The sequence below is a fragment of the Xiphophorus hellerii genome, chromosome 6 (assembly GCF_003331165.1).
Source record: "Xiphophorus hellerii strain 12219 chromosome 6, Xiphophorus_hellerii-4.1, whole genome shotgun sequence".
NCBI classification, from domain to species: Eukaryota; Metazoa; Chordata; class Actinopteri; order Cyprinodontiformes; family Poeciliidae; genus Xiphophorus; species Xiphophorus hellerii.
Window position 1 is genome coordinate 14,641,247 of NC_045677.1, and position 111,023 is coordinate 14,752,269.

Here is a 111,023-nt window from a genome sequence, read left to right on the forward strand (position 1 = left end):
CAGGGAGGTGACCAAAGGTCAAACATCCTCTGGAAAACAGAACTTGAATGCAAGCAAATCTATATGAACTTCAACAAAGAGGATATTTGTAACCAGGCAGAAACATCCATATTTATAAATGTTTTTCTCTGCTTTAACCTTTATTTGTCTGTCCATCTGCCTGCTTGTTTGACCCACCATCAGTTCTCCCTTGGATCAGTCTATTAATCGGGGTCTTCACCTCCATCAACTCAGGACGAGCTTCATACCACATAAAGCATTCCTAATTAATATAGCTGAGCACTTTAACTCAAGCCATATGCTTTTTGTTTCTTATGGTTACAGCTCAGTCCTGTGATTCAGGATGTGGAGCACTTCTGCGCCATGTGCGGGGGTTTCCCTTCTGTTCTGTCTGGACATGTTGGTGCACATACAGTGAGAACGAAAGAGTGAGAGGAGAGGAGATCTAACAGGGAGGAATTTCTCATTGTTCTGCATCACACTAGTTAAAGGGGAAATCATCACAGAAAAGCTCCCTTTGGACTCTGTCAGTATTTTTAATCTTAGTATTTTGGTATTGTTAAAACTATAAAATTTGTTGAGTCTTTGGGGTTGTTTGATGTTTTTACGATGTATTATCCAAATTTATATACTGTAGTTCTATTTTTTAAAGGGAAGTTCAGTGTCAGATCAGGATCAGTTCCCTTCACTTGTCCTCTCTTTTTGTTGAAAAGTAACACCATCAGAAAGCTACTCTAACTGAACATGTTTACAGCCATCAATGGAACATCATGCAATATTAGTGGATCTTAACCATATTTGCCAAGTAACCTTTGCTTTTCTATTCTGAAGTTTATGCGGTGACTCATCAGTCCACTCTTAAGACTAGATGGCAGCCTCTGTCAATAAGGCTTTGGGATAGCTACATACAGAAGTAGGTCAGATGAGAAAAATGAGAGAAATCTCTTATGCAGTTGTACATGTATCTGTTAACATTACGACATCACATTTATCCCATGGATTTTCAGTTTCAGTTGTTTTTAATAGGTAAAAGTTGCTAAAAATGGGTCACCTATCCGACTAGCTGTTAGCCTTCTATCATTCTGTGGATTTATTTACAGTACTTTTTATACAAACTAAATAACTTCCCAGAACTTTTCTTCAAAATATTTGAACTATCCCTTACATTTCTTGTTACAGACTGAATTTTACCTTGAACAACTAAATGTTGAAGCAACATGAAAAACACAAGAGCGAAGGGCAAGGTTCAAAGTCAAACTTTTTGGCAATTTTGAAAAAGTCCAAGTTCTAGGTAAGGATTAAGAACTTTAGAATGAGGGTAAATAAGTCTCCTCTCTTCCTGAAAATATCTTTCTAGCATTACCAAGGTATATTAATAAGATGTATCATAGTATAGAGAAAAAATAAATAAATTCACACATTATTCTATATGTTAAGTGAAACTGTAAACAAACATGAAATTCTTATGCTTGTTAGCTGTTGGGGCAAATATATTACACTTAGGAAAATACAGCTATATCTAAATTAGTACCTCACAAACATGTTGGATACAACCTCTGCATCTGCAGCTGATGATGGAAAACCCCAAAAATAAACTTTCCTAAACTGGAGAGATCAACCGAACACTTCCTGTGACCCAGATGCCCAACATCTAGAGCGCTGACTTCAACACAGTCCTACTTTCATTTTGTTCTTTTCTGAGGAATGAAAGTAAAACAGATCTAACCAAGTATTTGCTTTTTGCAACAATGTTGTGTTATTTTACGTATTTTCACTTGTACTGTGCCATGCCACTTCCTGTTGATTTCAAAGTATATTTCGCCCAATACACATATAGTGTGAAGCAAAAAATAGGGTTATGGTTAACTTAGTTTCAATTTGACGTTGCTGAGCGAGCTACTCTCAAGCATTGAAATGCAACGCTCAATCTCATATACATGTTAGTATAGTATTGCCTGTTCTGTAAAAGTCTGTAAATACTTCCAAAGAACTGGCTTTTTATTTTAAGTACAATAGAAACCAACATTTTTATCTCAAATTCTAAAAATACTTAAGAACTGATAGGTTTTCAACTACACAAAAAGGCTTCTCAGAAAAAAGAAAAGAAAAACGGCAATCCTGATGAGCTTTAGAGGCATAGATGTAGCTGAAGCCTCCAAAACAAGTATTGTCAGCTGTTCTTTTTCTTTCTTTTCAGTTTTTCTAGACATATATGAATATGTCAGACAGTAGCACGTTTTTTGTCAGCTCACTTGGTCACTGTATTAGTGGTGGCAGCATCACGCTGCAGAAATGCTCTTGCCTTCAAAGATGATAGGAGTAGGGATGAGCTAAATGTAATGTACATTATGGTGAAACAGGCTTGGTGAATGTTCTGTTAATACCAAAAAACAATAATAATAATAATAATAATAATAATAATAATAATAATAATAAAAGTTCCCCTTTAACATTTTTGTTTTAAAACTTAAGCAGGTGGTTTCTTGTCTATGCACGGTACATGGGCAAACTTAAACTTCAAAGTGTAAAAAGTAGGAAGGGGAATCACATAAGCACACAACAGTAAGAGTCAATCAAGTAAGGAGCACAGAAAGTCACTTTTTGTATGTCTTGCACAGCCATATTCTGCTCAGATAACAATTAGTTATCATCTAGGATCTCGCAGCTTTGCACATTTGTTTCCACCAGCACAAACTTGCAGAAACAGACAGCACATGTCCCACATCACACAGTATAAGAAAACAGACAAACCAATTTCGGATCCCTCTCACATTTACACTATAAATGACAAATTAGTTCAAGGATAAAACACATAAAGCGTCACAGGCGCGTTCAAAGTTGCACTGTTATTATGAAACAAAGGAAACAAGCTCAGATTGACTTTAAATATATACTCTTCCGCTTTTGTTTGCACAGGTTCATCACAATTTTGTGGCTTGTCTTAAGTAAACAGAATAACTTCTGCAAGCTCCTGTAATATATATAAGACTGAGACAACACTGAGATTTTGCACAGCAATACTATATGCATCTATTAGGATCACCACACTTGCCACAAAACACAGCTTAGGCCTAACAGCTGGGATAGTGCATTCATGCATTCCTCAGGCTCTCCCTCTTCCCCTATCTTGTCCTCGTGGGCAGACATACTAAGAGGACAGGTGTGAGCCTATTGCCTCCACACACACACAGTCGGGATTCAGATTTCAATAATGTCATTCAGTGGAGCTGAATAGGAGTCAGTGGGGGCTTGCTCTGGCCTGCGCCTCCAGTTGACAGACGAGCAGCCGTGTTATTGTGCTAAGCCGAGGGGCCCCTGATCCGTCAGTCAGTGGAGGGATCGAGGCAGAGGAGGAGAGGCTTGGTGGGTTTATGGGGGCTTTAGTATCAGCAATCAGTGAAGCGTGCAGTCACTCAATGAAGACAAGAGGAAAAGGAGAAGTGGGAGGAGGAAGAGGGGGTGTGGTGGTCCCGGCTTCTGAGGCGTTGGCAGCCAGCGAGACTTAAGGTCATGTGTCAAGTAACTGTCTTTTGCTTTCGTCATGGCAGATGGGAGTCCTGATTGGCATCTTTACCTAGTTTCAGTTGAAACTAGATATATACACACACTATATATTACTAACTCTTTATATATAGGACATCTTTTATATTCACTAAGGTTTACAAAATGTATTTACATTTCTTTTATTTTAAATAGACCCAATGGCTGATTTGCTGAGACAACAAGAAAAAAGGAAACCAAACAAAAAAATTAAAAGCAGCCGCACCTGATTGTATGGAGAAAGTGAAATATTTGGTGTTGTTTACGTGTGGGCGTGTGTAGGTGCATGTGTGCAAATGTGTAAGGTGTTTGTCCAAATACAAATAGATAAATATACAAACCAACTGTCTGAAGACTTTTGAGATTTAAGGTACATTAAAAAAGTAATTTTTTTCCTTAACAACAATATAAACAGCCAGCTTGTCCTGATTATTGAAGCAATTGTAGAAATAACAAACCTTAGAGCATGCTCTTTGTGCTGTCATCATGAAGATTACAGCAGAACTGTTTGTGTTTTAATATATTAATTACTGCAAGATGTTATATTTAGGGTTTTGAGTCTCAAACATGAATGAGTAAAACACATTCAGTAGATGTCAGCAGATAAAACTAGAGAGGACGGCGGGACACAGAGAGGGTGACTGATCACGCCTCAGCTGTGATATAACCTTTGCTTCCCTAAATCAGCCTACATCTGATTTCTCTGTCCCATTTTTGTTCACCCTGTTTTCAAAATCTCTGCTCTTCTACTCCAAAAGACATGTTTCTATTTCTGTTTTGATTCAAGTACAAAGGTACCAAGGCACGAGGGATTTAAAACGCAAGAATGAGTGAAAATTTGGAGATGAGTATATTTTAAAAGCCAGGAGGCAAGGGAAACATGAAGCAGGTGATGAAAGCATGAAGCAGATTTGAACCAAAGAGAGAAAATACACCGAAAAATGTGGGAGAGGTAATAAGGGAAGTCTGGAGGAAAGAAAATGATGCAGTCTGGCCTCTGAGTGTTACTCACAGAAGACATACCTCTGGGAACTGGCTGTTCTGTGTGTGGTTTTCTGACAGCTGCAGCATTATGTGTAACTCGTCTCTGGTATTTCTTATTCCTCCTTGGCCAAAATGCCTCTGTGCTGAATAATGCACATTATCATATGGATTTCCCAAGTTTTTAAAGCTCTGAACAAGGACACAAAATCCATTTTCAGCATCATCAGCCAACTTTGATGCGCAACAAATCGAAAACACATTTTAAATTCTTACACAATCAAGACAAGAGTCTGGAATATCTTTGCAGAGGTAAATGTTGACTTTGACTGCATCCACTAAACTTGAAATTTGCTCATCCAGAAGTTCAAGCACATTATTATATTGATTCATTTGAGGCTGGGGAGACATAAAGATGTAGCGTCTACGGTAAAGGAATGCAAACTGGCAGCAGTAAATCACTCTAACCTAATTTTGCCCTGCGAAGATCGACTCAGACAACGGATCCATGACGTACTTCATCTGGAGCTTGTATTGATTACATGTCTCCCCCCCTTCCAGGGTATTGATCAGCTTTTAGAACTTGTGGCTTAGATAAATAATCTCGGGATATAACACAAGGTGTTTTATGTGGATGAACATTTGAATTGTTGGATTGGGTTTCAAAGGCATATTTAACAGGTTTATATAAAAACAGGTCAAGTGACTGAAGGCATTCAGCAGGATACTTTCAACTAAAAACTAAACAAACAAACTAGAAAAAGAAAATCAAACCCCAGGTGTTATTGTAGGGTATTTGAAATGCTTTGGCCTTGTGACATTTATTGACATATTCATTTTCAGCTAATAAACAAGGTCATGTTTTGGACCACCACTTTTAAAAATTATAGGATTTAAAAAAAAAACTTTATCATGAACTATGTGAATTTTTGTTGTTATAAAGAATTTCTTTTCAGAGTTGTGCAGCATGCAGCTGAAATACATTATATTGTGCAAAATAATGCATAAAGCTGAAAAATGAAAGTTTTATCACACCTTTGAATATGCGAAGTTTGTCTGCACATCATTATAAGTGTGCAGACACTTATAATGATGTGCAATAAGAAGATCAGTAAATATACATGTACCATAAAGTGGATTGAAAATGCAAACATGATTCAACTAAAGCCACAACCAATCATCTGGCACAGACATACTAGCCTAGCATTAAAGGCTTATATGTGGAAGTTGATGACAAAATCATTGATGACTCATGTTTTATTTGCAGAATCTCTGAAGATAAAAATGCCATATCATTCAAATTCTGTTTTTCACAGATATTCAGTACAGGAAAGTTGTAAAGTCTAGAGGTTTTCAAAACTCCTAAACAGGGATGGTTTAGCCTGCTTTAATGGTAGACAGTGAGGAAAAAGGGTAATTTGTGTATTTTTTATACATTGTATCTAAGTATCTGGTTACAATTGTACATCTAATAGTTTATTCTATAACTGTTAAAGCACTAAGTAATAATCAACTGCGTCCAATACAGGTAGAACCAAAAATGCCAATATTAAAATCCAAAGAAAGAATTCGGTTTGGTTATTACATTTATTGGATTGACCAAACCATTCAGCCTTTCACTGTAATGTTTTCGAATAACTCTGAGATTAATGATTACTGTTTCAGACTTCCATTATTGGATAGGTAAGGTTGTTGAGAAAGGAGCTATATTGGTTGGATGCCAGTCTCTCATAAATCACCCGCTCAGCATGGGGTCTGGTGAATGATTTACCCAGGAAGTGAAAATACAAACACAGATAACACAGATCTTGACACACACACCCACACAGCCAACTTCATGAGTAATTTAACAGGAAGGGGTACAGTGACGACAGCAGGGGAGGAGATTATTATTAAATTACATTAAAAGGTTTCAAAACTGTATAAAAATACAAATACAATGAAAACAAAACAGGCTAAATTACAAACTAAATATGGTCCCAACAAGCTAAGACCAAATGTGTTTCTCATGCCAGAAATTTGGCACATTGAAGTCACCACTATGAGTAAAGTTTAAATTTGTGGTGTTTCTTATTGCTTTGATTAAAAAGGGGAGGATTACGTAGGTGTGCAAAGATATAGTCCATTTGTCTTTTAAAGATAAAAGGATTACATGCCTTTTATCTTTAAAGACATGAAATGGTTTATTGAACTAATAATACAGGTTGCATGAAGCTATTTTGAAACACGTCATTTAAAATCTCTTCTCTTACTTCCTTTGCTCCAGTAGCCTCGACGTGGATTACAGACTAGTCTTTTTGGCTGTGCATTTTGGTTTGTGCAAGACTCCGTGTGAATCTGAGGATGAAAAAGGAGGAACCCAGAGAGGTTTCTGGAAAACACATCAGAGAGGAAGAAAAAACAGAGGGGAAAAAAATAAGGCAGAGTCAGAGAGAAGCAGGTGGTCTCGGGAGAAAACATTACAGGGTAGAAATTCCATCTTCCCCCAGCAGACACACACACACACGCACAGAAAAGCATATACACAAACATTATGGGACCTTGTAAGAGTTCGATTCCTCCCGCCCTCGTGGCTTTTATTTTTGGGCAAGACACTTCACCCATCTTGCCTGCTGCTGGTGGTCAGAGGGGCCGATGGCGCAAAATGGCAGCCTCGCCTCTGTCAGACTGCCCCAAGGCAGCTGTAGCTACAATCCAGTAACTTACCACCATCAGTTTGTGAATGTGTCCTTTGCTATCTCAATTTGATATAAAGGGCATTATAAATAAAAAATAAATAAATGAATTTATTCATCTATATGCTGACATATATGATATATATAAATCTATATCAGCATATAGATTTATACATCTATATGCTGATGATAACTTCCACACGGTGTGTGTGTGTGTTACTTAACTACAGTCAAATACAGACACAAGCATGGATCTATAGTAATATGGACACGTATATGGAGCGTGTGTGGGAGAAAGAAAAAGCATTGTATTTTAATATGGATTAATATGGGCTGACTCACCAACTCTCAGGGTGATTATGGGTTGTTGCATTACCATGGCAACCCTTCTTCTGATGTGCTAAGCCTCATTTCTGCTTCTGAGTGTGAGGTTCTGTTTTAGTGGGTTGGAGGCAACGGTACTGTCACACTTTTGCTTAATTACATGGAGTCACAGACTAGATATTTTAAATGTGATGCAGGAGCCAGCAGACCAAAAGAACGCTTTTCCAGTGACTGGATATTTACACATTTTGCAATCAGTTCCTATCGTATGTTTATTTTATAGATGCTTTGAAAAAGATTCTGCATCTATACATAATTATACATACGTATAGCATGTGTATAGTAGTTTTCTGTATTTTTAGTTGTCTGGCAACTTTCTACTGTAAATGTTTTACCTTTAAAAAAAAATAGACAGCTTTAACCTCTTGGGTTGACCGTTTCACCAGTGACAGCGGTAAAAAGCAGAAGGATGAGTCTGAATTTTCATGAATTCTCCAACCTGCCTGTCACATTATGCTCACTCACTGAATCACATCTGTCACAAGACCCGACATCACACCAATGTAATTAACTAACCACAGGTCTCCAGCCAAATAACAAAAGAAGTTTCAGATCTTACTTTTACTTCTCAAAGTAAAATTTGTTAACCCTTTTTTGAACACCAAAGTCATTATGACAGATGTCTGATTGAACTACTGTGCTTCAGCATTTGAGGGGATGGTTGGTGCTGATGCCCATCTCCAGCTGCCAGTAGGTACAAAGAGAGGTAAACATTGGACAGGTCACCAGTCAGGGTTATGCAGAGGCACACAGGAGGTGTTGGAGGTAGTTGGAGTACCCAGAGAGAACCCATGCATGTCAGTTCCATGCAGAATTGGAAGGAAACCACAGGGGGAGAGTTAAACCCAGGACCCCCTTGCTGCAAGACAGCAGTGAGGAGATAATCAAACATTGTGAAAAGGGAATCAATTTTCAGAAACATGTCTAACATTATAGCCGTGCAATGAGATGTAAGTGCTTTAACTTTGAAGGCCTTTTCACCATATCCCTAATCCTTATTTCTATCCAAAGATTGGGTTAGGGTAAGATAATCCCATATTTAAACCCCGCTGGACCACTCCAGAACTGAATGTTACTCCCAGTCAGAAGAAACATGTTGTTAAAATTAAAATATGACATACAATCTAAATATGCCTGGGGTTTGAATAGATTTTGGGCATGAAAAACATATCAGTCATGAGCAAAAAATGGTAATCTGAAAATACAGTGATGCCTCTACTGAGTGAGAGACTGCTTATTCCAACAATCACAAATGTTGAAGCAAAAATTGCAACTCAAGAGGAGAGTTAAAATTCCTCTCCAATCTCTAGCAATGAATGGATTTGCAAACTTAGTCAATAATTCCAGTCCTTGCCAATAATCTTGATATATTAAAACAATCTATATGTTTCAGTATATGTGTATGTAATTGCAACAGTGTCATCTAGTGATCCAACTTTGGGCACTCAGAGAAAGTGGGGATGCAGGTTCATCAAAGATCAGAAAAAAACAAGGTAGTACTGCAAAAAGGCATAGCAATAAAAGAATATTCCTCAGACTGAAAAATAAAAAGTTGTTAGCTCAACAGAGCTCATGTGGACTAACCTTGACAGAACAGTTCAAATAACAGCACCAAAAACAAAGATAAGCAAAAGCATTTCTGTACGCAGGAAAGGTCAGCCTGATGTGGAACTGCCTGAAATTGCTCTCTCTCTGTCTCTGTCTCTGTCTGTCTCTCTTTCTCTCGCTTATATCACAGCCCCTTTTAAGTCTGTAATAACTTTGACAAATCTTGAAATTCAACCTGTCAATTATTATGCATAGCAGCCACAATGCTACAGTATTACCTTTCAGTTTCAACAGATTGTGTTTAAATCTGACCAGTTTCAAAAACACGTTAGACAGAAATAAATAACCTTCAAAGGAATGCCTGCTCTCTCTCTCAACGTTAACATGCTGACTCCTTACAGGAAGGGCTTGGCACAGACACAATATCTGAATTCTGTCTAAATATACTGTCAGTTTCAGGGTAGCGGGGTTAATTAGTAACTTCTTTGAAGAGGAATTTGCAAGGCACTCTCATAGCTGTAAATACCATTCCCCGTGGATGAACAATAAAAAAAGATAATTAAGAGGTTTTACTGGCGAATGACAAATGCAAGTAGGTGGAAATCATTCTGTTTATCTTTGTTGTTTCTATGAAAGCAGAGTGAGCTGTGGACAACTATGTGACAAGTTATATAATCCACTGAATAGTTTATTCGGTGTCTGGCTAAGATTTGAAGACAAAAATCCACCACCTCTCCAGCTACAAAGAGAAAACAAAGCATGATTTTTGGACTGTTCTGTTTAATTTTATTAGCAGCAAATCCGTGGCCCTTCTGAAGAGAAGACATACTAAAGCTGCTAGGTGTAAATTTGATTCCAGTTTCATATTGTTCTGCTCTTGAACAAGGCACTTAAACCTAAATCGACTACCACACTTTCGTGTAAAGTGCTTTGAGTGGTTTGTATGCTCACAAAAGTGCTTTAGAAATGTATTCAATTTATTAAGTAATTATAAGTGATATGCTTCTCTGAACACATTATCTAAGAAGACTAATGTGTCCAGAGTCAGTCCCCAGGAGCTTGTTGTAGTTATTTCCCTTCTTCAGCTCCTCTGAATTAAATGATGGCTCATGAGTATTCCTCTGCAGAACTTAATGACTTGCTGAAAAGATAGATGGACTATTTCAGTCAGCAGTGTTGGAGAAGAGACATCTAAAAAAAAAAGCAAGACACTGGTTCTACTAACTGGAGATGGACATCCCTAATCTAACAGAGAAATTTCCCAGGAAGTTCCCATGAATCCACGGCTCTCTCTGAGCATGTGCGAGTTTTCTCGAGAAATGCTCAAACCTGAGATTTCTGGGAGCATCCTCAGGTTTTGTTAAGTCAACTTTGACTTAACAATACTGATTTCAGATTCTAAATTATTTTTAATAACAATTATTTTCTTCTGTTTTTCACCCGAACTCTGAAATGTCTAAACTGTAGAAATGATGTCTGAGGTGGCAGTTGATTGCTTTTAATATTAAAAAAAAAAAAGTCAGACATGTACAACTGCACTCTGTCATTGCAGCCTGAATGAACAGGGTCATTTTAGAAGTCATGTAGAATCTGATAAGAAATAAATAATAATAATCTCACTAATAACACAGTACATTAAATGCATCATGGAAAATAACCCTCAGTCTGGAATCGGTTTTCCCACTGCTGCTTTGCTCTGTTTGTTATGACAAGAAAATGAGATTACACACTTTCCTTAAAAATGTCCAGTCATACGTAATGATACAAAGCTAGTTCTGTGATAACCACAGAACCTTTTCACTTCCCTCCTCATGTTCCCTGGAATACAATTAGTGAAACAACTGCTGTGTAAAAGTGACTTGACATTAAAGAAAAAATGTGAATCCTCAGTTTAATAAAAACATAGTGACATAATTGAATATACCCTATTATATTTAGCAACAAAGACATAAGCTGGAATTACCTGACCTCATTTTTGTAGGGTGTATTTGTAACATTTAATAGGCTGTAAGACATTTAAAAAACAGACCTTCACAATTTTATACAGGAAACAACAGCAGGCAATTATTACAATAAATACCATACTAATCAGTTAAACAACTGTTTCCCTCGTCATATTTTTTCTAATCTGTCTTTAAGATAAGTGAGGTGTATCGATTGCTCTCAGGCATTTTTCTTCTTGCTCTGTCAGTGTTGCAGCACTTATCCTGCTGCTTTGCAAAGGTAATTTCACACCGGTAAACTCTGAAAAGTTTACAGGAAGACAGTAGCCCCCACATTATCAAGTAAAAATTACTTGAGATCTTTCGAGATAAGTCTCACTTTGGTTTTCCCTTCACGCCAACTCCTCTCTAAATACACTCCTATGTGAGGCTTTGTTTTCTAGGATCCCCTGACTAAAACAGACAGCTTATGAATGCTTACTGTGGGCTTTGCTGATGAAGGTGGCATCTGTGGGACAGCCCCACACTTTACAGAAGCACGATCAAAGGACTCTATGAAAAGCAGAGGAGGATGTTGCGGGGACATCCAGAGTTGGGGTGGGGGGTTGTTTTGCTGACTAAAACAACTATTGTCACACATCCTCCACAGTCATTTTATTAATGTGACATCTGTTTACCATGTTGGTAAATGGCAATGTGACTTATTTAGTCTGAAAAACAGAATTTCCCTAAGTCACTGAATACAGTCAGAGAAGTGATAGCTTAAAACCAGAGAGTGAAATAACCCCAAGTGTTCCAGATAACATAGAATAAATTTTGTGGGTAAATTATGTAACAAAACATTGTTCATGGGTCAGGTGTTTGCATTTGAAGTCATTACACAGTAGGTACTACCTTTAATTTTATTTTTTAACTACCAGAGGTAAAAGCACTACAACTGTAAAACCAGGTTTTTAATAATAAAAACACGTATCCTTCTTCTATGTTTCTATAACATTTGGTTACTGGTCATTTGTTTTCTTCACTGTAAAAGAGAACAAGGTGACTGAGTAACTAAGTATTTATTTTTTGTCAAACTAATTTTGGACATGTAGGTGCACGTGAAGTCAGAATAATCTTCAAAGATATCTTCTGTTTTCAGCTCAATAGAATTATTAAGGGGAAATGTATTTTGTGCTGCGCAGGTGGTTCCCCAGAAACCATTATAAGAATAACTAATGATATTTCTAAGGTTTCAGGTAAATCCCTCCCTGAAATTTCCTCATTATCAGTGCTACAATATTTTTTTTTAATGTTTTTACATGCTTCCTCAAATGTAAACCCTCTAACGTCCCTCAAACAAAACCGGCGGAGATGTTTTTGTCCTTTCATCCAAAGCTACTTAAAATGAAAATAATCACATAGACTTGCAGTCCTGATTTAACTTAGTAATGTGTAGCATTTCTAGCATAAAGTTTTGTCATTTCACAAATGTAAGCCTGCATGTAATAATTCAACACTTTTATGTCCATAAACTAATTTCCTGTTAGAAGTTGCAATCTTCTCACCAGGGACATGAATGTATTATTAATTTTGGACATTTAAAGATTTTTCTGGAGGTGAAATGACTTACAAATATATAGCTTCGATTATTATTTTCAAAACAAGAATTAGACGCTCTAGTTACATGTAGGTTGCTAGAGGATAGCTTTAATATATATGTATTAGAATCTTTCAATGTTAATGTTCTGAATGTTAATCAGGATGTTAAAAACAGAAACAGCCCAGAAACCATACATTCCCCCCATACTAAAAAAAGAACAACTTCTTTTCCAAATCACCACATTCACCTTACACCTTTATAACCTTTTTCCTTTTGACCTTTTCCTTTGTTTCTTTCAAATCTTTAAATCTTTGGCTTCCCTTTTGACTAGGAAAAAGGTTATATTGTTTAGGCACAATGACAAGGAGTATGATTAAAAAAGCTAAGGTAAAGCTTTCAAGCCTATGAATATCTGCCAGTATTACTGGTGCATTGCACTTCTTAACTTCATAGAACTTGATTGTAATGTAAAACGTAGTTCTTTAAATGGGGGCATTAAACCACATATCAGTTGGAGTGTATGTACATGTTTTAAACTGTATGAATAATTCTGACCCTGTGTTGATTAAAAGAAATGTGACATTCATGGTGATGATAATGAATTAAAACAGTTGATCAAAACTATAAAAGCAGGTCATTTAAGGGATTTATATGCAATCTTTGAAAGACATATTGGAGCATATACTGTATTTCATTACATAAAATACTCTAGTTCAGAAACTTACATTTAAACGCAGTCTTTAAACCAAATTATCCAGATTTTTTTTCACATGTTATTCTTCTACTATTTTAATATTAACAAATTCTTTCCTCCACACACTGCAGTTGATTTCTACTTTATGCTTCCTAAAATATCCTGATTCCCACACTCAGACTTGGGATGAATCCAAAATGGCCAGCTGACAGAGAAAAGTCATTCATCATGCTTTCAGCTCTAAGGGGTTCACAGGGTCCAAGTCACTTGCTTCAGGAAGCAAAGTCATAGAGCTGTTTTGGCTATGGCAAAACATCTTGAAATATAGAACAATAATCCCATTACCTCACCACTCTGATTTGGCTTCCAGTCAGTCAGACCATCAGGTTGTGGGTTTTTCCAATGTTCCTCTCAAATCAGGTTCTCTTTATGTGCATTTCAGTGCCTGGGGTGGTCAAGGTCTAGATACAGTAGTAGTGTATTGTCTTGATTGCCAATAAAGATCATCACTGAAAAAAGGATTGTACTATGATCTTATACCCAGACTGTTTTATATCACTTCTTCTTGTTTAAACAACCTCATTTGTCTTTAATCAGACAAAAGGTCATTGCTCTGTTTTCCCAACAAATTGTCATGTTTCTTTTAAATCTTTATGCTTTGTGCTTCAATGTTTTTTAGAGAATTTACACATAAATCATAACTGGACTCAAAGCCTTCTGTGTTGTTTTAGCACAAGCTTTTCATCTGAGCTGAAGTGTGTGTCATGGTGAAACATGGCTGTGTGTGAGTGCAAGTGTGTCAGATGATCCACATTATGGGATTTCCCCTCCAATCAGTCTGCTCCGGTCTGGAACCACTCTTTAAGGCTAGCGACTGTTCTGCTTTTTGGGGAGGAAAAAAGACGTGATAAAAGACAACAGAAGAAGAGAAACGGGGACAGATGTTGTCAAGGGTGTGAGTGAAATTTAAAGACCAATAAAAAAAAAGATCATGTTATCTTTTAGCGGTATTGTTTACTTTTAATCTCTTCATCTTGGACAGTTCATTTAGAAATGACAGATAAGATTTATGTCTTTCTTCCAGGTGTGTTTTAATGGCTTGAATATAAATCAGTGTTCAAAAAAGCCTGATGGGGGGTTTGGAAGCCCCAGCACAAAAATGAACAGAGCACAAAGTGTCCCTTTGATATGTGTGAGAGGAACCAGGGAGCCTGGTCCTACAACAACAACTCCTTCTACTGCAGATTGACTGCAGCTCGAACATACTTGTAGTAGGAGGCTTTTCTGTGTCTTGATTGTCAACCAAAGAAAGAAGTCTCCAGAGAATTCATGGTGAAAAGAAAAAAAAAAAGGCTTGCTTTGTAGCTGACAATAACAGCTTATAGGGGAAAACATTCAGTAGAAAAACAACTATATAAATCTAAATGATTTAAATGATTTTACATTTGGATTTTCAAAAGAAAATCTTCATATGATTTAGTATGGAGAGAAAATATTATAGACAGCCACACACTTCAATGTATTTCATGGAGATCTTATGTGATAGATCCACACAAGTTGGAATATAACTGTAAAGTAGAAGTATTTTGTCTATCCCTTGAGTCAATGCTTTGTAGAACCAACCTTCTTTGAAATTATACCTGCAAAGAAAGGCGTTGACCTTGTAGGCCAAAACGTTGGTGAGTCTCCTACATAATTATTGAAAGAACTAAAAATGGACTCCTTGCAAATTTCTTTCAACAATGACTTCCCTGATACATGCTGTCTTTCTCCAGTCTATAAGTTTAGATACATGATGATGTTTTGTCATAATTTTTCTATATGCATCTCCACATACTTATCCCTGACCTGTCCGGTGTGTTTCTTCCTGATGGTTTTGTTCACTAATATTCCCTAACAAAAGCGTGAGGTTTTCACAGGACCCCTTTATTTGTACTGACAAATAAATAACACAAAGGCAAACCTCTGAAGACAATTGTTTGAATTAAAATTTATTCAGATGGTATCAGAGTAAAGGTGACTGAAAGGGAAGCTATTTTTTATGCTACTTTTCATGTTTTCCTTTCACTTCCCAATTATGTGCTACTTTCTGTTGGTGTGCCACATACAACTCCAATAAAATACATTGATTTTGTTTTTTGTTGAAACAAAAAAAAGTTGAAAAATCTCAAGAAGTATGATCACTTTTACAAGGCACTGTGTATACTCCCCACATGATAAGCCAACACCATTATCATGTGTACAGTTTCTCACCAGGGAATCACAAGGGATTTTTTTTTATTCTGTACAAAGCATGACTGTGATGGAGAAGTATGATGCAACAATACTACCTCTTTGGAAGTTATTTTAAGTTCCATATCAACCAACAAACTCAAGTCATGAGACATTTACATGTCAGCAGACTCTATGGAAGTCAATATAAGTTGGTCACATGATGAAGTGGGAGAAACTGGAGGAAGCCATGGTTGAGTGACACCTCATAGTGAATCAGCTTTCTTCTTTCGGGTTATGTCCAGTGAGCCTTATTTTGAATTTATCGTTCTTATGCTATATGGTAACTGGATTACTTGTATTTTTCCACACCCTGTTGGAGATGCATGAAAGACTAAACCAGCTTCTAAACTATTTCTTCTTAACATATTGTTTGGTATTTATGTGTCATTCTCAATGATTTTCTTCAGCAAGGAGAGGATCGTCAGACCCATTATATCTCCTAATGCATTTCATGAGTACAGTTAGCCACACTATGCTCAGAACACTTTCTTTCATCGTTTGAATGCTTCTGTTGCATGATACGAATAGTGAGTACTTATTTATTATTTGTATGTCTAGTTGCTGCTGTTATTATATGTATCTGTGCTGAAACTCAACCCGAATGCAGGGGTGTAATATATCATCTCTTTGCTGCACGTGCCCTGAAAGAGCCATTTAGAAAGCTTAATCTGGAGTCTCGCTGCATCCTCTGCATTACAGTTTTCTGGCCATCTGTTTCACAGTGCTGTGACTTTCTGTCTAGTCAGCACAGTGTCTCCCCACCAAAGACATTAGTGGATTAACAGTCTCTCACACAAGCTGTCCGCACATTATTCAAGGCTGAGGATGTGATGTTTTCAGTCAATTTGGACCTTATGTGTACTCTCGTGTATTGCATACAAACAGTCTCATGGTGCAAATCTCTGCTAACAATTCCCAAGGGTCTTCAATGAGATTTAAATGAGTTCGTTTTAGAGGCTCTGTGAAATGGTGTCTTATCCTGCAGAATGGAAACCATTAGAAGATTAAAACAGTGGCGTAGCAGAAGAATGGGCATTAGTAGCAATAATCCTCAAGTAGACTGTTGAGTGTATAAATGACAGCAGGTTTCCAGTCTACAGCGTCCTCACATCCTATCAACAATTCATGATGGAGCCACCCTTCATATTGTGAGGTCATCAACCTGAGAGTTGCAAGAAAAATCAATACTCATCACAAAAGGTGACGACCTGCAGCCTTCCATTGGACAGTCCTGATGAACCTACACGTAAGACTAATTGTGGCATTGTCAAAGTGCAAAAAAATCTGTGAGTTACAGTTGTTTTAACAATAGGAAACTGGCACTGAGTGTATTTGATCTTAACCAGTGGAAAAAAGTCATAGCACTGCGGAGGTGTCTTTTATTTTTGTCTCTCTTAAATGTTTGTTGTTGCGTGGGCACTGTACATTTAGCTTCCTTTTCACCTGACAAACAGGAAGGTGAGTGTGTGTCAGTGCACACCACAGGATGTAAGTTACTCATATTCATCTTTCCACTGAGTACAAATGTTTACCCTGTAAGACCACCTCTGTGACTATAAATAGTTTATTTCTGTCTCACCACAAAAATCATACATCAGACATACGTGCACATGCTACACGGTTTCTCAGATAACAGAAGGTTGTTCTGAGATTTGACCTGTATAAGGTCAAAGGACTAGGCTACAGTGTGGATAGTTCTTTAGCTGTGTAGCTCAGAGAATAGACTTTAAATTTTGTTCATTTAAAAATCACTGAAAGGCTTATCACAACAATACATTAAAGATCTGCTGTTGTTGTATCAACCTTGCAGACCACTCAAGTCTTCTGGTTCTGGTCTGTTCTGCATCCCCAGAACCAGAACCAAACATGGAGAAGCAGCTTTCAGTTTCTGTGCTTCACAAATCTGGAGCAAACTTGCAGAAAACTGCTGAAATATGCTAAACAAAAAAAAAAACCTGATTGATTGATAGATTGTTTGATAATGAGGTGTCTTGAATTACCTCCTGTAGCGGTCTGTATTTTGCATGAAGAAGATGCTCAGGTCTGTCCATTACATTCTTCAATTTAGAAAGGATCCTTCATTTCACAATCATCTGTAGAGGTTCCACGGTCTCCAGAACAAAACCAGTATTCTTAACCACCATGTTTTTCCTTTTTTTTCCCAAACAGGATGATCTGTTGGGGGAGCAGATGCCATCATCTGCTTCTACAACAGATGATCTCGAGGTCAACACTGAAGAACCTAAGCTCAAGAAATACAGCCTTTTCTGTCCCTCCTTGTGTACAGCTTTACTGTAGCGTCTCCAGTCTTGTCTGTTGTCTTGGTGAATGCCGAGACATTAATATTCATATTCAATAATGTGAAACTCATGTTCTAATTTATCTAATTTATGGAATGTGATTGTATACTCCTCCACCACCTCAGTTATCACATGATGTAAATAGTGTTTAACCAATTCCCATTTCTCCAGAAATCTACAATCACCTCCTTTGTTTTTGGTCACATTCAGGATAAGATAATTGCTTCCACACCAAGCATGCATCCAAACAGTTGAAATGTTTCACATACTGAAATTGCAAGGATTTTGGACTTGACATATTGTGATGCTCTGCTGAAATTAAATTTCTGTCAGTGTTATAAAAAAAGACTTAGATACTTTCCCTGTTAGCACAGGTTTCGAGGTTATGAAGTTCTAGATGGTAAGTATAACATCGTCCTCATTTTTTAAACCTTATTCTGTGACACTATTATTTGTGTGAAAAAGTGGTGATTAGCACAGAACAAAACTGGAGTCACTTCATAAACAGAAGACTTTGAAGAAACATTTTCAGCCTTCAAATAACAGGCGTTGTTTAGTCTTTGAATAATAATCTGATACTACTCATGCTTGAGAACTGAATCCATAAAAATCCATCCACAATTTTCCATTATGTGGTTCTTCTTTAAGCATTCTTTTACATTTTATTTCAATTTGTCGTGAATTTAATTAGAATAAACATATTGAGCGAAATGGATACTGGTTGTTTCTCTTTTTGACCATTTCTTTATTCACTTATGTCTTTTTTTCACATATGTCTTTTTTTGAACCCACTTTCACTACCCTCAGTTTAAAATTAATTTTCCTATATTTTCTTCATAATCATCTGTAAATATGTGGTTTCATGACTCAATAAATTATATCGACTTATATATGGAGTTATTTTTAATTTGATAAGGAGACATTTCTCTCTTTCAAGCTACATTTGATAACATTTATTAAAGAGTCAACTGGTCCAAATAAGACTTAGAGTCAAAATAAATGGAAATAAGTTTCAATACAACCATGCTGGAGAATAATATACAATTCAATTATACTGGAGAGGGGATTTGGACATTTTTATGAATATTTATCTCTATAAATCAAGAAAGTACTCAACTACAGAGAAAGCAGACTGGAAAGCAGACAAAATTTAAGTAACTCTGGTCTAGATAAAATGCCAATGGGGAACATTGACTGTGAAAGGTAAACAAATAACAAATGTTTGCATCTGTAAATGAAATATTTAAGTAGGTTTTTTTTCTCCTGACAGACTTCCCATTTTACATAATACAAATTATTGCTATCATTTGTATATAAATAAAGTAAATTGAATTACATCTAGGCTGGCACAAAGTGATTCCAGAAAAGGTTCATTGCTGGCATAAAGGACGCCCTGAAAAAGGTTTAAGGTGATATCTGAGATCATAACTGCTGTCTGAAAAGAATATGCCTCCTGAGGAAAGTGTATTTTACAGTGCTACGGTCAATAGTCAGATGGGGAAGCTATAAATGTGAAACATCTATTTGGGAAATATATGTGCTGCTCTGAACAATGCTTTAGACCCACTTAAATTAGACCCACTACATGTGGGTCTAATTTAAAAGTTGTGGGAAGGGAAAGGTCATGATGAAACTCTTGTTCCTGAGAGGAAACCAGTGATAGATAAGTAACCCTCCTAAAGAATAACTTTTCCTGCATGCACTCATGTGGGCTGTGGGTTGCGGCCTTGGCTGCAGCTTATGAGGAAAGCGCATTACAATAGCCTCTGTTTTTCTCTCTCTCTCTCTCTCTCTCTCTCTCTCTCTCTCTCTCTCCTTCTCTCTCTATATATCTCTCTCCCTCTTTTCTCTCTCTCTCTTGCACACATACTATGGAGGGGGCCAGAGAGAGAGGAAGCCCTTGAGAAAACAGAAGATACTAATTATGTAAATTGTCCCAGAGCAATTGGATGTCTGGCTGAATTCCTCCTCCCCTTGCTCTTTCCTTTCCTCTGCCTGCCTGTCTCCAGATGTTTGACTTCCTGCAGCTTTGACTTTGGTTTGAGTGTTCATTCATTTTCTGTTATCACAGTAGGAGACATTGGGGCTGATCATTAGTGAGAATAAATAATGAGCCCAACCTCAAAAGACAGACACAAAGGTATGACAGAAAATAGTAGAAGGACATAAAAGTAATCCAAAAACAAGTAACTTATGCATTTGACAAAGTTCTATTTTCTTTTAGAAATTGCTATAAGTGCAGTTTTAGATCTTGTGCTATATACACCAATCATGCTCCAGGGCAAGTAGATTCAACTAGTCATCACAATGATGCTGTTGGAAAGTAGGAGGCTCCTCCTAAAGTACGCCACCACACCACTAAATAGCTTTGGGAACACACCAAAGAGGCCGCTGCCACCAAATTCCCCAGATTCAGTTCCAACCAAGCGGCAACAGGAAGCACCAAAACAATTCCAGTAATTCTGTAACCCACAGAACCCAGAGGAACCACTGCCAGTGTCCCACGTGCCTGTCCCTGTAAATGCCTGGAGAGAATGAAGCTGTTTGTGAGTAGCTTTCAGAACACAATAACATTTCTGTTGTTTTACCATGTTTCTAGTATAAATCTATTTATCGGTATATCCAGCTGCAATCAGGTGGGATGTAGGGACTGCTCCTTAGCAAATAGCTTGCAAACCAAATTAAAAAAGAAAGTCAAAAACAAGTATAAAGCTACTGTATACTGATTGATCTAAAGGTATTAATCATTCTTTTCATATCATCATTAGTGTCAATGACTTCATGACAAAGCCTTGTGTCAAGCAATATTGTCAATCGAAATAGAACACACCAAAAACATGTGTTGCCTTTACACAGATTTTACATTGTATAGCATCTCAGTCTTAATCCATCAGGTTTCTTAAAATGTCACCCCACCCTGAGCAGCTAGAATAGCTTAAACTCTTCTGGGAAGGCTGCCTGTCTTTTCTCCCCTGGTAACTGAGCAAGAGGCGGGGTTCACCATGAACAGTCCTGAAGTTTGACTAGACTTTTTGCATTTCTGTAAACCTCAATCTGGGAAAACGTTGTTACAATGAGCAAGATGTGACTCAGGCCCGTGCAGAGACCACTGAAAGGGCAGGTGCTCAAAAAAAAAAAAAGGGCACATCTAACCGCATTCTAGGAAAGACTATTAACAAAACCACACAGCTTTCAGAGCTTAATAAAAATGATAAATTACAAAATTGTGAGACATACAATATAAGCTAAGGAAAAACTCTATATGGAGCATAACACTATGCATATGTTAGATATTTTATTAGTAATTTCTTTCTGCAGGTCTATTTTGTTATAGGAAAGTATTGCAATATTCAAACCCGCAATTTAGCAAAATATGTAAATCAGAGCTGATGGTTTAGCTCCGATTTACATATTTTGTCTTTACAGAATTACACTATTAAAAATATAAATATTGTCTTTTGCAGCTTGTGATTGAAGGTTACCTGTTTCCAAAACTGCCTCCAGGGATTTTTTCTGAAAAGTGTTCCACTTTACCATAGCACACATATGGGACTCTGATCCACTGTGCTCTTTAATTTTCTGTAATGCTTTGTTCCATCTGTTTAATCCTATTGTCTTCCATGATTTGCGGAACATGTGCTTTTCTTCATTCAAAAAAACACGACAGCTAAAACAAAACATGGAATTTAAACTGGGAGAATACTCCAGCCATGGGTTACTCTTATACCATTTATTCTGAAAAGACCTTCCTTCTTCATTTTTAGGAAATGACAGCTCTGGTTGGCATGGTCCTTGGTTTACACAATTTTGGATAAATGCTTCATCATATTTTATGTTGAATTGCAAGACATGTGCTGGGTCATTTGGGTGTGGAAGGTCCATTAAAAATATGAATGGCTTCTCTCTGACTTGTTGCTCTGCATTTTCATCCATAGTGTTTATTTCTGACTGTTGTCCCTCTCCTTGCCTGTCTTCCTGTGTTGACTGCATTTCTGTGTCTTTGATTTCTGACTGTTGTCCCTCTCCTTGCCTGTCTTCCTGTGTTGTTGACTGCATTTTTGTCTCCTCCTCTGATCTATCACTTTCCTTCTGTCCATCTGGGAGCAAGAAACAAACTAATCATTATTCTACACCTAAATTTAGTACATCTTAGCATAAGAAAAACACAACAGATGCCCTGTAATATTAAATATATTGTTCACTACCAAAAGTTACATGTTGATAATGTTAAGAACATTTTTTTTTTTTGTTCGTACCTGCAGTACTCGTTCTGACCCAGTCGGTCAACAATCCACTACCTTTTGCTGCATCTATCAATTCTTTTCTTTTTTGTTTCTGCCGTCTTTCTTTACGTGGCATCTTTGAACTGAAAAAAGCAAAACATAATGAATTATGATAAGAACACTGTATTAACCACACTACCAATTATTTACCTTTGTGTTTAAACCAATATGTTTTTCAGTCCTTAGCACAACATAATATTAATTTCAGAGAAAAGGAGGCCTCTGCTGTGGAGCTCAATATGTTTCACAATTATTCTATTAAAAATATAATAATAACCTCAATTAAATAAAATACAATTGTGATCAATACATTTTGAATTGAAACAATTTTTAAACAAAAGTTTTGCTTAAAAAAATTTTTTTTTAATTAAAATCAGAGATTTATGTCTCAAAGTGAGAAAAATTATTTGTGAACAAACTTATTTGCTCATGTCATAAATCTTTTCTTGCTATTGTAAGTTTTTGTTTGCGATTCAAAGTTTTGCTTGCTTCTCACATGACGTCGTGGGCAGGGCCGAAAATTGCAACAAAAGAATTCTGATGTGTGCAAATAAAAGTTTGTTTTGCAAAGAACTTTTTAAGTTAACAAGACAAAATTTAGTTATTTAATTAAAAAAATTAAAATAAAACTTTTTGTTTAAAAAAAATAAATCATTATAATTCAAGCAGTTTTGTAAATTCTATTCCCCTTCAAGATACATTAACCTAATGCCAGAATAAATGCAATTAATATACATTATGCAGCAAAGGAAATTAGATAATCGGACATATATTCATTATAGAGAGATGATCGGTTTTGGATCGTTGATGTGGCCCCATCAGCAATAATGAAGAATGACCGCTATCATTAGCGATACAGGGAAGAAGCTTTTTAGTTATCTTGCTTTGCTACCAAACTCGTTAGCTAACAGCTAGCTAATAGGACAACAACAACAGCCTAATGTCTGTATGATAAAATACTGAATCGATAGATAAGAACAGTTTTTCCTTACTTTTCCTTCCTTCCTCCTCCACGTTGAGCTCCGCAGTAAGCTACTGCGCAGTCTCACTGACTGAGCGGGAGGCAGCTGCTGTCTTTCTCCCCTGGAACGCATAGTTAAATCATGTTGTTAGTTAGGCATTTCTAAAAATATTTGGGAAAACGGTGTTAAACACTGAGCGATGTGACTTTATTGAAGATAGTAAATCATGTGTTAAGTTAGGTCTAAAAATAAATAATAAAACTAAGCAATGTTTAGGAGACTTGCTTTTACAATATAATAAAAACGGCTTTATTAAGATAGTTATGCTGGAACCTGCAGAAACAGGGTTTTAGGATAAAATATCTGTTGTCGTTTACAGAAATGGATGCTACAGCATCTTGAACAAAATTGGGAAACTTGAACTTGGTCTTGACAAATATCTAAGTGGATGATTTTAAAGGGATTTAGTTTCTGTTCACACATTGAGCTGCTCTGACCCAACAGGATATCTTTTACCTGTTGCCCAATTTATACAATAAAATCTTGTGTCACCCTACCATCTGGAAAAAAAAAAAGCTCAACTCCATGCTAAAGAAGATTATCTCTGATAAATGACTCAACAAAACGACTCCATTTCGTAAGCACAGACTGACTCAGAGAAATGTGCCCAGAAAGTTTCAGCCTGACGTTCAGCTTTGTGTTCCTAATGGGAACCAGAGGGAGACTTGTAAAAGGAAACACTTATTTCCTGTAGGACTGGAGAGTGACGTACATGAGAGTGAGCTTATTGCAGCTTTAGCGAGCTGGAATGTAACATCAGCAACTGGATCCCCCCATGAAGGATAAACCACACAACCAACACAAACACACTCATAAACATCAGAGCCGGACCAAGACGTGGTTGAGGGTCAGTGGAACAGAAACAGAGGAAGGGAACCAACTTCTTTAGGAGTGCCACCCACTTCGCCTTGACTCATGTTCTTCAAGGGTTTTATGGACGGCAGCAGTGGGGGGAAACATGTGGTCCTCACAGGGAACATAATCACTTCAAGTGTTCTGAAATAGGTGTCCTTGTATTTCAAAAGACTAAGGAGGGTGCTAACGTGACCATCAGATGCACTTGAGAATACTTTTCAGTGTCAAGCTTTTATATTTACATCCTTGGCAAAGCTATTAAAGCAACATTATAAAATCACACACACAGGGCTTGTATAGAAAATTGTACCCAGCCGGAGAAAGGTTTAGAGTACTGGACTGTAGATCCTGTCTGTAGAAGGGAACGGTTGCTAATTCGATTATATGAAAATATCACTGCCTGTGATTAAGCTCAGCTGTTGACTTAAAGAAGGATGTCATTAGATTTTGGATTAATGCGAAATCATCAGATTGGGAAGAAGGATGGAGGTCTGATAGCTTAGACTATAGCTTAGATAACACAAATGAATGTAGATGGATCAGATACAATTGGAAATTGGATTGGACTTGTTTTAAAATTGTCATGGACTTTCTAAACTAAATCAGGCAGACTTAATAGATGGACTCGTAGTATGAGTTATGTTTGCAGTGTTTGATGTTCTCTCGCAAACAGAGCCATCCACATTTCTGAGTAAATCTCTTTTTGGTGCTTTAAGGATACTAATTTTATTAGTGTTTCTTTTCATGTTAGTTTGGAAAAATAAAAAAAAATGAGGAAGACATCAAGAGGAGGCTTTTTTTCAAGAACAGCAGGCTGAGACATTCATCACATTGCTGAAGGAAGTTTGGTGTACTGCCAACAAGGTGCAGAACACAATGTTAAATAGTTTGAGATGTTCTAACACTGACGTTGCTATGGAGAATCTAAGGAGTTCACTGTTGACTCTTATTTAGCTCCTACATAAACTCTAGTAAAAAAGTAATTTTTTTAACTAATAGTGTTTTATTGTATCTTAAGCATATATACACAGATAAAAGGCCACACCTAAATTAAATTCCTCACGCTAAATTTGGTAACCCTCAGTGTACTGTATTGTATTTTCTGTTGGCAGGCTCATAGAACTTTATTACTTATGGCAAAATGACCTTTTGGGTCCAGTAGTGGATGGGGATGTACTAATGTTTGTATTTGCGGTCTTTAAAGCTTTATGGCAAACAAATTACCAAAAATTCAAAATTTGAATATTTGCATTCCTATTTCAGAGCTTTATGTGAGCTTAGTCAATTTTTAATCTTCTAAACGCTTGAGATCTTCCTCTTCCTTCTGCTGATAATGTGGCATGTTTCACAAGTTTCCACAACAACGTGAGTCTCTTACCCATGTCAATAACTGACAAGCACTTCCTTTCCTTATCTAGAGAAGTCATTCAGAACATATGAGAAGGATGTTTAAAACAGATAATACCAAATGCTTTTGAGTTGCCCTTATTTTTTTGTTGTCTTTTCACTTGATGATGAAAACTAGCCACATATGTAACCAAAATTCAAACAGGCCTTGCAGTTTCAAATGAGCTATCACTCTTTCATACCTGCTGAGACCTATTCATACCATTTGTGGTTACTGGTAATTTAGTCCTGGCTTTCCTGGAAAGCTGCTTGTTGTTTTGTTGCTTTGCAGGAGCTGATGTATCTTCAACTAAAAATTGGCGTTTTAGTCGACCCATCCAATCGCTCCTATTTTTTCATTATACGTTCTTCTTGCAGTCTAGATTCTGTTGTTTACAACAATTTTTTACACATTGTAAGACATTCATCCATATTCTGATTGATCAATTGGCACAAATCTCACTATGTATAGTGAGATACATACATAGTCACTATACTCACTATACATAGTGAGATTTACTATATGTAGAGATTTACAATCTCACTAGCTTGTATATTCTGCTCTAAATTGTATAGGTAAACAAACACATTTACAATGTTTCTTCAGTAACAATTTGTAATGCTTCCTATTGGTTTTCTTGTTATTTTGTTTTTTTTCTTAATTTATGAATCAGTTTGTGACAATATGTCGACACTTTCTTGCCAGTGCATATTACTTTTAAAAAGCGACGACCTGGAAAACCTGAAAAACTGGTCTTCTCCCCGGCTTTGTTTATAACTCATGGAGTCACGTCCTTTTTTTTACTCTTAGGATGCCTTTGTTTTACTCATAAATGACAGACATTTAGTTCCTGCTGAAAAGCTGAAATTAAAGAATGTAGAGAAGTAAACAAGAAAATGCCTGGCGTGTAATCTGCTGATGTGAACTACAATGGCTCCCGACTGTTGGACGAGTTCTTTGAAGTGATCACATTTCCAAGAAGACAAACAGAACAGTCCGACTGTACAATGGAGCCTTGCTTCCAGGATTCTGTACTAGAGATTTCAGCAAGTGTGAGTTTGTTAGACTGCCAAGGCTGCATTTCTGAACAGACACATTTTAAACATTCTGATGAAGTTACAGTGCTGGGCATATTCATATTCGTAGGAACCCTTGGTGAGGGTCTGTAAAAGCCTTTAAAAAAATTCGAAGGTTTGGCTTAGAAAAATCCAAAAGTTTGGTCTCAAAACCTTCAGGGGGGAGAACGTTCTTTGCTCACAGAAATGACAGCAAGGCAGAGTTATTGGCACTTTAGTTCTTATTAGATTGAACAACCACCCTTTTCCAAATAAAACAACACTCTTCTCCTGTAACATTTAACATGGCTGCAGCATTCAGGTATCTCTGACATTTCTTCTTTCCACAATCTCTCAATCGTTCCGAGTCATTAGTCTTCTCCTCCTATGTTCCCCCACAGGTGATCTGTAGGATTTAGCATTGCAGTGACCATGAAAAATGTTTGATTTTATGTCTTGCAAAACCAATTCTGGGTTGATTTGCCCAGGTGAGTTAGTTCATTTTCCTTCACACAAAGACCCATTTTCACTTTACTGGCAGGGCCGAAAAAGTTATTTGTTTTAATGATGCCAGGTTACCATAAGTATTGAAAGCAGAACAGACCCAAGCATCACTGATCCTCTACCATACTCAACAGAGGGGTCGATACGCTGCCATTTCCAGTATTAATCCTTGGTTTCATGTCAGACAGCATCTCGTCTGGAGTGTTTGTTGCTGCAACACTATATGTTCATCCAAACAAAGCATCCGATTCCTCCAAAAGTCAGAATAGAGTTTGGCAAACAATGATATTCATAATAGGACAACGTAGGATAGGAGCATCCTATTAAATATTCTGGTATTTCAAAAAAGCCTTTCCCACATTCGATCTCTAAAGTTTTTATTCATCTCCGGAGAATGAATTGTAGATAAACACTAGAGATTACTGAAAAGATGTTAAATATTCTGAAGAAGATACCCTTTCCTGCTAATATCGTTACCCCCTTCGGCAAGAACAACCTCAAAAATGCATTTCTTGTAGCCATCTACTAATCTGACATCTTTCTTCCACTCACTTTGAATTGTGAGGTTATTCCATGTTCTGCCTGGTTTTATGATAGAGTGAGGCTGCTAGCTTCTTCAGAGACATTTTAAGGTCTTAAAATTGTGCTCTGCTGTTTGGATGATTACTTAGTTGGTCTCATTTTATAAGCATATAGTGGGAGTTTCTTTGCCATTATGAGGGGTTCACACTAAGGTTTTCGGCCATACATATGAAACCTTGGTAGTTCATAAAAATGACTAGATTCAAGAAGTTTCAAATTATACAATATTAGAGAAAAAAAATCATGATGAAAGGTAAAGTACAACTCAGAAGCAAAGTAAATTAATTTCAATAAACTTTATTTTTGTCCCATTTTTCCCCCAAAACATGACATACAAAACAGGTGACCAGAATTGAACATTTCCTAGTGTCAATACAGCAACATTTACACAATAAATTAAAAAAAAAGAACATGTATAAATAAAAAAAAATAAATAAAGACATTATGTGCCAAAAAATAAAGACTCTTCTGAATTGGCAGATGGCTTTCACAACACTGGGTGTTTTTGGGGAACACATGTAGGCAATACTTGCATTCCAGGTCACAGTTTTAAGGATACAACTCTGGATCAAGAAAGCAATGTAAACCAGAAGGATTACAGTACAGTACAACAGAATACAATGTCTTCTTTTTTCCATAGTGGATATTATTGGGCTATATACTTCTAACAATTGTTCTAAAAGCTTATACCAGGTAGTGAGAGTGTAGTGCTATTGGATTTACTTTTGCTACTTGGCTCGAAATGCAAAAGTAAACTCCACCTTTAAAAACCCATCTGAAATCTTGCATGTAGCCAGCTTGACATTCATCAAAGGGTTGTTATTGCACTATACAGACATCCCTCAGAAAGGCACTTTTATCCAAACCTCCACACCCTCAGGTTCGTAAAGAACGCAGCCTCGTTTCCTGGCACTTGTGTAAGAGGACACACATTCACCTATTGCAAGTGAATTTAAAACTGAATAATTTTTTTTTTTTAAAACCGAAACCTTTAATATTTTGTTAAAATCTAATACAATTTAACACGGGAGTAAAAAAAAAAAAAAAAAAAGGTAGTCAAAGAAAATAAAGCAAATAAAAGTGCAAAACAGTGTTTGTCCCTGTAGCATCTTGCGTACCGCATCAGTGAAATTTGCATTGAAGAGAAAAAAAAAAAAGTGACATTGCAGCAAAATAAGCAATGGCTTAGTTTCGCCTTCATTTAATGAGCCTGAAAATATTGTGCGTGTGAGGTTCAGATCTTAAGTGATTTTTTGTTGGCTCATCTTCAGAAAGAAAAAAAAAGAAAAAAAAGAATGTGCGCCACATTCCATAAAGGCCAGAAGTCGACTGAGGGAAGGAGGTTCTCTCTCTCAAGTCAAACTATTCTTAAATCCGAAAGCAACTCAGCTTTAAAAAAAAAAAAATCACAGTTGCAATCTTCAGGGAGGGAGAACTTGCTGCTGAAATGCTTTTTTTAAAAAAAAAAAAAAAAAAAAAAAAACAGAGCCTCACTGCATTTCAACCACAAGATCAACCCTTTTCATTTGCAAGCAATTTGAACAGTTTTGTTTTAGTGTTTAGGAACCTTTGAGAAACCGTGCCTGCACAGTCAATCAACTGAAAGGCTGCAGGGTCATTGGTGCACAAAGATCAGCAAGAAGCAATAGTTTTGAGTGAGTAAAGGAGAGTCAAGTGGGTTTTCATGTTCGCTTCCCATCGTTTCAGACAAGGTACTAATCTCTTCTTTCAGGTATCAAAACCTTCCAAGTGGATACCTTTTGAGGCAAAAACTGGTAGGCACAAACCCTTCGGGCAGATGCTTCTTTGGGTAACTTCACCATCGCTCAATGTCATCAAGGTCATTCAAACCAATCACCCTGGCAACAGAAGTCCAGGAAAGATTGTCACTCCGTCAAATTGAGCAGGTTTTCATCAGTTAAAACAGGCTTCACCTGCCCTCTGCACTGCCTTAAAAAAGTCAACAAAAACTAGCAAAGGCCTAGTAAGGGAAACAAAAACAAAGTCAGTAACTGGTCTGGCTGCTTCTGAAGTATCTGCCACTCAGCCTGTAAGACAGAGCTCTGCTCTCAGGCGTCAGTGTGGTGTTGGAGCAGCTGGACCACATATCTGAGTCGGTGACGTAGCTCAGCAGTGCAGCCCATCTCATTGAGCATGCTGAGGAGGTACGTGTACTGAGACGCGCTCCCGGCTGATGTAGGTGAGCAGGTAGGCGTCGTCAGACGACTTGCACAGGATGATCTTTGTGTGGTCGGTGTAGAAGTTCACCTGAAAGGAAAGAGTTGAAAACAGTTTTAAGCAAAGGCGAGACTAAGCTTTTAACAACTTGCTCCGTTTTAGAATCTGTGAGCTTGCTCCAACCTGCAGGGTGCCATTGTTGAAGAGCATGACAAGAGCATGGTCGGTCTTGACCCACTGAAGCAGCAGAGGAGGGGGTCCAGGAGCTTTGCTCCTCACAAGGAAGATCCCCACCCTGAGAGGAATAGAAATGTTTGGTTAGCTCGTCTTTGACTCCATTCTGCTGGTTTACTTTAATTGTACAGTTGCAGACAAAAGCTTCATACCTCCATCAGGTTCTGCTCCATGTAGTTGGCCATGAGTTCAACAATCTGCTTCTGGCTGCGAAGCTGCTCAGGGAGCGACTGGGTTGGGAATGTGAAGTGTTTGTTGTTGGTCAAGCAGTAGTGAACCGTCCTGTTGGGAAGGGAATTTTATTAGATAAAAATCTTTTAAAAGTCAACTCTGACGTTTTTAAACATTATCTGAGCCACTTACTTGCGTTGGTCACAGAGGCTAAGATGCGTTCCCTCATTGAAGAGCACACCGATGCTTTGGTTGGAGAGCTGGTATCCAAAACCATACTTGTTGGAGTAGTCGACCCATTTTGTGACCCAAAGGAAGGACTGAGGCCTGGACAAGCAGGGCGGGTTTCTGGTAGCTGGGGAGAAGGTGATTTAGAAAAGATCGGGTTAAGAAACCTGCTGTTATTTAGAGTCCACAAGTCGGCATGTTATCAACGCCATTAATGCAATAAAAGGTGCATGGCTTAAAAAGTGTTGAGATGCTTTAGTCAGCAGATATTTCAAGGACTGAGGCTGAGGGCAAAGGAGCAGGGAAAAGAAAAAAAACAAAACAAAAAAAAAAAGGTCCGAGGGGAAACAAATTAGCCCAGACAAGCTCCTATTTACGTTAATGATTTGGCATCACTACCCGATGCTTCACATTAAGGTAAGCAGCTTTTCATTTCTTTGCTACAAATCGAATACTAATTATAACCCAGCTTTCCAAACTCACCTGCAGGCATGGTGGCCAGGCAGTTCTTCAACTCCTTCATGGCAGCTTCAGCCACAGCAGCAGGAGTCAGGACATCCTCACAGGCTGGTGGGGAAAACAAGAAAATGCCCATTACAAAATAAGCAAGAAAAGTGAGAGAAAGTCAGAAAATCAGACTTGAACAAAAACCTACGTTCAGTGCTGCTGGCCATGGTTCCCTTGAAGGAGCGGGAGATTGACTTCCTGGATTCCTCCTCAGCAGGAGTTTGTTCTAGGGGCACGGGACTGACCGGCTGATCAGTAGGAGAAGGTCCCTGAAAGGAAAACATTATTATTAATGACACATTCTGCATTAAATAAATAATAATAAATACAGGTCACAGAGAATGAAGGAATAATCCCAAGTTAGAGAAAGGCAACTGCAGACATGCTCTAGATCGAGAATGAGTCAATGCTTGCAAACTCTTCCAGCTCCTGCAGCAATGTTGCAACATCTACTGCATCATAAATGACTGGCACGCCATTGGGTTTTGCTTTAAGCTTGCAAATGCAAGATGCAAAGAGGTGAAACGGCTTTAATGCGCAATGCCATGTGACCACAGTAATTTGTTTGGAATCATCTGTCACAGTTGAGATTAAAAACAAAACAAAAAAAAAAATTAAATTCCAGTTAATCATTCCAAGTACATTGATCAAGGAAACATCCAGTTCTTAAAACAAAACAATGTGGCTCTATAAATAGAAGCTGGACCAGTCAGTTTAGGGGATGGGCCAACTGAGCATCCTGCTGCTGTGGCATTTAGTGTGCCCTGGTGGTTGATAACCACCTTTTATAATGAGCACATCGTGTGCATGTGTTCTCAAATAAAAGTGTTTAAACAGACCTCAAAATTAGCTTCCCCCTTAATGATTTAAAGAAAAACAAAAAACCCACATTAAGTCTCACAATAAGCATCTAGCACAAGTCGTCTGTGGCAAATTTCTTACTTAAACGCCTCTAACAATAACTTGTATGCAAATATCCAAAACTTTATATAGTCACCTTGTGTTTACTCTTAATTATCTTTTTGGTGAATGCATTTCAAACAATTTTGAAAAAGAAACTACCCTTCATATTAAAAGAAATCTACTGCTCCCCACTTCAACACCATGTATACTGAGGTCTTAGCATGCGATACTGTGCCAGCTTTGAGTTTCAGCTGCCAGAATGACTTGCCAGTTCTTCTTCTTTTAATTAAACTAGGTTGCCATTTGCTTGGAAGAGCAAGGGGACATTTAAATCGCATACAAAAAAAAAAAAAAAGGCAATAAGACGTACCTCATTGGCTCCCACTGTTTTGTAGCTTATCTGCCTGTTGATGGAACACTTTACAATGCCCGACACCAGCTTGGAAATGTCTTTGTCGTCTTTTTCCTCACATGGAATCTTCTCTGCTGTGAAGAGAATTGCGGTTCTAATGAGCCACGGCCCTTTGAAAGGTTTCAAGCCAAAAGCCTGAATGCGGTCCAGTAGGTTCATTAGCTTTTAAGGCTATATTTAAAACTGTGGAGTGACTGTACCGCTTACCTTTTGCCTTTTTCTTGCCAAAGAAGCTCTTTGCCATTTTAGTGAAGAATTTCTTGGCAGGGCTTGGCGGATGGAGCTCTGGTACCATTACACAGCTGCTGGGAGGGAGTTTGTCAGGGGTGAAACCCTGAAAATGAAGAGAGAAAACAAGAAAAAAGGTCAATCTTTGTCACGGAACAACAAAGACACTAACCATGAGATGATAGCATAACGTTATTATGCAAACTGTGACAGTGCTGGGAAATGACATACTTTGGAGAAGAATTCATGGTTGAGAATTTGATCCAGAGTTAGTCTGTCGCTGGGGTTTTTCTGCAAGATGCTAGAGATGAGTTTCTGTGCAGCGGGGGAGATTGTGGAGGGGAGAGTGTATCGGACTTCCTTTATACACTTGTACGTCTCTTTCAAGTCGAGCGTTTCAAAGGGAGGGTTGCCGCACATCAGCGTGTACCTATGAAGATGAAACCAGAGACACCATTGGTCAGTTTCGCACAAAAAAAAAAAATCATTTCAGTACGCGAGGTCTGCGGAGCCACTAAACCAAACTCACATGACGCAGCCGAGCGACCAAACGTCCGACTCCGTGCCGTGGCCCTGCCTGTTTAGCACCTCAGGGGCCAAGTAGTTAGGAGTTCCACAGATGGTTCTGAGAAAACAGGTGCATGTTTGAGTACCGAGTAGAATTCAAAACAGTTTCTATTATGCAACAGTGTCAAAGAGAGCGAGCTGAAGTCTTTTGTTTTTTCCTGCTACACTCATTCTGGTATGCCACAGGAAGATCTCAAAGTACTGAAACTCTGATCTAAGCCCTACATTCAACTGCCATTTGGAAACTGGTTCGGGCAGGTACTTGCAGGAGGAAAGCAGTGGGAGGAGGAAACTGCTTAGTAACTGAGGTAATGGTTTTAGGTTAAGCTACTTTGAGCAAAAAAAAAAAAAAGGCCAATTTGGTCTTGCCGGAAAAATGACTCAAATGTGCTCCAATTATTTTTAGTATTCAAAGATTTTGTTTTAAATCAAGCACTCACTTTTTCCTCTGTTCAACCGTCTCCAACTTGGCAGCGAGGCCAAAATCGCCAAGCCGCAACTCCATGTTCTCATTGATGAAGAAGTTACCTGAAAGGGACAAATGCCTTTATTAAGACAGCATTCCACGGAGGACATGTACGCGACTAAAGCAGCATCAGATTACCGGGATGCCTTAGTGCAGTTTCAGTCACATACCTAGTTTGAGGTCTCTGTGCAGGATCCCCCGGCTGTGGAGGTACTTCAGGCCGGATATGATCTGTCTGAGGTAATATCTCACCTCTGGCGCCGTCAGAGTACGTCTCTCCTTCCAAATGTGGGCCAGGGACTACAGAGAGAAAGCAACGAGGAGACAGTCAAACCCTGCGGTTCTTCAAAAAACACACATTCATTACAGTATCTGTATGAGAGGTCAAAGTTCAGACAACTGCTTTCAAGTTGGTTGTTTCTTTAACTCTCTGGGGCTTATCAATAAGTTGTTTGTCAAATACCATAACTTTAGCTATGCTTTCATACAACTCAGTGATACAGTTTGTTAGATATTCAAATCCAACTTTGATGCATAAAATACAGTATTCTTGTGAAGTTATTTTCTGATGGCTTCAGAAACTACTAATGCTACTGGTGTTCTCCTCTCCCTCTCTTCAACTATATCCCTCAAGTAACATACATAAATGAAAGCTCTTAATCTGTCAAAATTTGAGAAGCAGAATGGAAATTTGACAGAAATTGATGAAGGATTGAAAAAAAAAACAAAAAAACATTTGATTTAAGAAACTGCACCAAATCATCCCGGAGAATTCCAGGGTCTCACCTTCCGACTGCAGAGCTCCAGGAATATGTAGATGTTTTCATGGTCCTCGAAATAATGGGAGAATTTCACTACATGCTTGTGCGACAGGGACCTGTGCAGGTCGATCTCATTCGTAATCTGGTGAAATGTAAATACAGATGGGTTAGTGAACACGTTTCAGATCCTGCCGTTCAATAGATTCAAGATTACGCAATGGACTCCGGCATAATGAGATGCATGTACCTTTTCCCTCTGGTGTGGTTTGGAGACCCTGCTCTGTGGAATCACCTTCACAGCATACATTTTGTTGTTGGAAAGGTCTGTCATCTCGTAGCATCGTGCAAAGCCACCCTTTGGAAAGCACAGTCATGGGTTAAAATGGTTGAAACCCTGCAATGGTCATAAATAAATCAGCCTCCCTGGCAAAGCCTTTCAGCTGAGGATCAATAGCTTTTGGACGGAGCAATTAAAACGATTCACCATCTGTAATTTAGCAGCTTCATAAAAACAAGGCCGATCTACTCAGAGGATCATTTCTAAACGCAAGTCAAGCGGCACTTTTGGGGTCTGAATCAGACAATCGAGGGTTTATTGCTGCATCTTCTTGATGCGATCATGTCTCCACATGCCGGGGGAAGATGTGAAGGATGAAGCACACCGCACTGCTGCATTCATTAACCGTGAAAGTGACGGAGAGGTTTCCAGCTCTGCGGCAGGAGGAGGGGGGAGCAGGCAGCAAGGGGGAGTCTGGCTCACAGCCCTCCGCCGCAGCACATACATGACATGATGGAGCAACACGTTGAGGAAAAAATAGATAATAATAATACTAAGAAAAAAAACCCGCTTCTCTGTCTGTTTCAGCATGACTACATTAGGAGGAATGAGACAAAAAGAACCCACATAAGGTAAAAAAAAAAAAAACGCGAGGAATGTTCTGCTCAGTCATTCCTGAGATTTTTTTTTTTTATATATACAAGGTGTTGCAAACAGGAGCTGGGCACACCTTGCGTCTGATTCATTCATCAAAAACCCGCACAGCAGGTGGGGGATATGTAGGTTAGATTTTGCACACCCACCACGAGGTTCTCCTCTCTAAATCCTCCCCAATAACCAACATACATGGAACATACTTCAACATGACTCCGAATCTGCGTCTCAAGTCATAATTTATTCAGCTTCTAGATGGGTCTGTCGCGAACTGGTAGAACAGGATTGGAGCGCATGGACTAATCAGCTCTGCCTTACCTTGCCCAGAAGCTTCCCTTTACTGTAGGACCTTCCCGTCTTGGGGTCCGTCACCACCTGAGCCAGCTCGGGTTTGCCGTGCTCTGGTTTATTCCTGCTGTTCTTCGTCGAGGCGGAGGACTGGTGGTGTCCGCGCTCCGCGACAGGCTTGATTAAATCCGCGTTCATGTTGTGGCACGAAATACGCTGCGCCGCGTTAAAACAACCGGAATCCATTAAACGTCTCAATCAAATGTTGCGTCCAAATCCTTCCTCCTGCGTATTTCTCAGAAAGAACTATGATGCTGTGTGCTAATTCCCTCCGCTCCGGTTTTCTCCATCTGGCGTGTCTGGACACAGATCTGCGAGGCTTTATAGTCGACCGTGACGTCACGCGTTGGGGCGGAGGGAGACAGGAGGAGAAAGTCCAGATGATTTGCTCAGCTAGTCTCACTGAAATATGGATGCATGAGATATATGAATGAACCAATACATAACAAAACAATAATCCACAACGGTTTACAAAATTAGGTCTAAATTCTGATTTTAATCGTCATTTCAGCGGTTTATTTTTTTTTTTTTGTTGCTGTTGTAAGTAATCCGACATTTACTTAATCTCATAATCAAATGTTAACTGATACATACCTTTATGGACAAATCGTCAACACGTCAGCAAGTTTGTGAAATGCAATTAAAGACGCTAAAAGAGCTGCTACTATTCCCAAGACTATAAAAACAACAGCAGTGTAAATTGCTTCATAAAAAGCCCAGAAATCCCCCGAGTCAAAATCTGCCAAGTTTTACAGAAGGCTGCCACCTGATGGAGAAAACGTGCAAAAACGCAATATTCTCTATTCATAAATGTAAGGGTTTTGAAATAAAGCAAATACAATATAAATGCCAAAGAAACGACGTAGCCTACCCCTTTATGTAGCGTAACAGCGAAATGTAAACAAAAAACAGCTGAACACGGAAGAGGGTTCAAGTGTTATCTTTGTTGAATGTTATGACAAGTCTGATGACAGAAAAACAAAACGGTATACCAAAGAGCGAAATTAAGATGTACAATTGTATATTTTGGAAATGTGGGCACAATTAAAAACAGTCTAACTCTACACATTTAATAAAAACTATCCAACAAGAACAAAATATAAATGATGAATTGAGGAATTACATATTGTTTTCATTTCAGTTGCAATAGAGACGAACATAACATTCTAAAAAGCAGAATTATGTTTTTGAGGATATGAATTCACTCCTGGATGTTTTTACTTATAGGAAAACTGAGGTGTGACTTTGGCACGTTACAAACCCGTCATCCTGTGAAGAAACGGACACAGACTACACTATCCACAATTTACTCCTCGGGTGTTGGAAAATCTTAATCGTGCAATAATGACTGATCACTGAGTGAAGGGCGCCATCTGCTGGACGTAGCTTTTCTTTACAATACAGTAATATTAATTTATTAGAGCTCATGACTGGTGTAAAATCATACAGAACCAAAATCAATTTATTGAAGGACTGTATAATACTCTCCAATGACATGAGCTCTACTTTTTCATATTTAGGTCATGCACTCTTTATCTTTAAAGCTCTAATTTGGTCACACTGCAGAAAAAAATGAGAAATGTTTAGAAGTCCATCATATCATCCCCTCTTTTCTTCTTGTCTTGCGACTCTGTCCAGGCTTTGTTGATAGTTCTCTTCATCTCATCATCTCCATCGTCATAAATCTTCTTCAACATGCTCATGAGGCCATCGCTGGGGTCTGCGTTCTCTTCCATAGAGGGTTTGCTGTTGAGGCAGAGCAGGAAAATATTGTAATTCATATTGTAATTGCATAGCATATTCTATTCATATGCGTGGTTCTCTCAGCTGTTCACGTCATTGGATGAGGATGAGAGTAGATAATGGCAAATACGTGGCACAGATATATTTGGTAACTTATCTAAAAGTGTACAAAATAAAAACTTAGATGTGAAATTGTACATTTGTAGAATTGCCAAAAAGAAGTCTTCATTTACCATGTTTTTCCATGTTTCATCAAACACAGACACCAATAATGGGGTTTTATGCGATAGACCAACACAAACGTCATGCATAATAGTGAAGCAAAGTAATAAGAGCATCTAAAATTCTGAAAAGGTATGCCGTTGTATTCAGCATGACTTAATGGACATCTTCAAGTCTTTCAGGTATGTCTCTCCCAACTTTGCACATGGCTTGAATAGTTAAAAGATTGTTGTTTTATAACTATATTCACAATGCATTACAGTATCTCACAAGCTACTGAAATTCATTATGACCTCGATTTCTGCCTAAACAAAAAAAATTCTTAACTTAAAGTCTACAGACACATTTTGAACTTACTCCTTCTCTTTTGACCGTTTCTCCACTGCTGTAAGGCACTCCCACTTCTTTGTTGTCTGCTTTTTTAACATGATCAACAACATGTCTGTTTTTACCTGAAAGAAACAAAATTATTCAAGTTATGCAAAAATCCCCAAATATAAAAATATGGTGTAAAAACAAAAGTTGTTTTAAGCAGCCCTGTTCATTTGAAATGGTATACAACATACAACATTACAGGAGTTTTCGCCTCAAGCTAGCTGTTCAATTTGTAGTATGCTGGATAATACAAGGTACACCAGAGATAAATGGGCAGGCCTTTATGTGTAGGACAGAAGAAAATTGATAAATTGCTCAAAAAAATACCTGGATAGGAAAATATGCATATCTTTGTATTTCTAGTTTTACTGACCTTTTTGTAGCTGTCCTTTTCATCGATCGGATGCAGCAGGTTAAGAACAGTCATCTGATGATTTTTGCCATTTAGGTCTTTAATTAGCACCGAAAATGACCTGCAAGAGGAACAATGAGAAATTGGAACGATATAATTTGTCACATGAAGAATAAACAGAGCAGATAATATTTGTTGGTTACTGCGTTACCTTTCTGTGAAGTCCACTTCTACATTTTCTGCTGAAATTTTGTGCACATCTTTCAAATCCAGGTAAATTTTCACAAACTTCTCCGACTGATCCCATGCTGCAGGGAGGATGAGTAAAGTGTCACAGTTATCAAAAAACTAAACAGTTTGTTTTAAAAAAAAAAAATCTTCTCAAGATCTTGAATGCAGTTAAACTGATAATAAATCCATTTTAAACAGACATACCATAGCTGGTGATCTTCACGGTGTATGCTGCTTTGGACACTGCAGATGGGTCTGCCTCTCTCTTAGCCTGCTGCAGCTGCTGCTGTCGTTTGGTTGCAAGTTCTTTCTCCACCTTCTTCTGTTCCTGCTGCAAGATGTCCTGTACCCTTTTCCTCTCTGATTTTTCCAAGAGGGAGCTCAACTCCTGCAAGTCAGCTTCTAGCTGAGTGATCTGTATTGGACAAAAACAAAGGGAGTTTTATATTCCATACAGTGCAGAGCCATTTTACAACCAAGTACGGATTGTTGAGAGAACATAAAAAACAAAGGGTTATATTATTTAATAATCTAGCATAGATAATAACTTAAGCCATTCATCAGCAGCCATTACACAATTATAAAAAATCGTATATTAAAAAGGCAGGCAGAAATCAATTCTAATCTAATATAGCCCACTTACAAACTCAATTTTAAGCATACTTTCGCTATCTTCAAGTGTTTCTGTATACAGTAAACTAATTTGCCTAAAATACAAATATCTTAAAATTTTAGGTGTTAAAGATTATCTGTCCTGATGGACCAAAAAGCTTTCGGATTTTCGGACACTTCCAATAGCTTAAATGGAAAACATTGCCATACACTTTGAAATTTAATTAAAATACCGATAAATAAATATTGAACCCAGAATAATCAATTTACTGATAAGCAGATGACACCAGGTAAGTAAACAACCAAATCTTATAAATAAATATAGATTTGAGAAATCTGCTCCCTTCTTTTCCTTTAGCAGCAAGAAGTGTCTAGATACAGGATACTTATCACTAAACCCATTACAAGCAATATTTTTAGGAATATGTATTAAATCATGTGACTTTATTTCGTTGCTATGGCAGTTAGAAGCCGCAGGTCAAGAGGCTGCGCATTGGTGTCTCCTGCTAGCTAAAAGTTGCTAGAATGTTCTGGCAAACTCCATTCAAAGCTAAAAGCTAAGTTAGCATCAAACTGCCACATCGCACAGCGGATACTAAAATCATACGGAGAAAATACATCAGAATGAATCATAAAGCACAGATTACTCGAGTTTTAAGAAAGAAACAGTAAATATCAGAGTTTTGCGTTGTCTGTGTACTTGTAAAAGTTAACTAATATAATATGAAATGCTATCGCGGAAGTAAAATAAATTCAATTACGTGTAGTTGAAACATTATTTTTCTGTCAGAATGCTAAAGCCTAAACTTTAACAGAGGCTCACCTGCTCCGTTATATCCATTATGACCTTGTATTTCTGAGATGTAACCAGATGTTAGCCGGCTTGCTGAAGCTCTGCTGCTACAGTGGTTCCTTTGCCTTATGGACCCCGTCAGCCCGGCCCAGGAAATGACGTCCTCTACTTCTGCTGTTCACTCATGAGGGTCAATTGTTTGACACCGCCACCCATTGACCTGAATGAGTATTGACACCCTTAACATAACTAGGACCAATTATAATAAATAACTTGTTGAATAAATTATTGTTTTTGAATACCCTAAAAAGCGCATTATAGCTAGATGAATTATTATTCTTAATAATAATAATTATTATTATTAGTAAGTGATGTGAACAATGCAACCTAAGTGCAATTTTGATGTCGACATCTACTGTATAACCTGCTTGGTTGCAAATTTTTTATTCTGAAATTTCATACATTTTTAAAGTGATATTTCCAGATTTCTCAGTCCTTTGTGTTAATAGTAAAATATAAATACAAAAGTTCAATATGAATTAATGGAAGATATTTTGAGAGAGGTCTGATTTGAAGTAAAAATGCAAAAGAGAAAGAAAGATAAGAAAGAACACAAGGAACAAGGAAGCAAGAAAATACAAGTAAACAAAAGAAAACAGGGAAGGACAGAAGAGAGGAAAGAAAAGAAAGATATTCAGCCACATAGCACTTTATATTTATCAAAACCTTATTTAAAATGAATTGAAGCCATATTTAATCATTGATAAGCTGTTAATGCATTTCTAACATTAAAAGGAGATGCAATAGTATATTAGTAGGGCAACATCTTGTTTTTCATAAGACTATGATATGCTCTGTGTATATCTTAATAAAACAATCTATGAGCAACATAATTTGTAGCAAGATTTAATCATCTCTTTAATGTGTACAATGAAACAAACATTTTTTTTTCTTTTTTTGATTTTAGTTTACTTAACAGGGGAAAACAAATCCTGATTAATATACAGTAAACAGCACATTACCACAAGTTTGAAACGCTGATGTCCTCCCTTCTGACAAACAGCCAGGTTTTTAATGACACGATCAGTGTAACAAGTCCAACAAGGGCACAGTCACCACCTTGCCCTCAGGATTCCAGACATCTGGTTGTGGTCAGCTAAATGCCGAAAGACAATACGACTCAATCTCCATCTTCTCTTCACTCCCCGAGGTCGGGAGGTCAACACACATCTGTTCCGTATCCTCACAGGGCAGCTGTCTCTGGGTAGTGCTGCAATCTCCTTGTCTGCTATTTCCTGGAAACAAATTAAAATAAAGTTTACAAAATGAGTTCTTAACTGATAGCTTTAGTAATTGGAAACCCTCGTAATATTTACTTTTCTCCCTTTTGGAAGACATAAATCCACACAAATAATATAACTAATTCATTTTCTACAAATAACTAAGGTATGGTAAATTTATATTTATAGTACATTTCAGCTCCAGGTGAATTAAATGATAAAAACACAAAACAACAAACAAGAACTGGAAATTACATGGTCTCAAATGTCGTCATCGTCAAATACTGGAATAAACACTTTAAACAATGTTTCAGTTATAAATCAAAGGCAACTCTAAATAACTGGGTCTCTAGCCTTAATTTAAAGGAAATCAGTGTTATAGCATTTTTACATTTTCAGGAAGCTTGTTCCTGGAAACTGTGAAAGTGGTGCATAAAAACTGAATGCAGCTTCTCCATCTTTGGATCTGACTCTGGGGAGATTTAAACCGAAAGACCTGAATGGTCTGGAAGTTGATACAAAGACAACACAAACTTTAGAACTGGTGTGATGTGCTATTTTTTCGAGAAACAGTAAGCAACAGCGTTCTGGGTCAGCTGCAGATGTCTGATCAATTCCAATAAGGAACATATTGGTTAAAATACAGAACTCTACCTGGACTTCTTTGGGCAAGATGGTGTTCTTCCGCAGTGCGTTGATACGTGTCCTCAAATCAGCATGCTCAAAGGCCATTTGTCTTCTCTTGACATCCCTCAGCATCCTCCAGTCAACGTAGTAACTTCTCAGCTGGTCCACTGCTCCCCAGCAGCTCCGCAGTGCCTGACCATCATTAACATGCAGTTAGTCCCAGCTGTGCAAGTAACAGCCCAGGCTTTTTCCCAAATTATATCAGACGAACACACTCCACAAGAAAGGTAAGCCACAACACGTCAGCGCTGAAGAATCATGGAAAGTTGAGAAGAATGGTAAATTTACTGAATTTATGTCAAGCTTTTCCAGTCATACTAACCACTAACCAAGCCCTTGACACTCCAAGCCACATACACACGTCTTTTTACTCCACTTCAACACAGAAAGGTGAGTTTCAGTGCAGTAAGTTAACATCTGAACAGTTTCTATGAAACCTAGCGTTACCTTCCAAGCTAGCGTTACAAAACCAGTCATACAATTAACATTTCCACTGTTGCCTTTTCAGTTTTCCTGACTAAGAACCGAGGGCTTCCTTCATAACACGCAAGCCACAACATGTGTGTTGAAAATAGGTAAGTTACCTGTTTCGGTGCGTAAACGGTGGAATAAAGGGCATTTAGACCCATACATGCTATTCTGTTAGCCGCCATTATGGATCCAGGATGAACTACCAAAGGGAGATAGAAGATATTGCCCCCTGTGGCTAGGAGGGTAATATAATCATTTAATTCTTCCGTTTCAAAATTTAAACCTTAAAACTAGCGTTTCGGACTTTAAAGTTATTTATACATAGAGTACTCACTGCAATGCGGACGTTACTGCTGTTTTAGGCTTTATCTCTTGTCAATAGAGATGCACAGTTTTCTTTTAATTGGCACATTACTGTGTTTAAGATTGAATCACACATCGTGATGATTAAATTGGATTTATATCAATTCCGATATCCCAACACTACTGTGAAGCCTGTGAGTAACCCCAAACCCAATCCACTGAAAACTAATTAAATACCTAGTAACTTCGTCTGAAAAGAATTGCAAATTATTGTAGGGTTACTTAGGAACCACTAGGTGGCAATGTAGTTCTATAATATACAGTACGGCATCAAGGACATTCCCACCAGCCAGGAGGAGCAGAATCCTTACATTTTCTGTTGAGTGAAGAACATTACATCTGATTAAAATTGTATTTTGAGTACTTTGAAGTGCAGATCCACCCAGATCATGCAGAATAAGAGAATACGTTTTTGTAAGGTAGTATTCTGACATTTCTTTTTTATCAAGTTCAGCAGGATACTGTCTTTTTATGTTTTATAGAGAGAAGAAGGAACAAAATGATAGATTCAATTAAGCTTTCCTCGTTATTTTGGACCCCGGAGGGAACGCGTTCTTGGATAAATACTAACACATGACAAAGTGGATGCACTTGCAGATCTCTCTCTCTCTCTCTTTACAGATTACTGTTTTTACAAAAGCTCTAAAAACGTATAATAAAAAAAAATTGGTTTTAATAGCCAGTTGATTTCAAACAGCTGTAACATGGTTTTATTAATAATAGCAGTGGGTAATGAGCAGTAGTAGTGACTGTTAAAATCAGTCTTTTGTTGTAACAGTTGTTTTTTTTATGTTAAAATTATGGTAACAAAACCTAAGTCATTCTATGTTTGTCCCAAAGGTCAAAATGTTTTTGTTAAGTTTCTTGAAATTTGGAAAAACAGATTTGTCATTTTACAGTGGTAGTATGTCATAATTAAACTGCTATTTGGCTCTCAGAATGTTTTGGCCTTTAACTGAAACGCCTCTAAAGGCTTTTCCAAGATCACCAAGAAGGCTAAAATAATCCCGGAGACATCTAAAACAGAAAAGGATGTGAGTGCTGACCTTCCAGGACTTCTAGTTCTGAACATTATGATAAATGTCAGACCCTTAAACTTCTGCCAGCAGATATCAACCTCAGAGTTTATAGGTTAAAAATGATTCACTGATGCCTTTTTCAGTCACTTCTTTTACAGCTTAATAGAAGCAAGAGGTATTTATTATTTTTAGATGACACAAAATTAAAACCCTACTTAGATTGGGTGGATTTTAGAGTACTTGCACTCTGGCTTTGCTACTGATTGATAACCATGTTGACTAATTGCGTTAGTTTGGTCAGTTCGACAGAGGAATTGGTGGAGTTTATGTTGCATTTTCTGGAAATAGATGAGCATTTACAGGCTTTACAAGCGATCTCAGGACTTGAGAGACTGAACAACAAAGCCACGCAACGTTAAACTAGTGTGCTTCAGAGGCAAATGGACATTAACAGCAGACAGGTGGTATCATCCATAAAACTGACAGGAGTCAAGTGAGCATGGTCAACCAATGACATAATGCTACTGATGCTGAAGCAACCGTGAATGCTGGATACATGTGAGAATTGCAAAAAACATATTGAATGAGTAAAGTAAATGCAAATGCAAAATGACCAAACTTCTATACTTACATAGAAATTTGCCTTTTAAAACAAATCAATTATTAGTGTGAAAGTAAAACATTTTATTATTTATTGCACCCTTCAAAAGTTTTGTAAATAGGATTAGTAGGAAGCACACTAAATGTTTAGAACTGAACATTGTTTATTTTAAAGATGAAGACTTGCACTCTCATTTGCCAGAGTAAACCACTAAGTTCTCGGATGTCAGTCAACAATATTCTCTGTAACAGCGGTTTATTCATTCTTTCATCCCATCCCAAACATGCTGATTAAAGCAAATAAGGATCCCTTGGCTGATCAAACATCGGTCTGATTTACTCCATACCACACTGAGATGAAAATGTGATGGGAACAGATGTCTGTGTATTTTCTTTGTGGCTGCTATAAAAGCGTTTGACGATGAGGGAAGCGGTTTAATTTGCTGCTGGCATCTCATAGCTTTCTTATCTTAATGCCTCACTGATGAAATGTAAGATAGATGGGGCAAACACACACGACTAAGCTATTAAATTCATGGTTACAAACGACTGTGTCTTCCCGCTTGGCATTTTAATGTCTGCTACTCAGCTTGTAAACAATAAACAAAACGTTCCTTGTGGGTGGGCATTCAGACATTTGACCTTGACAAGTTTACACATGAACCTGTCAACATAAATCATATATAGACCTTACTAGCAGTAAAATATGTAAAAAATGAAATGGATAAATCATATCTTAGATGCTTTCAGAATTGTATGCCTCTTTTTTCTTTAGTTCAAATATTTGTCAAAAGTTAGCAATAAAAATGAAAATGTTTCTTCAATTTGCACAACATAATAAAATACCTATTATTGTAATGGGGTGGAACTGAAATTTCTGGTTCCAGTTAATTCTGGCTTTGTTTGTTGAGCATTGTTGGTATGAACAACCATATAAATCTTACTTTACTTTAATAAATGAGGTAAAATTGTGTAAACCTGAATGTTAAATGCAGAGCATAATAAAAAAACAAAACAAAACAATAACGCACCACAATGACGCTCATTTGATTTTTAGACCTTTGTTGAGGTAGATAAAATCAGCTTCACACGCAAGTGTTGGTTGATCACCGATCTCCCAAAATAAAGAAAATCGGTGCCAATAAATTGGCTGGCCAGTAAATCGGTGCACTCCTAATTAGCATGCATGTTTTCAAAATGGAGAGAACTTTTGTAACGTCAAGTTTATTTGTATTACACATTTTAGCAACAGGGCAGTTCAAAGTGCTTTACATCATAAAAACATCACACAGTTGCCAACTATGAAGCAATCAATAAAGATTATGGGATTTGTCTAATGCAATCATCAAAATAATCAAGCAATTGCTTAATGTTCCAATTACTACTAACCTAGCTCTAAACAAGTGGGGATTTACCCTTAATTTGAAGAATTTCAGTATTTCAGCTGTTATTGCAGTTTTCTGGAAGATTGTGCCAGATTAGTGGAGCATAGAAACTCATTGCTGATCTTTCATGTTGTTTCTGGTTCTGGGGATGCAGAGTAGACCAGGACCAGAAGACCTGAGTGGTCTGGAAGGTTGATACAATAACAACATATCTTTAATGTATTTTGGTACTAAGCCATTCAGTGATTTATAAACTAACAGAGGTATTTTCAAGTCTATTTATTCTCAGAGCTACTGAGCCATAATTGGAAGAAAGCTCCAGCAGAGCTCGGCTCAGGTGAGTAGCTCAGTGTGGTGGATATACAGCAGAAGACCTCAATTTTGTATAATATCCTTACTAGAGTCCACATTCCTACAGTCTATGTAAAATTCTATGATTTTACATATTTTGCCAAATTTGTGCATTTCTGAAGTGTGCCCAATTTTTCATAAACGTTTAAATATTTGCTTAATTTTTTATTAATATGATAGATTCAGTGGTGTTCTTTTCCCTCTTATAGAATCAGTGCACCTTTAATTAGCATGCATGTATTCATGTATTCATAAGAGGAGAATCTAACCCTCTTATGGTTTGATTCTAATTCTAACTGCATATGAGCTAAATGTTTCATATTTTAGAAACCTAAAACTGATACATGGTGTACTTTCTTTTTTCCATGACTATTGGTACCTTCAAGTAGAGCTGCTCTGTCATCTTTGTCTTAGTATGTATTTCAAACTATGGCATTTATAAACACAGTGAACGACTAAAATGAGTGGGAGTTGTTGGAAGACCAGTTTAGTGGATTATTATAATTTTATATGACTCTGTAATATTAAGTACAATTAATTTGATACTCTTTAGACTTACTTACTCTTTGGTGTATCAGAGGATTGTGGTCCAAGAAGTCAAAGAGTTATGGTTAGTGTGATCCCATCACACTATGTCTCCTAGTTATGAGCTTTATCACCCTTATATGTATGTCATAACCTGCTTGCATGCCATAAAGTGGAAAGGTCTGCCTCTAAACCCTGGGGGAATGCTTGGCATTCCTGAGTTATGGGAGAAAGGGCCCTCCATGTCAGCCAGGTCAAGGCCTCCTGCTAAATGAGCTGTGTCTGACCTGTAATTGCAGAGAGTGGACGGATTTAACACAATGATGTGCCAGTGAATCCATCACACCACTTGGACAGCAAATTCTATGCACTGTGTCTTAGTGAGATATTCCCAAAATGTGTTTGTTTTCAATCTGGAGACATGACCTAATGTCATATAAAAGCAAACACAAGAGCTTGCCTCTATTTTATTTGAGCAGTGCGTTTCATACAAGTTGCTGGCTGATTTAAAATATAGCCTTCAGTGCTGATTATACTGTTTCTCTTGTGTTTCCTAAAGCATGCATGTGAACTGTTAAAATATACTAAGTCCACAGCAAAACACTTCCATGGTCAAAGATTCAACCTGAGAGGTTGATCTTGTCAATGATTTATTAAAAGGACCTTTAAATGCTGGAACATCTGCTCAGTTTCTGTTAGTTAGAAAAAAACGTTGCCAGATATATCCGGTTCAGCATAATGGGTTGGTTGAAGGCTTGAATGCTGTGGCTCCGTTTATGACATTTATGACATCTCAACGAGAGAGTTATTTATTTTACTCAGCCAGAGACATACAGGAAATGTCTCACTGAAACATTTTTTCCTTCTTACACCAGTCACTACTGCATTTGATTATTTTGTCGCTGAGCTGGGGAAGTTTTAAAATTAACTTAATAATTTTTAAAGACTGAACCCTTAAGAATGGGCTTTTTCTTGACCATGAAATGATTCAATTAGCTTCTTGTTTATTTAAAAATAGCCACCAGGTGTGTAAGTCAAATTTATGATCTCATTTTGTGTTGGTATTGTGACACAGTGGTGATTTAGTGCTTTTAAAGTGGTTTTGGGACATGAACTACTGCATATTTATAAATTGTGACTGTTTATTTTTGAGTTTCAGATCATGGCACGGTTTGCTAAATATATAAAGATGTATATTTTTTTATTATACAACACCCCTTGTTTAGCATGCTCATTTCTTATTTACTTTTTAGCTACTTCATTTGACTGTTCAAGATTTTAATTAATTATTTTGAGCTGCATAATTTTATGATTGTGAGCTACACAATTGTGTCAATTGACACATTGTGAGGTATCAATTGGACTGACATTACTTTGTCTAGGTTTTAGCAGCCTGAACTTGGGATTCACTTTGTTTATGCTTGGGGAATGTGGTGCAGTAAGTTGTTGTTTGTAACCAGGAAAACCCACATTGAGTATTATCAGTATGTACTGTATATTTTCCTGTATATCAAGCGGAAAGGATTCTTTGCGACGCAACAGAAACGGTGCTGGAGGAAATAATATTGTACATTTTTGGATGGTGGGTCCATATTAATATTTTTCAATGATGTGACTCCCGTGGGTCAAACATATTCCCAAATTTATATCCTAGTATTGGACTATTCCCAATTTATTTCTAAAACCAAGCCTTCTGACTCAGACCACACAAACTTTGGTACTTGAGTTTCTTCTTAATTGCTAATAAAACTGAACCATTCTCTCAATGAGTAACTAATATACTTAGATTAGAAAAAGCTGATGGTATGATCATGTGGATATAAAAAAAATATACACAAGTCAATGAGGTGATTCTAGAAACAAATTCTGAGATATCATTCAACGGAACATTAATAAAACTACACATAAACAAGATGCCAGGCCTTCTAAATGACTGGTAACATCAGTCTTTGTAAGAAAGTCCATCAGCTTCATAATAACAAACACATTATCACAGTAAATCAAGGTCATTGTTTTTTGGTTTTGTAATAGGCTATGTCACATTTAAAAGTGAACAACAGTGGACTATCTTTTAGCAACTACAAATTTGTCTCAAATAAAAGACTTTCACAACTGGCCTCTTTCCATAGACTTAAGAATTTATTTTATCTATAGCTTTATGAATGTAATTTCTATAAACACCAAAGCATAAATTCTCTCCATGTTTTTTTTATCTAAATAAAAGTTGTACTTAAAAAAAGGTAACATATTTTGAGATCTGAAGTGAAACTAAATTCATTTTGTAAAGCCCAAAAGAGAGCGAGTCCTGGGGTTGGAGTGGAGCATGGGGGGTTTGAAGTGGATAGAACGGGTCAAAGCCATCTGTCATTGCATTTAGCTACAGGACCACCAATGTTCTTGGAAGTGCAAGCTTTGAAAACAAATCGTACTTTAACAAAATGTGTTAAGAGAGAGGTAACAATATGTTCTGGTTTTCATAAATGAAACCGTTTTTATTTCTTATTTAGGGCATGCAGACAATGCTCCAATCATATGCAAGTGTTCAGCTCGCACTAAAAAGACAGACATTGGGTAATTTAAAACTCTCATGTTGAAAAGAACAAGAGCTCTTGCTGTTTAATAAGTTAATTTGCAGAACCTAAAAGTTTAACCTGTCAAAGAAGTGTTACTATTTTTATCCTGAAAAGTCAAAAGGATTTTAAATAATTGGTAACAAATGCAACGATTACCAGAGGTCTCCAGATGGTTGTGTGCTTTGTTGTTGTTGTTTTATAAAGGAATTTGCAAAATGTACACATTTTATTACTTCCATGTGCCAAATTATATTGTTTACTTGTTGTTGGTATTTGCCAAAGCCAACAAAAAATATGTACTGTAGTAATTTTCTCCTCCATTCTATGGCTAAAAGGAAAGACTTGAGGATCAAAGTACATGAGCAGTGGTTGGTTATTGGGTTTCATCAGCTGATGAAATGGGGGTTAGGGATTCACCCAGACTCATGACGGGATGACCCAGACTTGCGAACTGGTATTACCTCAGGAAGCTCTGTCACAGCTGTTAACCCCAACTTATTTGTCATGCTCTTTTATTACTTCTCCTCTCTGATCCAATTAGCTCAATTCCTGATATGCTTCACCTAGTCTTTTCAGAAGAGATCGCCAATTATTTATTAATGATCATTTTAATTGTAGGCTTCATTATTTGGTGATTTGTACAGCATATTGATAGTTCATATTCACAGTAGCTTTATAGAACAGGAAATTATTTTTTAAATAAAATGCTTTAATTTAGAAGCAGTCACGCATTTTTTTACTTCTCTTATTCTACATTTTTCCAATTAATCCTCTAACTTTCAATTAGTTTTGTTCAAATCTGTATTTTTCTTATACATGGACAAAATCTGGATTGAATAGACATTTTCTACATTTAAAATTTCATTGACACTAATGTGTAACACATAGGATTGTAAATACATTGTGCTCTCAGGATGAGACCACAAATTGAAACAAAATAAAACATTGAGCTTTGAAACTAATACTCCTCATTCTTTATTGTCACAAATAAACATTCCCAAAATCCCAAACTGTGTTTTGAGCACTTATAAAAAAACATCCTTATCCTTGCAGGGTTGTAAGGGAGGCTGGTGCCTATCTCCAGGGGAACACAGAGACAAACAGGACAAACAACCATGCACGCATAAGAAGAATTTAGTCATGTTTTTGGCCTGAGAACCCAGGACTGTTGCCTTTCTGCACTTTTCGCTGCAAGGCAACAGTGCTACCAACTGCACCCCCGTGCAGCCTGTTTTGGTTAGATGTTTGATGTTAAACATCTGCATTTATTAATCTGCACAAGTTACCTGGAATGGGAAACAAACACAATTTTGGATTACCCTAGTGCAAATGAGGTCTTGCAACAAAAACGTCCTGAGTTCTACTCCATACTTTCCTGTTTGGAGTTTGAAAGTTCTCCAGCTGCATGCATGAATTCTTTACAACTACTCTGGCATCCTCCGTCTGTCCAAAAGCACGCATTTTGGGATAACTGGCCACTCTAATTTTCCATTAGTATTAAGCACACATAGGAAGTGGATGTAATCAGGTTTAAAGTTGTTTAACCAGTATTATTTGGCCCTTAGTACTTTTGAAGTTTTAATTATTTGACTGATGCATTAGGCTTTAGATTGGAGTCATATTTTGTATTGTGTATCAATATGTGATAAGTAACAGTTTACAAATACAAGTTACTTGTTACAAACTTGTTATCGTAGAATAACTTTGCCTCAAAATCCACATCCTACACAATTACCCTCTAAAATAACTCATATTGTTTATTTTTTCATTGTAAGCTGTTATGATTGCATGTTTTTGTTTGCTTGTTTTACCAAAAGAAAGTAGAAGGGGTTTAAATTTCCAGTGATCTACACCCAGCGTTTAATACTCGGTGTAGATCCAGTGATGCACGGTGCCTCACAAGGTTGGATTCAAACCATTTACTATGTGCTTGTCAGAACCCTTAAGTTGTATTTTGACAACATTCTGCCTTGTAAAACAGAAGTCCCATTATATCCTCTTTAACCTAAATGCTAGCAGTAATTGTAGAACGTTTGAATATAATCATGCTGTAGATCAACATTTACGTTACACATGTTCACTGTGCTATTTATATATTTGATAGTGTAAATCAAGTCGGGAGTGCCAAGTGCAGACATGGCAGAAACTTGTTCTGTAATCTTCTGTACATATAAATCTGTGTTCACAAGTAGTTCTTATGTGCACAATGTGGAAACCATCTTAGAAATCTGAGCACGCAACCAAGGCTCTGAAGGGAACACATTCATCCATACAGTCATATGGGATTAATTTGTTTCCCTCTAAATTACTTTAGCTTTATCTACACAGCTTCCTTTAATCTGATGTGTTTTCCACTGAAGTTGCGCAGTTTCACTTTACACTGGAACAAAAATAAAAATAGCTCCAAGATGTTTGACAGTTGTAAACTCACATGGTACTGAAGTCTCTGTTGGACCTTTCTTTGACAAGACGTTTTCAATACTTAAAGAAATTACAAAACCTGGATGTTTACTTAAAACTGAATGAGAAACCATTTTTGGTTATATTTTAACGTCTTTATTGTTAGACCTGAGGATCCTATAAAGAGACTAGAATTCCCTTTTATTGTATGCTATCATACTTTACTGCCTTTTTTAAAAAATTTGTGAATGAATCAGTCATGTCCCTCTTTTACACTGAAACTTTGCAAAATTAAATATACCATATTCTTCAAAGGAGGCTTCTTGTATATTTACATTAAAAAACCACTGAGGTTTTTTGTTTCCATTACCGAAGGGGGTGTTTAAGCCCACATACATGGCCACAGGGCAACTGTTTGATGGTTACCAAATGTATTTACGTCAGTGTGGTCAACAGTCTCAGACAAACTGATGTATAGACTAAATGTTTTAGTGATGGGTGCTGAATTATTTCTACCTAGAAAATGACACATTCATTCACTTTGATGGGATATTTGGACATTTATTTTCTGTACTGGTTTAAAATTTTTATTTGTTATTTACAAACTGTTGGGTAAAGCTGACAGTGGTTTTAACATTTTAGTATTAAAAGTATATAGAATTTTAATTTTTTGTATATATATTTCACTTCTCTTTTTCATCTTATCCTATATTTATTCAAGGCCAAAACTTCTTCAAAACTCAGTTTGTCCTTATTGGCTGCAACAAATGAATTGATCACTATCCACTCTATTCTTGATGGTGTTGCTGTAGTATTGGTGGTGTTACCAACTTCTGGTATGATAGCGGTAACAGCAATATAATATTTTTGGTTTGGTTTATCATTGCATGTAGCAAGCTATATTTTCAACGTAAATTATTTGCTATTTAGCAGTTTTGTCTGTTGCACTAACACCATGGAGATGTCACTGAAAAGCCCAGACACTTTCATTAGATGAGATCTAACTTGTGACTTTAGCAGGTGCCTCCACCCAAAATGAAACTGTATTGTTCCTGTGATCAATTTATTTTTTTCAGTTCTGAAAAGACGATGAGTCAAAATAAGTGCAGCATTCAACTTGTAGGCGACCACAGAAAAATATATACTGTATATATTTCCTTCTAAAAAAATCCTTATCCAACATTATGCTTGAGCTGCAAATGACCAAGAGGGAAGAAAAGTTGGTTTCTGAAAAAGACAAACAGTGTTGTTAAATCCAGATTAGTGAAGATTTTAGAAAAAATTAGAATGGTAGTTAGGTACTTTTGTAACAAACATCCTGGTTTTTCTATCCCTGGCCACTGGAGTTAAACTGGTTGAGAGGTTTGTCTGCTTTCATTTGTTAAAAATGGATAATCACAGAAGCAACTCCTTGAAATAAAATGGATTGTTTTAACAATACCTGCCATGTAAAATTAATTTAGATTTTCCCAATGGGGTATTTAATATTTTAGAAAATGACATTAAAAAAGCACACATTTGGCAACCAATTATCAAGTAAATTTTTTCCTAAGTCTATATATTCATTTGTGAAAATGTTATGCATATGTTGCATTACAATGCTAGAGCTTGTAATTTTTATGACTATTAAATTTTAAAACTTTGACCCAATTTTTTATCATTTTTGGCAAAAGTTGTTATGAGCCACTGTGGAGGATCTTAGGAGCCACATGTAGCTTCAGAACTGTATTTTGTAGGTTTTGTAGGTTCTTACTTTTAAGGTGTATAAGTTGATACATGTAAATATTTCATATTTGGAACCATGTGCTAGATAGTCCCTTTCAAAAACAGTCTGATGCATGACTTGGACCAGAATTCCACGATTTCAGAAAGGCATGAGGCAAGGAGGCCCCTTAAGTCGACTTGGAGCTGCTGTATGTGACCTGACAAGTGATGTAGTGACAGCCCCAGAATGACTGACTAATATAATAGTTACCAAACATTGCTTATTAAGGGCTTAAAGTAGAGATGATAAACCAATAAACACCAGTGACTTCTAAGCGTAGTAATAAACAAAACAAAAAAACAGTGAATTGGGCCTGACACCACAAAGTCTCTGGACCAATATTGGGAGGTGTCCCACTCTGTTCTTACTATAAGTATTGTCTTATTAACCAAATATAAAACAGCTGTGATTTGCAAATGAAATAAATATATCTATATAGCAAACAAGTTCTGTATGCTGTGAATGCATACAATAGAGGCCATTCATGAAGGGGTGGGAGGGGGAGACTATAAAACATTAATTCCTGACATCTATTATAATGATTAATGATGTGTAATGTATAGAAACTGTAGTAGAATGCAAGGTAACCATTACCTCAATTAAAGACATTTTTGGCATGTTATGGTTTGGCAAAAATACATTGGAGTAATAGTCACTTTATTGTAGTGTGTAGTACAAGGATCTCACACATGCTGGTTTTTACAAGACAGTCAAAATTATTAGGGAGAGGTGTGCAAATTGTCTTGACACTGAGACATCAACAAGCAGTAACCAGGATTGAGAAGTGGTTAGTAAAATATTTCCTTTATCTTGCAATCAAATGTAAAAACAAGCTGTTATTGTCTATCTTAATGATGAAAAATCTAAGGAAGTAAGTAATGTTTTTTCTCTTGGTTTTGTTAAAAATAACCCATTAAAAAGGCACACTACATACTAAGTGTGATTAATAAGATTCCCCTCACTTCTTGTGTTCAGCTGTGACGGTGAAGCACTGTAAACAACTGGAAAACTCATATCTAAACATGGCATTTGAACATCTGGGTACATCAATTTCATTAGGAGAATATAAACGCATTTCCCACTAAATGCCAAAGAAAGCTTATTAGCTGAATGGAAGATAGATTAGATTCTGATAAAAACCAAAAAAAAAAAAAAAGTAGACATTCAAAACATGTTTATAATGCACTAAAATATCTTGATTGAAACAAAAGCAATAGAAAAATGCAGGATGAACATGCAGATCAAACGACATGTGGCAGAGGAGGATCACCTGACAACATGCAAAGAGCCATTCTCAAACATGGAAATACTTGAAGGATAATTACTGGTTGCTTGTTTTGAGAACATAAGAAATGACCCATTACTGACTATGTCACCAGATTTTAATAAATGAAAAACAGCTGGGATTTCCGTGTCAAGATTTGAAACTAGTTCCAACAGAACAGCATGGGAGTACGAGAAATATATTTACCGGTAATCTGTCATGGCAAATATAACTTGGTAACTTCTTTTTCAGGTTATAAATATGAAGTTCACATTTAAAGCTTTGCCATCTCAAAGTGAAGATTTATTTTTCATATACATGTTTAATATAAACAAAAACACAGTTAAAAAATATTTTAAATAGCCTAAGGTACATTGAAAATAACGGTTATTTTCACTATGTTTTAATGAGCATTCCAAGCAGCAGACAATAACATAAACTGACGGATGCAACACCTGCTTGTTGTACACAAACTACATCAATTAGGTTAGCCAGGAGGTATTCCAAAACAGCTTTGACCTTTGTGTGACCTGGCTACATTTTGATGTTAAAAGAAACCACTTCTTTTTTTTCCATGAAGAGCATTTCACCTTTATAAAAGGAGTAGAAATGAGTCAAGAAAGTAAATCAAAAAGTGTGTGTGGGCTCTTCTAATAACATATGAAAGTTTGTCTTCTGCCCAGGAGAGGAAGGAAGCTGAGTGCAGACATGCATCACTTTAAAGAAAACATAATATAAGATTCACCCTGCTGAGAGGAGTTCTGTTACAGCTGTGTGGGGTACATTTTCCCAGCATGGGGTGAAGCCAACAGGGAAACATTCGCATTTTTCTCTAGAAATAGACGTGCGTGACATAGGTTCTCATTGTCCCAAGAAGCACTGTAATTAGCATATCCTACCATACCACAAGTCTTTGAAAGTGTTTAAATGGATTTAAGTGTTTCTTCTTCACATTTTCTATCCAATTCAATTTTACTAAAATTATTTAAATCAGTTGTACAAATCATTTAGAACAAAATAATGTAATTTTTTTATTATGAAAATAGTAGTAACTTAATAACTACACTTGTCAAGTATTGTAATTTTAAAGTAAATAGGATATTGAGCTAGTGTATAGAAGTGCACTAATGCTGTGCTGTACAGCAGCAAAATGTTACAACTTCAAAAAAAAAGAAAAGCAGTAACTGGGCTAATGTTCAATAAAATCACAAACCATATAAAATGTTGAGTTTTTTTGTTTGTTCAATGTAGAGTATTTATTTGAGAACAAAATGTTTTAAGTTTATGTAAAAAAAATTAAAGAACACAGAACTTTTCTGTAAATTTCAATTATAGTATCGAGTATTTTTCAGGAGTGCATTAAGAATCCATGGTACCATGATGTTAACAGAAAATACAACAAAGAACAGATGGGAATACTAACTCTCCACTGACCTATTTTACATTACTTCAACAGACAAAGTTCTCCTTTGAGTAATTTGTACCTTTAAAGACGCAGATGCATTTTTCTTTATTCTGATGTACAGTTTCATTCATTCCATCATATTTTTCTATTTAAAATAGAAGAAAATGTATGCCAATGACCGGTCACGTTGTTTATGGCTAAATCTTAGGATTTCTGTTTAAATACTCACAACTCCTGTCTCAGCTCGTGACCCATACAGTGTCACTCAAACAATCCCAATGTTCCCTATCTGTTCCCACAGAAATGTCAAAGCTGTTTTATGTGTTTTCAGAACTTTGTTGCCAGTGAAGGCAGAAACTACTGCCAGCCTTGGCACTTGGGGTTTACCTGGCCCTACATGCTTCCACTTCACATTTAACTTTTGTTCTTTAAGGAAAGCCATCCAAAAAAGCAGGCATGTTCTTTCTCTAAAGGAGTAAGATTTTGATGCCTCTTCAGATGGCACTCAGTGGTGTCCATCTCCACAAAAATAATGCGGGACACATTTTTGAAGACAAAACATTTTAAATCAAGTCAAGATGTTTAGATTTTTTTTTTTTCACTCATCAGAACAGCAGTGGATTCACCAAAGTGATCATTATCATATTTTTATTTGTCCAGGATTCACAGCTGGTGTTCTTTTATCTTCATCTCTAGCACAGTCTGCGTGTCTCTGTTACTGCCTTTGAATATGTATTCATTGTACTATGTTTCGCATAAGATATAAAATCTGTCAAAAATAATTATTCCCCAGGGGACTGTTTTATCCTGGATCAGATGTGTATTTGTCTTGGCTTCGAACTCACTGCTTTAAATAAGACCTTTATTTCAGTTGCTGCTGAAGAGATTTAGTTGAATTCCTCATGCTTTTTTATTTTTTATTTATTTCTTGGTTACTGCAATTAGACACGCAATAAAATAAGTGGAAAATGAGAGAGGACCATTGAGAATCTATGCACAACGAGTGTTTAGATCAAGAGTCGTTATCTCTAGGATCAAATATAAGTAGTTAATAACCTCTCCTCCTGTGATCTTTCATCCTCCTCATTCAGTGACTGTAGGAGGAGTAGAGACACTCCCCAACTTACCACTCACTGGCCTACAGGCATTTGAGACATGTTAACATTTAAGTAAGAAAAGAGAGGAAGAGAGAGAGAGAAAGTCGCTCAGAGTGTAGAGATCCTCAGAGCTTGAATCAGTAGCTCTGGCCTGTCAACAGGTGGCAGAGGCAGAGGTTTGGTGAGTGACCTTCAGACTTTCAAAGAAAAGAGACAGAAGATAAAGGAGGGGAAAATTTAACAAATCATAAAACGGTAAGACAGCAGGATTTAAAATGAGCATTTCTTGTATTTAAACTGTTCAAAATTGGATCTTTTTTTATTAAGTGCAGTTTGGTGTAAATTTGTGATCACTTAAAAAAGTAAATTTGCAGATTTTGCACATTTCTTATATATATTTATTATACAGAATCTATTTGCAAACTGCTTTGTCTGTGTGAAATATTTAATTTATAAAATGCATTGGCAGAACTTTTTGAAGACATTTACCTCGGCCTTTTACTTAATCCCGTTACCGCTACTTATGTACAACGCTGCTCATTTCAAACTGTTTCAATGATTAGTCCACACCTTAGGGAGCAATTTAAATGTTATTAATAGCTTCTCAATGTGTTTCTGATTTAGCTTGGTGGGAATGACAGCACTACCTTCCTGTAAATCTAAATCAGTGATAAACATAAATAAACTCCAGTACATTTTGGAATTTGACGTACTACAAAAAGCAATACAGACAATATTTAGTTTTAAGATTAGAATAGTTAATTTCACATCAAGGTGAGCCGAGTAGCTTTCAAATGAGATTACAAGTCTATATTTATGTCTCCTATTATTAATTAAATAGTTCCAATATATTGTAGACAATCAAGGTTTCTGTGTAAACAAAGCTGCTAGCAATAATTTTCCCATTATGATAAAAAACAAATTTAACACAATAACTTTTGGCTGGCGGGATAGATGTCCTTAACGGGCTGTTGATCTGGTAGATTTACTATTTAATGCTACTGTACTGGCTCATGCAAAACAGAGGAGTGCTCTTAAAACGAGCTACAGATGTGGGCTCTCAGCTGTGCAGAATGATGTAGAGAAGGAGGAAGCTAAGAGAGAACGACGAACTGAGAGGAAAAACTCACAATCCTGAGTTGACTGGCTCATGAAAAGTGTTGTCATGGAAATGTCTAAACTCTTTTTCTTTGTCTTCACTGACTGAAAGATTAAAAACACCCTTTAATTTTGAAACATAAGTATATCTCCAGTGTCATCACAAATGTTAAGCTATGAACTACAGTACATTATTGATTTATTATTACCATTCAGTGGTTTTATTGACGGTACTACTGAGGCAATAAAGTTACCATAGTTGAAAATAAGGTCCTGTTCGAGGTCTTCTTGTGGTCTGTGTGGTAACAGACGGCAGACGGGATCATGAAGATATGAGCTCCACTCACACACGATAATTGCTCTGAGCTGCATTTGATCAGTTTACTTTCCATGTTTTGTCAGCAATTTGCAGATTGGAAAGGAAAGGAAAAGAGTGAGCAAGGAAAGGAAAGGCATATAAAGGAAAGGAAAATGGAAAGAGCAGATAATTCTACAGCCATTCATTTATATAATGTATAATCACAATCTAAAGATGATTCCTTCATTGTGCACTAATTAAATTCTTCTTTTATATTTCTGTGTCTGTTTCCATGACACTTTCTTGTAAAAAAAAAAGTCCATGCCACTGAACCTTTTACATATTATTTCACAATAAAACTACAAACTTTAATCATGTTTGAAACAATAATCTGAAAAGTGGGGTGTACATTTGTATGCAGTCCCTTTACTCTGTTAACCCTAAATAAAAGTTATTGAAAACTACCAATATCACTAAAATACTGTAAAATGTATCTAGATATTTATATAGAGTTAGATATTTAAATTATGGTATGGTTCTAAAAGAAAATCACAAGCTCTGAATATTTTACACAGTGCTGTTCAATTCATCATAAAAATGAAAAGAGGATGCAAAAACTACAAACCTAACAAGAGTTGGGTTATGCTGGGGATTAAAAATCAGTCAAGATTCCCATGGTAACTCTGGAGGAGATGCAGAGATTCAGCTCCTCTAGCTCAGATGGAATAGTCTGTCAGCAGAGCAGTTCTTATTTTTATCTTTTTCTCTGTTTTTCTTTGTCTTTTTAATAGTGTCCCTATGAAATACAATAAAAATTGATTGTGAATATAATAAGACAAAATGTAGAATACAGTAAAGGAGTCTCAATTCGTTTTCAAAAGTCAAGGAATTTTCTGACGCTTTGTGGGCTCCCGTTCATTCAAATATTACTCTCAGAGCTTTTCTTCCTCTGGTCCTTTGAGTTGTGAATGTCTACTTTCACATACTGTGCACACATGGACCCAGTCCCTGTTCTGTCCTTATTAAAGAACATGTGTTTTCAACAAACATTTTTACAGGCCAATAACGACACATTGATTAGAGGTGTAGAAATTACTATCAGGAAGGAATCTTTAACAGGAATTTTAGACATGCTGAATTTTACTTTGTTTATCTTGAAAGCCAGTTTTAAATGCAGTCAAAGTGAGCTTTGTTCTGACAAAAAGCCACATTGTTTCCCTGCTGTCTTCTCCAGTCTCAGAATGACAGCATTTTCTTTGTATTAACAATATTTCAGACCTTGAAATCAAACATGTTTAATATGTTTATGGTTTATGTTGCCGGTCCGTTGGAGTGCATCCAATGAATCCAGAAACTGTGTGAAAACATTTTGAACCACTTTGGGTCATGACGGACTATTTATGCAACTGTGCACTGCTTTCTTGTTCTACTTGGTGTACAGACAGAGATTTCATTTATTTATATTGTTGCTAATTGCATCATCAGTTGCATTCACCAATGATTCTCTAGCTGGAATTTGGTGCTTTGCTTTCTTTAAACCTCTTGTATGAATAGAAAAATATACATATTTTCTCCCCATTTTTCCTCAAATATATTAACAAGAAATCTTGAATTCCAGTAACGTTTTGCAGTTTAATGAGCAGAGGTTTTTTTTCTGTATATATCATGTTACCCTCAGACAAAAATGTAAATAAAGTTTTGTTTATATAGATATAGTGATACTGTCAGGATGTTAATAATTCTTTGCATATTTGCCAACTATATACTCTTTTCATACACTGGATGTCCTTAACAGTTTTAAATGACTCGCTTATCATTCTTTGTCTTTATTTAGCCCAGAAAATATGTTAGAAGCATGGCTCTTGCAACCCGCACGTCCTCTCCAAATTTGACTGACACAGACATTGAAATTCAAACTTCTTGTGGGTGGGGGTGTTAATTTATTTTCCATGTTACTCATAACCAGGTTTGAGGACTATTTTTCCATTTCATCTTCCTTCAGTCTTTACATCCATCTCAGCACTGAGTGCCACACATTTCCTCTCTCATGCCTTCATACGTCTCCCCTTTCTGTCATTTTCTGTCAGTTGCACCCTTTTGCTTTATGCACATATAGTCAAAGTGCTATGTTCTCTAAGAGAAACAAGAAAAGGGTCTGAAAATAAATAAAACCTCAACAGGGAGCAGCAAACATGGTCACTGAGGCTCTTTGTCTGGCAGAGCTTTGAACTGCACTATTCTGTCTATCATCTGGCTACTGTCTGCTGATTAACTTGAATGTCCTTGCTCTCTTTTTTTTACATTCTAATTTTTAAACATTGCTAAAATTTGGCATTTCATAAAAAAAAAATTGACATATTTTATAGGTGGAATTTTGTGGACAGTTTACAAGTCTGAAAATAACCCAAAATGGTCAACAAAATATTGTTTTGAACTCATGTTTATACAAATCTATTTATCTTCCATCAAAAAGGTAAATCACCATAATTAAGATTCATATGCAAACAGAGGAAAACAACTTGTGTCCAGTTTTCAGGAAAGTGGCATACTGTAAGATTTCTTTAGACCCTCGTGAAGAGGGTTTGCCCCAAGTCATGTAATGATAGTAAATGAAAGATGGGTTGAATTTATGTCCAATTGTTGACATTTTTATAATCTGGCCAAAGATATGCCTGTATTAAATTGCTTCTCATCTCATTTCAAACTTTTCCAGATGTTCTCCCAACCTATACGCAGGAAGCTTTGTTTAGACAACTGGGTTTTCTGAATAAGGAGTTTGATCTTTTCAATAACTTTATTTAAAATTAATCGATGTTATCAAGATTTTACAGTAAGTTAAATTGAAACCTGAAATTAAGGAGGTTTTTTTTTTTGCTTTATCCCTACGCCTCTATTCAAATAATTTAATTGCGCCTGCAGTTTTATAGACTTACTCTGCAGCATTCAGCCATTATTTAATTTTAACTAAAGAAAAACTTTATGCAATATACATATGTAACTTCCATTTGACAACCAATGCACATTTATTACTCATCTGTCCTCCAACAACATCTGTTGGACTCGTGTTTCTTCTAGACCACACAAGCTCTATACAGAAGTCTCCACCAGTTTAAAACTTTTTTTTTCTACCAGAAGGTTAAATACAGAGCAGAACCCAAAATAACCTTCTGAAGATTTTAAAAGGTGCACTCCTTTTAAACCATGTTATTTGGGTTTTTGGGGGGGAAGCCACTACAAGGTTTCATGTTAACATGACATCACTGTCATTACATGTAATGACATCATTAGAAGAGCTTCTGCCCTTTCTGCAGCTTTGCAAATGCCTGAACAAGCAAATTTCATACTTCAACCCAAAATAATCTCTGGCTAAGTGATGACTGCTCATATTCTGATGCTTTTTAATGTGGAGGGGGTGCATCAGCACATACAAAACCCACTCATGCGCAATGACTTCGTGGCTCAAATTTCCTGAGATTAAATAAACAGCTGTTCGCCTTACTGAGTATACTAGAGTTTATGATTTGTTTTTTAAATAGACGTCCTTTCCTGACTCAAGTTTGAACTCTGAAAACAATTTAAGAAAACCTAATTCAAACTCAAGATTCAGGGTTCTGGTCCAGTGAAGCATGAATACAAATATCTCCATTTTCTTGTGAGCTGTTCCACATTCAGTAGGCTATTCCAGTGATATCATTTGAAGAAAACAAATACACCAAAATTAAAAACCACTGGAATCAATTGGTTAGTAGTAGTCTATCCTGAGGTAGTTTTAATCTTCCTTTAAATGCTATAAGCTTATTAAATCAAGCCTTTCAGAGGTGATTTTTTGATAGTCTTACATCAATGAAGACTAAATTCAAAATAATTATTCTTCTTTTAGTGCGTTTTGTTTGAGTAAACAAAACACATCCTTTCCGGGTGACCTGGAAAGGTGTAGGTAGGGTAGACTCTGTTTGAAGGATAGTAAAGGCACAGCGTAGTGATTGCCCTCACGCTGAAATTAGATTTTCCTAATTTGCTTTCAGTCCAACAACATTTGATTGACCATGGTGTTCAGTAGACCAGGGAATGGGTTTATTACAGTGTGATTTGGTTTAGTCCATAACTTTTGTATATTTTTTCTGGGTAAAATACAATGAACAGAAAAGCTGTGATAAATTTTAACAAGTGGAAAAGAGAACTCCTGGGACGACAAGTAGTGGAGAAGTAGAGTGACCACCCCACTCTACCTCTTATTAGTCCACCATGCAGTTGTCTGGGGTTTGATTCCCGACCTTTGGAGCTCTGCAGCATGTCTCCATCCATGTCCAATATAATCTACTGTAAGTAAAGGCTGGTAGTTCTAGAATCCACCTGTCTCACTCTGACCCTTCCCTACCCTAACAGAAAAAAGGGAGAGGTTTTGCCAAAATGCAATAACAACAAAAAAGCAACTTTAACATGCATCAGCAGAAACATAACTACAATATTGTTTTATATCCTGGAACACTAAACTGACTTTTGGTGCAAAGCTAAATTTTCTCCATTTTACTATTTCGTGGTGCAATGTTTTATGACACATTTTTATAGCCTGGAAATAGATAAGCATTTTTAATCACTAGTTTTACAGTAAAAAAACAACAAAAAAAACTTGTACCTTCAGTCCCAGAATAAGACAAACTTGGTAAGAAAAATATGTGTGGTTATAAAAATATGTTCAAGGTGAAATAAATTTTCTGCATTTACATTTAGGCTTGAAAGTTGCTTAAGCAGTCTGTGAATACGTAATGCAATTTGTAGACACCAGAGGTCTATTTTGTGGCAGGAAAGGAAACTAAATAAGAAAAAAAAATAACACATATCTTTTCTTGCAGCAATGAGCACTGGACTCCTGTGGAGGGCCCTGTGCCTGCTGATTATACTAGCACTGTGTCACACCATGTGCTCTGCATAGACAACCAGCCAGATTCCTCTGGCACAGAACAGGGACTCACCTTCAGCCACATCTATAAGCTTGACATCCCAGGAAGTTCCAGTTGCACCGTGGAACGTCTGCCAACACACAAGACAGGTCAAACAGATGAGACAAACATAAATAAACCATGCGCATAGGCAGCTTACAACAATTACAGAAGAAATTAGAATGTAACATGCAATGTAAATACATATTTAAAGCAGTTAGATGGAACATTTTTACATTGTGCTTTAATTGGCATCAAAACCTGAAAAGTGTCATTTTTTGTAGGTCTGCAACAAGATACCATAACCAATGGAGAAAATGACATCATCTTTAAACACAACATTAGGCTGCAAACACCTAAGTGTAATTGTGAGGAATCAGAAAGCTTCAAAGACCTACTGTACAGAATCAATGGACTGGAAGAAGAAGTGACCTACCTAAAGACCCAGTGCACTCAAGGATGCTGTGGGAGAGGAGGTGTTGCAGGTAAGTATTCACAAACAATGCATTTAAGCAGCCGGAATAAGCAGTCAGCTATTCCACCTGAATTAAAGGGCCATTCAACTTCAACTTTCAATTTAAGCAAGATAAATTATAACATTATATTATAACAGTAACAGTGTTTTTTTCTGTCATGTATTTGCGTTGAGGTGTAGACACAAGCTGCAGTGGCCATGGTACCTACCAGCAAGACACCTGCAGCTGCCTTTGTAACCCAGGATGGGAAGGCCCTGATTGCTCTGTCTCCTCCTGCCCTGATGAGTGCAACGACAATGGCCGATGTGTAGATGGGAAATGCGTATGTTATGAGGGTTACACAGGAGAAGACTGCAGCCAGCTGACATGTCCAAGTGACTGCAATGATAAGGGGGAGTGCAAGGATGGAAAATGTGTGTGTTTCCCTCATTTTACCGGTGAAGACTGCAGTACCCCGACGTGTCCTAATGACTGTAGGGACAATGGGCAGTGTGTGGATGGCCAATGTGTCTGTGAAGAAGGCTTCTATGGAGAGGATTGTTCTTTAGGTAAGGCATTTCAAATGATAAACACAAAACATGTTAAATTTCAAATGTTTTAAATACATTTCTCAAGATATCAGCAATTAGCCTGCACTAGTACAAATACTATTATTACAAGTTATCTGCAGCCCGACATTTAGCAGTTCAGTTTCTTACAGATTAAGGCGGGCTTTTATGGACCAAAGCTGAAGACCTGTCAAATAGTCCAATTGTTTGCTTAATAGTAACATATTAAATAGTGGTTTAAAATTTCATTTGTACTTTTTCATCCACTTCTGAACATACATTTTATCATAGTACATCATAGTACTATGATGAAGTTGTAGGCTTCCAGTAATCAAAACAGACCATAATGCACTATGACCTAATCTCACGAACTATTTAACTTCTGAAAGATTAATTACTGCAATTTTGCCTAATTGGTTTTTAAATTTAGAAGCTCAAACCTACACCTGAATACCTATTTTGAATGGCAAATAATAGCAATTTGATGCCTAAAACAAAAGAATAATCAAGACTAATGAAGCTGGATGAAGAATAAAAAGGAATTAATTTCAATATTTTTTTAAATTCATTATTTCAATTCTTTTGGAAAACCAAAAGAAACATGGTCACCACACATAATAAAACAGAAATTCACTGTAGGGATAATACTAATACTACATAGGAGTTATTACCTATGGTTATTATAGGTAATAAAAGTACCGCACGAGTTGTTTGCTCAATTTACATAGAGGCAATAGTATTGCATTAACCCTCCTGTTGTTTTAGCATGATGTTCAGAAGGAGTGTGGCAACATCAGTTTCTGAAACCACCCCCTCAAAAAATTTTGTAAAAGCACATGTGAGGTCAGTCCAACCCCGCTGGACTGCGCAAAGGCTAAAAAGTTTGTGGGATCCAAATGGCCTTGCATCTCATGATTGCTAGAGGGTTAAATTAAAATAAAATAATGCCAAATCCAAAACCCAATACTTTATTAAAGGGGCAGTATTATGTATTTTACAGTCACATAGTGCCATTTTATAGCATAAATAAGTAACTGTTACCATCAGTGGTTATAAAATGCTGTTTATATATCACATATGACTTAAAAGACATTTGACTTTCCTTGAAATTAGGCTTCTATCTCTTTAAGAAACTCTTGGTCGTTCCCTTTAGTAATGGTTGCACCAGTGTTTCACTGAGAAATAGCTTTTATAAGGAGCTCAGCACGTGCACAGTTCCACCAGGTGTGTGCTAATTGCTGGTGATATCACTGATATTACAAACTTTATGAACATTTTATGGCTCTGCAGTATCAGTATTTCTTGAACACAGAAAAGCTGTTGGTGCAGTATGTTCGTACAGACATGCTGTACCAATATGGGTTGGTACAGCATGTCCACTCAACTATTCCCTTGATTGTAAAGCCTATGCGGCCTATGAGCTCGTTATGGTCCACTAGAGCAGTGGTTTCCAATCATGGTCTCCAGAACTCTCTGCCTGCATGTTTTAGGCGTTTCCCTGCCTCTATAGTGACTTCAATAAACAGATAATTGCCAGACTTCTGTAGGACTTGATGGCATACTGACCAGGTAATGCATTCATTTGATTCAGGTGTGCTGGTTCAAGAAAACATCTGATTGTTTGTCCCGAGGACCTGGATTGAAAATCACTGCATTAGAGTTCTCTGCAGACAATTGCTCACAACCCAAATTTTTCTGACAGCTTTGGCTGTACATGCTGGTGACGACAATAATAGTCCCTGTCAGAAGGTGATGCCAAATACATAATGGATAACAATAACAAATGGTCATATCATCAGCAGCAATAAATCAGCAATGGCTAAGACTTTTTTTAAAGAAATGCAGTGATGAGCAATTTGGTGTTCTCCCAGTGTGGATAATTTATCTCACACTGACAACGAGGATACAAAAACTGCACTTATAATCTTTTCTTCTTTCCCCCAAAGGGACCATCATAAAAACTGTCTCTGAGTAGAAGGTGGTTGTGCAGCTTTGCAATAAATCATATAAACAGGGGCACATGCTCATCTGCAAGGACCAAGTGGTTGGCATACATTGGTATAGTGAGTTATGTCAAAGTCATAGCTCTCCTAACATTGACAGTTCTCTCAGGATAGTATTAGGTGAAGGTAACATTGTACATATAGACAGTGAGCTGCAGCAACAAATACAGTCTTTCACTGTGATCACCATTGTTATGGATGCAAAACTCTTAAGAATCTTAATTCCAGTCCAAATTTGATAGATCAATAAAATAATATGCAAGGCCTATGATTGTGAAGACAAAAACACAGTTTTGAACAAAAGTTTAAAAAAAATTGGACTGCACTCCAATCCTACGAGTATTGATCAGGATACCCAGCTGACACAGGTTTTGCAGGCAGACTTTAAGAACTGCTCGAGTCCTTCCAGACCAGCAGAAAGGGACAATCTGTTAAACTGGCAGAAATCTTGTAGCAGAGAAAAACAGACGAGGAGCAAGCAAGAATAAACGAATATAACCTGATCTCAGAATCTTTATATTTCTATCAGCTTTAGTGTTACCTGTCTAAAAAACACAGTCTCGTGACGAGTTCAGAGAATGATGCACTGTGAGGAGGAAATGAAAACAAGCTCTGTCAGGTAGCTGCTGGCAATGTCAAGTCCACCTGCATACTTTAAAAGACTGATGGGAAAACATTGAGAACACACAGAGGGAGAGAAACGGGGGGGGGGGGGGGGGATGATAGGAAGGACAAACGCTTCCCAAACACTGTGATCATGACTGCAGCAACCGGACTTTTGCTCAGGAGTTTTTCAAGCCAGCAGAACGCATTGTCAAGCAAAAGGAATGTCATAAGGAGACATGGACTTCACACAGTTTTTCTATAAAAGATGAATACAATCCATGCTATATGAAGATACACCAAGACAAGTACCTTCTTCTGACAGCACTGTACAGTACAGGTGAAATTGTGCTCTCTTGGAATGTCTCTTTGTCATTAGAAATGCCACAGCTACTGATTTTCTTCATATGTTGCAAAAACTCAGGACTACTGTGGATTTAACAGTTATTTAATATATAATTCTTCAACCCTGAAAACAAACCCAAAAGTAAACTGCACTGCCATAAAGTACTGGACCACCAGGCTGAAACTGCTTCATATCCTCTATGCATACTGGCATTCCTTACAGCAATTTACACAATGAGCAACATGAGGGTAAAACTCTTCAGTTACACCAGTAAGCAAACACAGACAGATGTCTCACACTACATTAGACATATGGTTGATTAGATGGTGAAATATATAATATATAATACTATCTGACAGGAACATTTCTATCACAATTAAAGCATCTACAAAACAATTTCATCCCATCTGTCATGAATAGGACTCAGACTGCCAAGACTTGACTTAAACCATTATTATGGGATGGATAGTTTTAAAAATGCCATTTAGCTCATAGTTGGTGTTTTATCAGAAATGTCCAGAGAAAAGGAGGAAACATTTTAAAGCTAGACAGACGGGTTCCTACGTGGTCTTGAAAAGCCAGGCAAAGTATGGAAATGGATTTTTATCATGTTCCAAGTCTGAATTCAGTAAGGAAAAAAAAAAGTTTGATTTTCAATACTGATTTCTCATTCAATTACATATAAGATAACAATCAGACTTTCTGTGAAACGAGTAACTTTACAGGTTTACAGTTTAAAAAGCTTAAACTTGTAAAAAGAGTAGTAAGAGACAACAAATACTAGCCTGGCTTTGGGGAGTTTTCTTTTCATGTCAGACAGTTCTGTCATAAAGTTTTGTAACAAGAACTTTTAAAAGCATTTGTGATCTTTTATGTCATCAGTCAATCATATACTGATTGACTGTAGTCAATCAGTCAATCAGAATTATGATCAATAATTCTGATTGATTTAATTTTCCAAGAAATTCTTTAAACTATTTTACAGGAGCTCCCCTTTAAAGACTAAAGCCACTGCTGGATATGACTGCTTAATGTCTCAGACAAGACAGATGTAACAAGATACCAACAAAATGGAAAAGGGTTTCAGTGAAAATAGGTTCGAGATCTGTTGCCTCCTAGCCAGGAAAAAAATGGAAATGTTGACGACATAACAAGTAGTTGCCAATAACAGACATGCTCCATCATCACACAAAAAATATAACAGATTACTCCTTGGATGCATTCAGAGGATGATCAAAGTATTGTATTTCATGCAGACTATGGCATAAGAAAAGTCTTTGTAAATACCATCTTTTGCATGATAAACGTCCCATATTGAAAAGCTGTTAGTGATTTTAGGTTATTGAACATTTGACTTTAAAACAAGGGGCAGTAAGAAAATATGTTGCATGAGTAATGCGAACAACATTGCAGTCAAGGTTAAAAGAAAACATGGTAATTCTTGTGTTTTGTCATGAAAGCTACCTTTAACAAGATGTACATTTGTTTAAATTTAATTCCAATGGTGCATACCTCATTCTACCAGATAACATGATCTATGTTTTACAAAGATTACAACCAAATTTAAAGATTTTAGAACACTTAGAATACCTCTAAATGCCAAGCTTAATGAATATCATGGAAATTAGAGGGTGTATCTATTGTTGTGCGAGGTGCTGATTCCTTCCCATTTAACTCCCTTCACTGAGAGGTTGACACCTAACCAGCTCTTTAGCCCATAGGTACTGAGATCCTTAAGCCTACAGGGTATTCTCTCGAAGGACAAGCCATCCTTCAGCTGTCTTCCAGTCACACAAGGTCATGTGTTTACCATGACCCTAAGAAATGTCTTTAGGGCTTTGTTAAAGCCTTTGTTAAAGCCTCTAAACAGGAATTCTGGTGGAATTTTCCTTTAGAAGTGTTTCATTATTATTTTAAGATGTACTTGCAAACAAATTAACACCAGCAGTCTGAAACTGTTTATGTAGAGACTAAGACAAATCTAATTATTCATATTACCTGGTCATTGAGTAGCATCTAAATTGGACTAGTGAATGTGCAGAAAAAACATTACAAAACAACTTTTACATGATTTTCATCTACCTGAGCCTGAACCCAGGAGTAAACGCATGTAAAAGCTCACAAAAAACACAGAACAACCATTTCTCCACCTTGCTGTACACTGTACAATTGAGTACAGAAAAAAAAAAACCTTATTTAAATTTGCAGGGTACTGGTATAGATATTCAGAACACCATTCAGTGTATATTGAAGTCCTGGTCCTTAAATAAATACATTAAACTACATACAGCTAATGTTTTATTCATCATTTCTTTTTTTGAAATAATAAAAAAAAAACTCCTGTTAGAAAGGACTTGGGAGAACAAACACTAACTCTCTCTCTGTGACCTTAAGGTGTGTGTTTTTATGAGAATCTTAAATTAGAGCTACTTCAGGGCTGCTGGCTATTGTAGCTGTCAATCTAACGACTGGTACAATTCAACTTGCACTTCTTTCAAGCTCTCTAAAATATCTTCTGGTTTCTTATTAATTTGCCCCCAGATCCATCCCCAGGTCATTGTGCTTTTAATGCAGGAGTTTATTCACAGGATGGATACTGAAAGATGTGAAAATCCATTAAGTGGTTTCATTTAAAAACTCCTTGAAACAGTAAATACTTTAATTCTTAAAATCCATCACAAGATTGCATGGTTTCAGTATTGTTTAATGGTGAAACTAAAGTTATCTGCAATTAGGATTTCTTTTGAGAGAGAGTACATTTTTTAAAGCTCTCAAAGAATCTAATGAGAAAAAATGTCAATTTAATTACATAAACTCACTGAACACTTTATTAGGTACGTTTTAATTTTACATTGACAAAAATAGTGAATCAGCCATTCACATGGCACAAGCTTAATGGAAACGACTTGCTACAGTAAACAGTTCAAGAGAAACACTTAAATCAGGGAAGAAATGTTTTTTCTTCCCTGATTCAATACCAACTGGGTTGGTATTGCAAGTGGTTTGCATTAAGGAATATACCAGAACATTAAAGCAGGGAGATATTATGAAACAAACAGATTTCCATTCCAGAACAGAAAGATTAACAATTTAGATGTTCACAGTAGCAGGTCAGCCATGTCAAACCTTCAGTCACTTCAAGGTATTTGGCCCTGAAGTTGCAAAGAATAAGCACAGACAGATCTGCAACTTCGTGTGTGGGTACAATTGAACCTAATCCAACATCAATAGAGGTGCCGTGTTAAAGGGAATGTCAAGGTGAAAAGGAAAAGTCTGAGGCAGGCAAAAAAAAAACAACAACCCCGCAGTGTGTTATAGGGTGTGTGCAATAAAAGGTGAAAAAACTTTGTTTTTTGTTCTTTGTCTTTTGCTTTGAGTTGTGTCAGGGGTATTAACTAACAGCTACTGCATGGAAAGGGGTAGACTCACTTAATTTTTCAAAAAAGCAAAAAAAACTTCATGATTCTGCCTTGTGGAATACCACAAGGTATAAATTCATTCCCTGCAATTTCAAAATATGCCCTTTTTATCCCTTTAAAGCTGTTTATGTCCCTGTATTTTAACCTTTTGCAAAATTTCCACTGAAGCACATTACCCTTTTGAAGTAAAACCACCAAAACAGAGTATCTTTCAAGCATGCTTAGATTTCTCAGCTTTTAGCAATAGGCTACTTTTGCATTGGTTGTGCCATGACGGTGAAAACATCGATAGAACAACGATAGAAAGGGAAAGAACAGTAGAGAGTACTGTTAGCCAGTGGAATTGACCTCTGTTTGTTTTGTTTCTTTTTTAGTCCTCACACCTCAGGGTCTGAGGTTGGTCCAGGTGACGGATGTTTCTCTCCTGGTGGAGTGGGAGTCTGTCCAAGGGGCAGAGTATTACATGCTGACTTATCACCCCAAATTTGATGAGGGTGCCATGGAGGAGGTACGTCTTTATTGTGGCTTCTTTTCTTGCTTCATATCAAACTACACCGTGTTCCAAATTATTATGCAAGTGATATTTTCTCAGATTTTCTTAAATGGTTAATGCAAATGATGGTCAGTATAATTTTCAAGTCATGAACTATTACAGTATAAATCAAATTTTACTGAACAAAGCTCCCCATGAAAACCATATTTTTTTCAAAAATAAAAAACTCAAAATGCACTGTTCTAAATTATTATGCACAGCAGATTTTCTAAACATTTTATGACTCATTTAATGTTTTCACACCTTGTCATAAGTAGATTTCCTTTAATTGAGCTCACCAGACAAACTAATCAACCCAGCTCTCTGAAATTAATTATAGTGATTCAAAGAGCCCTGGCACACAATACCATCTATAAATTTAATAGCACAACAAAAAATGTAATCTTTATGACACTTAAATCCAATTTGCATAATAATTTGGAACACGGTGCAAACTCTATCTTCCTGCATTGATTCCAAGCATCCTTTTCTGTAACTGTATCTCAGGTTCGGATTTCCAACTCAGAGAATTCCTACCGCATTACGGGACTCACACCCGGTGTTACCTACATGGTCCAAGTCTATGCTGTCATCAAAAAGATTCAGAGTGAGGCTGATATGATTGAAGCCACCACAGGTGAGATTGACATTTACTATATATACAACTATAGCTATTTTTAAAACCCAGAAGTGTCTACACAATATTTTTTTGTGTGCTTTTTTTTCCACACTTTCAAAATTTTACACACTCACTAATTAAATGTTCCTTACCAAAGTGCACCTTGGTTATATGCTTGTTGTCAGCCATTAATAAGCTTTTTGCATCATTTTGGCTGGTTATGTGACTCTTTTATTTTTTTCATAATTGCTAGATTTTATTTCTGCTTTTGGTCAAAGCTTATACATTTTTAAAAGGGTTGAAGTGGAGGTTTTAAATGCTTTGGCCTGCTTTCTCATTCAAAATCTGGATCTGTGTTTGGGATCGCTTTCCTATTTGAAAATTCAATTGTACCAAAATTTCAATAGTCTGACCCAAAAATAGACTTGAAGAACCACCCTGGAACAATAGAATGAAGCTAGGAAATCCTGGATCGACAGTATGAATGTCTAGAGGGAGACTCGGTGTGCTGATCAAGATAAACCCACCTGATTCAAAATGGATACCTACAGTACAACCTCTACTGAAATTCCTGGCTACTTGCATCTAAAAAAACAGACATTTTATGTTCAGATGAGACAAAAATGTTGAAATAATGAAAATATTAAAGCTATTTATATTTACATTAATCAACTTGATAGTTGAAAAGTGGGCTGAAATGTGTGTTCCGTCAGGGCGCTGATATTCAAGACAAATCAGAAATGGGTTTGGAATTGATAAAGCTGGTTAATAATTAGTAAGAAAAGCTTTACTGTGTGGGTTAGAGAAAATCCACAATGAAATCAAGTTTGTGCTCACAATTCTCGCTTTTAAAAATCATGGACATTGCCGACCCGGTTGAACAATCTCTGCAAACGAATCATCAAAAACTCCAAAGTGCTGTGACATTATTGCCTGTGATAAGTTTACATAAATTTAGGACTAGAACTGCAACAATAAATGCTATTTTAAAAATTTTAAGTTTGAAATCTTGAAATGCTAATAAGTCTGACTTTTACCAGTTTCAAAACTTTGTGATGGTAAAAACGATATAAATAAATTGCATACATGTCAAACTTTTACATATAGATAAATAAATATATGCTGTAGATTTAGTAGGTCTTTTTTTCTGTCATCTTTTACTTATCAAGCTCCATATTTTGTGTTTTAAAGCAAGTTTGAAATTACTAAGTGTTTCATTAGGCCCTGGCATGTTAGGCATTACATTTTATGGTAATTCCAAGGAAACTGTTGCATGGATGTATTTACCATAAACTGCCACTCACAGATGTGGTAGGAGACAGATGTGATGAGGAAGGGATTTCTTGTCTGGATTTATGTGGTTAATGAGAAGGAAGGAGATGAGTTGGATTATGCTGTGTGGTTCGGCTGGTTTGCTGGGAAAAAAAGCACCATACTTCAGGGCTTTATCCACACGAAAACACCGCATCATCTGGCCTGTTGCTGTGTGAGGAGACACAGTGTGTGGCAGACCTTGCGCGGGATACATACTTTTCATTTCAACTTCAAACGATGGTCTACTTCAAAGGAGGGTTTAAGTGAATATTTTTCCATTTCCTTTTGAAAAACAAACAAAAAAGGGAAAAAACCCGACATAAACTATGCTAACCGTTTTCATTTGTTTTGTTTTATGTTTATAATATCTTTTCTCACCATATGTTATAAATCCAGAGGTATGTCCTTGCCATGGGAAAAAATCTCTATTGTCATTTGGTTCCCATCTGTAAATGAAATTATTTCTTATCCCTGTTTTATGAAAAAGGTGTGCAAAAGTCTTAGTCTTTGTCTGAGTGTAATTTCACACTATAGAAGATGGGGTTACAGGAACTGTATGAAAACAAAACAAAAAACAAACAAACAATGCTCTTATTACATCCATGCTACTTATTTTAAATATATTGTACCTAGGCCCATCACAATAACATTTGTGGGACAATAAATTGTCCCAGATGTTATTGAGATAAATGATAATATCGTTATGTTAGGACTATTTTCAAGTAATATAATATTAATTGTAAAATAATGCAAGCAAAAACACATTCTCAAAGATCAATAAATTTTAAATTCTAATGAATATTTAACACTGGAACTGGAAGACATTTTAAATATCAAAAATAAATAAACAAAACTATAAAAACAAATAAAATTAATTATGAAACCTCTGTAAACAAAATTGTTCTTCAAAAAAGGGCTAGTTGAGACCAAAGCACCAAACTGAAGACTTTAATCATCCAGTTTTTCTTAGAAGACAACAGAAAAGAGAAAAATGATAAACACAATAAATATCAGTTTTTTGCAATCACTAATCAAGACTAGAATCATTGGATCACAATCACTAGTCTGTTTCTACCTAGTTCAATCCAAAAATGTATTTTATTTCCTTCAAACTTGAAGCTGATTACCATTTAAAACTATGTGATACAAATAACTTTTTGTAACTTTTCTAACTTCACCAAATGAATTCTGTAGATTTTAGATATCTGAAAGTTTCTCAAAGAAGTGTATCTATCTTCTAACCTGTGTGAAAATCATTCAGTCCATTGTAAAGACATTGACGATATGACCAGTCTGTTCATGTTGAGTTTTAAGCTAAGCTTTTGAACAAACCCTTCACACCCTTTGGCCATGAAATGTTTTTTTTTCAGGGGTCACATAGCAGGTTTAATTTAAGTTACTTAAGATAATTGCTGGGTGGTTTATAAAAGTTGTGTTAAATGAGGAAATTATCCTCTTTTTTTTTTTCTAACCCTAACCCTTAACTATCGTCACATAACTGTGCCATCCATACCTTTGCTGTACTTTTATATATTTCAAATATAATTCATAAAATGTTTGAGCTTTTTAAATGGAAAAAGTGCCAATTTTAAAAATATATAAGAATCTCAGTTATTTGCTTTGACCATTTTTTGTCATTTGCACTGTTTTTGCATCCTCACAAGACCAAAATTGGGAGTCAGTTTTAGAACAATAACTATTGTTTTCATTCCTGTAAGGTAAATACTGCTTAGTGCTCCCCCAAAATGCACTGCAAAAACATAAAATGTCACCAAGTATGTTTGTCTAGTTTTTAATACAAATTTCTTAGTACACTTAGTACACCACTGGCAGATTATTTAACATATAACAAGACATTTTAACATGTTGTAAATGACATAATCTGTCAATGGAATAAGTAGCTTTTCATCTATTTTAAGGAATTATTGACTTAAATCAAGCTTTTATTCCTTGCTGAAAAGTTGTAAGTTAGTTTTGTCTTATTTAAAGTGCACTAAAATATTTGCACTAGAAAGTAGGCCAAAAATACTTAGTAAGATTTTGTGTCACATGTTCAGGATTCATCAACTAGCAATCAGCATCAACTACAACTGGGGACTGACCAGAGCACATGCATTTGATTACTCTTTGCGTAATGAAGACTTTTGTTAGAGAGGCTCTTGACTGCACAACCAGTTCTATCAAATGTTGTATACTTTCCAGATGTCTCAACTGTTGATGATATGCAAGTCATTGGCCAGACAGAGGTTTCCATCCAAGTGGACTGGAAGAACCCGCAGGCAGAAGTGGATTACTTCAGACTGACACATACTGACCCGTCAGGACAGGAGGAGGAGCTGAATGTTCAGAGGAGTCAAGAAGCACGCACCAAGCACACTATTGTGGGTAAGTCATATCAAGAGTGTGAGCTTAATTTGAAGACACAATGCTGAATACTCTCAAAGTGAGGCGTTAAAGCTGTGCCAATATTACATTGCTTAAAAATATAGTCTGACTACTTAACTTTTAAATCTCTTGTGGCTTAAATTTCAACCCATTACCTTGGAATTATTGTTTAGAAAATGGCAAAAGTGAAGGTTTCTTAAAAACTATAGGCATATTATGATGAATGACGCAGTTTTATCTATCAATATCTACAAAAATACAAAATGAAAAGTTAAGTTCAAAATTGCTCTTAAAATTTGGATTCAATCAAAATTTGATAGTCAGTAAAAAGGATATCAAACAGAAGATCAGACAATGTAAACAGTATAGGACCAAGAATCGTATTTATTTTATCTTATTTTCTGCACTTTATTCCAATATGGTGTGTCAATAATGACATCTATAATAATAATAATAATAATAATAATAGCAATTATAAAAGCTACTATTATTGTTATTATTATTACTGGAATGTGTAGTACTGACACCAAGTCAAAATGGTAGATAATGACATTATATGGGTTCAGTGATTGTGGCTTTTAAATCCTTAAACATCTTTATTCTAAGCATCTTGTTTACACATTTTTTGGGTGTGATTCAGACATGCAAGACACCATTAAAGAAAGCAAACGCTTTCCATTTTAGTTTGTAAATAATGATAAAAGAAAATCTGCCTTTTTGCAGGTCTATATCCCGGAACAGAGTATCAAATTTCTGTGCAGTCCATCAAAGGGAACACCAAAGGAAAAGCTTCTTTTGCAACTGGTGTCACAGGTCAGTAAACGCATCAGCATTCATGAGCAGCTTGACTTGATATGACCTTTTGGTATTACCAGAGAGCAGACAGTGAACCCAGTGGTCCCGAAATTGACTTCTTTCTGGCACCATTTTCATTGGGAATGCATTTCTGAAAGATTGGAGACAGAGTAGATGACTGTATGAAGATTGCACTTTAAATGATAAATGATACGTCCAGGACATGTGGTATTGAGATGCATCGCAGAAACAAAAAGCATAACCGCATTCCCTTTAGTGTTCAGTAGCGTGCAGTCAAAGACAACACGTCATTTTTCTCAGGACATCTGTAATTCACCAGAGGTCAGGGCCTAAAAGGAGCAACACTTAATCAATCATACATCATTCTGATGAACCAGATGATACAACCTGCTATTAGCTTCCACACTCAGCCAGTAATAACAATATAATGAATTTGGCCATTAGGAAGTACAATTATGGGTTAGTGATAGAGAGCTGGAATTTACTACCTAATCATCTGGACAAACTGTAATGGTTGTGGTGAGCTCGGTCACTGAAAAGAAACACGATATGAATGTAGAGACCATAAGATGTTCCCTGATGGTTTAGGTGAGGGGGTCTGTGATTTACAGATACCATCTGGTATTCCTGTATTTAAGCATGTTGTTCTGCTTGTGTTGAGTGGTTTTAGTACGTGAGGAGGAATTTATTTTTTATCTTCACTTTAACAGCTGCTCTTGACATTCAGCATGGTCTAAACACAGCACGACAGATCTCCGGTTATTCTCATTATTCTCTTTTTCTGTCTCGTACTCCTCCTCCAGCTTCTCTATCAACCACCTTCTGAGCTTACTTGGTTGGAAAAAAAAATACAGAAAAGCAGTCTCCACATTGATGTCTCTTCATTTCTCAAACTCTGCAGCAGCCGATTTAATGATTTTTAGTCATCTGGCTTAGCAGCGTGTTTTAAAGACTTCCTTCTCATCTTATGAAGCCAGACAGGTACTCATGGATTCCTGTCTTTGCTGATGTTTTTTTTTTTCCTCCTCCAGTGAGAATGTGCCACTTACATGTGCAGTAATTGAGTGCACATGTGAGTGCGAACGCTCTAATCTACAGCAGACAGGCAGTGGCTTGTCTTCACTCCAGTAGCCACAATCTTTCATTTTAGGTGTAACACGAACAGGCTTAGGAGTGATTGAAGAGAATAGTCCTCAGCTGTGTTTGTCAGAGCTGTTGCAGTTAGTTCATGATGACTGGCATGGCGCAAAAGGAGAACTAACCTTTTATCTCGGTAAACATGCTGTTCATCTCCAGACAGCAAGGTTATTCAATAATGAGAGATAAAAGAAGCATAAAGGAGGAAATATTTTTTCAAGCAAGCACAAATATTTCAAATAATGTGAGTCGGTAAGTGACGCAATGAAAGTATTTGAAGATGTGAAAAAAATGTTGATGCAGTGATTGATCAATACGTATATGATGATAAGCCAAAATATACAAGGAGGTGAGCTAAAGAAGGAATCTGAGGAGGAACACAAGAATAATGGGTCTCCGAAAAGCATTTTTCTGCGCCATTATATCACTAAATAATGAATTACAGTGTAATTGTCTCAGTAGTATAAAAGCTGAGGTTTGTTCTAAGTTGATGTAGATGTTTCCCATAACCGAAGCCTCTCAGAGGAAATATTTTCCCCATATTTCATCTTCCCTTTCACCATCTGCCTTGTGTTTCCCTCATTTTCCTCTCTTGATCCCTTCCAGACTCTTTCATTGAGACTCTTCAAATATCCCCCAAAAGACCTCAGAGCATATTTTATAATATTGCTGAAATATTCAAGGAAAAATCAATTTATTTCATATTTATAGAATTATATTTCAGAAAAGCGATGCCTTGATGATGTCATTATTATAATCCACTTTTTTTCACTTTAGCTCTACTTTATCTTTGTTTGGTTATTTATTTACTTATCCTAGTTTGTCCTTGTTTAGCATCCTCTAAGAAGAATCTAGATTTTGTACAATTTGTTTTAATTAAGTTTTCTGTTTCTTAATATGCTTGACTTTTGCATAAAAAAAATGTAAAAAATCTGTTTCATATAAGCTGGTACGACTCAGCTGAACTTTGTACTTTACCTGTAGGGGGAGCTGCAGTGTGAAAAGCCTGACGAAAATCAGGATGGTTTTGTCTTTAAACTATAAAATAATTGAGGGAAACTATTTTCACACCATCAATGTATTTACATAAACATGTTCTGTTACATAATCCAATTTTCTTTATTTAAAACAGAAAAAAACAGCTATCTCTACTTCTCATAAAATAATTTTAAACCATATTAATCACATAAATTAAAATATTTTAAAACCGTATTTTTTTTAATGCCTTATTACAGAAAATTAATCTTTGGCTTGTTATTACATCCATCTGTGTCAGTTTTATATATATATATATATATATATATATATATATATATATATATATATATATATATATATATATATAGATGACTATAAATTTATTTGAAATAAACAGCAGGTTTGCATATTTTTATACAAAAAGTTAATAAATTTTCTTTCTCACTCACTCTCTTTTTCCCTCTACCTCCCTCTGTGTGTGTGTGTGTGTGTGTGCATATACAGTATATATATATATATATATATATATATATATATATATATAGATAAATATATACCCACACAATACATAAAAAGGTATGACATAACTTTGGGATTATATTTGATTCAAGGGGCCGGCATTTTGGCACATACATTCTTGGGAAAGCATGACAAATATCTCTGATTTCCAAGAGATTCTACTACATTGGATCCTGTAGGACATCATGTTCTTTGTCAGCTTCAATGTACAGTGAGGCTGAGAGGCTGCAGTTGATAAAATGCAGCCTGTTACTCTGAGCTGTGTGGTCAATGATTCAGCTGAACATGCCACCTATAATGGATAAGTTATTTTCCGAGTGACCGAGGCCACAGTTTGTGTTGCATAGCCCCAGATGCTACACGGCCAGTGAAGTAGAACATTTGTGGTAACAAGATCCATCATACACTACAACGTAGGAAAAAACAAGTCCTTGCAGCACTTGCAAAACAAAAAGTCAGAGTAAATGCTGTATTTACTATGCTGTATTTAAATGCTGTAAAAAATATTGTGCAGAACAAAAAGCATGCACCTTTCAATGCGACTTTTATTCAAGAGGTTGGAAACAGAACATTTTAATTTTTTCTTCAAGCTCACTGTGATGTCACTGTGCTTTTTCCACTGGCACAAATATCTACTCTATGTCAGCCCACTGTGTAACTTAATATATTCTCAGAAGGTTTGTTGTTTTATTAAAGGAAACTAAAGTAAACATGTAGTTTAATGCTGTCATATTGTAGAATTGGGTAAATCTACACTCTGTGTGTTTTTTTTGGGTTTTTTTGAGTGATCAAATTCACTTAAAATGTTGTCAGCCTCTAAAGATACAAAGACAACTTAATGAGCTACACTTAGAAAACCTGACAAAAGAGAACTATTATAAATTTTCCCTATAGTTTAACTCTCTGTCAGACAGTGTGACATCAAAGACCTGAAAGTGACAGCAGAAGAGGACAGAAGAGACAAGGAGGGAATATAGAGTGAGATGGGCGCACAGTTCCTTTCTTGTTGTGGATGGACCATCAAAAAGTTTCGAGTTCCAGACTGCACACTGACAGAAAACTGACCTTGACTGAGCCACATCCACAGAGCAACAATCCCAAATGATGATTGCTTTTACATCTCCGTCCGCTTCCTCTCTTACGATGCCTCTGTGACTCTTATGTTTTATTTTCTGTCATCCTCTCTTTGTTGTTTGGCTTTTTTCACTTTGATGGAGTTTCTAAGCATAACTTACCAACTGATTCATACTCACGGACACTGGCTGCTTCCCCCTCATCTTCCGTACATCTCCAGTGATTCTCAGAATCAAAAGCTTTATGTTTTTACATCCTCAGCAGCTCATAAGCTGGAGTTCACTGAAATGAACATGAGGATGACTGGATGGGTTGTGTGGCCCTGAAACTTCTCTGTGTCTCTTTCTTAATGCTTAAATCCTGCATTAGTAATGATCTATCCATTCAGAACCAATTCTCGACTAGTGTTTGAGAGTCTGGGCAGGCAAAAAATGGTTTTTGTTTTAATGAACCTTACCTGATGATTTTAAGGGGCTATCAGCAGTCAGAACAAACCCTGCTCTATCGGTCTTGAACTGATGCAGCAGTGGTTCCTCAAGGGAGTTATAGTTTTCCCTTAACCAGATTGACTAAATCACTGCATCTCTGAATATTTTTGTAAGTTTGCACTTGAATTTAAATTTCCCTTGAGCCAGTTTTGCAGAGACAGACACTCGGGAAAACTGGAACTCTTCAATTAAGTTCTACAGTATGTTGACATTTTGTTGCCCTTAAATATTAGACATTTTCTTTTACAAAGCAGGGAGATTGAAGACTGGCAAAAAAAAAAATCCTTTTATCCTCACACCTAAAGGATATTATGGCTTTTTTCCTCAACCCTGTTATAGTTAGCTGACCATTTGGAGCATAGTCTCCATGCCTTTGGGTTAAATAAGCTATTTAAGAGGGCTTAAGATATGCATCCTTAGGCCCTCTTTGATCAAGCCATGTATGAGGGGAATAGCAATGAGGTGATACTACCATGGTTCTGAGAATCAGTGAAAAATTTGAAAAAAAAGTCTTAGATCCACAGGATAGATACTAATCACACATCTTCCTTTTTGATGAAATTAGAGTATGACATTTTTTGCATTATGACTGCATTAGTCTTGTAGAAGTCCATCTACAAGCATAGGCAATACAGCACATGAAAAAGTCTGCATATGCCTGTGAATATTTCTACACTCTTAGAGGCATGTAAAGTGAGCTTTCAGATAAACCATATGTGGCCAAATAATCAGTGTCACACCTCTTTATTTTGAGCAAACATAAACTGTATTCTAGTAATTTTATTCTGTGCTTAAACTATTTTGCTTTGTACTTTTTCTTGTTCAGACATCGATGCCCCAACAAACCTTGTCACTACTGAAGTAACTGAAGACACCGCAACTGTCTCCTGGGATAAAGCCCAGGCAGAAATCGAAGGCTACATGTTGCGCTACACTTCTGCTGAAGGCTCCAGCTCAGACATCTTTGTAGGGCGTGACAGCACCTCCTACAGGCTGGTTGGTTTGAGGCCTGGGGTCCTCCACACAGTCTACATCTGGGCCTTCAAGGGAGACAAAGTCAGTGGGAAGAGTTCAACTGAAGCCGAAACAGGTAAACATTGAGTGAGACTCCCAGGCCTCTTTTGTGAGTTTGATTTGATTTTGTGTAAGCTAACATTTAGGTTAATGCTTCTCATCTTCGGTTCACAGCTAAGGTAAGAAACAAACAAAAAACTGTTAATTTTGATTCTGCATTCTGGATCATTGCAGTGTTAAAGTCTTTTCACACTGTCACCAAAATTCATAGAATGACATAAATAATGCTTTTGTGATAATAACTAAACATATAGACAAATAATCTAAGAAGTTACATCCTGTAAAATGCATCTATGATCTTTTTTCTTTAATCTTTTAGTTGCTGGATTTTCTAAAAATTTTCACTTTTTGTAGTTTTAAAAAGTCCAATAAATAGGTTTTGACATTTCACATCAACCACATTAAACTTCCCTGTCCTAACTGAAAAAGAAAGGTTCGACCTTCATCTTACAAAAAGTATTTATCATTAGATAAAGCAATTCCCTCAGCCTGTGGCTGAATGTCTATAAAATGTTTGATTTACACACATATATATATATATATATATATATATATATATATATATATATATATATATATATATATATATATATATATTCCAATTTTGAAACTAACGCATTCAGTTTATTATTAACCATGTTAATTTTCTTTTGAATTTTCTTCATATTCCTGCTCTATTTGATAAAGAAAAGCTTTTCATAAGTTAAAGCTTTGGCTTAATTAGTACATTTTCAGTGGCTTACTGGTGTCTATCTGTATTTTTCAATAAATACATTACTCTATTTTGTGACATAAGTAAATTAATAAGGAATAGGTCAGAAATGGAGTTAAAAAGATTTACTTGCTTAGTATTTGCATGATTTTTTAAAATTAACATAGTTCATAGTATGCCCATGATATTGTTGCAAGCATAACAGTGATATGATGTCAGAGTTGGATTTCATTATTTATTTGTTTTTTTAAAAAGCTGTCCAAATTGGGTCACTTTAAAGAAAGCACAACAAATGAATATCTAATGAAAAATTTTACCTGAATTCTAACACCAAGTTTGACATCATCACTATTTTTAACCTCATTAACTCATACACCTTGCTGAATCATAGATGTGTAGTTTTTATTCCACTGTTTCCTTTTTAATGATTAAAGTTATATCTACTAATTGTAACTTCCTGTGCAGAGTTGGATGCTCCTACTAACCTTTCAGTCGAAGATGAGACAGACTCCAGCTTCAGAGTTTACTGGGATCCCACCGAGGCACAAATTGATGGCTACATGCTCACCTATAGCTCCATTGATGGGTCAAGGGAGGAAACCCCAGTTGGATCTGTTAGTTCTTATGTGCTCACTGGCCTTAGGCCAGGGGTCGTCTACACTGTCTACGTCTGGGCTGTCAGGGGAAGCAAAGCCAGCAGGAAGACCTCAACACAAGCCGAGACAGGTTTCAGATCTACAACTTTCTCACGACCAGTTTCAGATCTACAACTTTCTCACGACCACAGCAATTAATCATTTTAATGGCTTGAAGCTTATTTGTTAAACTTGAAAAACGTCTTTCCTCTAGCATGATAAATAGCTGGGTGACATGTTAAGGAAAATAATTTAAAAACAGTTATAGTGGGACGTAAGACACAAGATAGTAAAATAAAGCTTAATGTGCAGCTCAAAACAGATATGTTCATACAAACAAAAAACCTTTGCACTGATACTAATTACCTACTAAAGACTAAATGTTTCCTGCTTTAAGTCAGCTTTGATTAACAAAATTATTTCTGTTTACTTAATGCCAGAATTTTGAGTGCAATCTTTAATTAATTAATTAATTTACTTTTTTTATTTAAAAGTCTAGATATATTTTCTTAGTAGTTAGCAGAATTTCCTGCATTTTGACGTTGGTTAAATTTTTTGCATAGTTTTCCTTTATCTTCTTGCAATAATCTGCTGTAATTCCAGCTGATTTATCACCAAACTGGTCCAAGTGATGACCAATTTAAAACATTGGCTCTGTTATCCTTGAGCCACTTTGTGACTAATTTGAAAGAATGACTAGAACCATTTAACTTCCCGGCTGATATCTTCAAATGTTGCTTCAGTATTTCAGCATGACGTTCTTTCCCCATGATGCCATCCATTTTGTGAAGTGTTATAATCTCCGCTGTAGGAAATCAACCTTAAAAACTGATGCTGCATCCTCCGTGCTTCGCAGTGAGTGTGGTGTTCACAGTCTGGCAAGTTTCTCATTTGTCCTTCATGGAGAAACATGTCAATTTTAGTTTTGTCAGACCTCTGGAAATGTTTTCAAAAAATAAGGAATTTATTGCCTTGCAAACCTGTAATACAGCTGATTATGTTGCTTTTAAATGAGTGGTTCCCCTTCCCCAACTGATGTTTCATTTAATGTCAGTGCAGCATAATGTAGATAATGAAACTCTTAACAGCATTAATCAGCATATGAACCTAATTTTTTGCCTTTGCTTTGGGTTAGAAATGCAAATATAACCTCAGATAGGCTGGATATTGCAACAGTGTTCATTCTTATTTGGTTGTTTAAACAGATCTCAACCTTCTGTAAATTGTAGCCTCAAACAAATGTGGAGTTCCCCAGTTTTCTTCCTGATATCTTTACTTTTACAACATCACATAAGGAGGTGATGCCATAATATACACCCCCAGCAGTGCTTTCAAATGACTCAGTTGTTGTAATCTATCAGAAGATAACAGAGTCATTATGAAACCTTTTCGGCTTTCTTAAAGAAAAGTGAACTTTGTGGATGTACATTTCTGAAATTGTTGAAAAGCAGTGAAAAAGAAATATTTTCTCTCTCATTATTCTTGCATTAGGGAGATATAAATAATACTCCTAACAGTCCTAATACACAAGGTGTTTATCCTGATTTAAAGTCAGACAATGAGAAAAATAATGTCCTGCATTTCTTTCTACATTAAATGTACATCTCTGGGTTGAACTGTATGTTCCAAGTCTCAGTTAAAAACATGAACTGAATTGGATTGAGATCTTTTGTCAGTTTGTAGTTTGTCACCCATCTATTTTATGTAGTTTGCTTTATAGAGCTGTTTATTAAATCCACTACTAACATCTTCCTTTAGAGCTGGACGCCCCAGCTAACCTCGTAGCTCAAGATGAAACCGAGTCCAGCTTCAGCCTTTCCTGGGATCCAGTCCAGGCAGAAATAGATGGGTACATCCTAACCTACACCTCCCTTGATGGATCTAGTGCAGAAATCTCTTTGGGCCCGGAAAGCACCTCTTATTTGCTGACTGGTTTAAGGCCTGCAGTCCTCTACACTATCTACATCAAAGCCTTGAGGGGAGACAAAACCAGCAGGACAATATCCACACAAGCTGAGACAGGTTTCAGATCCGCATCTCTTTGTTTAGAACCATGACACTTCATAATCTTAAGACTTTGTGACTAATTTCTAAAATTTACAAGCTTTTTTCTTTCTTACAGGGTAAAACTGAGATAACAGAATGATGGATAAAACCTATTCAATAAATTAGAATGTCATTAAAAAGTCCATTTATTTCTGGACCTTTATCACCAAGTGAAACACATTATATAGACTAATTACATACAGATGGATGTTTGAAATCCCTTATTTCTGTTAATTATGATCATTTTCCGCTAATGAAAACATCACATTTAAAGTTAGAATACTACATCAGGCCAATCTAAAAAAAAAAACCATTTAATACAGAACTGCATCCTTAATGAAGAACATGTTTAATACCTTTTTTTAATCTGACAAATGAGCCTCATGACAATGTATATTCTAATTTATTGAATGTATAAATTACAACATGTACTTTCAAGAATATTGTTGCCCAGTTGGATTGAGATCTTTGAAACGGTTTTATTTTTCCCACCTACCTCTTTCATGCAGTTTGCTATATAGAAATGTGTGTTAATATCAGCTACTAACATGTTTCTCTAGAACTGGATGCTCCAGCTAACCTCATAGCCAGAGACGAAACCGAGTCCAGCTTCAGCCTTTCTTGGGATCCAATCCAAGCAGAAATAGATGGCTATATCCTTACCTACATCTTACCTGACGGCTCTAGTAAAGAGATCCTTGTGGGGCCTGATAGTGCCTCTTATGTCCTGACTGGTTTACGGCCTGCGTTCATCTACACTGTCTACATCAAAGCTGTGAGGGGAGACAAAGCCAGCAGGACAATCTCAACACAAGCTGAAACAGGTGTCACATATCAGGCTTTGGTGAACCAATTTTCCCTTTGATTATGTCCTTGTTTGAACCATTAAGGAATTTAAATGGTCTGTAACTACATTTCTTTTAATCAGGCAACCATGTGTCCCACTTGTAAACTTGAGAAATGTGCGACCTTAAAATGCATCACTGACCGAATCATTTATAATGTCCATAAAGTATTTTATAGTTTTCCTTTATGAATTCATCTATATTTTTTCCAACTTCCTCTTTAAGTCATGATGAGCATAACTGCACAAAAAATAAATAAATAAAGTAAATAGTCACCATAAGTATGAATTAAGTCAAGCTTTAAAGCTGGCTCCTTCAGAGATAACGTCTGCTCAGCCTCATGTGCAACTTGTGTTTTTATATCTCTTCTATCCAGGACCTTGACTTCGAACCGCTTGAAGTTTATCCACATTTTGGTACATATACTGTATATTTAGACCTTTCACTCTGGTACACTGAAATAAAGTCTCGACAATTACTCTGAGTCACCTAATCAAAGTAGGCAGTCCCTGTGAACTAAGACTTTATAGAAATATCTTTTCTATAAAGATATTTCAAAATGCAAAATGCAAAAGTGTCTTTTGCATTCCTCTGTATTTAATTTTCTTGAGGAATTCATAGAAAAGGTGTTGCAGTTACCACTACACGTTTTTTTACTGCATCTTTCTAGCACTTTTTAACTTTTGGAGATTTAAATTCCCTCCCCCCATTTTATTTATTTGTTGTTGTTTTTTTTTACAAAATAGCAAAAGTTCAATCAGATTGCATGATCGGTTTCTGGGAAAGTCTATGATTAAGTCTTGTCTCAGATTCCCACTTGTTTAGGTGTGGACTTTGTCTTTGCTCTTCCTACATGAATACACCCCAGCCTTAAGTCTTCTGCAACCTCTGGGACATACATGTATGTCACTGCACTCGGCTTTCTTGGACCTTGTGGGCATGCACTTGCTTTTATTAAAGCTACTTTTAGCTCAGCTGAACAACCGCTCTGCATTCAGTCTCTCTACAGCCTTTTAGCACTGTCTACAGTCTAATTAGAAAAGGAGTAGGAAAAAAATTAGAATAGCGAGAAAAAAAAAGGATTTATCAAAACATTTTTTTGTGAAAAAGATGAAAAAACAATTCAAGGGATCTGAACAATTTTGCATTCCTCTGTATTTAATTTTCTTGATGTATTGTATCATGTCTCCCTCATCTGATCCTTGCAGGATCAGATGGGTAATACACATGTCCTGAGATAGGCCTGTGATTTCCTTTCATCCTGTCACGGCCACAATGTAAGGAAACTCGTAGAATCATTCTTACTTTTATTTGGTACACACATCAAGATACAACTCCCTTGTTGTGTTCTCAGAGAAGTGAGCTCTTTATACTTGTTAGAGACCTTTATCTCAGAATCTTTTATTCAAAAGGATGCTCAGCTCAGACATCAAAGTCTGTTTCAGCAGCGTCCTTAGAAGGCTGAAACAAATCTGAACACCGCAACTTTCTCCTCATTAGCACCTTCTGAGATAACGTCAGCAGCAGTTTATTCAGTTTATTCATTAATCTACAACTTCAGTGTACTATCACTTTTACTTGAATTCCCTGGAGTAACTTTCATCTCACCAGCACAGGATAAGATAGCTTTTGATAGAGGAGGAGAGTAGGATACCTGGATAAACTTGGCTCTCAGATTAAACGCTGCTCTCAGCAGTCTTAAATGGCAGCAACGTTTTAGCTTCAGTGATTTGAAATAATCTGCATCTCCACTCCAATTGAAGCACTTCTGGATTAGATTTTGTTTTCTCAAAAAAGCAAAAATTTAAAAAGATTTGCTTGAGAAATATTTTTTTTGTGTTGCCTCATGAATCCCTGTCTGAACAACGACCAAGATTTTCTTTCATGATTTTCCTTAAGAGCTCCAGAAAGTGTTGTGCAAATTGACCAGATTGCAATATTTATTTGATACATCTCAGACAATTTTCATTACTTTTATTCTTTCAGTTATAAAACATGATCCCCACTCTGTATAGTTGCTTTACCATGTTCGACTTCCCCAAAATCAGTTCAGTTGTCTGGATGTCATGATTCCTGTCAGAGCTGACAAATAGTCCATTTAGTCCACACTGTCAGTTTCTGGTGGATCCATCCCTGTTCTCAGTGGTAGAGGTTGTCGGAAAAAGTCTTAAGAAAACAGTCTATCCTTAGAGTGCCATCAGAGAAATAGAAATTTATGAATTTAGGCTCAGATTTAAAAAAAACAGCAACACAGAGATGACCTCTTACATGCTGACAAGTCCAAGGGCTTGAGTTACACACTCCTTGATGTCCAGGCCATCAAGGAGGACAAAATGTCCCAGAAGATTTCAACAATAGCAAAGACAGGTTGATATGATGAAGACAGGAAGTTTACTTTTAATAGTAATATAATTTTACTATTTCTTGAAATGGTCTGCCAAATGAATGCCTTTTTTCATAACAAGTCCAACCAAATTTCCACCCTAAAACCAATTGTTCTGTCTGGAAACTTGGAGTTTCACCAGGAATTTTATAGCTGCATTTAGCACTGCGTCCCAGCTGTGGTTTCATACTCAGTTTTAAATAGATTCTTACTCTGTTTTGGTTAATAAAAAAAAAGATCTCAGTGTGGAACTTTTAAAAAATATTTCCCAGTCAAGGTGAAGAACATATGGCATTAATTCTGAGGTAACAAAGGCTCCATAGAGAGTAAAGGAAGCAATCTCGTTGGAGAAATTTTAGGTGGAGAGGCAGAAAAGGCACAATTTGACAGATAAAGAGGTTGATTAAATTACTTTCTGTCTTTTCAGACCATTGGTCTCATTTTCCTGAAAGATTCTGTGTAACTAAGTCATAATCATAGATTGTCTTGTCCATGCATATTTTTTCACCTCTGCCCACAAATCTTTTGTTAGTTTACATAAGAGTTTCGGTGAAACCCCAAAACATTGACTTTGTTGTCTTTAATGCACTTTGTAGTACAGTATGCACTACAGTGTGCAATGGATTTACCTTCAGAAAATCCAATGTTCAATTTCCTTGCTAGTGTCATGACAGTCCTTTAATATTTTCACACAATGGTCTTTCTTTATGATGCCATCTAGTTTGTGAAGTCCACCTGGAGCAAAACACTCACACAGCTTGTTGTTGCTACTCAAATCTTTATAGTTGCAATGGTTCAAGTTTGTAAGCCAACCACTTTTTATATTATGATCCTCATTGTGGCCGAACAGATTGATTTTACTTTCATAAAACGTTTATGTTGCTTTTGTTATTATGGCTTCTTTCTTGCTGAGTGGACTTTTATCCCAAGTTTGGTAAAGGACTCTTTTGTCTGTAAATAATGACACTCTTACCAGCTCCCTTCCACATATTTTCCTTTTATTCTGTACTTGATGGACACAATTCGTATCAAAGCATTCTCTTATCTGGGACTCCAGACCAACATCCATCCTGAACATTAGGATCATTTAGCATTATTCTTTTATTTTTATAGTTTTCATTGTGTAATTAACCACAAAAGGCAGACTGAATCCTAAAATCCAGTTTGCAACAGTGACCTGGGCCAAAAAGCAGCTGAAGGCAGCAACCCATGCATAACAGTTTAGCATATCATAAAACATCAAAGGTCACTAAAATATTTCTGATTTATCTTGATTTTGTCATGATGTCACAGAAGGAGATGCGTTTCAGGCATTGACCTAAAATAAATCTACAGGTCTATAGATCTACCTGAAATACTTTGTGTTAACCAAACAAAGCCATGATGTCATCATTTAGTAATCCCTACTGGCCTAAGTTTCTTTTTTTCTTATACAATGTATGTAAACATCTGATTTCACCTGTTCATGTATTGTGACAGAACAAGAGAGATTATCAAATGACTTGATCTTTGCTAGGGACTTCCATAAACAAAAGGCTATGTAACTATTTATAGGCACTATATGAACTGTGACATGGTGAACTACTAAATTGCAGAACACAAGTGAACAAAGCTCCCTTTCAACTAAGAAATAATTCCCACAGACGAAGCCAAGTCATTGGTTACGTCTCATAATTCAGTATAAAAAGAGGCTGCACATGTGAACGGCTGGCAACAGGGCCATCTTTGTATTCGCCAGATGATCTGTAAAACCTCTGGGGAGCTTTAAGTGAAAGCTAACTCTTTTTCAATTAGGCAGTAAATGGAAGCGTTTTAGATGATAAACATTTCATCATAAATTGTCAGACGGTATCAGTGGCTTGAGACCAGCGTGGTGCTGACTTCAAACATAAAAGTTGTTGCGTCAAAAATCATCTGGGTTGCATACAGGGATGCGTTGTTACATTTATTTGCACAGTAATGGCACCAATAAAATTTTAGTACTCCTTTTAAACTTACGTTTTTTTTTAAGGAGAATTTTGTTCACCCCCTGTGTTATCAATGATGCCGTTTGTCACTTTTCACTCTTTGACATTCCACATAACCTTTTAAATGTATTTTTGTACAGAAATTAACTTGAACTTTGAATGCTTCTGAAGTGAAACTGCTGAATTGTCTGTGATGATTTTGGGCCTTATGGCGTCGCTTTCTTTAATATTTTGATCCGTGGGAGGTTAAAGCGCCCGCTGCTTTAGCTCGCCTCGTTGTATCAAACACAATATTGCGGCATGTGTTTCAAATAACATTTTCAAAGCATTTCAATAAGAAAAAGCAAACCTGCCAGCTTATCTGCAACTAAAACTGAGCTGGCAGATGCCACATGCTTCTGAGGCAAGACTTGAAAGTCACACAAAACCCACTTTAAACTTATGAAAAGAGCAAGGATAGCTTATCATAAAGAGCTTTAGAGCTAAAGAAAAACACTAGTAAAATTTAAAACAATGGAAATAATCAATAGTAAAGAGTACCTTCTTGGCAGTTATAGTCTATGGAGAATTCACTTGAATAGGTGCAGCACAAAATGTTACATGTGTAAAGGAATAAGATAATGTTTCTTTGCTGTGATCCTATCTGATTTGCATGCATGCCTACAGAAATCGACTCCCCTAAGGACCTAAAGGCTTCAGATGTGACACAGGATTCAGCTTCTTTCACTTGGGTTCCTCCTCTGGCCGACATTGGTGGTTATATCCTCACCTATAGAGATGTAGAAGGAAAATTGCAGGTACTTAACTGCTTGGTTTGTTTTATATTTTCTCAACTAAATGGGTACATGTCTTACAAGTGACTGATAAGTGTAGATCATTTCACTTTAGGGTGCAGGTGTGTCTCAATAACTTAAGAAATTGAAAATGGTATTTCAGTAATTCAATTTGTATTTTATTTTGATTCATTAAACGCAGTCATATATTCCAAATGTTCATTTCTGCCATTTTAAAGGGTATGTTTATAGTTAACAAAAATGAAAATTCACTTTCTCAGAAAATAAAAATATTACATAAAACTTATTTTAAAAAAATAGAACAGGAAGTTTGGTCATGTGCTGTACTATATATGCATCCAATACTTGATCAAGGATCCTTTTGCATGAATTACTTCATCATTGCAGTGTGTGATAGAGGAGATCAGCCTGTGATTATCTGAATGATGAGGAAGCCTGGGTTACACCATCTGCATTGTTGGTTCTGGTGTCTCTCATCTTCCTATTGACTGTTCCCCACAGATTGTCGATTGGATTTAGGTTGCTCAACTTTGCTGGCTAATCAAGCACAGTGATTCCAGGGTCCTTCAACTATTTACTGCTACTTTAAGCAGTGTGGGTATATGCCAAGTTCTGAAATCAGTCTGTACAGCTTGTCAGCAGAGTTGAGCATTAAGTGCTCTGAAGTTTCAAGGGAACAGCTGCACCGACTTTGAACTTTACACAGTAGCTCAACACCAGCAGATGGCATGGCTTCCTAAATTATCACTGGCTGTGTAAACTTCACATCGGACCCAATGCCTCTTGCATTCAGTGCCGCTCCACTCTTCCTTTAGTCTCAAATGCTGATAAAACTGTGAATGTTCAAAAAGCACAACTTTTAATGAAGGTGTGTGGTGTCCAAATCAATAGCTTGCTTGAAAGCAGAGTCTGGAGAACATTTCGCATCATTTTCTAATCTTTTAAAATCCGTAACTGATTCCTATTTTTGTAAAAGCTATGACATTGAATTTAAGTGCTTTAAAAGGCTGACCTCTTGTGGTCACAGATAAAACAAATGAAGGATGAATAGATTGCAAAAACTGAATGAAAATTAATTTCATCTAAATCTTCACTTGACCTGATGATAGGCTTATGAAGATAATTATCATCGCACATATTGTAAAAACATGTTGTTTTTTTTATTTTATTTTACCAGACTATTGAAAATAGGCTTGACTCCAGCAAGAGACGCTTCGCTGCGTCGAAGCTGGAGAGGGGAAAGAGGTACATTGTCACCATTTACGCCTTTAGGGGCAGCAAAAGGAGTAAGGTGGTGGAGACCTTCTTCAAAACAGGTCAGCATTCTTCAACTAAGAACAATTTTCTGCTATTTGTCATTGTATTCTATTTTTTAATATGACTTTCATTCCCTTTGTTGTTATTAGTTGCTCTGCTGTACCCCTTCCCTATGGACTGTGGACAAATAATGAAGAACGGCAATAAAAACAATGGCGTCTATACTGTCTACATTCATAATAACCAATCCAAGCCGATACAGGTTTACTGTGACATGACCACCGATGGAGGCGGTTGGCTGGTATATCATTTTGACTCACTTTTCAAATTATGTAGAATTTTAGTATATAATGCAGTTCTGTGAAAAAGCAAACTTCTGTTGCGTTTTTGTCACACTTAAAGGTTTCAAATCATCAGGCTATTTTTTGTTAGACAAAGATGAGGTGAGTCTATTTACTCACCTCATCTTGGAGTAAATAGTCTAATCTAAAGGTATTAGATTATATTATTTGTCGAATGTGAATATATCAGTTGTCCAACAGTGAAATTTGCCACACTCCTCCTGACCGTCGTGCTGAGACCAAGACAGAGCATAACTCTTAAACCGTAGCTCATCAAACAGAACAGAAAGGCCTGTCTCATAAACTGCATAAATCATCTTGATGAGCCATAAGACTTTCAAGAAAGTATTCTGTGGACTGGACTGGAATGAAAGGTGTTCATTTCATTATGTTTGGCAAAACTAACATAACATCTCAGAAAAAATATAACGCCTACATTCAAAAATGATGGTGGTAGTTTGATGAACTGGATCTGCTTTTCCTTGATCTGAACCTTTAAGTGAAACAAAAGAATGCAGAAAACAATAAAACATGTAAAGGGGTAAATACTTCTTCACCACTTTTCAATACAGAAAATATCGACAAGTTTTAAGCCCATCTTAAAATGAACTTTTACTCAATCTAGGAGTAGTTTCTTCTTACATATTTCTAATCCAGCATCTGTAAGTACAATTTCGTTCCTGATGCTTTTAGGTACTTCAGCGGCGTAACACTGGGAATCTGGACTTCATGAAACGCTGGAGGCAGTACATAGCAGGCTTTGGCAACCTGACAGAGGAGTTCTGGATTGGTGAGCGACTTTGTGTTTCTATTTTGTGGGGGGGAGGTTTAGCTGCAGACTATAAAACACGCTCATATGCGTTGTAATTGTGCATCATATACTCCCTTCAAATTCTGCATCTGTTTATTTGCTGTCACAGGTTTGGATAAGATACACGAGCTAACCAACACTCCCACGCAGTATGAGATCAGGTTCGACTTGGGCCTGGGCTCAGAGAGAGCGCACGCCGTTTATGACAACTTTAAGATCGCTCCGGTCAGACAGAGATTCAAGCTCACCATTGGCAAATACAGAGGGACAGCAGGTGGGTCTCAGTATGTAAAAGTCTGTGTATGTGAGAACTGGAAGCACTGCTTTCATAAATTCTAATTTATTTTTAACACCCACATACAGTGATGCATACTGAGAATGGGATGGCAGATTTAGAAACAAGACAGATGGGGGGCAGTAATTGAGGGGTTTGAAACCCCGTGTACACCAACCATTATGTAAACACACTTTAGCAGTGTGTGAGATTTTTGCTTCAAAGGTTACAGTAAGCCAGACAGAATATTTAAAGCGAAAGGGTTTTTAAAACATGCAGTATTTAAATATGCTACAAATCCATACACGCAAAATGAGACATAGTGCGCATATAACCCAGAGTTTGCTGAGGCAACATCTACTACATGCCTGAATCCTCTCTACTTTTATAAATACCTCTGCTTCTAAAACATGACTCAGAATACCTAGGCAGATGAATACAAGCCAATATAAAGTATTTACAGAAATCTTGTTTTTATTGATGACTTTCAGGTGATGCCATGACCTACCACCAAGGCCTGCCCTGGACCACCATAGATTCAGATAATGATCTTGCGTTAACTAACTGTGCCAGGACCCACAAAGGAGCTTGGTGGTATGCAAACTGTCACTTGGCCAACCTTAATGGTAAATGGGGAGACAACGCACACAGCGTGGTGAGTGAACAAGGAGGACACTTTGCCTTTATCACCTGGCTTGTTGAATGCTTTTCAAAATGAGTCTGGTCAGTGTTCAGTATGCCTCTGTGAAGTAAATATACGTAGTTGCAAGATAAATGTAGCATTCCTTTGTAAAACAACATTTAGGGTAGTCTAAGTGGTCACAGTATTAAAAGGGAAGAAATTACATTTTTTGGTAATTTTAGATGAGGTTTTAGAACACTATACATTTTTTTAAGTCTGATTTTGTTACATTGCTTTTTTCCCCTTGTCTTGTTTTTAATTTCTAATTACAGTTATTTTTTAACCCCTTTCATTCCATTTATTATGTTCTTGAGTACATTAGCTGTCAGTCAAAGTCAGACAAAAGCAACATCACCAATTCCCAGAAATATGAGTAATTGTAACAGCAAATAACGTTATTAGATGTCATTGAAAATCTTGAGAGTTTTAAAGGTTTTACAATTTCCTGTTCTTCAAATTTTTTACAATTATTTGCACCCTCCCCAATTACATAAAAGGTCCTAGAAGATTTGTTAAAGGTCCTAACATAACTCTTCTTTTGCTTAAGCATAAACTCATAACGCATTTTTAGAAAACAATTCTACTTTTAATTTTAATCAGAGGGATTATCTAGTATTTTATAAGCATTCTTTGTCAATAGAACTTCATATATCCTGACCGACATGCAGCATATGGAAGATTTATTAACTCTTCATCTTTGCACAATATTTTTGTTGTGATTTTATGCTACTGGAATATTAAAAAACATATTTGATTACTTTTTACATATCTTCACATCTTCATTAGGAGTGGCGATAACCACTGAGAGAACTGTATATTTCTGGTAATTTTCTGCAGAAGACTTGCATGCAACTTTGGTCACAAAAATATCTGTTTCCTCTTCTGCAGTTTCTAAAAGTATACCATAACACAACTATTAGAAAACATATCATGATTATGTAGGATCTCTTACAGCTATGCTTAGTTAAAGACATAAGGAAATTGCTTAGCATGAGGTTATTTTTTTTAGAAATTAAGACAACTTGCTCCCAGCCCTTTGCTTATTGCTTGGTTTCTGTAATGCTGGGGAACAGCCAAAATGACTAAAATCCATCATCCAATGATAAGAAAACACATTTCAAGAGCCAGCTTTAAACCAGTAGTGTGTGTCAGTAGTCTGATAGGCAAAAAAAAAAAAAAAACAGCAGTTATTACATCTTAGAGAGATGGACACTTTAGAAAAAGCCAGGGGATTTCTCTGTTCTTGTCAAGATTCTATTCGTAGTATTTTTGCTGCAGATCTCTACTCCAGTGTTTGCTGCCAAAATGCAATAACAGTCAAAACAGGTTTGTACTCACATAATATGGACCCCGAGGCCGGTATTTATTACTTTCTTTTATTCTGCTTGTCTGTCATGCCACTTTCTTTTTCTGTGGCCCTGAATCTGCCTCTACCTGGCCTTCTTCACAATTCTATTACCTTCGTCTTTCCTCCCCGCCCTCCTCACTGTGCTCCTGATTTGCTGTTTTGCTGTTAGGGAGTCAACTGGGAGCCATGGAAAGGACATCTAACATCCCTGGACTTCACAGAGATGAAGATCCGACCCGTGGGAGCGTTGTCCAGCAGAAAGAGGCGATCGCTGATGGCCAGAGAGGGAAAAAGTAGAGTCTCAAACGCCCACAACAAATAGAAAAGCGGCCAAAAACTGCAACAGAAGCAGTCAGCACCATCAACCTTTGATCACGCTAGATTTTGGTGTTTCTGTACAAATGTAGATAGACCACACAAGGATTTTGTAGACATGTGTGCTTCAAATATTGTATAATTTTTAGAGAAAGAAGACCATAAATAACTCATAGTAACTTATTATTTGTTTGTAAACAAATCAGAAAGCCCCGGTTTAGTGTGATTGTGGGGAAAAATGGTCAACAAGAAACGTGGTTGAATTAAGTTGCATGCTACGTGGAAGAACATGTATTTTTAGCAATCGTGTTTTGCTGTTTTTTAGACAACCTCACTAAAAACCAGAAAAAATATGATGCCAAATAAAGTTTTTCTTTTATCTCCTATTATTATATTAATCTTAACCCTGTTTTGGAGTCATAGTAGCGTTACAATTTTACTTTATCCTCACGGGATTAACAAAAGGAAGCAGCATTACTTGCGTGTTTAATGAATGGCTCATTTGTCAGCTGCTGAAGCATGTGCCCTTACTCTATTGATTACGCTGCCACTGTGCATCCAACACTGTCACATCACATAAGCCGGTATGACACAAGCCAGAAAATAACAACTGATTGCAGCCTCGAAAATCCAAATTGCTCCTGCTTTACATTCATATGAGGGGGGACAGCTCATATCAATCAATGTGACGTGTCCCCATCAAATGTCAATAACGATGACATTTGTTTGTGCTGTTCTCGAAAACTGAATGACCAAACTCCCGTTTTTAATCTGGAAAGCTGACAGATGCTATTAATGTTGCGCTGGCTCCTACTTTGCTTAATTAGATTTTCTTAACACTTATCACAAACACAGTTTATGTGACAAGGACATAGAGAACATAAATCAGCCTTTCAGCCAATCTGCCAGAATGGATTTGAAGTTGCTGAACTTTATACATTTTTTATGCTGCAAAGCTTTTCATTTTAAAATTTTGTAACTAATTAGAATTATTGAACATTTTCAAATCAGATCCGTATTAATAATATTTTCCTTACTAATTATGTTTTCAAACTGACATTATTAATGCTTTTTCACTGTAGTGTCACAAAATAAATCTTTTTTAATGAGTTCCTTGCCCTTTTCTCAATCTTTTTTTAGGCTTATGTTGTGTTGTGTAGTTGCAGCTCCTCTGTAAGATTTGGATGTGGGCAAAGGCTTAGGAGTAGTCATAGAAGAAACTAGTTAACACGGCTTTGATTCATTTTTCGCTTTTTATCTCCAGTGAGCTGTGTGTGTGTTTTAAATCAGAGATCAATTCATTTGTCATTATTTTATTTTGCTGTGGGACAAATCCAAACCCTTGGAATGATTCAGGTGCATCTGCATTATGACGGAGTGTTGTGGTTTTAAGCTTACAGAAATGATTGGTCAAGATTTTTGCCAAACCTGACTCAACGTAGGCTTTTCTACGTATGGCGCTCAGGGGGAGCTCGCCTTTTTTCCATCTCGACCAAAGTCATACCAACGAAGCCCATTCTGCAAAATAATTTCTAGAATAATTCTTCATGGCCAAGACATTTCACACTTCACAAGATGAAGCTAAAGATAAAGCTCCTTCTTAGTGTTAACAGAATAGGGTAGAAAAACTTTGAATGAAAAGGTAAAGAACATTATTTTAGCTCCATTTATTATTATATTCTTCTGAATGTAGTTGACATAAATATTTCTATATTAAATATTGGACCTGGTATTTATTGCTGGTGAGGGACATAGCAGCTCCAAGTGTCGTTTGGTTTGAACATCTCCCGCTTACTCAGCTTATCTGTGCTTATCGGATGTAGCATATTGCAGCTCTGTTTTTTGGGGGGTTTTTATGCCAAGGATCACAACTGTAACTGCTGTCTAACTATAGAAGTGCAAGCCACTCTGCTTTACCCATATTTTCAACTAAATAACTGGCTAAGTTATACACATCCAGTTGTCGGTTAGCTGCATTCAGCAAACAGGTAAATCTTATGTACTATCAACTGTCCTGAACAGATTCACTGAAGAAATATTGAGCACACTGGTCGATACATGGTTGCTCTAACAGTCCATTTTAATGTGCCAATAAACTGACTACACCTTCATTCTCAGCGGGTCAGACCATAATCTTGTCAAGGGCACCAAAGCTCCAACATGGATACTGGTCATGAGCACAAAGTTTTAAGGTTCACACTCGTTTTAAGTGCGGTTTGGTTTTCTAAATTGCGTAATTGTGTAAACCACCTTTTAGTTGATTGCCTTTAAATATAGAACCACAGTTTCCAAAGTACAGAGCTCTTTCATCATAGAGGAGTTAAGTAACTGCCCTTGCTGGAACTGATGACTGTTCGCTGTCTGGTCTCGAAACTATTTCTCAGTTCTCTGTCACAATCTACCAACAGTGAGAACCACTTTACATAGCTAAAGGATACAAGAAGCACACCAAATCGCTTAAAGACAAAAAGATTTAGACATAAGATATGACTTAATCAAACAAGACAGGAGTTTTGCAGCGTTGTTCCAAAAACAATAGCCAAGAAGAATGTGAAAGGATAATGTTGTTTACGGTTTACTCATCAGAATCCATCAGACGCTGAGAAGGCAGATGCATAAAATGTGACAACCGTTTTTGCCGTTGTATTTTATTTCAGCTTGGGAATGAAATGTCTCACAAGGGCTCAGTGATGCAAGTGGCCGTCTGAGACAGTGGCAGCAAATTACTTTAAGGAGATTGGTTTCTACCATTGCTTTAAGAGGTAAGTGCTTTGCTCAGTGCAAGAACAAACAGAAAGTGGGAAGAGCTGGCTGATTTCCTCTTCTCTTCTTCCCTCTTTCTGTGTGTCTAAATATATACAGAGGACAATATGAGTTTGCCGACATACATATGCCATTTGTCTGCCTGTGCCATTCAGGTCAACACTTCCCTTAAGGTTCACTTTGACGTGTTTTGCAAGACCTTGGTTAGGAAACAAGGGGGTGTTTAAAAATGTGGTCTGTGATGTGGAGAAAAAAAAACTACAGAAGACAAAGGTTTATGTTTAACTCATTAAATTTCATTAAGCATTTTATGTAGAGTTTAGATCACAAGAGTGAACTGTGCCTCAGCAAGAGATCTGTTTGACCTCAATTTCACAGATGATTCCTCCAGGCATAGTAAGCATTCTGCATGTTGGCAGTAAATGATCCCTACTGGCTTCTATTTTAGTATTGCTCATCAACATTGTCATGGATTATCAGGTCAGATCGCTCTAACAGGTCATTTCTTACCAATTGCTTTGGTACAAAAATGTTTGGGTCAAAAACTGCTCCTCTCACACAACAACACCTACTTGGATGATCTGCCATCTGGCTGTTCCGAAATGCACTGTGGTGAGCTCCACCCTGATTAGGTCTTATTTGGTCTGTAATGTGACCTAATCATGTCTCCAATGATTCTTGTTTACTTGTTTCAGGTTGTTTCCCCTTGGCTTATTGCTGTGTTTGCTTTTTTATCTGGTGAAGACACCGATAATCTTGAAACAAAAGTCTAAGGTTTGCGCAATATAAACTCAAAATTAATCCAGCCCAATTCTGAGGTTTGATGTCATTTAGCGGTGAATCACCTGATTCAGTTACTCTTTACTGAAAATTGTGTAGAGACTTATGCTTTTAATACAAAATAATATTTTTCATTTTGTTTGATCATGCAGATTTTTCCGTTTGGGATTAAGCTACAATTTGTAACTTTTGAAAAAATGTTGTTTTTCTTTTTACATATTTGTTGAAACTGTCACCATGTTGTAACAGTATGGTACAAAATAGATGATCTGTGAAAAAAATCACACTCCTCTTCTTTTTCCCAGTGCTCCCTAAAAACAACCAATTAGAACCAGGAGGCGGGTCTTAGCATTGTCAATCATCATACTGTCACAACATGCTGACAGCTTTAACAAATATGTAAAAAAAAAATTTTAAATTGCATAAACTATTTTCTGCTTATTGCCTGTTCTTCTGTTCTAATATAAACCTTTAATGAAACAATACCTAATTTTAAATGTTGTCTTTTGAACTTTGTGGATGAAGATATAAAATCGACCAGACTGAAGTTTTTTTTTTTTTATTATTATTATTAAAAGGACGAAGTTGACATTGACATTATCTTATCCAGGATACAACTTAACATTGGGTTCATCAACTGTTTTGCCAAATGGGTCAATAAAATAATTTAAAAAAAACAACAATCTGAGTGTGTAACCTAATTTTAATGATGACAACAGTATGAAGCAGCAGAAGCATGTAAGAAGGAAATTTTTCACTTTTGGCAATTAGGTAATTGCTATGTGTTTTATGAAGAATTCCTGTTTGGTCATGCTTTACAACACAACTAGCGTTGAAAGAGAAGTTATTAAAAATGTCTCCTCAGCTAAAAGCCTGAGGCAGAAAATGTTTTTTTCCATGATGTAAAGGCCAATGAGCAATATAGAAACTACTTTTCTGTACTTTCTAATTGTATGTTTAAGCTACCTGTCTATACTTGGAGACTGATTAAAGTTTATTAATAAACTTTAATAAATTTAAAGTTTATTAAGTTTTTATTTTGTTGTTTATATTTTGTGGTCGTAGCTGTCTTTTTTTCATCTGTAGATTTACAGGAAAAAGGGCAGAAAGAAAAGGGGTAAACATGTAGTAAACGGTTCAGGTTCAAATGAAGCTTGCAGGGATAGCTGCTGTGAGAACTGTAGTCTTCATATATGGTGCATTCGATCCACTGGATGCCCCCAATTCCTTGTCACTTTGAAGGTAAAAAAATATCATTAATAAGATATAAAATTAAACTATTTGAGAAAAGAGAAATAAATTAACATGTTTAAATTTGTTTCAGGTGTTGTTTCTAGTGACAGTAACAAATATCCTGTACAGATTTCAGAGCAAAACACAAGTAACGCACCCAATTTGCTCAAACTAGCAGTTCACTTCCTGCTTGCAACAAAAACCTGAATCCTGCAAAACCAGAGTTATATTTTATTTGAATAAAATATAGGCAGAGCTGTTAAGTAATCAAATTTTTGTTTTGATTATTGCTGTGAACGTTAGGAAATCTGCACCCGAATGATGACACTTGGTAAAAATAATCTTGAGCTTTACTTTACGCAACATACATGGATAGATGTATTTTTTTTCCTTAATATTGTCTAAGACTCTAAGCTGTCAGTATGAAGATATCAGTGTAGACGCAACCAAAATTGCTTTGTGTTCAAACTTTAATATCCCACTTCTTAAGGTTAAGCAGAAACTGAGAAAATTATAATATTTCTCCCTGTCTGCTTCCACTTCGTGCTGGATCGTTGTGCAAGCCTCGATAAATTATGGATTCAGAACAACAATAAAATCTAGCCAAGTGTATAATTAAAAGAAAACCAATAAAGTCAGCATTTTTTAAACAAATAAACAAAAAAAAATGTCTTGCATGTTTAGACTGGCTGAAAACATGTCAAAACTCATTTTCCCTCAGAAAACTAAATGGGCATTCTTAGCAGATGATGACATAAAAATATCTCTTTTGTCTGATCAAGTGAAAAAGAAAATAAAATTTAATGGTGATTCATTTTATGGCATTTCAGAGGAACTTTAAAAATATGCAATCATAAGCAGATACTTGTGATAGGTTGCAACTTAAATGTAATGCGTATAACAAGTAAAATTATTGCTATTCATGTATGAATAACTTGAGACACAAACATTTATGGCATTTGGCTTTGTTATTGCCTATAACTGAATACTGAAGTTTAATAAGCCATGTGTAAATGGAAAAGATGGAAAAAGACGTTGCTCTCATATCTATACTAAGGCAGGAAATAGAACAGCTTGTCTGTGATTCATCACAAATCTGCCTCAAAAAGTCTTTCACAGTAAGGATGCAAAAAATGCAAACTGACTCTGCAAACTTCAAATACATTTTCTCTGACAAACACAAACTGCAGATGCCTTATGCACTGATTTTCACTATATATTATACATTCATACTAAGGCTTTATTTATTAGTTTTTTTACAGGATTTTTATACAGCAAAAATTAAGCAGAAGAGACATCTCTGCTCTCCACATGGGATATTGTCTGTGCGAGCTGTAATGAGAGGGGCCGGCCTCCAACTTGGTATCGGAGTAAGCTAATGAATAAAGATGATGATGCAGCAGACAGACTGGTGCTTAATTAGCCTTTGAGGAAGTTGCTAAAAGTATAAAAAAAATAAAAAATGTGGCAAAATCTTATACAATTTCATTAAAGTTTGAATTTTCTGTATTTCAGAAATGTAACAAAACTAACTGCTCATCAAACTTGTTTACTTTACATGTGTTTACATATACCATATTTATATATAGACACACAATACTTGAGGGAACTCAGAAAATAGTAAAACAAAAGATTGCTTAGCAATTTTAATAAAACTATATTCTAATTGTCCGCATATACATAACTTATACACATAAGTGTGGTCATAATGCCTAGTAGCAGAATAGCTTTTTCTTTTTATTTTTCTGTCACCTTCTGTCTAAACTCCAAAGTGCTTCTGTAAGGTTTTCTATGCAAGAGCAACTGTTTTATCCGTATAGTGCCCTTAACCTGACATCAAACTCACAATTTTTTTTTTTCTGAAGCAGTGTCTTGCATTCACAATGGTTAAGTTGCAGTGCACTGAAACACACATCAATCAAAAACCAAACTGGTGAATAAGTATATTTCTGTATCTTGAAATGACATTTTATTTTTCCAGAGCTTCAAATCCAAAAAGAGCCATAATACACACACTGCATACAGTGAGTTTCTAAAAACAAATTATTTAAATTTGTTTTCTTGCGACTGCATAACAAACTGCCTCTATTCTTCATCTTCCGTTAATGTGAGAACCCTGTCCATGATTCCAATGTATGGACATTGAACGTACATTCATTGAACATTGAATGTATCTTTCATTGAACAACACTAAATGGTTTTTAAAAAAATAATAAAATAAAGGCTCTCTTTGGATATCACTGCTGTTTTTCTCAGTCTGCACTCTGAAAAATAGGTGCTAGTACAATTGTTTGAGCAGTGAGCAAACCTTTCCTCTGCTCCCTGTCCCAAATATGGATGCATTGAATTTCACATGGGAGCTCTAAGAACAAAGTTCTCCCAATAACTCTACGCCTCTCTACCTGACACACACACACTGCACACACACTTGCATTTATATATATATATTTTTCAGTCTGCATATTTCATCTTTATGTACCACACACTAAAAAAAGCTCATAAAAATGCTGTAAACACTGTCATAAAACCAGAACACACAGCATCATGTGAATACAAAGTGACAAGTATTTATATACAAAAACAAGCTCGTCTCAGCCATGTGTATGCCCACGACAATATGAAGTTCTTTGTATTTGAATGATATCCACATCCCAGAATTTCAGTTTTACATCTTTTCAACTACTGATCGGCACCAGTGCGGTAATCCTGTACAGAGGTAATCCTCACACCATTCCCATAGCGACTCGATCAGGAGTAGTCGGTCCAGTCTTTACAGATATCCACAAATCCTCGTTGTAGGATGAATTCTTTTTCTTTTTCGCTGCCGACCTCGAAGAGCCTCCACAGCAGCAGCAGCTGCCATCATGGCGACAGCAGCAGCAGTGGCAGCACACCACCACAGCCGTGAGGAAGACTAGCAGAGGAAGCGTCAGCAGGACGACCAGGCAGATGGTGTTGTAGACCCCCTGGTTGTGTTTGTCCACAACCAAGGTCCACATCCAGCTGAAAAAATCCTGGGCACTATGAAACTTCCCTTCCATAACGTTTGGCCTGCAGAGCTCAATCACTTGAGTTGGACTCCCAGAAGCGTTTTAATAAGCTTTAGAGAGATTAGAGGTCTATATTGCGATGAAAAAGAAACGCTGCCAGCACACTAAAATAACCGACTTACGCTGTTCATACGAGTGAGTAGCTTCAACTTTAAAAGCTGATTGATATCTCATTTAACTCTCTGAGCACAAGTCAGTTCATCAGCCATCAGCACAAAGATTTCCAGTGACTTGACAATGAACTTCACATGCTCCTCATTCTTCATGAAGATCCCAGATGAGATAGCTACCCCGAGGCACAGCTCTATGTGACGAATCTGTCCAAACTTGTGCTGTTCTGTTCCTCTTTGGAAGCTCACCTTACGGATGCTGTTAGAACGTGTCTGTTTTGCTCTTATAAGGACCAAAACATTGCTTGTTTGTAGGAGTGTCTTTTCTTGAAATTGCCTTGTTGTTGTGATTTAATCTGGAGGGGGGGAAAAAAATCTTAAGCTGAGTTTGTTTATGCAGGTCAGCATTCCTCTAATTGTTTTCTCAAGTCCTGTTGCCCTTTAGCTTTCGGCTTGGTTTTGTCACGCTGCTGAATTGTTGAGGCTGCGAAACAAACAGAAGAAAAGTAAAATTAACACAGACAGAAATTTGCTTCCAGGCAGACGGGGCTTATCTTTCTACCCTCTTTGGCTTTCCCTGACTCCAATCCATCTTTCTGCCTTTAAACATCTCCACTCCTGCTCTCCTTCCTCTTGTCAATGTCAGCTTAGAATATCTTTTTTTCGGTTCAGCTTTTCTTTCATTAAATTTGCAGAGAAGTCATTCAGGATTCAGGGCAGATCCCTTCAAGGGTCCCGCTGAGAGAAGACGGAGGCAAGGCGGAAAAAGGGAGGACAAAATCGAGGGGAGATTGAGTCTGAGGGAAGGCGAGACGGAGACAGAGGTAACCAATCTTCCTAAGAGTCCCGCTGAGATGGAGAGTGTGACAGAGTGTCAGAGGAAACTACGAAAGGGAGGGCAGAAAGGCCAGAGTGAGACCTGTTAAAGTAGACTTTCCTGAATGTATAGTGCTGTGAAAAGTTTTTGCTTTGTTACAGATTTCTTCTGTTTTAGCTTTTTTTTGCCTCTCAAGCATTTAAAATATCCTCAGTGCATGCAGAAATCAGTTTCCAATTTACAATTATGTTTATTTAAAGAAAAAATACTTCCCCTATAAAAATATAATAAATAATATAATAAATATTGCATCTCTTTGAAAGTATGATTTGCCACGTTTCATTGGTTCAGTTTCACTGGCCAAACTGCGGTTTGATTACTATAAAAGCTGTAAAATCAAGAAATCACTTACATTAGTGAAGAACATTTTGGAAGAAAACAAACACATAATCAGAAAAAGAGCATCTAAACAAAACCCAGAGACGGTGTTTGACGGTCTGAGGTTGATCTTCTACTTAAGGACTTGGACAACTTGGAAGCATTAGTGGAACCTTTTTTTTTTCCTCTCTCGCTAGCACCAAATCTTGTTGCAGAATATCAGGTCATTCATTTGTGACCTTATGCTAAGGTGTAAGCAGGATCACAACCCAAAGCACACCACTATGTCCATTCCAAAATCTTTGACTAGTTATAGTCAAGTCAAATTTATTTGAATAGAACATTTCCGCAACAAGGCAGTTCAAATTGTTTTACAACATAAAACCATCATAGTCATCATTTATGAAATAAGCAGCAAACTTTACATTTTGTCAAATGTCCTAATGAAAAATCATTAAGCAAATGCCCACGAAATAGGTTGATCAATGTTTCACATATTACTAATGAAACCTACTTAAAATCTGGACTTACTGTTAATTTGATTGAGATTATGTGACTTCATCATATATAAGACATTCATTTTTAAAAACCCTCTTGTTTGGCTGAATTAAAATAATTTGGCAACAAAGAGTGGTCTGAAATTTCTTCACAAAAAAAAGACTCTGCCAGTCATTGCAAATTATTGATGGACATTGTCTACAAAGAGCTTCACAACTACATATTAAGTTTAGGGGGGATTTTTTTTTTCACACAGGTTATTGATGATTTGGATGTCTTTTTTTTCCCCCTAACTTCCAAAACCTGATTTTTATCTTTAATCAGAATATCACTAACTGATTTCAAAACTCGTTTGATTATCTGAAACGTTTACTTTAAATGTGACAAAAAGGCAGAATAAATCTGCAAAAGGGCGAGTTCTTTTCCTCAACCGGAACTTTTCCTATCCCTAACCCTAGGCCCGGCGGCATGGGTGGGCATTGCCCCTCCACAGAGTCAGCCGTGCCCCTCCTGGACTAGAAGCTGTTTGTTGTTTGTACCTTAGAATGGTAATGGGGTTGGATACAGGTAATGTTAGCTAAAAGATGACTAGCTAATAACAGTACAACACCTTACGCTTGTTAACAAGTAGCCAGTAGGCTACTGATGATGTTGTCTACGTTCAGCTACGTAAATTCATTTTGTCCCCCCAAAATCAGTCGATGCCCCCGCCTGTTAAACTCGTCTGAAGCCGGGGCTGCGTACAACACTAATGGCTCCCATGCAGCGGAGGAGCGAAATCTGCCCTCGAAATACGGTGCTTCCATTTGACCTGTTTAACTTATTAAGCAGCTCTTCAAGAGGAACTTTCTGCTTCGGATGTGCAAAATTAAACTCAGCACAGAAACCAAACTGCTCCTCTTTGTAATGAAACAGTTTGAGTCTGAACCCCTTGAGGCAACATCTTTGTTTAAATTGTTTTTTAAAATGGTTTCAAACACCATTTCACTCAAGTGTTCTCTTTTAGATGCTCTGTCGCTTTCAACAGTATTTGCATTCTGGCTGCAGGAAGGGGAGAAGATTTTCACCTCACATTAACTTGCTCCTGATAGAGAGAGAGAAACGGAGAGAGACGGTGATGCACCTGCAAGAGGAGAGCAAATAGATTTGGCTTTGCTGTCACCGTGCATTGCGCCTCATGTGTGAAATAAGTTTATCCGCAGAGAGCCACTAACCTTCCCCCACAAACCCGAGTTCATGTGCTCAACAGGAAGTCACTCGCTTAAAGTGTCTAAATAAACAAGCGGAGAGCTCCAAAAAAGACAATAGATCGGTTGCAGTTATTTTGGAGTGTCCTCTTATTTAGAATCAAATCAACACATTTCTATGTATGTATGATATTATGTATGTATGATAACTGATATTATGTGCACATTCATGTTTGCCATGAAATTTGGTTTGTGTGTCTAGATGAGTGCACTGACTGAAACAAAAGCAACATGTGACTTGGATTCCCATATCATTATTAGCTGTGGAAAATTATCATTCACTCTCAAGAAAACTGAATTCTGACAGTCACACTTCATCCAGATTCTTGTACCTTCATTTAAAATGCGAGGCAAAACTTAGTTTGACCTTTTAAAAAAAAAGCCTTGTGATCAACTCGTCTTACACAGTTTCATTTTGCCAGTTTCAAATCATATTGGGGTCAAAGTTTAACGAGAATCCATAAGTTTGGATCAAAAGTGTCTTTTAGAATTGTATTTCTCTTTGTTTTCCCATCAGTTTATCTAGTCAAGTATGTCTTCTGTTGCAATGGTTAAATCGATGTATAATTTCACAACTAAAAGTAATTCACAGCTCAAGCTTTAGGGAGCATGTGTGACTGAAAAGGCAGATCACCATTTGTGATCTAATGATCTCATTTCTGAGAAATACTTCAGAAAAACCAAATCAGCACTTCCTTCTACCATATTATGCTGACACCTAACTTCCATAGAAGTTAGGTTTCTGGGCTTAAAGTACTTTACTATAGACCTTAAATTAAGAACCTGAAAGGGCTGCATGCATGTCATTCTGGGATTTTTTGTCTTAAGAACTCAATTTACTAATAACAGCAGTGGATGGAAACAATTTGTGCTAATTTTGGACATATAAAATTTCCTACATGTGGGTGGTGCTGTTGTCTTTGCTTCATCCTTTACGATAATTGGCTGCTGGTACATGTTGTGATGGCTCTTATAGAACTGCAGCACATTTGTGTGCATTGAATCTTACTCACATTAAAAACATGACAAGTCAAAGTTTCAGAGCCATGTGTTCGTGGGAGAGATGAAGCCACAAATTAGGGGAGGTGTTGGTTTAGTCTGGTCACATAACAAAGGCAGCAAATAATGAATCAGTGGGTAAAGTCAGGGAGTGGAATGCATAAGTCATCAGTTCTTTACCTGGAAAAAAAAAAAAAGACCACTACGCTAACACTGTCAGGACAATCAAAGATTAAAAGAAAACTGATAGTTTAATCTGAACCTACTTTATCAATTTGTTTCTCCAAAAAGATAACTGTTATGCTGTATACACAGACTTTTTTAAAACTGTTTACACTGTTTCATGCTTGGACTTAGATAACCAAGGCCACTAGCAGTGAGAATGACAGTCTTATCCGAGGTTCATTTTGTGACGTTATGGAAGCACAAATTAAAGCAAAAATATTCAGACTTGAAAATCAACTCTGGCCTTTAAGCATATCACATCACGTCTTTCAGTTATCTTGCTGGAATGCCTTTCCTGACTTTAAGTGGCCTCTTCACTTTCTCATGACACCGTGCTCTCCTTGAGCAACTGATACACAGGAAAAGACCATTTCTGAGACACACAAAGCCAGGAAGGGGCTGAGAAGAATGTTTTGATTGCACCGAAATGGCCCTCTGCTGCTTTTTAGGGAGCATGTGTGACCTAAAAGGCAAAGCAGTGACAGAAGGCATCGCAGGAATCTTTAATGATTTGCCCTTGAGCACACAGTCAGAGCAGATCCCTCTTTATTCATCATCGATAAGTACGGAGAGCTCGGACATTTTGCTCTTTAATTTAGAAATTGTCCTCACTGTTTGACATTATAGCCAATAAAACCTAGCCTGTTTGCTGTCACTAAGGATTACCAGAATTCTATATATTACCAATGTAATGATAATTTCTTTCTTTCTTCAAATTTGCCATGTTACACATACTGAAACTACTATATCCTTAAATAAATTAGAAAAGCCAATGAGATGATGTAATGATTTTTATGAGATTGTGAACCTTGTTACATAGTGTCATTATTAAGTCCTGTCTTAATATAAGACTTAAAAGGACACTCAGAGAGGAAGAAGACATTACTTCAAAAGCAACATAAAGATTTTGGAGTAATGTCTCCAAAAGACATTAAGGACACCCATCCAACGGAGAAAGAATTAGGGCAGCATGACCACCCCAAAAGGGTGTTTTGCAGGAGGGACAGGTGAGCTTCACAAAGTAGAAGCTCACCTTTCAAAAGGAAAGAACAAAACCTAAAAATATTAAAGCAGCATTTCAAGATATCAGATAAAATTCTTCTTCAACCAAATCAGTCACAAAGCCCCAAGCCCAGTTTCACTTATTGTAGTTAAAGCTGAAAAGGTGTGTACAAGCAAGACAGTCTACAAACCTGGCTCACACCAGTTCTGTGAGGGGGAGTTGAGTCAAAATTAGTGCAAACTATTTCATAACAGTTCTACCAAATACTAAAGGACTTCTAAATTTGTGGAAAATGGAAAAAAAAAATTATCTGGCATTTAGCAACGAGAAGTAATTTTAGTAATTCTACATGAAGATTTTAGTTTGATCTACGCATATTTTTATAAGGTCTACGTATGTAAATATTTGATTTCAAGTCAACTGCAAAAGAAAGTATTTTGTTCCAGAGGACGAGTCAACAAAAACAAACAAAAAAAATGTTATTTTTCTCAGATATTCTGAAGTAATATTAAGCAGAGCTATTACACTTCCGGCTTGTGACAACTTGATCCTCGCTGAGTGAAATGAGTGAGTCTGAGGACATTCGTGAAGTGAGAAGTAAAGGAAGTTACCATTCTTTGTAAATAGCTAAATATATACTCAAGCATTGGAAGTTAAGTATTTCAGTTCAAGCTACATTTCATTGGGAGCTTTTGTTTAAAAAGCCCAAAAGGCTTTGTTACTGACATTCTGGAGAATTCAAAGGCAGGAAAAAACTCATCAGCACATTGTTGCAACCTGTCAGACACCCTGCTGTGTCTAGCCACAGTCAAAACAACTGTTTTTGTTAACGGAGTCTGGAGTTAGAAACATCAGCTTTCTGTAAAGTCATCTCACAAACTCAAATACATCACTTAGAACTGTTTTAGAGAAGCTACATGCGTTCAAGAAGTGTTTGAAAGTAGCACCTTACCCCGCAGGCACTTCTGTGGCAGCAGGTCAGGTCACCCCTCCTGTCTAATCCAGTCAGCTGCTCAGACTTTTGTTCCTTTCAGTTTGGCATCTGGCTTCTGCTGTGTTCTCTTCAGTTCTGGAACCCCTTACCCAAACATCTTGACAAGTCTTCAGTTTCTGTTCCTGTTTCGCTCTCTCTCTACCCGTGTTTTCCATACTCCTCCTCCTCCTCTTTCTGTGAGTGTGTGTGTTTTGGTCCCTGCCCACTTTGTATAAGAATGGGCCCTCTGTCTATGGTTATGTTTCCTGCACGGTGCTGGATTCTTGCGGTTGCCATACTTTCCCCACACAACAAGCACGGAGTGACATCAGCCAGAAAGGCAGAAAGTTTAAGCAAATTCATGAAGAATCTTATATTTTCAAGCACAAAAGTTATCTATGGAAGTAGTTAGAAATAAACATGCCCTACTGCGTTACATTACCTGACATGAAGACCTTGCAACACCAGGATATGTTGCAGGAAAGGTGGAGGCATGTTGCATAATAACAAAACAAGAGTCCACCCATTCCTAATTCCCAAATCGAGAATAAAAAAGGGAAATGAAAATGGTGAATGAAACAGCAGGTGAAAGAGTTGGATGAAAGCAAGATATGAATGTGACGCGTCATGTGAAGTGTGTATACTCACAAACCTTGACTTCCTGCCTGTGGCACTGTGGTCAATGCTCTCTCTTAGCTCAGTCAAGCAAAATAGGATTTTGTATTCAAGTACGAAAGGGACACAGAGGGGTTCATCTCTCCTCCTCTAAGGAAAAGCCTTTGAGCTTCAATGTACTGATTTATGAACTGTAAAT

General features: G+C 36.7%; 5 protein-coding genes and 1 long non-coding RNA gene across 7 annotated transcripts; 1 reads left to right on the forward strand and 5 right to left on the reverse strand.

The window, feature by feature from the left end:
• Window positions 1-21,636: 21,636 nt before the first annotated feature.
• LOC116721212 (uncharacterized) lies at window positions 21,637-23,275 on the reverse strand. The gene is made up of 2 exons (XR_004339552.1): window positions 23,197-23,275; window positions 21,637-22,287 (listed from the first exon to the last, which is right to left on the reverse strand). It is a non-coding gene; the product is annotated as an uncharacterized LOC116721212 (long non-coding RNA).
• A 4,619-nt stretch (window positions 23,276-27,894) lies between these two features.
• On the reverse strand, window positions 27,895-35,858 carry plk3 (polo-like kinase 3 (Drosophila)). Its single transcript, XM_032565293.1, is given in 17 exon segments — window positions 27,895-29,789; window positions 29,791-29,877; window positions 29,971-30,049; window positions 30,051-30,082; window positions 30,174-30,303; window positions 30,385-30,547; window positions 30,904-30,987; window positions 31,076-31,196; window positions 32,201-32,316; window positions 32,450-32,576; window positions 32,702-32,900; window positions 33,000-33,095; window positions 33,478-33,565; window positions 33,674-33,803; window positions 34,290-34,406; window positions 34,512-34,619; window positions 35,514-35,858. Coding segments are annotated over 17 exon segments (2,004 nt in total). The 5' UTR covers window positions 35,730-35,858; the 3' UTR covers window positions 27,895-29,678.
• Window positions 35,859-36,392: 534 nt separating this feature from the next.
• Window positions 36,393-40,042, reverse strand: cacybp (calcyclin binding protein). The gene is made up of 6 exons (XM_032565294.1): window positions 39,902-40,042; window positions 38,671-38,881; window positions 38,447-38,543; window positions 38,257-38,356; window positions 37,866-37,960; window positions 36,393-37,289 (listed from the first exon to the last, which is right to left on the reverse strand). The coding sequence occupies exons 1-6, from the start codon at window positions 39,917-39,919 to the stop codon at window positions 37,127-37,129; spliced, it is 684 nt and encodes a 227-aa protein (XP_032421185.1). The 5' UTR covers window positions 39,920-40,042; the 3' UTR covers window positions 36,393-37,126.
• Window positions 40,043-40,761: 719 nt separating this feature from the next.
• Window positions 40,762-42,528, reverse strand: mrps14 (mitochondrial ribosomal protein S14). The gene is made up of 3 exons (XM_032565296.1): window positions 42,423-42,528; window positions 41,806-41,970; window positions 40,762-41,166 (listed from the first exon to the last, which is right to left on the reverse strand). Exons 1-3 carry the CDS (start codon window positions 42,489-42,491, stop codon window positions 40,984-40,986), a joined length of 417 nt encoding a protein of 138 aa, XP_032421187.1. The 5' UTR covers window positions 42,492-42,528; the 3' UTR covers window positions 40,762-40,983.
• Window positions 42,529-60,307: 17,779 nt separating this feature from the next.
• Window positions 60,308-97,249, forward strand: tnn (tenascin N). The gene is made up of 19 exons (XM_032565933.1): window positions 60,308-60,378; window positions 63,306-63,502; window positions 63,677-63,877; window positions 64,042-64,416; window positions 71,162-71,295; window positions 71,827-71,956; window positions 75,455-75,637; window positions 76,361-76,450; window positions 81,476-81,739; window positions 82,901-83,161; window positions 84,829-85,092; window positions 85,677-85,940; window positions 90,978-91,108; window positions 92,283-92,421; window positions 92,512-92,663; window positions 93,397-93,493; window positions 93,624-93,788; window positions 94,280-94,443; window positions 95,988-97,249. Exons 1-19 carry the CDS (start codon window positions 60,308-60,310, stop codon window positions 96,138-96,140), a joined length of 3,435 nt encoding a protein of 1,144 aa, XP_032421824.1. The 3' UTR covers window positions 96,141-97,249.
• Window positions 97,250-101,361: 4,112 nt separating this feature from the next.
• Window positions 101,362-110,512, reverse strand: kiaa0040 (KIAA0040 ortholog). Of its 2 annotated transcripts, none has more exons than XM_032565524.1 (2): window positions 110,320-110,512; window positions 101,362-104,553 (listed from the first exon to the last, which is right to left on the reverse strand). In XM_032565524.1, the coding sequence occupies exon 2, from the start codon at window positions 103,948-103,950 to the stop codon at window positions 103,633-103,635; it is 318 nt and encodes a 105-aa protein (XP_032421415.1). In that variant the 5' UTR covers window positions 103,951-104,553; window positions 110,320-110,512; the 3' UTR covers window positions 101,362-103,632. The 2 variants fall into 2 exon arrangements, with proteins under 2 accessions (XP_032421415.1, XP_032421413.1); XM_032565522.1 differs by having other exon boundaries at window positions 110,189-110,512.
• Window positions 110,513-111,023: the final 511 nt, after the last annotated feature.

Excerpts from the sequence above, each read along its gene's own strand:
- cacybp (XM_032565294.1), bottom strand. Across the intron at positions 38,544-38,670 it reads CGTGAAGATCACCAGCTATG|CATGGGATCAGTCGGAGAAG; the intron begins GTATGTCTGTTT and ends TCCTCCCTGCAG. Across the intron at positions 37,961-38,256 it reads AAAAGGACAGCTACAAAAAG|GTAAAAACAGACATGTTGTT; the intron begins GTCAGTAAAACT and ends TGTTTCTTTCAG.
- mrps14 (XM_032565296.1), bottom strand. The coding sequence starts at position 42,491 with ATGGCGGCTAACAGAATAGCATGTATGGGTCTAAATGCCCTTTATTCC. Across the intron at positions 41,971-42,422 it reads CCGTTTACGCACCGAAACAG|GCACTGCGGAGCTGCTGGGG; the intron begins GTAACTTACCTA and ends AATGATGGTCAG. Across the intron at positions 41,167-41,805 it reads TCTTGCCCAAAGAAGTCCAG|GAAATAGCAGACAAGGAGAT; the intron begins GTAGAGTTCTGT and ends ATTTGTTTCCAG.
- kiaa0040 (XM_032565524.1), bottom strand. The coding sequence starts at position 103,950 with ATGGAAGGGAAGTTTCATAGTGCCCAGGATTTTTTCAGCTGGATGTGG.
- tnn (XM_032565933.1), top strand. The coding sequence starts at position 60,308 with ATGGCTCTTGCAACCCGCACGTCCTCTCCAAATTTGACTGACACAGAC. Across the intron at positions 63,503-63,676 it reads TCTGCCAACACACAAGACAG|GTCTGCAACAAGATACCATA; the intron begins GTCAAACAGATG and ends CATTTTTTGTAG. Across the intron at positions 64,417-71,161 it reads TGGAGAGGATTGTTCTTTAG|TCCTCACACCTCAGGGTCTG; the intron begins GTAAGGCATTTC and ends TTTCTTTTTTAG.